This window comes from Mesocricetus auratus, unplaced genomic scaffold (assembly GCF_017639785.1).
Source record: "Mesocricetus auratus isolate SY011 unplaced genomic scaffold, BCM_Maur_2.0 Super-Scaffold_100043, whole genome shotgun sequence".
Taxonomy (NCBI): Eukaryota; Metazoa; Chordata; class Mammalia; order Rodentia; family Cricetidae; genus Mesocricetus; species Mesocricetus auratus.
Window position 1 is genome coordinate 5,510,103 of NW_024429220.1, and position 144,179 is coordinate 5,654,281.

At 42.0% G+C, this 144,179-nt stretch overlaps 2 protein-coding genes and 1 long non-coding RNA gene across 6 annotated transcripts in view; 1 reads left to right on the plus strand and 2 right to left on the minus strand.

Moving 5' to 3' along the window:
- Nucleotides 1–866: 866 nt before the first annotated feature.
- Nucleotides 867–57,054, minus strand: Rsbn1l (round spermatid basic protein 1 like). Of its 2 annotated transcripts, XM_040735139.1 has the most exons (8): nucleotides 56,463–57,052; nucleotides 37,370–37,486; nucleotides 27,898–28,538; nucleotides 12,197–12,334; nucleotides 11,225–11,367; nucleotides 6,203–6,370; nucleotides 4,747–4,855; nucleotides 867–4,668 (listed from the first exon to the last, which is right to left on the minus strand). In XM_040735139.1, the coding sequence occupies exons 1-8, from the start codon at nucleotides 57,025–57,027 to the stop codon at nucleotides 4,027–4,029; spliced, it is 2,523 nt and encodes an 840-aa protein (XP_040591073.1). In that variant the 5' UTR covers nucleotides 57,028–57,052; the 3' UTR covers nucleotides 867–4,026. The 2 variants fall into 2 exon arrangements, with proteins under 2 accessions (XP_040591073.1, XP_040591074.1); XM_040735140.1 differs by lacking the exon at nucleotides 6,203–6,370 and having other exon boundaries at nucleotides 56,463–57,054.
- A 347-nt stretch (nucleotides 57,055–57,401) lies between these two features.
- LOC121135830 lies at nucleotides 57,402–58,577 on the plus strand. Its single transcript, XR_005872951.1, has 2 exons — nucleotides 57,402–57,712; nucleotides 58,493–58,577. It is a non-coding gene; the product is annotated as an uncharacterized LOC121135830 (long non-coding RNA).
- A 27,495-nt stretch (nucleotides 58,578–86,072) lies between these two features.
- The window catches only part of Ptpn12 (protein tyrosine phosphatase non-receptor type 12), a 67,137-nt gene continuing 9,030 nt past the window's right edge, over nucleotides 86,073–144,179 (minus strand). Inside the window, exons 2-18 of one of the 3 annotated variants that reach the window (XM_040735135.1) lie at nucleotides 130,301–130,409; nucleotides 122,974–123,050; nucleotides 121,131–121,226; nucleotides 118,851–118,889; nucleotides 115,857–115,928; nucleotides 112,511–112,570; nucleotides 110,771–110,913; nucleotides 106,760–106,826; nucleotides 104,489–104,566; nucleotides 104,297–104,392; nucleotides 103,495–103,580; nucleotides 98,503–99,458; nucleotides 95,909–95,986; nucleotides 95,427–95,494; nucleotides 93,850–93,880; nucleotides 91,446–91,547; nucleotides 86,073–86,923 (exon numbers count right to left, since the gene is read on the minus strand). In XM_040735135.1, coding sequence (XP_040591069.1) covers nucleotides 86,862–86,923; nucleotides 91,446–91,547; nucleotides 93,850–93,880; nucleotides 95,427–95,494; nucleotides 95,909–95,986; nucleotides 98,503–99,458; nucleotides 103,495–103,580; nucleotides 104,297–104,392; nucleotides 104,489–104,566; nucleotides 106,760–106,826; nucleotides 110,771–110,913; nucleotides 112,511–112,570; nucleotides 115,857–115,928; nucleotides 118,851–118,889; nucleotides 121,131–121,226; nucleotides 122,974–123,050; nucleotides 130,301–130,409 — 2,220 coding nt within the window. In that variant the 3' untranslated portion in view covers nucleotides 86,073–86,861. The remainder of the gene's footprint in view (nucleotides 86,924–91,445; nucleotides 91,548–93,849; nucleotides 93,881–95,426; nucleotides 95,495–95,908; nucleotides 95,987–98,502; nucleotides 99,459–103,494; nucleotides 103,581–104,296; nucleotides 104,393–104,488; nucleotides 104,567–106,759; nucleotides 106,827–110,770; nucleotides 110,914–112,510; nucleotides 112,571–115,856; nucleotides 115,929–118,850; nucleotides 118,890–121,130; nucleotides 121,227–122,973; nucleotides 123,051–130,300; nucleotides 130,410–144,179) is intronic. The other 2 variants (XM_040735134.1, XM_040735136.1) reach the window with 2 other exon arrangements.

Consider the following 144,179-nt stretch of genomic DNA (forward strand, 5'->3'; position numbering starts at 1 on the left):
CCGCAGTCTCTTACTGCTCATAACAGGAAAAGTATCTCTTTCGGGCTCTGCGTTTTATATTCTGTATCTCCATCTGCAGCATACAACAATCCACAGAACTGAACATGTGTCTAGGAAAAGTTGGGTGTGGTGGCCCAGACCTGGAATCCAGTTCCTTAGCAGACTAAGGCCTGAGGGCCACAAGATCAAGGCCTGCCTGGGCTGCAAACCCAGCCTAGACTACTAGGCTGAAAGAGTATCTGAGAGCTGGGACTGTGGCTCTGGGGTACAGTAATCCACCAGTTCAACTTGCAGTTCTCCAAGACACTTAACAGAGTGCAGGCCAGCCAGCAAAACCAAAAAGGGCATCAAAGTTCTCCCCACTGTCATCCTAGTCACTATCTGAAGTCAGCCCTCAGAGCCAGGTCAAGCATCGTTTTTTTCATTAAATAAACAATGCATTTTAAAAGCCAGTTAAATTGTTTACATATCAAAGTACTAATAACTGGGTTGTAGAAAGAATAGGAGCCTTTCTACCACTCTGACAAGTATAAAAATTCAGCATGTCACGTCTTCATAGCCTAGAACTTTTCTGAAAAGAGTGGCAATTCCATCCCCTCCCTGAAATGGAGATGTGTGGTCAGGGAGAGACTTAACTGTGCACTCCAGAACCCACACCTATGAAGATCTGAAATGACCTCGATGTTTCTTCTACTGGGACAATTTAATGTTTATTATTGGCCTTTAGGTAGATTAAGGAGACTTTCAGGTTAGAATCACCTTCAAGATTTTACAATCTGAAGACAGAAATAGGAACTTTCAAAGAGTCTGAGACTAAAATATAATGTCAGCTTTAAGAAAATAATTACAAAACAAAGGTAAGAATATTGGTGATTATCCATCTCAGTATTTATTGAAAGGTGGAAGACAAGGAAAACAGCCTCTCAAATGCCAAAACAAATCTGTACCTTGGCTAAGTGTAAATAATTGCTTTATATATCAATAAACGTCCCTCTCTACCCCCAAAACTCAAAGCTTATCAAACAATGCTAATTTATTATTTACAAAAAAACACAACAAAAACCTTATCTGCCATAAAACTGAATTTAGAAAAAAATCTTATTTTGAGTATATTAATAAATTTATTAAACATTTAACCTAAGAAAATCTTTCCTCAATTTCCTACCCCACGCACTTTGGAAACAAACATATTCCAAACAAGTTGACACAGAAATGCACACATACATAAAATACACAGTGTTGTCCTAAACCAACCTGATCATTAAAGTCATAAGGAAGATAGATAATCAATATATGGCTTTATGTAAATTTGCAACTAAATATCAAAAATGTTCAATTCTTTTGATAACTAACCTGAGTATGGGATGTAACTACTTAACTAAGAAGATATAAATAGAATGAGAAAAAAAGGGGAGAATACACACACACACACACACACACTCACACACACACTCACACTCTCACACACACAGAGAGCGCAAATACCACTGAGGTACCTACGTTTTCATGTGAAGGTCTTCACATCACTTAACATACAACAATGACTCTGTATAATATATGACCTTATTAAAACTGTATCTTAAGTGCTTTATTGTTCTGGTCCAAGATATTGGAAATAAGAATCTTTATTCCCGTGGAGAATGGGAGTGTACTAACTAAAACATTAACATGCAGTATTAAAATAGCTATCTGTGTGGAACAAAGGTAGTCAAGGAATAAGAATCTTTATTCCCGTGGAGAATGGGAGTGTACTAACTAAAACATTAACATGCAGTATTAAAATAGCTATCTGTGTGGAACAAAGGTAGTCAACAGGGTTTCAGATGGCATCTGAGGATGATTTGTAAAAATAACCCGGAAGACCAGGGCCATAAACATAGTTCAAGTCTGTAAGGCTTTGTCTTGAGGTCTTGAGCCTGTTGGTTTCACACACCTCACCTTCATAGAGATGTATGCATTTGACAAATCAATTACATCTTTGAATTAGGGATGACTGACTGCAGGTTACATAAGAAACTACACCTAAAAGCAACAACTATACTGGTTCAGACATGCCTTCCTTTAAGCTAAGCCAGTAAGGAACAGCATTTTCTTACAGTATGACCTCAGTGTGTCTACATATATGTGACTGGAAATAAAACATACTGTGTTAAATATATCACCCTCAATTTAAAACCTGAATTTTAACCACATTCCTTCCTATTTCTTAATACTCATTAAGAACTTTTGTTCCCAGAAAGATGGTGAAGAACCCTAAATCTAGCTTAAAGTGGCTTAAATGAGTTCAGTGAAAGACAAGACAGCTAGTAACGTATAAAACAAAACCCCTATTTACACTGTTGTGATTTTTAACTTCTCTATTCCATGAAACATCTCCACTACATGATGAGTTCCTACAAGCCACCAAGATTTCCTATTTTATTTCTCTATCTACTTATTAAGTCAGGAGACGTCTCACTGTTGCTGATTTTCATCAGGTCTGGTGAAAAACATTTTTCTAAGTGGATTCTCACCACTTAGAAGCATGAGGGCTTAACAAAAATGAGGTGAAAATGGAACCCACTGGATGGAAATAACTGTCTACCAAAAGGCAATGGCTGCAGCACAGGGAAAGCAAACTGAGAGCCACCAATCAAGACAGGGGCCCAGAATAATACAGTGAATACTAAGTGTGCAGTGATTGGAGCTCCTTCCATCCACACACATCCAGTACTTAACTTTAATTCCAGGAGTGGCAGACTGAAACTGCAGATGTCTTTCACCTTGTGTCACTGGTCATCCTATTTCCTACACAGTGAACTTCCTAGAGCATCTTTAGGAATGCTACACCTGACATTTGCCTTGCAGGCTGGGGTTAGGGTCCTGAGAAAGATGGGCTGACAGTGTTTTGTTAGTTACATCTGTATATGGCAGCTGAGTTACTGCCATTGCCCCATTTTAAAACTCTGGTTTTGTAATATGGAAACATATAAAAGAAGACTTTTAATTGCTCATAATTAAACTCTCTGCATGTCAATTTTTTACTCAGCTATTATTAAACATACAGGTGCTTATTAGTAAGAAAATTTTCTAAGCTTATTACTTACACAACAAATAAAATTACACTAGGGCTAAAAATCTGGCCACATCGCTTCATTTATTAGAAGGATAGAAATCATCAACATATTTAGTTTCTTCCCAGCTTCTAAAACTATTATTTTCTTAATGTTGAACATAAATATTTTAGGATGTATTCCAGGAAGTAGCACTAAGAGTGTTCATATCTCCATCAATTTAAAAAATTGTGCAAAACAATATATGTGTGTATATGTGTATATGTATATATACCCATTCCCAAATACACGCATACATGATACGCACAAACACACAAAATATATATGCATATGCTTTTGTAACCGAATTCTGGTTTTTTGAAGGCTTGTACAGTATGGAAATTTTAAATATTTACTAGATTTGAACACACACATTTTCACTCCGTTACCTCCCCACATGTATATATTAACAGAAACATAATATATCAATTAAACTGAATTGTCTGTTTTTGCAGACTCAACAGAAAGCATTTATTATTATGAACCTTTATTAAGTGGCTCACATTTCAATATAAATCACACTAAAAAGATTTTTAAAAGCTATTTACACTACAGTGCTGACACATTTAAAATGAAAAACAAAAAAGTCAGTATAAATAAGCTCTATGGAAAAACCTTAAATTGTCAAAAAAGAATTCTGGCTCATATTACAAAATATACTTATATGATTCTGTCAGCTCCATTTGAAGCCTGCAGCTCCAAGTCCAATGACTTTCTGAGAAGACGCCCTTGTGTCTAATCTGCATTGTTTACAGTGCATCTGGTCCTAAGCGCTTGAACCTCACAGTTATGGACAGGCACTGAGGAATGTTACAAAGCTACATAAACTATATTCTGTAACAGACTTGAGAGAATTCCTAGGCTTGCTTTCAAATTTCATGAATCATTATTACAAATTATTTTTCAATAGGAATTTTAAATGCAATGTACAAATTTAGCACAAGCTGTCATCATCGTTTTTATCTTGATTTGAATGTATGGAACCATGCTGCCTTGTATCAACTATATTAGTGAGACTTCCAGGACACAATTCTTCCTTTAAGTCTTTGTTACTGTTTTTAAATTTAGACTCCATATCAATCTGAAAATCTGAAAACTGCACATGATCCAACTTTGCCTTAATGTTCTTGCCTTCTGTATTATTCGGTGTTCTAGTCTTTTCAGGTAAATTTACTTTCACAGGTTCTTCCTTGATTCTTACAGATGCAATATGTTCATGTTTAATCTGTTGTGATTCATGTTTAGAAGGAAGTTTGTCTGAACACACAGAGTCTGATGAGGCTTGGTTCACAGCACAAACTCTGTTGTCAGTGTGAGATCCAAGAGCAGATGATGTGGGTCCTGATGAGGTGCACGTCTCATGAGAAACCGTGCTGCGACAAGTGTCCTCCTCTGCGTGGTATAATTTAAGTCGCACATGCCATGCCAAGCTGCATACAGCAGAAACTGTCTTGAACTGATGAACAACATTCCTCGGAATAAAATAAATGTCATTATCACACAGCTGAATCCTGGCATAGCGGATGCCTTCTCTCCTCAGCTGATTAAGTTTTGCATCATCAACCCACTGGACACACTAAAAAAGAGATAGGAATATAGCTAAGTCTTTTGCACAACAAAATCTAAATGAAAACTGATAATCACTAAGTTTTACCTGAGACAGTGGAGGTTCATGTAAATCTAATTGCATTCGTTGAACTACTTCTAAGAAATCTTCTGCATGAAAACAAATTACATCTTTGGTTATTCGAGGTTGATCAGGCCTATAAAGAAGGAGGGTGATAATAAAGGAATCTTCCATTAATGTTTCATTCTGTTAAGCCCTAATATTCAAACAAAACTAGTTTATTTGTAAGAAGATTTTGTTTTTGATCATAAAGAAAAAGACTTCATATATTTAAATCAAGAGTTTACATTATGAGTTTCAATCTAGACAGACTAACAACTTTATTTACTTTAGTATCACTGTAGTAATTATCAGTAATTACAAACCATAAGAACTAAATATCTCATTTTAAATTGAAGTTCAATTTTTCTTTATATTGAGTTAAAATAGCAGATGCTACATAAAAAAGGTTGAAGCAAGCATAGAAAGACACACAGCACATGTTCTCATTTCTACAAGTAAGCTAAAAGGCTCTTGGCAAAGCACAGGGTGTCAGAGGCTGGGAGGCAGAAGACTATGGAATGAAGAGGGTAAGTCATGGAAGAGTAACTGGAAATGTTCTGTGTCCCATAAAAAAAGAACATTTAGCCGGGTGGTGGTAGCACTTAGGAGGCAGAGGCAGGCAGATCTCTGTGAGTTCGAGGCCAGCCTGGTCTACAGAGTGAGTTTCGGGACAGCCTTCCTTCCTTATTCCATAGAAGATAACTGTCTACCTGAACACACCCAATCTCAAAGGATTCCACATGTAAATAGGGTTAAGCCTAGTAGGTATTAGATGGGAAAGATTCTATATAACAGTGCTGATGCATACAACTCCTACGTGGCTCTTGCTGTGTTTTATTTGAATAAATTAAGAGATGTTCATTACAATACTCATATTCTTCACTGGAGACATTACATTTCTTACATAAATTGTGAAAATTTTCAATTCTTCAATTAGAAATATATAAATACATCTTTACAAAAGATACTCAAAATAAATTTTGAAGTGAGATTCCAATCAACATAATATGTAAGAAAAGTCTAACTCGGTCTAGCCTAACAGAGACAACTAAAGGAGGCCACGACCAAGCAGTGTGCACTTGCGGAACCATGTTGTCTCAATTAATACATTTACACAAGGTCTGCGACATAGTAATACCCTGTCTCAAAAAAAGAAAAAATAACAGTAGTTATTATGTTCAAGATGCTAAGTTCAAGCCCTAGCATAACCATCACCCACAGAGCAATCGTGGGGGCTGGGGCAATGGTTCAGTAGTTAAGAGTGGTGGCTGCTCTTCCAGAGGACTCAGGTCCATTTCCAGCGCCCATGTGGGAACTCGTCACACAGCTCCAGGGCCTGGGATGCCCTCTGCAGGCCTCAGCAGACACTGCACATGTGCTCTCAGGGAAAGTATGCAGGCACATAAACTAAGAATAGAATAAACACAGAAGTTCTATGCACCTATGTCCACAGTGCACAGCCTTCAGCACTCCAACGGCAGCTGTCGTCTGTCGCTCAAAGCCTTGTCCTATGTGATCCGCATGAGCTCTCGTCCTGTCTTCAAACAGCATCTCCCGGGGCTCACTGGTTCGAGGTAGATACTGAAGGTTTTTTATTTCATTGGTAGTTCTGTTTTTTAAAAGAGATTTGCATTTAAATACTGAGGCTTGTTCCCTTACCAGACCTTTCATAGCCACATAATTTCAGACAAAAGGAGAGGTCTCATTTCAAATGAATAAAGGCAAACAAAAAACATACACGCCAAGTCCCTTTCACACAAGTGGCAGCCCTGGAGTTTGGGGCTTTGTATGAGACTGCGCACTTACTTAACAAGACACATACTTCTAGAATTAACAGTTTTTCTTTTTCTTTTTGGTTTTTTGAGATAGGGTTTCTCAGGGTAACAGCTCTGGCTGTCCTGGAATTCACTCTGTAGAACAGGTTGCCACCTGCCTCTGCCTCCTGAATGCAGGGATTAAGTATGCCACCACCACCTCGCTAACAGATATATTTTTAAATATATTGATTCACTATTCATATGATACAAGCTTTAGGCCAGGTACTATCTAGGTATTGAGACTAGTAAAGGAAACTATATGAGATGAGGCTACTACTCTCAGGAGAATTGCAAAGAAAGATAAAAACATAAATTAGCAGAAAAGACCCACACACACACAGTTAACAGAAGACCTAGGCATTGGCTCCACAAAACATTTTACTGGAGGCAGAAAGAAAGCCTTTGGGTCTCTTTTTGCAAGATAGCTGTCTTCCACTGGCTGTCTTGTTCACTCATCTTCTAGAATTCACAAGCACACAGAACCTGCTACTCACGTATCCTCACACAATGCAGAGGTATGTCTAGTTAGTCTACAGAATGGGGAATGGGGTGAAACCAACACTAGCCAAAGCCATGGCTCTCCTCCTCTGCAATGTGTTTTTGCTAGTCTAGATCCCATAGTCTGTCCCTCCTCTCCTCACACATCCTCCCCACTCTACTACTGCCTGCTTTGTGCATCCCTGCGCTCATCCTGCCAGACTGCTTTGCACTTTGTGATTAATATTCTATCTGTGTCAGAAAGTTAGATCATGCTGTTGCTTTCTGTAGGAAAGCTGCATTTCAAGCTGACATCACATTCAGATCCCTCAACACAGCAGCACGGTGTGCTGTTACCACAGGGACTGCAGCAGCCATGAAAGCACCACATGTATCAAGGGCTCCAAACCTTGACGTACACAGAACCTCCTTGAGGGATTGGTGAGCCCTTCTAAATTATATGTAGAAGTTTCTGTCTATATTATTCTGGCAACAGAATTTCTGATCAAAGTTGTTTAAGATCCTGAAATAAGCCAGATGTAGTGAGGCACACCTTTAGTCCCAGCACTCAAGAAGTTGAGGCAGGCGAATCTCTGAGTTCAAGGCCACTCTGGTCTAAATAGTGTGTCCCAGGACCCTGTCTCAAAATAATAACAACAACAACCATCACCCTGAAGCAAGCATTGAGAGAAGGCTAGAGAGATGGTGTAACAGTTCAAAGCCAGGACAGCTCCTGCTGAGGACCAGAGTTCAGTTTACACACACACACACACACACACACACACACACACACACACACACGCACGCACGCACGCACGCACGCACGTACGCACGTGCACACACACACACACAAGCCCAAACCAAAACACATAATTAAAAACAATTTTAAGTAAGCCAAGTGGCGGCGGCGCACTCCATTGATCCCAGCACTCAAGAGGAGGCAGAGGCAGAGGCAGAGAGGCAGAGAGGCAGAGAGGCAGAGGCAGGCGGATCTTTGTGAGTTGAAGACCAGCCTGGTTTAAAAGAGCTAGTTCCAGGACAGGTTCCAAGGCCACAGAGAAACCCTGTCTGGGGGGCAAAAAATGTTTTAAGTAATCTTTGAAAAAAGAGAAAATAATAAGTTCCAAGAAACACAATTTTACAATTGTTACCAACTTAGAAATTAACTCCTTGATTCCATTATTTCTTAAGCAGTAGATACCATAAAACAAGCCCAACAGTCCCTGCAGTCCCTCCCATTTACTCAATGACATTTTGTCCCGTTGTTTTGGTTCTGTTTTAGATTTATTCATTTCATATACGTGAATGTTTTGCCTGCATATATGCAGTACATCATGAGTGAGCCTTCATGCCTTCAGAGGTCAGACGAAGGCCTTGGATGGTTGTGAGCCACCATGTGGGTGCTGGAAATGGAACCTGGGTTTACAAGAGTAATAAGTGCTCTTAACTACTGAACCATCTCTCCAGACCCTGTTTTGTTGCTTATAATAATCCATATAACCATTAAAATCACTCTCCCACAGCACCTCCAATTCAATGATCACAAAGTTAACTTAGTGCACATTTATGCTACTTTTTCTCCATGCACACAGCTTTAAAATATATTTTAATAATTCTTTCAGATCACAGGTGCATAAAATATGTTTTTGATCATATGCATCTCCTAATCTTCCCTATAACTCCTTCCAGATCTACCCCCAACCTCTCCACCTTATTTAGTACACTCTGACCAGCTGTGGTTTCTGTGTTAACCATGTCTACCTAAGATCATACACAGTGCTTTTTGAGCCAGAGTTCCTTTTGTAACTTTGAATTCACTATATTGCCCAAACTGACCCCTTTGTACAGTAATCTACCTGCCTAAACTTCCTGAGTACTAGGATCACATGCATGAGCCAACACACTGTCAACACGAATACATATGCACAGGCAGTTTTTTCCATAAAAGCAAAAAGACAGGCAATGGCAATGCATGTCTGTAATCCCAGACTTAGGAGATTCAGACAGGAGAATCTCAAATTCAAGGCCAGTTCGGGATATATAAATAAAAGACCCTGTCTCAAATAATCATATTAGATATATTCCTGGTTACAGTGTGGAATGAGTCTTCTGGAAAGCCAGAGATAGGAACAGGAAGAGCACTTTGAAGGACTAAAACCACAAAGAGAACTGATTGAAACACACTACAGCAAGCCTAGCAAAGGAGCCACAGAGCTGAAATGCAGTAGGCCTTCTTTTACAGCAGCTAGAGGGGGAATCATTTGGTCTTATCTTGTGGGCCCTCTGTTCCTTGTTTGGTCCGGTACGTGAGCACCTTTATAACTTTGTTTCATAAATGTGCCAGCATTATTTCTCATGATATAGGCTATCTGTGCAGGTCCCACTGGCCAGATGACTGTAGACGAAACCATGGGTCACTGGGGTCAATCTCTAAGTAGCACCCACCTGATAAAGTATGGGAATTTTGCTCTCATTTTTGACCTTTTTCCTCTACACTGATCTCCTACATTTTGCTCTCTTCAAGTGCCATGGATATTGTAATGTTTAATCTTGTCACATTGGCTGGATGAGTAATCACATAGGTTTGTCCTTGAGGGAACTTCCAGAGAGACTTAACTGAGGAAGGAAGACCTCCCCTGAATGCAAGTTGTGCCATTCCACCAAAGGGAATGCCCAAAGAGCACTGGCATTCCAGTGTTCCTGATGTGCCTGGAAGATGAGCAAATGCCTCATGTTCGGCTGCTGTGGTGGGTGGGCACTCCTCTCAAAACATTTAGTTCACAGCACATAACACACACAGCCTCGTCCTTCAAATTGCTGTCAAGAGATTGTCATGGCAACCTAAAAAGTAACCAATACAAATACCCTTCCAGATCTAGAGTATTTTACCATTATTTTTTACAAAAAAATATGAAATATACTCAATCATTCCCTAATGGTGGACATTCAGACACAATTAAATTTCTTACTGCAAACAGTGCCACAATTAACATCCCTACATACTAGCTTTCTGTGTTATTTCTCAAGAAGAGATCTTACAAAGGGTAAGAAATCACAGTTAGATGTTACTTTCACAAAACTGTCACTGCTTACTCTTTTATAAACAATATATAAAAGGCTTACTTCATAAGCCTGTAAGTCTGTAATCTTTTTTTTTTATTGTTGACAAAATAATGAACAGAAACCAACCCCAGCTATTAAATAAAACTTACCTGCCAAGTGACTGTTTTCTACTGGACTTGTACACGATCTCATCAGTTTGGGAGATCTCCTTGCCACATTTCAATCCAGCCAATAACTGTTTTAGACTTTGCTATTGAAACCTATTCTCCCCCAGACAGCTCTACCCCTGGGTGGCTGGGTCGGTTTGTTCCGGCCTTGCTAGGAAAATGTCTTTCAGGTCCTAAGTTTCATGTGGCACTGTACTGCTTGTCAGTTAATCTGCTACATGGTTTTTAGGAGCTCTGCCTCTGGTTTGTTTAAAGTAGACTACCAACAATTAATTACAACATTATTTTCTCCACTAAGTGTAAATATATTCAGATCTATTTATAAGTTTTATCTTCTTCCAACAACCTATTTAAGGTTTTGTTTGTTTTGGTTTTTGGCTTTGGTTTTTTGGAGAGAGTTTCTCTATGTAGCCCTGAGTGTCCTGGAACTCAGCAAGAGATCCTCCTGCCTCTGCCTCCTGAGTACTAGGATTAAAGGCATGTACCACAATCCAGCTCTATTTGAGTCTCATGGTAATTTTCAGTAACTCTCAGTACTCTTTAACTCCCTTTCTCAGTTTCTTCTTTTTAAAATATAAATGCATTCTCTCCAGTGTTAGGAGTAAGAGTCCAAGTGAAATGAAAACACCAGTGGAAGGTCTACCATCCTTCTCCAATCCGGGAGACCGTGGACTTCCCGTTTCTCCTTGTGCTACTTCCTGTCCACCCATAAGGTGGGTTGCATTTCTCTCCACTCCTAGTTGTAATTTACTCTGGTTTGCTATTTCTCATGCCTCATTTATTGTGGATGTTTTATAACCAAGTATATTAATGTATGGCATATTTTGGGAATTTTCTTCCACTTATGCTATAAATGTCTCCTTCCTCTGCAACAGACACACACACACACACACACACACACACACACACACCCCACTAATAAAGCTGTGTACAACAAACCTTTTCCTTTTGAAGGGTGACTTTGGCATATCAGCCACAGGGATCATCTGCTCTCCTGGACGCACCCACATGATGGGACCATCATCACTGTCTTTCCGACTCTCTAATTTTAGACTAGATAGTGTTCCCCACGGCAACGTACACTAGACACAAATAATTACACAAATTAATTATCTTCAAAATTATCTTCCAATACTACTACAAGGAGGGACATGTGGGTGGGGTGGGAAAGAAAAGGGGCAAATAATGTAATTATATTATAATCTCAAAAGAAAAAATAAGAAGTGACCTGAAAGTCAACAAATGGAACAGACTGATAATTTTAAAAAAATAACAACAACTCTAATTCTCCTTATAAAAAAAAAATTAACTACCTAAGAAACCCATAGTGAGAATGCAGCAACTGTTTCAAAACTAAAAGGGAGAGCCTGAAAGACAGCTCAGCAGTAAGAGCTTGGCACACAAAAAACGAGTGACCTGAGTTCAATCCCCACAACTCATGCAAATGTGAAAAAAAGAAATAAAATAAAAAAGATAGGAGGGGGGCACAAAGCTGACATGCACCTCATGGCACATATGTGCCCCAATCCACCCCACATAACAATAATGAATAAATTTTTTAAAAAATATATAAAATGGAATTTGATTAGAATAATCTTACAATGGAGCATAAGCCACCACACCTTCCTTCTTAAAACATTTAATGGGCATCCTTTCTGCACATCCTAAACCCTCTTGTACTTAGTCTACAAAAACAACCAGGTGGCAGTAATAAGCAATGTTATTTGCTGGTTTACCCTTTAACTCTACCATACAATTAAGACTGAGAAACTACATGCATGCATACATAGCACAAGATTACAACTTCCTTCCTTCTCCTTCAGATTTAAATAAAATAAAGCTAATCCTAAACAGCTATTCATCCGTATCAACTACAACATGCACAATTAGAATGCTGAGACGTCCTCTTACTTTTAAGAATGGTGACTCCTCCAACATGTCCAGGAACTCCGGGAAGAAATCCCCCACTTCTTCATCAACGGCTCCCACCAAGCTTACCTGTCGCATGGGGCCAGCTCTGTAAGTACCATGAGAGTATGTTCTTTTTACCTGAGGGACATAAAGTTAATTAAAAGTTAGACATATAGACACGAACTGTTTGCTATTGCTGCATAACATTGATTATATCATTTCAGACTCCAAGAACATAGCAAAATAATAAACAAAACAGAAGGCAAAAAAAAAAACAAAGGAAGTCTATAACAATGAGACATTTTATTTAAAAAATATTAATTAAACCAACTAATTTCCACTTCTTTCTCTGCAAACTACTCATTAGAAGAGGTCAAATGAACAACACTGTATAGATAACTGACTGCACCATCTCCTAATAGCATAAGGGTTCGTTGTATGATGCATAATGCTACTAAAAATATTCAAAATGACACACCTTCATTTTTCTAAATCAATAGCTCCTATTTTTTTATTACAACTGTCAAATACCTCCATTACCAGTGGTTTAAATGTAAAAGCCACTAAAAATTGTCTTTCATTCTGGATCAAGATTTTAACTAGCAGCCAATTCAGGTTTCTATCATGAACTCTGAAGAAATGGTTGAAATTCAGAGTTGGAAATCCTTAGCCACAAATTCACTTCTGCTATCAACCAGCTAACTTCAGATATCACAGAAATTCCTTCTGCTCTCATGGCGACCCCAGATTATAGAAGAAAATACAATGCTCATTATATAAAGCATCTGGTAAAATGCTAGTGACTTCGTGACATCCAAATGTTCAAAACAGGGCAGCCTATACCTTCAGTGTTACCGACACTTGGATTTTCACAGGCAGACTTACTCCACACAGCACTATGGTTTGGTAATATACAGAGAATAGAAAAGGGTAGGTATGCCTTTAAACTTCTTTTCCTAAACTAACTTTAATGAAAATCCCAATGATCTTTTTTTCAAAAATAAGAATTTGTGGCCACTATATGATTGATCAGTTTGTCCAGGACTGATCTAGTTTAAAAGGAAGTCCAGAAACCTGGTCTCAGACAAACAGAACAAAAACCTGAAGTCCTAAATTACCAGCAAGTCTCAAAGACCAAGCTTTTGTCACATTATAAAATCTATACCACTGCAGTGGCATAGTGTCAGTGCATGCAATGTTCCTTCTTCATTGCAAACCAAGTACTTTAGGAAACACGACAGTAAATATCCTGATATACTAGGACAACATCAGGATTTTATTTTTATCATAATCAACAAGCATTGATTCTTTGAGTTTAACTTTTCCATTATCCATTAAAAATTCATGGCTCAGATTCACAAACCAAGTCCTAAATCACAAAATGTACAGATTATATCCTGTCCTGTAGTAAAGGTCTTAACACCTCTCTGTCTCCTAAAAGGTGCTATCAGCCATTCTCAACCTTTGGGTTGTGCCAGGTATTTACATTTTGATTTTTTTTTTCCAAGACAGGGTTTCTCTGTGGCTTTGGAGCCTGTCCTAGAACTAGCTCTGTAGACCAGGCTGGTCTGGAATTCACAGACATCTCTTCCCTATGCCTATGCCTCCTGAGTGCTGGGATTAAAAGTGTGCACCACCAACGCCCGGCTACATTATGATTCTTAAGAGCAGCAGAGTTAGTTATGAAGTAGCAGCAGTATGCTGGGTGTCACCACAGCATGAGGACCATACTAAAGGGATGCAGCATAGGAAGGATGAGGCCCACTGCCCTAGAAGAACAAAACTACAAGTCTAAACTTGACCCTCAGCCCTCTCAGGCTCTAGTAGCTTCAATGCATTAAGAGCATCACAGTAGGAAACTTGTTCCTGAGCATGGTTCAGTAAGGTAATCTTTAACAAATCTGAACGGTAGTGAACATACCATAATACCACATAAAATGCTGTTAAATTATTCTGCATTCATATCCTTGGTTTGAGATCTGCATGTGACCGTATGAGTTATGAGAGACCATAAGACTATTAAGTAGAGAAATTAGGGCTGAGGGTACAGTCTGTGGATTCCTTGCCTAGCATTTATAAAGTCCCGTGTTTGACCCCCAACACAGGTGGAGAGAAAGGAGGCGAAGACGGGGGGGGGGGGAGTATAATCAACTTATGTTGTAAGACACAAATTTTGCAAGGATTTTTGAAATGTAACAAAGGACAATTCAGGGAGGTAATATTTCTATGTCACACAAGCAATAAGCTTCCTGAACATACATTTATTTAAATCAGACACTTAAATATCACCTATTTCAATAACCAGTCTAAACACCAATAAATTCTTGGTACACATGTACAAACAAAAAGATAAAAATACTAAAACATGGGCTGGGCAGTGGAGGTATACACCTTTAATCCCAGCACTTGAGAGGCAGAGGCAGGAGGATATCTGAGTTTGAGGCAGCCTGGTCTACAAAGCCAAGTTCCAGAACAGCCAGGGCTACACAGAGAAACCCTGTCTAAAAAAAAAAAAAGGGGGGGGGGTGGAGAGACAACTCAGAGGTTCAGAGCATGGCTGCTCTTCCAGGGGATCCAGCATCCACATGGCAGCTCACATCTATAACTCCAGTTCCAGGGATTTGACACTCTCACACAAACAAACATGGCAAGCAAAGCACCAATAAAGTGACTAATTTTTAAAAAATCAAAACATTATTAAATTATGAAAAATGAGATGAACACATGTTCACTTTACTACAACAAATAATTAACAATGAACCATTAAATAATGTACATGGCTTCTGAGAGAAAGTGACCTCTGATAAAGAATTTTCAATGAGTGACTTCTAAAGTAGTAAGCACAACTTTACATGAGCTCTCCCAAAGACATCAGTATGTTTCAAAGCAAGAAAAAAAAACTTTTTTCTATGTGCAAGAATTAAATACATGCATACAAAAAAAAAAAACACACAAGGAGCCAGGCGTTAGTGGTGCATGACTTTAATCCCAGCACTTGGGAGGCAGAGGCAGGTGGATCTCTGTGAGTTCAAAGTCAACCTGGTCTACAGAGTGAGTACCAGGATAGGCTCCAAAGCTACACCCTGTCTCGAAAAACAAACAAGGAAAGAACACTGTCTAAAGTGAATTTAAGGGCAATTTAGGGAAATGTAAGTCTGAAATTATTAAGTCAATTTAGCTGATATATAAGTGAAGACATACTATGTTTGAAATAACTTATAGCTGGATTCTAACCCGCTATCATGTAACTTTTTAAAAAAATTCAGATAACTATTTCCACTGCACAAAAGGGAGGCAGAAGGCTGTTGTGTGGCGTACATCTTTAATGCCAGCACTCAGGAGATAGAAGCTGGCAACTCTCTATTGGTTGAGTCCATGCTGGCCGATACAAAGAGGACAGCCAAAGCTACACAGTGAGACTTTTCAAACACAGAGGGGCAGCCCAGTAGTTGAGTCGGGAACAACAGCACACACCTACTGGGGAGGTGGACATACTATACCATTACTAAGCTTTAAAAACAATAGCTAGTACTCAGAAAACCAGGGTATTAACAAATTTAACATCAAGCCCTTGTAAAGTAAAACCTGTATGTTTAATATAAACTAATGTATCATTAAAAAAATGGGTGAAACTTGTTACAGGTAATAGTGCTAAACATAGGCTATATCATTACTCAACTGTATGAAGTGATTTGACTGGATCTAGCCGCGTCAGATGGCAATGATCATTTCACTGAATAAAATTCAACATTTTACCAACTATGACAAACCCATTTGAAATCACAATTCACTTGAAGTTTTAACCATGATAAAGTATTAATAACAATGTATAATAATAATAATGTATTCAAGTTGGAAAAGCATATACCTATTGATAAAATGTACTGACGGAAAATAAACAAAATACATAAGCTTTTGATAAAAAACAAATGGTTAATTTGATATCCCCCATTTTATTACAACAGTGTGATACTCAAATTTTACTTATTATATTGGATAGTTAATAATACCACATGAAAATAAAACCTCAATTCTCTAGAAACCACCTATGACAATTTCTAGTAGGAATGACCCAAAAGGCAGTTGGGAGGGAAAAGGGAGGAGGTAAGGATTAGGAGACTCTAAGGAGCTAAAGCAAATGGCACAAGACTGTGGTTCGAAAGGCTCCCATTGTAGATGTATATTCCTATTTTAGGCACAGGTAAAATAATCTTTCAGATCAGATAAAAGGGATAAAAAAACCCACAAATCTGGGATGAAGGAGGAACAGTGACAGGCACAGCTGCAGGAGTTCATTATAATGTATTACATCTGTACAGAAATGAGTTAAGCTAAGGTACACATGTTCCTTAAAGATTAGTAAAGATATACTTCTACCTTTATTAAAATCCTGACAATACTAAGGAAAAAAAACACTTATCTGGAAAACCTCAAATCCTGATAAACAGATGTAACACATATACTTATTAACACCTATTTACTTCAAAAAAAACCATTAACCCATCACTTTTGATACATTTTTTAAATTAACCTAAAATAAAAAAACAAAAGATGTAACTATTTGCTTCTAAAAAGCAAATATAATGAATTATAAAGACTATCAACATAGGTCCTATACATTTTAGCAGGGGATGGTTAGACAGATCTCTAAAAAAGCATAATAAAAAGAATGATACATGTAATCATAGTTTTTGCAAAATCCTACATATGCACAGTGCTATTTAGAAGACATGTATCATGAGCACATAAAAAAAAAGTTCACCATCACTACGCATTCAAAAATACAAATAAAATACAGGATGCAGTTCAGCTGGTAGTGCCTAAAAGGCAAATATGCAAAACCCCACCCACACTACATGACATCAAGTGTACTGCTTAATCTAAGTCTTCCCTGTAGTCTCTACATGAAATCAAGTGTACACTTAATCTAAGTCTTCCCTGTAGTCTCTACATGAAGTCAAGTGTACACTTAATCTAAGTCTTCCCTGTAGTCTCTACATGAAGTCAAGTGTACACTTAATCTAACTCTTCCCTGTAGTCTCTACATGAAGTCAAGTGTACGCTTAATCTAAGTCTTCCCTGTAGTCTCTACATGAAGTCAAGTGTACGCTTAATCTAAGTCTTCCCTGTAGTCTCTACATGAAATCAAGTGTACACTTAATCTGAGTCTTCCCTGTAGTCTCTACATGAAGTCAAGTGTACACTTAATCTAAGTCTTCCCTGTAGTCTCTACATGAAGTCAAGTGTACACTTAATCTGAGTCTTCCCTGTATTCTCTACATGAAGTCAAGTGTACTGCTTAATCTGAGTCTTCCCTGTAGTCTCTACATGAAATCAAGTGTACACTTAATCTAAGTCTTCCCTGTAGTCTCTACATGAAGTCAAGTGTACACTTAATCTAAGTCTTCCCTGTAGTCTCTACATGAAGTCAAGTGTACACTTAATCTAACTCTTCCCTGTAGTCTCTACATGAAATCAAGTGTACACTTAATCTAAGTCTTCCCTGTAGTCTCTACATGAAGTCAAGTGTACACTTAATCTAAGTCTTCCCTGTAGTCTCTACATGAAGTCAAGTGTACACTTAATCTGAGTCTTCCCTGTATTCTCTACATGAAGTCAAGTGTACTGCTTAATCTGAGTCTTCCCTGTAGTCTCTACATGAAATCAAGTGTACACTTAATCTAAGTCTTCCCTGTAGTCTCTACATGAAGTCAAGTGTACGCTTAATCTGAGTCTTCCCTGTAGTCTCTCCTCTCCAAAAAGAAACTATTATCGTGGTTGTACTTGGGAGGCAAAGGCAGGTGGGTCTCTGTGAGTTCGAGGACAACCCAGACTACAAGACAGCACAGAGAAGCCCTGACTCAGAGAAACTCCAGCTCTCTGCTGCATGATCAAGAAAGCCCCATTCCTGTATCTCTCCCCCCAAACCACGCCCACTCAGAGAGTCTCCAAACAAAGGAAAGGAGCCAAGAAGTTCAGTTCCACTTTCTTGGCAGCCACTGAAGCTTCCTCCACCCTGCAGTTGCCTCTGCCCAAGTCCACACCTAAAGCACTCAGTTTCTGACCATACTTGGGCACAAACCCAGCTAGTGGAGGACACATCATCACCCCTCACCTGCAACCTACAAAGTCTCCCTGCTTTCATTTGTGGGCTCGGCTTCTCCAGCCTCTTTCTCTGGGACTAGAGAACCCACCTGGAAGTTGTTGCTTTGCTCAAATAAACCTATTACACTTTTCCAATTTGGCTAGATCAGACTTACTGCATCGATGGAGAAATCAGGTGGGGGAGGGGAAGGGGGGGACCTATTACCTATAACACCTTCATGATACAAAAAAATAACAAAAGAACACTGCAGCCATTCTACAGATAAATCATGAGTAGAAATAAACCCCTAAGACTTAATGCTATTTCTGTTACATAAAGACTGCTCTCCATTTGGGGAGCAGAATGATAATGAGGAGTTTTAGAACATGAAAAATAACTTACATGAAACAAGTTGTTAGCCGGGCAGTGGTGGTGCACGCCTTTAATCCCAGCACTCGGGAGGCAGAGGCAGGAGGATCTCTTTGAGTTCGAGGCCAGGCTGGACCGATAGCCTCCAAAACAATACAGAGAAACCCTGTCTCGCAAAAAAAAACAAAACAAAACAAAAAAAGAAACAAGTTGTTATTTCCCAAAGTATGTTCTTTGAAACTAGGTTTCTGTAGTCAAGTAAGTTTGGAAATCCTTTTGCATTAGATGCTCAAATGTACACTAAATTTCTGAGAAGGCTCTTAGAAAATAAGCCCAATTTGATTTAGGAATGCATTAAGTATTTTTATTTCAAAACTTCTTTTAGTAAACCTATCAAAAGATCTTCTGAATAGCAATCCCTAGAATTCTTGTCACACACACTTAAACTTGTACCAATGTCATTTGGAGTAACTAGAACAGGTTAAATGCTGGCACTTAGAGATAAAAGAGCAAAGCAACAGGCGCTTCAGTCTCGTTGCTCAGTTTCACAAGAACAGTGGCCCCTTATCCTAATAAGGGAGCTGTTCCTCACGATATTGTATGATGTTTACTTCTAGGTTTACTGTCGCTTATTTAGTGGGCGCATGTGCGGAAAAGAAGGGAAGTTGGGGTAGGGTTAGAATGTGTGTGGATACGCCAAGGCACACGCAAGTGTGCAGTGTGAGGCCACAGGACAACCCATGGGAGTCGTCTCCTCCCAACACGTAGGACCCGGGATCAAACTCAGGCTGGGCTTGGCGGCAAGTGTCCTAGCCCTTGCTCCGCACATCCTAACTGATCCAATCAACCCCTTACTAATAAAGCGCCACACGGGGGAGCCACTTCTATGCCGTATGTGAGGGATGATATTTAAAGGGGGAGGGGCGTCAGACATAGTCGTCCACCTCCATCATTCTCCACCTTATCTCTGAGGCATGCTCTCTCACAGAACGTGGGATCTGACGATCTGGCCAGACTGCCTTGCTAGCAGACCTCAGGTCCCTCCTCGCTCTGCCTCCCCAGCGCTGGAATTACAGCAGTGCTCTGCTGCCATGGCTTTTCTGAAGATGCTAGAGACAGTTCAGGTCTTCATCTTACACGGGAAACAGTGTATGGGCAGAGATATCTCCTCGGCCCCTTTATTCATTTTATTTAAAGATACCCACAACTTCAATAAAAATGTAGTTACTGTTCATTTTTAAATTAGGTGAGGCAGAAAAACAGACTTTCCCAATTAGATGCCTGGTACACACCTCCTCATAGATTAGATAACCGAAGGCATCATTGTACTCTAGAAGGTAGGCACTTCTCAGTCCTAGCCAACTTATAGCTTTCTCACTGACGAACCCTTACTCAGCCTTCCTTCTCCAGTATTCTTGGCCTCTGGTCACCAGCATGCATTGTGGGCTCGGCTCCTGACAGATGCACTACTTCAGGTTCCAAACATGAGGCCTTGTGGGATTGATCTGCCTGGCTTACTTCACTTAATGTAATACTTCAGTAAATGGCTGACTTTATTTTTTAATTACAGAAAGGAGTCCATATGTGTGTGCGCGTGCGTGTGTACACATATAATTTTTCTTTATCCCATTTCTTAGCTATTATAAATTACCTATCTCCTTGACCTACTAATTTCATTTCCTTCAGATATAACCATCAGTGGGACTGCTGGACTACACCGTAGTTTTATCTTGACATACTTATGGAATTTCCATACCACATTCTGTAATGGCTCCACTAATAACATTTTCAAATACCACAAAAGGATTTTCTTTACACTGCCTTCTCTAGTCCTTGTTGGGTTTTGTCTTTTCTATAATACCTGTAATAAATAGTATATTACATAAGTATATAAATAATATAGCATATAAAAGTCATTCTAATTTTAAAGCTTAAATCTTTTAAATTACATTTATTTATTTGAAGGTGGGGGAAGAATGTGTCCCATATCACACATGTGGAGGTCAGAGACCAACTTAGAATTGCTTCCCAACATCCCTGTGAGTGGCAATCAGGGATCAAACTCACGGTGTCAGGCTTCTCAGCAAGGGTGAGGTGGCTCCATTGTGGTTTGATATGGTTTCCCTGGTGACCAATAGTACAAAGAGCAACAGAAGAGCAGAGCCTAGAAGGGACCCACATGCATGACCCCTGACTTAGCAGCAAGGGGCAGCTGCAGTGCACTGGGAATCGGGCTTCTTCTCTCCTCATGCTAGGTCCTCTGGATGCCTGCCATATTGAAGACTCACAACCCCGTGTGAGCTTTGAGCTCACTAGCTAGCCCCTGCTAACCCCGATAACTATGGTCTTCCTGCCTCAGCCTCCTGAGGGTTCAGACCACAGGCATGCCCTGCCACAGACTGGTCATCCCTGATCTTGTCTCCTGCTGAAATGAACTGTAGATTTAAACATGAAAGAAAAAACAATAAAAGTTTCCACAAGAAATGCCAAAGAATGTCATTATCTTTGGAGTAGACTGAGATTTTTAAAATAGGATGCAAAACACATTAATCATAATTGAGAAAAATTATCCATTAAATAAAACTTAACTCCAGTCATCAAGACCACTGAGAATGGTAAATCAAGTCACGAAGTGAGAAGTGTCATTTGGTTGACCAAATGGTCTGGTCTACAATACATTTTTATAGTTACTAGTTAGGAAAAAGTAAGAAAAAAACATGGGCAAAAGAGTGAACAGAAACTTTAACAAAGACAGTACTTGAGCATATAATAATCATATTTAAAAGGTACCTGACACTTCATCATCAGTTAAGCTAAAATTACACTACAGGCAGATACTACTACCCACTAAGTGTGACCAGAAGTATGGTTCACTGTTGGTATAAATTTGGAAAAAAAGGCAATTTATCTACCAAAACCAAGTATCTGTGGAACTTTATACCCTGATATTCAAATGACAGGTAACTTTAACACAAACACATCTGCACATCAAGAACATGAACAAAAATATTCAGAGCCCTACTGAACAACACCAGAATAAAAACAACTGAAACGACCATGCAGTAATAGGACAATCATGTTACAATAGAATACTACCCAACAATAAAAAAGATGAACACTTCTGTCCACAAAATGGATGTCACAAACATGATTCTGAAAGGAAAGACTTAACAAAACATGTACCATTAAACATGGGCTCAAAATATGTAAAACTTTTTGCTGGAAGTTAGTGTAATGGATACCTGGGTGTTTACGAGTTAGGGGCTGGAGAAATGGCATGGTGGTTAAGAGTATTCACTGCTCTTCCAGAGGACTAGGGTTCAATTCCCAGCACCCACATGGAAGCTCACAGCTGTGTGCACTGCAGTTCTAGGGATCCGCCCTCTTCTGACTTCCTCAGGCCCTTCCACACACATGGTACACATACACACATGGAGGCACACACGCACATATGCTTAAGATAATAGTTTTTTAAACTATATGTATTTACATGTTGGAGTTGAGGGAGACTGGCAGAGTAGTGATAAAGAATGGTTTGATCCAAATGGATCAAAGACTTCAACATAAATCCAGCCACACTGAACCTCTGAGAAGAGAAAGTGGGAGATACTCTTGAATGAATTGGTACAGGAGACCACTTCCTGAACATAATACCAGTAGCACAGACACTGAGATTGACTTTTAATACATGGGACCTCCTGAAACTGAGAAGCTTCTGTAAGGCAAAGGACACAGTCAACAAAACAAAAAGGCAGCCCACAGATTGGGAAAAGATATTCACTAACCCCACATCTGATCTCCAAACTTTACAAAGAACTCAAGAAGCAAGCCTCCAAAACACCAAAGGATCCTATAAAAAAGTGGGGTACAGAACTATATAGAGAATTTTCAGTAGAGGAATCTAAAATGGCTGAGAGACACTTAAGAAAGTACTCAACAGCCAGGCATTGGTGGCACACACCTTTAATCCCAGCACTCAGGAGGCAGAGGCAGGGGGATCTCTGGGAGTTCGAGGCCAGCCTGGTCTACAGAGTGAGATCCAGGACAGTCTCCAAAACAATACAAAGAAGCCCTGTCTCAAAAAACAAAAAAAAAACAAAAAAAAAAAAAAAAAAAAAAAAAAAAAGAAAAAGGAAGAAAGTGCTCAACATCCTTAACCATCCAGGAAATGCAAATCAAAACAACTCTGAGATACCATCTCACTCCTGTCAGAATGGCTAAAATCAAAAACTCCAACGACAGTTTATGCTGGAGAGGATGTAGAGAAAGGGGAATACTCCTACACTGCTGGTGGGAGTGCCAACTCGTACAGCCAATTTGGAAATCAGTATGGAGATTCCTCAGGAAAATGGACATCAGTCTACCACAAGACCCAGCAATTCCACTCTCAGGCATATATCCAAAAGATGTCCATTCATACAACAAGGATGTCTGTTCTACTATGTTCACAGCAGCATTATTTGTAATAGCCAGAACCTGGAAGCAACCTAGATGCCCCTCAACTGAAGAGCAGCTAGAGAAAATGTGGTACATTTACACAATGGAGTACTATTCAGCAGAAAAAAACAATGGAATCTTGAAATTTGCAGGCAAAATGGATGGCACTAGAAGAAACCATCCTGAGTGAGGTAATCCAGTCACAAAAAGACAAACATGGTATATACTCACTCATATATAGATTTTAGACATGAATCAGGGGAGTGTCAGCATACAATCCCACTGCCAGAGAGTCTGGGAAACAGAACCTTCATCCAGTGACTGATGGAAGCAGAGGCAGACACCCACAGCTAAACACTGAACTCCTGGAATCCAGTGACAGAAAGAGAGGACTGATGAAAGAGAGGGCTGATGAGCAAAGTGGTCAAGACTGGGCTGGGTTTTGTTTGTTTGTTTGTTTTGTTTTGTTTTTTTGTTTTTTTTTTGGTTTTTTGAGACAGGGTTTCTCTGTGTTGTTTCGGAGGCTATCGGTCCAGCCTGGCCTCGAACTCACAGAGATTCGCCTGCCTCTGCCTCCCGAGTGCTGGAATTAAAGGTGTGCGCCACCACCGCCCGGCCAAGACTGGGCTGGTTTAACCCACAGAAACAGCTGACCTGAACAAGGGGGGAGCTCTTGAATCCCAGACTGATGGCTGGGAGGACAACATGGGACTGACCCAGTCCCCCTGAATGTGGGTGTCAGTGAGGAGGCCTCGGCAATCTATGGGGCCTTGAATAGTATTTATCCCTGGCATACAAATGGACTTTGGGTGCCCATCCCACAATTTGGGAGGCTCTCTCAGCCTGAACTCTTGGGGGAGGGCCTAGGCCCTGCCCTGGATGAAATGACAGACTCTGGAGATCCTCCATGGAGGGCCTCAACCTCCCTGGGAATCAGAGTGGGGATTGGGTGGGAGGCTGGGGAGGCTGGTGGGGGGGTGGGGGAGGAGGGGAGGGAGAGGGAGCTGGGATTGACATGTGAAGCAAGCTCATTTATAATTTAAATTTTTAAAAAAGTTAAAAAAAATAAAGAGTGACAGCATAAAAAAAGAAAAAAAAAAAGAATGCTTTGAGAAAGACCACTAGTTTCTTTCAGCTCTGAACTCAAGGGGTTCATTCATCTTTCTGAGTATTCATCTCTAATGATACATTTTTCTGTGTACACAGTATCATTCTGTAAGATTTATGGGAAGAAGGACCAAGTGCTGGAAGGAAGCAGGTTAAGAGACACAGCCTTTAAAACTCAATGTGCTATACACCTGAGGCTCCAGCAATTAGGAGGTAGGGGCAGGAGGATCAGGACCTCCACTCCAGCCCCAGCTATGTCAGCGACTAGGCCACCCTGGGCTTCAGGAGCTCCTACTTCAAAAACAACCAGAGAGCAGCTTTCCCTGGAAGAGCAAGAGATCAGAAAGAACTGATCTAAGTGTGATCTTGCTCTCCTGTGTGAGTGAGCCTTCAGAGTCCAGTTTCATTAACCCTTGCTTAAGGACAAGCCCAAAGCTAATACTACCCTGAAGACATAGGCTCAGTCATCTAGGCTTTTTTTTTTTTTTGTCTATTTGATCTCTTTGTTTTGATTTTTACTAATCTCTCAATAAAAGAAAATTTAATAAAATAAATGAAAGAATCCAGCTGGGTGTGGTGACACAGGTCTTTAATCGCAGCATTTGGGAGGCAAAGGCAGGCAAGATCCCTGTGAGTTCAGGCTCGCCTGGTTCCAGGACAGTCAGGGCTATGCAGAGAAACTGTCTCCAAAAAAAATTTTAATTAAAAAATTAATTAATTTTTAAATTAATTAATTGAAAAAAGAAAAGGTTCCAATGTGAGAAAAACATAAATGAGAGTTCATTATAAGTTCTTGCTCCACGCTAAACAAAAGAGGACCTTATAAAGGAATGTGGACTTTGCAGTTTCCTAAGAATCAAAAGGAGTCCTTGTAGATGACAAGCTGATGACAAAGGCCTGGGGGCCAGAGCCACAGCCAGCCACCGAGAAGCAGCCTTTTCCTGGGGTTCCCTCTAGAGTGTGCCTCAAGAAGACTGAAAAGACAGCAGCAAGCAAGCTCAGCCGCTCCTTCAGGACCTGGGGTCCATACCCGGGACCCTCTAACACGCTTGGCACCTCACTTTACTTAAGAGCTAAGCTTCGTCTTGTAACTATTACTGTTCTTTGCTACTCTTTCCGTATGTACTGGGGGAGGCACAGGGAGTCAGCGAAAACCTGGACAAGTGGGCTCTGACCTTCCGCCAGGTGTGTCCAAGGGAGCAACCTCAGGCAGCCAGGCTCACTGGCCATCCTCCAGCCATAAAGTAAGAAGTCCATCATTTGCTATAAGCCCTAAACTCATTTTTAAAGTTCACTTAAAAAACATCACCATTAATACCCAATTGTGTTTATCACATTAAATTTTGCTGAAACACTCTTTTTTTTTTTTTAAGAGACAGGGTTTCTCTGTATTGTTTTGGAGGCTATCGGTCCAGCCCGGCCTCGAACTCACAGAGATCCGCCTGCCTCGGCCTCCCGAGTGCTGGGATTAAAGGCATGCGCCACCACCGCCCAGCTAAAAATATTTTATTTATTTATTGTGTAGATATAGTCTTCTGTCTGCATGCCAGTAGAGGGCACCAGATCTCATTCAAGGTGGTTGTGAGCCACCATGTGGTCACTGGAAATTGAACTCGGGGCCTCTGGAAGAACAGTCAGTGCTCTTAACCTCTGAGCCATCTCTCCAGCCCACTAAAACACTCTTGCATGGTATGACAAGAGTATTTGTGATATTGTACAAACTACTTGGTTTGAAGTCTAAGAAACATAGTATAAAACGTGTCATTTAGCACACTAAGCAACAATAAGTCACTTACATACAGTAAGTGACCAAAAAAAAAGAGTGATCTAGCACTACAGGACTTTCTTTTCTTGTTCTACCATTTCATTTCTCAATACTTAACCCACTGTTGAAAGTCCCTCAGGGTTGGAGTATTTATTCGTAATTTACTGCATGTTTCTTCACTGTTAAAAATACATTAAAGTAGTCCAATAGTTAACTACTTTAAAGCGTAAATAAAAGCTAGCTTTAGTACAACTTATTGCATATAAAATGCTTACATAGGACATGGAACAGTTACTACTCAATAAATGGTACACTAACTAGATGTCAGTCCTGACTCAGCCACTAAACCCAGTAACTCAGACAAGTCAACCATCTGGAATTCTATAAAATGAGTTGACTAGTAATGAATGCTCTATTGTTTCCTTTCCATTCTAAAAATATTTAAATTCCAGTTCTCAAACATACTGCATTAGGGAATAACCCTCATACATACATTTTAAAATGTAAATACTGTCCTATTTTCCAGTATACTGTATGCAGCAGAATGCACACCAAACATGCTATTGGGAACATCAACTGAAAGAAAATACTAGAGCAAAGGGCAAGCCCAGGATGAGGGTGAGACTTTGTTCTGCTCCTAGTAGTGCTGACAACCTCAAAAGCCCTTCAGTAGAGAAAGAGCTCCCAGAGACTACTATGTCCATCCCATACACCAGAATGTTACATCAGTCACTGCTACCCCCAGAAGAAAAAAAACTAGAGTCAGGGGCAGCAGTTAAGAGTACAGGCTGCTCTTTCAACGGACCTGAGTTCAATTCCCAGCACCCACATGGCAGCTCACAGCTGTAATTCCTGTTCCAGAACATCCGATACTCTCACACAGACACACATGCAGGCAAGACACCAATGCACATAAAATAAAAATAAACACATTTAAAAAACAGCTATAGTCAACTGGCTATAGTCTAAACTTTCACTCACCTTTGGTTCAGTGACAAAGGCACTGGCCTTTAGATAGATACACATTAACTTTTAAAAAACCGCAAACTCAATTTTGTCTCTAGTTTCTAAAATAATGTTCTGCAGAAAAGAGGCGGAAATGAAAGTCAGCTCAAAATACTGTGGTGGTGTGAATGAGAGTGGCCCTGTAGCTCAAAAGTGTCACAATCTCCCAGTGGGCAGACTACTCAGGAAGGGGGTGTTACTTTGGGGGAGGGGTTACTTTGAGGTTTCAAAAGCTCAAGCCAGTCCCTGTCTCTTTGTCTCTGTTTGTGGGTCAGATGCAAACTCTCAGCGACTGTTTCAGGCCATGCCTGCCTGGATGCCTGCCACCCATTCCCATCATGATGATCATGGACTAGCAACATCCAATTCAACGCTTCCTTGTATGTGTCGCCTTGGTGATGGTGTCTCTTCACAGCAACAGAAAGAAAGGCTAGAATGTACTAATGTTTTCACATAGTTACATACTAAGTAGTAACTACTCCATATTACAATATATTTTATACTAGTCAGTGTGTATTTAGCACCTACTAACTTGATGGGCCCAGTGCTAAGCACTTACAGGGCATTACAAAGAAGACAGCTGTAGATGATTTACAGAGTTAAAAGGTACTATTTTAAGGACTGGAAAATACCTAGTTAAATTAATTTTACTTGATCCAAGTGAAATCCTCGTCCAAAGAAAAAGGGGATGGAGGGACAGGGGACAGACTCATAATATTAAGTAGTTCAGTAACTGATTTTTAAGTCAAATAAAAGCAGAAATTGAAATTTAAAGTTATAAATTCATGTCAAGAAGTTACTCCCAAAAAGTTTCACTGTGCTCGTCTTACCTTTTTTACCTCAAACTTACAGTAAGATTAGGAGGAAAATCACAAGTCTATCTACAATGTACAATTAAGAGCTATTTAAAAAAAAAAACTAAAAACCTCTTACCTGAGCATGAAAATTGGACATAGTCGTCGTCTCTATATCTTTCTTTCCCAATATCTCCATTTTCACTGGTGAATTGGGAAAATTATAGGAAAAGTAGTCTAAAAAGTCAGGTAAGTAAGTAGCTGCCCCATGAACAATACCCATTACATAGAAAGCCGCAGCACTTTCGTTTTCACTGAACACTATGCCCAGGAATTCTTCTGCAAACCTCTGCATCTCCACAGGAGACAGGCAGGCGAGCTCGTCACTGTAGGCATGAATGACAGACGCACCTCCATTGGGCTGGTGCTCGGCATGAATGAGCCGCTTGAACTCCAAGGTATCCAACCTCTTAAGGTTGCTCTCAACGCGTGCTTCCTTCAATGAGACAAACGGGAAGTCCCCGTTGTCAGGGATTTTAGAACCACAGTTCTTGCCATCCAAAGGTTTTCCAATGCGATCCTTTATGTTATCATTTAAGATGCCTTTGGCTTCTTGATCTTCAGCGTCAGACAGCAACCCTGAACAGACGGTCTGAATAGATTTGCTATACATTTTTGGACGCTTCCGTTTCTCATTCTCTTTGTGTTTCTTTTTCTTTTTCTTCTTTACTTTTTTAATCTGTAAGTCTTCTATATTTGCTTTTGGTTTCTCCTTCCCACCTGTTGGGACAAATTTCTTTTGAAACTCCATATTTTAATTACTAAACAAAAAAATGCTTTTAGGAACTGTTTTGTCATAGGTAAGTTTACTTCTAACACTTCTGACAAATCTCTGAATTCACTTTTATTCAAAATTTGTCTTTCCTTCTCTCTCGTCTATTCTCTGCTTTTACATACACATGGACAGCAGGCTAAAGAGACAGAAGAGGTGCTCAGTACTCACCCGAGTAATGACTGAGCCAAAGTTCAGAGCACGCAGTCTCAAATGTAAAAAGTAGAAGCTCAGAAATAAATGTGAGCAATACCCTTCTGACGGTTTCATGGATATATTGTAAAGTTTACTTTATCTGAGGTTTCTCAAAAATGAAATCCAGCCAGGCTGTGATGGTGCATGCCTTTAATCCCAGCACTGGGGAGGCAGAGGCAGGCGGATCTCTGTGAGTTCGAGGCCAGCCTGGTCTACAGGCAGGGATACACAGAGAAACCCTGTCTGAAAAATCAAAACAACCTCAAAATCCCTGTCTCATGATAAAAAAGGGGGAGGGGGAGGCAGGGGGGAGGGAGGGAGGGAGGGCAGGCCTCCAGATGCCAGGGAGACTTACACATCACAAAGTCAGAAGCATCACACAGCGGAGCAAGTGTCAGAGCACAGCACACAGCTCACAGCTCACAGCTCACAGCTCACAGCACACAGCACACAGCACACAGCACATAAGCTACACTCACGTCTACTGGAGCCATCACAGCTCACAATTCCAACTCAAGACCCAGCAAGCAGCCTACAGGAGATGGCAAAATTAGAACCCTCTCTCATACACTAACTGTGTTCTACTGAGAGTAGAAGGACTTTATGCTTATGTACTGAAGAGTTTCCCAGCAGACCCTGGGTCAAAATCCCAGGAATAAAAAACGAATCGACTACAGAGTCAGTGCCAGGACAGGCTCCAAAGCTACACAAAGAACCCTGTCTCAGAAAAAACAACAACAAAAACAAAACTAATCTAATTCACACAGGCTATTTAATCAGAAAACCTGTGTACACAAAAACACATACACCATTTACTTTTCTATTTTTCTTATAAAGAAGTAAGCAGACTATGAAAATATGTGTTTCAAAAAATAGTTTCCTAAGATAAATATGAAAGGACAACAAGGTAACAACTCAGAAAAGAAGACATTGCTTCTGCTACCTCCTTTTGGTTTTGCTGGGAGGGTTGCTGAGTATGTCTGTGTACCACATGTATGCCCAGAGCCCTTGGGGGCCAGATGCCCTAGACCCTGAACTACAGACAAAAGTGGGGCTCCATCCAGGGTACTGCGCATTAATCCCGGGTCCTCTCAAAGAGCAGCCAGTGATGGGGTAAGTCCTTCTGTGTAGATGTAAATAAAGCACTGTTGGCCAATAGGAGTCTAGGAGGATTCTGGGAAATGTAGTGAAGAGAGTTGCTGCCATGTGACCATGGGAAGAGGACCCATGAGTCCTTATAAAAATATATATTAGTACTTACGGGTTAATAATTAAGCCAGAGCTAGCCGATTAGAAACCATAGCAAATGGCCGACAGCTTCCTAATTAATATAGTGTCTTGTGCTATTTGGGGGCTAAAGCGGCAACAGAACCCTAAAGCTGGCGGAAGAATGTGCGTTACACAGCCAGTACTCTTAACCATGATTCATCTCTCCAGCCCTCTTTTCCAGGTATTTTGGTTGTTTTGATGACAGTGACTCACGATGGCCTCCTGACTTAGTGTATCGGGACTATAGTGCTGAGGCCTGAGCCATCACACTCAACTTTGTCACTCTGTCCTTACGATAGTCCACAAATAAAATTATCCCACCTGCCTATTCTGGGGGAGTGGGTGTGCATTTCTGAGATGAATCTCAAATAAGTTCAGTACAGCCCTGAACTCCTCCTCTTCCTCCTTTCCTAAGTTCTGGGATTAGAGGCATGCCCACCACCTCCAGCATCATGCAGTGAGTGCCAGACAAAACCCAGGGCTTCGGCATAGTAGGGTGTACATCATCGCCTGAGCCACATTCCCAGCCCTCACAACGCTTCCTTTACAGGAAATGTTCCGTGTTCATGCGTCTCTCATTTTAGTTTTCATCTTTAAAATGAAATTTCTCCGGCCAATTCCCAAGGCTTGAATCTCAAAAAGAACCACCTCCACCTGGTGTGTCTCCTTTATTCAACACTCTTTTACTTTTTAGTGTGTGTGCACAAGCCTGCAATGCATGTTACAGTCAGAGGACAACCCTCAGGAGTCAGCTCTTTCTTTCCATGCAGGCTCCAACGATCAAGTTTGCCATCTAAGTCTGTGGTTCCCATCCTGTGGGTCACAGCCCATCAACATCCTGCATAGCAGATATGTATAATGAATAACTAGCAAAACTACAGTTATGAAGTAGCAATGGAATAATTTTATGGTTGGGGAATCACCACAACATGAGGAACTGTATTAAAGGGTTGCAACATTAGAAAGGGTGAGAAAACAAATTCAGGTGAGCATCTTAAAAACAAAAACTAGGGACTACGCATGTATGTTGCTCAGTGGTGCAATGCTTCTGTTGAATGCAAGACGCACCTGTACCAATTCCAGCACCACATAAAACTAGGTATGGTAGCCCCTGACCTCCGAGGTAGAGGTGGAAGGACCTGGAAATTCAAGGTCATCCTTGGCTACATATTAAGTTCTAGGCTAACCTGGGATACATGAGATACTGTCTCAAAAATTAATTATTCAAAAAAAATAAAGAGTAAAAGAGCAGAGTAACCAAATGAAAGAGCAAAGAAGTTTTAAGCAAAATCCAATAAAATAAGAAAAAAGCCTATCAAAGAGATTAAAAAATATAATTTAAAGGTTGCTGATTTGGTTGGTTGGTTGGTTGTTTTTTGCTTTGCTTTGCTTTGGTTTTTCGAGACAGAGTTTCTCTGTATATTCATGGCTGTCCTGGAACTCAGAGATCTACCTACCTCTGCCTCTGGAGTATGGGAATTAAAGGCTTGGGTGGTGCCACCACTGCCCAGTTCCGGCATAGGTATTAATAGCAGTCTCAAACCCCATAATGGAAAGTGCATGTAAACTGTACAAATTAGACCATTTTGGGATAAACAAAACCTAAATTTAATTAAACTCACCCTTAACATGTTTTTGTGTTAAAATAGGAAATACCCTGTAACCAACCACATTACTTTGAAATAGAACAGACAACATTTAGTCTACTCCCTAGTGTTCAGGATGAACCAAAAAAAATATTACAACAGTCAGCAATCTAAAAATGAAAACTAATACATGAATAGGAGACTCTTAAGTTGGGCATCAAGGAGCTAAATAATGCTGGAAAATTACTTTGTAATTAACTATTACAGTGTGCAGAGATGATATGCCTAAGACTGCTAGAGAGGCTGGCCCTTGCCTGGCGTTTGCAAACTTTCAATTCTGAAGGGTTCCTACTGTGTGCTTTACTGTTCTCATTTGTACAAATAATATTCTGTATGCTGAGTACTATTTTCCTTTTGTCTGGTCCACAGCAGGCAGATGGTGGTGAACCCTGAGTCACTCATGAGCTTCCCAGCACACATTCTATGCATGGTGTCACAACTTACTGAATTAGGCTTGTCCTATGGGGATCCACTTAGAGAGAACGCCCCCCCACCCTGATAGTATCCTATGCTCTTCAGCCTCTACACATATTTTCCTTTATATCTTTCATAATAGTAAATCATGACACAAGAACAACTATTGTGCTGGGCCCTTGAGTCTTCCCTCCTCTTCACAGAACAGGAGTGGGGGCTTGGAACCCCCGAAGAACAGAAGAAACCCCCCTTTCTTCATATGCAATTCATTAGATTCCTATGTAGAAAATCTCAAAGTACGTTAAGAAAATATCATTTTGAACATCAATACTTGTGTCTTACAGTAAAAAATAGCAGAAGTTCACATTACTCTAAGCCTGTAATTCTAAGAAAACCCAATGACTCTGATGTATATAAAAGTCTTTGAGATAAACTTAGAACAGAAACAGAACTGCTGTCTAAGGAACACAGACAACTCTCAAATTATGTAGGAGGCAAAGTAGGAGGAGGGCGCTGGAGCTCAGCACAGGCAGGACGCAGACTGGGCTGGGAAACTCCACACAGACAGACAAGGACTCCACACACGAAGACCTAGGGGTCCAAGTGGGGGTGCCAAACTGCAGGCAAAAGAAGCAGGAACAGGAGAACTCAGATGCACGCTCAACAAGATAAAGGGACACCCGCAAGGACAAGAAAGGAAGAAACAGGCGCATTGAAAGCACATAGAGCAGACCAGGCGGCGGACATGTGACCGTAGTAACTCAGGAGCCCTGAAGCAAAGGATACCGATCTTGGACCAGCAGTCTGGCAGTGGTGGCACATGCCTTTGATCCCAGCACTTAGGAGGTGGAGGCAGGCAGAGTTCTGAGTTCGAGGCCAGCCTGGGCTACAAAATGAGTTCCGGGACAATCAGGGCTACACAAAGATACTCTGGGGAGGGGGGGAGAGAATAAAATAAAATTAGTAAGTGTTCCCTGATACTAATTTCTTTTTTTTTTCCTTCTTTTTTTTTTTTTTTTTTTTTTTTTTGGTTTTTCGAGACAGAGTTTCTCTGTATTGTTTTGGAGCCTGTCCTAGAACTGGCTCGGTAGTCCAGGCTGGCCTCGAACTCACAGAGATCCATCTGCCTCTGCCTCCCGAGTGCTGGGATTAAAGGCATGCACCGCTAACGTCCAGCTTCTGATACTAATTTCTATCACTAACTTTGGTATATCTTTCATGCTAACAAAGTAAAAAAGAAAAAATTTACACAGAAAGCTGGATCTTCTTTCATATCTAGTACAGGAAATAAGACATTCCACTGTTGGGGGAAGTCCTGTGCATTTGTCAATAAAGTACTGTTGAGCCAATAGGAAACCTAGATAGGAGGGACTAGGAGTCGAGGAGGATTCTGGGAAGGAGAAACACAGAGAGTCAAGATGTAATGCCATGGGGGTAGGAAGCCTGGAATCATTCTCCGGTAAGAGAAATACTTAGATTAACAATTATGGGGTAATTACTTAAGTCAGAGCTAGCCAGTAAGAAACAAGCAAGGCCAACAGCTTCATAATTAATATAGCCTCCTGTGTGTTTATTTGGGGACTACAATGCGGCAGAGCCCAGGCGACTGGCGGGTGATAAACCAAAGCGGCTAGCAAGGAAAAAGCTTCTCTTTAACAGAATGGTTGTCAGGAGCAGGATTGAATTTCCACGCAAAGTAACAAAAGATTTAAAGGAATTTTAGAAACAGAAGAACGGAGAGAAGCACAGATTTTTGGTAGCAGCATTTTTCTCAGGTGGGCTCTGTTTTGCTAGCGACGAGCCGAGATTCACGCGGTTCGCTTACGGGAGTCTTCCTGACTCGGCATAAAAAAGAAAAAAAAAAAACCAGCCAGCAAGGTTGTTTTAAGAGACTCTGCTAACGATCGAAAGGTGTGTACGTACAGCTGGAAGTGGCAGCATTTGCTGGATGTCAGCATGGACTGAGGCGGTAAGCTGTAGTCACGCTTACGCCCGCCATCTTGAAAAAAAAAAAAGGCAGTTTAAAACAGCCGCGGTTTTAACAGATAAGACACGTGGCCAGAAAAACGTAAATATTTACAGTAAAGTCAGACTTGGATGAACAAACCTCTAAAGGTTTACAGTGTGTTTAAAAATATACGTGAGATTGAGAGAGAAAATGAAATGGCAAAGTGGTAAATAAATACAAAAGCCAGCGTTGTGACGCACACCGGTAGGATTTACTCCAGAGGCAGATTGGCAGTTATGGGGTAATTACTTAAGTCAGAGCTAGCCAGTAAGAAACAAGCAAGGCCAACAGCTTCATAATTAATACAGCGTCTTGTGTGTTATTTGGGGACTACATTGCGGCAGAGCCCAGGCGACTGGTGGGTGATAAACCAAAGCAGCTAGCAAGGAAAAAGCTTCTCTTTAACATTCCACTCTATTACCACACAGAGAAAACAAGCAGTAATAGTTTGCTGATTTTCAGTCTATGGTCTTCAGGAAGCAATCAGGTTTTAGATACTGCATGGATTTGTGGGGTGGCACAAGCGTGGGTGGAGGGGGACAACCCTGAGTGTGGCACACTGAAAACTGAGTATACCGCCTCTAGCAGGTTGACCGTTCTGTTGCTCCACATCAACAACAGATGAGTCTACTCTGACCATCTCCACACAACGCCACAGATTGGTTTTGCTGGAAGTAAAAGTCAACACATGAATTCCCATTCCAAATGAATCATGCTTTTACTAGTGTGATTACCTATATACTACATATTGAGGACAGAGAGTGTTGGTTTTGTTGCTTTTTAATCCCAAAAATTACTCTTCTGAAGATGTTTCCAAGATTCCTATCTACTTTTGAGTGAATCTGACATTCCACACTTTTACTTACATAATTAATCTTCACAGCAGTATAAATTATTACTTACCTCCTCTATATAGTAATCATTTCCTTAAAATTTCCTAGTCATCCTAAAGGCTACAAACTAATTTCCAAACCTACTTCATCCTTTTTATTTCTTTTCATCACTAGTTTCTCCTTTACTCACTTCAAAATCTAAATTCCCCATCTATTCAAGATAAATACTGCATAGTCCTAGAAAATTCTCAGTTCAACAGGATATTTCCATGTATATGGTCTCTAGGGACCTAAGCACAAATGAAGACTATATGAGTTTAAATGTTCTGAGGTCACAGATTATGTATCACTGCACATTCAAATAAGGAACGAAACAACTATTTGGCTAAACCAATAGGGTGCAGTTAAGTAAACATTTGCTGCATTACTCACTAGCTGCTTGGCAGCATAACTGTGTATTCAAGTCCCGCCCCAAAGGCTTACAGTCTAACTCCACAGCAGTGAAAACACGAGAGCAGGGATGGGCCATTCCCTGGGACCACACCCACGGGGTGTGGGGCACACCTGCCACCCTTGCACTTGAGACGCAGAGGCAAGCAAGTCACAAGTGCAGGGTCATCTCTGCACTTCCTGTCTGAGGTCAACCCTGGACACTGGAGAGACGGCTCAGGGGTTAAGAGCTCTGGCTGCTCTTGCAGAGGACTGGAGTTCAGTTCCCAGCACCACATGGGTGTTCACAGCCTCCTTCCTGTGACTCCAGTGTCAGGGGATCTGACCTTTGTGCTGGTATCCACCAGCACCAGGCACAGACATAGAACACATACATGTGTGCAGGCAAAACAGTCATTTTTTTTGAAAAAAATAATAGATAAAACTATAGCCAGGCATGAAAGTACACGCCTTCAAACCCCAGGACTCCAAATGCAGAAGGAGGAGGATCCATGTGACTTTGAGGCCAGTCTGTCTACACAGCATGCTCCAGGCCAGCCTAGGCTACATAATGAGGCCCTGTCTCAAAACAAAACTAAAATCTCCTAACCAGGGCTATATTTCTTTTAAAGTGCAAAGAAAACCTGGGGCTGGAGAGCTGGCTCAGCGATGAAGAACACTTGCCATCTTCTGGAAGACCCAGGCTCAGTTCTTAGCACCACACTGAGTAGCTCACAACCACCTCTAACTCCAGTTCTCAGGACCTGGAGGATTCCTGATCACTACATACATAAAATAAACAAACCCCCGAATATAAAATTCTGACTTGTAGAAAGGTTCATTATATAAAGAAACAAAGAATATTTGTAAATATGACAATGATATGAAAATTCAGAGTCCATATTTATCATAATTAATTACTATGTTTCATATCCAATATTGCAGTGTTTTCTACCCTCGTGGATAAAAATGTTTATCGACACCTACATTCAATCTGAAATTAGTGGAAGTCAAGGGGTTCTAACCAACAACTGTCAATCTAACAGAATAGCAAATGCCTTCCCAGCTGCCTAACAAAAGAATGTCACTGATTCATTCTTTACTACTAAGTGAATTTAGACTGTTCTTATCTCTATATTGTAGCACAGTTCTGATTTTTGATTAGGATTTATTTTGTTACTGCCCTACCGTTCCCCGTGTATAAACAATAAGTGAACATAGTTTTAACAGAGAAACAAGAAATAAAGGGGACATTTGGGGTTTTTTTGTTTTGTTTTGTTTTTTAAAGACCAAAAAGGAACTCTTGGGCACAAGAGTGGTAGAGCAGGCCTTTAATCCCTGCATTCAGGAGACAGCAGTAGATGGATCTCTGTGAGTTCGAGGCCAGCCTGGTCCACAGAGTGAGTGCCAGAACAGTCAGGACTACATAAAGAAACCCTGTCTTGAAAAGAAAAGAAAAAACAAAACAACAAAAATCAAGATACTCTTAAGCAAGCAAGCATAATAAAGTAACACCCCTTCTGATTTAGTTCAGAGTGACATGTTCCTCTCAGCCCTGTTCTATGAGGAGTGATTGTGCTCTAATTTCTGTTAAAAAAAAGCATTTCTGTCACCATTTCAAACTATATAAATATGATTACAAACTACAATACATACACCAAATTATACAACTTATTTTTAAAATCGTTATCTGTTTAGTGAAGCTTAGCCATAAAGGCTTTAATAATTCATTAAATACGTATACCAAAGCAGGTCACCATGTAGACTTCGAGTCCCTAACACTAGATATAGTAACTCACTGAATACATATACCAAAGCAGGTCACTACCCAGACTTCAAGTGTAAGTAGATTTTACTCTTCATTTTTTACAGCGGTCCTATTCTTAGCAAAATTCAGTAGCAAATAACACTTCTTATTTTAATAGGTTGGCTACTTAGACTGAACATTATAAAATGCAGAAAACACTCACTGAATAGAAACTCACTTTTCAGCAAAATCTTTACATCTCCATTTTCTTTCTTGATCTCACTCATTACTTTATGCTTCTTTTTTTCTCTCTCTTTTTCTTTGTCTTTCTCTTTAATTTTGTCTTTGATTTTATCTGAAAAGACAAAAAAATTTAAAACTGTTAAAATCTTTTTTCTCCATGAACTTTAAGTTTAATTTCTAGAAGAATAATACACGAGACAGCACAGTGTAGTTATACACGCCTTTGATTCCAGCATAGAGGGAGACAGAGGCAGGACAGAGTAGCCAAGGGCAGACAGTAACATCTGATCCCCCAAAATAGACAAAAAACAAAACACCATACACACAAAAATCCTGATAACTAGAAAAAAATTGTCATTTTTTCCCTCAGTTTTAGGACACATTTCTACATTTTCTTCACTGAGCATACAATACAGATCAAAATTTATCACTGCACATTTAATTTCAATGATTATTTTTCACTGATTTTATGTCAACCACAATACAGGACTGATTCAAACTACATAAAATTTATTGGAGCGGATAAATAGACTGGAAAGTTATTGTTAACAAACTTCCAAATCTGAGGGATGGTGGTGGACACCATCTTCACGGGATTATCATATGAATTAAATGAACACGGAAAATAACTACACAGAGCTCTTTCCACTCTCTCTTTCCTGCTGTTCCCCTGGACACACAGACTTTTCCTGTCTGCCTCTTCTCTTCTGTCCTCTCTGTCTCTTTATCTTTTCCCCATCCCTTCCCTTTCTAATAAAACTTCTCACTTAAAAAAAAAAGGAGCCGGGCGGTGGTGGCGCATGCCTTTAATCCCAGCACTCGGGAGGCAGAGGCAGGCGGATCTCTTTGAGTTCGAGGCCGGGCTGGACCAACAGCCTCCAAAATAATACAGAGAAACCCTGTCTCGTAAAACCAAAAAAGAAAAAAAAAAAAAGGAAAATGACTTCACAGAGCTACAGTAAGACTAGATACTAGTTTCCTTAACCTTCTACATTTTAAGAAGAACATGGATAGTTAGCAATACTTTAATGTTAAATTATAGGGCATAAGAACTTATTGATCTATATCCTAAAAATTTAAACAACTTTATGAAATGCATACTGTCTTATTAATTTTTGTTTGTTCAGCCAACTTCCTATGAATCTAGTCAAGGATAAACATATGCAGAATGAAAACAAAGCAATATGTTCCTTGCCTTCAAAAGCTTATTATTATTATAAGCTATATTGGAAGCACACAATCTTGTAAACAGCAATTTTACAATATATACGAGTAATCCCTTAAAAACTTCTTACTTTCTTTTCGTAAGTATTACCCTAATTCGGGCAATAATCGTGTGATAACTAGAATGGCATTCTCAATCACATCTTCCTAGCAGAAAGAAATATAATACCATTTGCAAATTTGCATTTTCAAGCAGCCACATTAAAGCCTAATAAGCAACAGGTGAAATTATTTTTGGTAACACATTTTACTTAAGCCAATACACCCAAAACATCATTTCAACATGGAAATGACGTCTCTAAATTACTGAAATACTTTACGTTCACGTCCTCCCCTCTTCCTCCCTGGTGCGTCTATGAGGTCGGTGGGGTGGGAAGCAGGCATTCATACACCACAGCGTGCCTGTGGAGGTCTGAAGACAGCTTTGCCGAGTCACTTCTCTCCTTACCTACCTTTCACATGCGCTCTGGTGACTGAACTCGGCCATCGAGTCTGTGAGTATCTCACTACTACTGAGAAACTGAAAATTCAACCTTGACTGCCTCCTTCAAATTTCAGTTCTCCACCACGGCACAGCTTTGATAAAGTGAGACTACATGCTCAAAACACAGAAGTTCAAAGTTAATTGCTGCAAGCTTGGTGACCATCAAGCTTTCAGACCCCTCCTGGTCTTGATTAGAGGCATGAGGCAAGCAGACCTAAGTGAGTTCAAGGCCAGCCTGGTCCGCACAGTAAGTCTGTCTTCAAAAAAAAAAAAAAAGTACAGTTTTATTTTCCACAGTCTAATCTAAACTTTAGAGTAAATTTTCTAACTTGTCTTCTCATCATATGCCTTAGAATGACAGCACCAAATATTCTACTGTAAGAACAACATGGTTTGAAAACCCAAACAGCATAAGTACAATTTTATTTAGAAAGTGTTAAAAGGTATCAAGACAGTTACTGGCAGAAGAAAAGATCAGAAAAACAAACCTGGCACTCAGCAGCACACCCACCTTACAGCAGCTGGTGTCTGGCACGGAGTTAAAGTCATGGGGAAGGAGTACTCTCAGCAGATAGCGGCTAGTCATGCTCAAACCAGAGCAGAAGCTGCTGAAACTCCAGGACACACTGAAGAGCTACACGAAGTGAGCCAGCGATACCCCAGAGGCAACGCGCTAAAGGGAAAACTGGTTAGCTACATTCATTAGTCTTCAAGACACGAGACTCCGAAACACAAACCACAAGGGAGAAACAACCATCAGTTACTATCAGTCAACACGGACTCCTCTAAAGACGGGCAACAAGGCCAGACTGGGTAAGGACGGGTCAAAGACTCACAATAGAAATATACAGAAGGCTGAGTAGGGGTGGCACACGACTTTAATCCCAGCACTGGGGAAGGAGGAGGAGGATCTCTGAACTCAAGGTCAGTATAGTCTATAGAGAGTTCCAGGACAGCCAAGGCTACATAGAGAAACCCTCTCTCGAGAAACCGTGTCTCAAAACACAATAAAATAAAATATATGCATGCAAAGATATGCTTCACACCATGTGTCTCTAGAACTTCGAACTACAAGATGTCACTATGTAACTATTAAATTGGCCAAAATCCAGAAGAACATTGACAGTCCTGTTAAACACTAGTAAGTAAGCAAGTGGAACAATGGGAATTCTCATTGGTTGCTAGTGAGAATGCAGGAAGACATGTGGGTGTTTTCTTATAATACCACACATGATTTTATGAGTCAATAAATTTCACTGCCTAGTTTTTATCCAAAAAACTAAAAACTTAGGTCTACACAAAAACACATACATAAAGGTTACACCAGGTTCATTCATAATTACCCAAAACAGAAGGAAGCAATCAAGATATCCTTCAGTGGATGAATGCAAACTCTGATACATCCAAGGGGCGTGGTGGAGAAGGCTCACTGTAGAAAAGAGGGAGAGGCCGAGACGCCTGGAAAAGTACCTAGAGACATAGAGCCAGCACAGCAGGCTGACTGGGCCATGGGAGATGGAAGAGGGGAGAGAGAAGCAGGAGAGCCAGGAGGCTAAGAGGCCAAAAGGTAAACGGGCTAGCATAGCCAAAACGGCTGGCTTACATAGAGTAGTCTGGGTGGGTGGCAGGGCATGCTAGTCAGGAGGTAACAGGTTGGACTGAGGGATGCTGAGAGAATCTGAACAGTGTCTGCTCTGGTGTGTTAGAGGGCACCTCACTTGGCCTTTGGTCAGGGTTTGAGACCTAACAGTGTATGTTACTCACTCTCCAGTTAAATTGCAAAGAGTTTACTTTGCACTCCCCCTGCTCACAGCAGACAATACATCTGCACTTGTTTAATTCCTGTAAGATATAAGCAGAAGGACAAAATCAGGGAGTCATAATATAACTTTTTTAAGATTTAGAATTAGCCAGGCATGTGGTGGAGCACACCTTTAATCCATCTCTGTGAGTTTGAAGCCAACCTGGTAATGTAGTGAATTCCAGGAGTATCAGGGCTACATAGTAAGACCTTGTTTTAAAACTAAGAAAAAAGAGGTATGGGGGCAGGGAGGAATGTAAAAGGAAATCTTTACCATAAAGAAACATGTGATTTGACAGGCATGAGGCAGATAGTATGTGTTTGTTCATTCAAGTAGACATGATTTGCTGAAAGGGTAAATGTCTTTAATCAGTAAAACGGATGTATATTAAGAACCTGAGGCTGTGGTGGCATTCACCTTTAATTGCAGGACTTGAGAAGCTGTGGAAGTCAGGTCTCCAGGTTTGAGGTCAGCCTGCTCTACAGAGTGAGTGAGTTCCAAGACAGCCAGAACCACACACAGAAACCCTGCCTCGGAAAACAGACAGAAGCAGAGAAGACTGAGACTGAGACATCTAACTCCATTCAGATAAGTTCATAAGGATGTGTAAACTGCTGAACTGGGAGAATCTTGGAGCTTGCTACTTGTACTCCTAAAACCCAGACTATGCAGAGCCTTTCATTTTGATTATTCCAAGATTCTTTTCCTTGATAAATGAGAAAAACATAGCTCAATTCCTCCTACAATAACAACAACCTATATCTTGTACAGCACTACAAAGTCTGTATCACATAATATTCAAGAACAGGAGAGCTGGCGTCAGAGTGATAACTGGGAGTTAAGATCACTTGCTGTGCTTGCACGGGACCAAGCTGCAATTCCCAGGACCCACATGACAACCCGTGGACCAGATCATTCTTAACTGCAGCTCCAGGGGACCCAATACCTCCTCTGTCCTCTACATGTGTACGCACACACGCACACACCTGCAAACAAACATTCATGATCTACTTGGTTTTTCTTAGCCTGGGGAAGAGGGTATCTTAATTGAGAAAATGACTCCATAGGACTGGCCTGTAGGCAAATCTATGGGACACTCCCTTAAATAAGTGCTTAATGCGGGAGGGCCCAGCCATTGTGGGTAATGCGACCCTGGGCTAGTGGTCCCTGACTGAGGAAACCAGTAAGCCAGGAAGCAGCACTCCTCCATGGTGGCTGCCCTGAGTTCCTGCCCCGACTCCCTCCCCTGATGGTCTGTAAGGTGAACTATAGGCTGAAATAAAACATTTCCTCCAAGTGACTTTCAGTCATGCTGTTTTACCACAACAGAAATATTATTGTCTTAGAAACACAAATCCTAAGACACACACTAAAATGATAAATATCAGTAAAACAGGGAAAAGGACAACAGGAAAACAGTGGCAGGAAAAAAAAGCACAGCAACAGGGGAAAAGCAAACCTTTAAAAACAGAGCAGACTCCAGTGCTACAACTATGAAATTGAAATGTGCTGTGATATGGTGGGAGCAGCTCAGGCTCACGTTCAAACCTGACAATAGCTGGTCAACGACACAAGCAAGCGACTCAACTGCTGTGCCTCGTTATTCCCATCTGTAGGAGATGATGGCATTTGTCTGCAGACTAAAGCCTGCATATGCTCTATTTCCAACACTGTATTTGATAACTAATGAAGCTGACAGTACAATTTTATTAGGAATAACAGTCATAGCAACAGAGAACTGTAACAGCAAACTTTGTTTGTTTGTTTATGTTTTAGGTTTTTCGAGGCCAGAAGAGGGAGTCAGATTCCCCAGAACTGGAGTTACCAACTGTTGTGAGCTGCCCTGTGGGTACTGGGAACTGAACCCGCTGTAAGAGCAGCCAGTGCTTTTAACTGTTGAGCCATCTCTCCAGCCCAAAAGATTGTCTCTAAAAGTGAGATAGAAATCCTTTTCTGTTTTCAATATTCTACAAAACTAAGGCATGAAGCAGTAAGACACTGTATGTGATGTACCAGTTACAGAACTATCCTGATAATTGAATCAAACGCACTAAAAAGCTGTTATAGTAAATGTGATCTCCAAGTAAGTACTGTATTTAAGTTATATTTCACAAGACAAACAATAAAGAACACAGTTCTTTCTGATAAATGATGACATAAACGAAAGAACCAAACTCTTATTCTACAGTTTTTTTAAGACAAAAAGTTATGGATCAGGGAAGATGTCTCAGCATCTTGTCCCAAGCCTGATTACCTGAGCTCAATCTCTGAGTGGCAGAGAGCCGACTCCTCTGTCCTACACACACAACAAAAATAAATAAACTATTATAATTTTTTTGAAAAGTCTAAACCAGACAGACAGTGGTGGTGCACGCCATTAATCCCAGCATTTGGAAGGCAGAAGCAGGCAGATTTCTGTGAGTTAGAACCAGAGTGCTCTACAAAGCAAGTTCCAGGACAGCTAGAGTTGTTCCACAGAGAAACCACTGTCTGAGGGGGAGGAGGGGCAAAACCAAAACAAACAAAGTATCCCCCAAAAAACAATGCTAGCATGGGAGTGCATGCTTTTAACCCAGCACCCAGTAGACAGAGGCAGACAGACCGATCTCTGTGAGTTCAAGGCCAGCCTGGCCTACATAGCAAGTTCAAGGATAGCCATGGGGCTACATAGAGAGAATATCTCAAAGAAAAAAAAGTTTACTTAAAAGCAACAAAAGCGAAGCCTTAAAAACTAGTAAGACTTGTTTTATTGTCCTATACAGTATTTCACCCATACAGACGCAGAAGGCTACGTTCTACTCAAGACAGCCCCACAGATGGATTGGGGTCAGGTGTAGGAAGGGAGCACCGTCAAGGACTTCCTGAGACTCGGGTGCCAGCTCACTTCCTTAGCAGGCAGCCATCCCGGCACTTTGGAGAAGGAGCACCACATGAGGGGGGCCTGAAGCCTAGGGCTTCGGCTGTCGGCCCCTGTAAGAACCTCTGGCCACTCATCTCGTGTCTGAGGACAGAGTGTGGGACTTTGCTGGGTTTTCTCTAACAACCGCAAAGGTTGATGGGAACACACACAGACACAGACACACACACAGACACAGACAGACACACACACAGACACACACACACACACACACACAGACACAGACACACACACACACACAGACAGACACAGCCCCCACCCCAGAGAGGACCCAAAAGGTAAACTGCCTTTTCTTAGGCTGGTAAAATGCTTCCCACAATTGGCTAGCACCCTGACTCATCCCCCTGAACCCACAGTGGAAGGAGAGAACTAACTCCTGAAAGCTATCTTCAACGACGTCCAATGTTTGCCATAACATTTGCTCTCGTGCATACTCTCTGTCTCTGTCTCATACAGTTTTTTTTTTGTTTTAATTGTACACCTGCCTTCCCTTTCTTCCTTTCCTTTTGACAGGATCTCACGTGGCCCATCTTGCTTCCGTTCCCCAAGTAATTAAAGTGTGTGCTGCAGCAACTAACTCAGAACTGCTTTTAGGTTGCACAAGTCAGTAATGGCCCTCTGCATCGTCCAAAGAGCCCAGACCCATTTGGCAAGGAGTCAAGAGGCCCCAGGGCCCCAGGGACATCCGAGCCTCCTGAGCCTCTTCTCTGCTCCTAGGAGGCAGCCTCCAGGGACTCAGTCTGAAGTAAGTTGTACGTTTCCTATAGCAGGAACTGTTAGTGGGAATGGGAATCTGAGAGGGAAGCTTCTCCTCCCTCAAGCATCTGAAAGTGTACTTCCAGAAAGGGTAGTTGCCATCAGGCCTTAGAAAATTAATCTCAGTAGTTTCCTGGAATAGAAAGACCTACATCTTGTATCCATCGAGATCCTGGATTTCATGTAAGGATCGCCTGCCCATATGATGATCCCAAAGCTAAGACCATCTAATGAGATTGATTTTACGAGTCTCAGATAGACATAGTGACTCATACCTTTAAGCCTGGCACTCAGGAGACAGTGGCAGGGGGATCTCTGTGAGTTCCAGACCAGCCAAAACTGTCTCAAACAATAATAAAAACAAAAAGACAAGGTCTCCATATATAGCCTTGGCTGGCCTGAAACTCATAGAGATCCCCCTGCCTCTGCCTCTGCAATGCTATGATTAAAGGCATGTGCCACCATGCCCACCTGATGCTGAGATTTTGAAGAGACCCTGTGCTTAAAGAAAACTTGGCCATAATCACCACTTCATCAGTGTCTAAAAGTAGCATCTTCATATGTAATATGCTCCATCAGGATTGACAGAAACCAGGCGGCTGCTGACCTCACGGCAGTAATTGTAGTAGATCACTCTGCAGACTATACACTCTGGTCTGTTAAGTGTCCGTGAGCGGCACCTCTGACAAAGGCTGAAAAGTTTGAGCTTGCTGCAATTAACATCAATTCCACTCTTCTCCTTGAAGAGCACCTGGTTTCAGTTTCCGGCACGCACATCAAGATTCACAGCAGCTACAACTCCAGTCCCAGTAGTTACCACGTGCCCCTCTCGTCTCTACGGGCGCCAGGCACATCCGTGGTGCAAACATAAAAGCAAAAGCACTCATATACACAAATCTAAACACAATTTCTACAAAAGACGCTCTGCCCCGATGTGGCAACAGAGTGACCTGCAGCCATTAGCAATGCCCTTGATTACCAGAGCCTGCAAACTGCGAGTCAGTCCTCTTAGAGTTCCCTTTCAGGACAAGTTCAAAGAAGTTTTAGCCACAGCTCAGGTTTCTCCAGGATCAACATGATCTGGGTCTCTTGAACCAGTCCAGGAACCCAATGGCAGCAGAGACACCCAAGCTTGCCTTCTTTTCTTTAGCAGGGCTACTTCCACAGGCACTGACTGCCCCCGGGCAGCTCTTCCCGGTAGGAAGTCCAGTCCTCCTCCACATGTTTCATTGTCATTAGCAAACCGCCCACAAGAGAGCCTGAGTACACAAGAGCCGGGAGTCAGGGACGCCCAACAGCGGGCCAGCCTGGCACTGGGTGACTTCACTGACTTTCCTCCTTGCTTTTCCCAGCTAGAGGCGGGCAGGTCAAAAGGGCGGTCCGCTGTCAACAAAACCATGCAGGTTCTTGAGCATAAGGACAGAGCTGAGGTGAGCAGCACTGAGGACAAGGTTGTGCCAGCAGCTGTAGTGGCTGTGGTTAGGTGGCTATCAGGCCAGAGAGCCAGGCTGTGCTTAAAGCAGGCGGTGAGCTCCCCGCGGAGCCAAGGGTAGCACCGCAGCACCAAGCTCTAGTGCTGTGGCTGTGGCTGTGGTGGTGACAGCTTCCGCTGCTGCTGCTCATCTCTCACTATCAACTCTGCCACCTCCACCCCTGCAACCTATGACTTTATACCCTTGTAGACATTTCTTCATGGTAACAAGTACAGGCCTGAACTGCAAAAGGTTAGTATGTTAGTATGGCATCAGATAACTTTCCTGTGGGAATTCTATTTAGTTCAATTTACAATGAATCTAAATAAAAATTTAAGCAATTATACATACACGTGCACAAAAGAAAAAGCAATGACTGGAAAAAAATCACAAACTTATTAAGGCCTCCTGATTTTTGTGCTTTTCTTCTACTGCATATTGCACAACATGAATATTTTCACTCATGAATATAGTAAATCTAAGAGACTAGAGATGGCCCAGTGGTTAAGAGCACAGACCTGCTCTTCCAGAGGACCTGGGTTTGATTCCCAACATTTGTGTAGCTGATAGTAATTGATAGCCTCTTCTGACCTCCAAAAGCAACGCACAAGTGGAACACATACACATATGCAGACAATACCCACACACATGCAAATAAGTCTCAAATACTCTGTTTTACAATATAATGAACAGCTATTCTGAGGGTAACCAATTTTGACAACTCATTATTAACCACGCATAATTTCATCACCCACACACTTCATTTCCTTTTGAACTTTCAAGCTATTGATAACTATCTCTTATGCTTACTTTAGTCTGTCCATTGTCTGTAAATTCCTAGTCAACTTCTAATCTTATTATCACCCTTTTGTGTTCACAGTTTGAAAGACCTGCCAAAACTTTTCAGAATGACAAGGATCTCTTCTGGGCTGAAATATATGCAATTCATTAATTTCTCCCAACACTTATCAAATACCCAGAAGATGAAAGCTTGGCTAAAAATTAAATAACGGCAAATACAAATTTCACAGAGTTGAGCCAGGCAGTGGTGGTGCACACCTTTAATCCCAGCACTTGGAAGGCAAAGGCAGGCAGATCTCTGAGTTTGAAGCCAGCCTGGTCTACAGAGCAAGTTCCAGGACAGGCTCCAAAGCTACAGAGAGAGACCGTGCTCACGAAACAACAACAACAAGAAACAACAACAACAAAAAACAACAAAAAAACACACGTGAACTCAGTACTAATTTTAAGTTACATCTAATAAGAGATCTCTAAAATAAGGTATATGGCTCAAATTCAGTTCTACAGGCCTACACACAATTTTTAAATCATATGCTTATTTTCTCCATCTGAAGTCACAAATTTACGTACGAATAAATCCAGTTTTCTTCGTTTAATGATTTATTTTTATTTTATGTGTATTGGTGTTTTGCCTTCAGGTATGTCTGTGTGAGGATGTCAGGTCCCCTGGAACTGGAGTTACAGACAGTTGTGAGCTGGGAATTGAACCCAGATCCTTTGGGAAAGCAGCCAATGCTCTTAACAAGACTGAGCCTGAATAAATCCAATTTTCTTGCTACAGATTTAACAACCAATATGCCTTACTACATATTCCTTCTAAAAGTAGTTAACTTTCTGTGTTCAGAATATCAGCTATTTCATCAATTACAAGAAAAAATTTAGCCGGGTGGTGGTGGAGTACAACTTTAATTCCAGCACTCAGGAGGCAGAGGCAGGTGGATCAATGTGAGTTCAAGACCAGCCTGGTCTACAAGAGCTAGATCCAGGACAGCCGCCAAAGCCACAAAGAAAGAAAGAAAGAAAGAAAGAAAGAAAGAAAGAAAGAAAGAAAGAAAGAAAGAAAGAAAGAAAGAAAGAAAGAAAGAAAGAAAGAAAGAAAGAAAGAAAGAAAGAAAGAAAGAAAGAAAGAAAGAAAGAAAGAAAGAAAGAAAGAAAGAAAGAAAGAAAGAAAGAAAGAAAGAAAGAAAGAAAGAAAGAAAGAAAGAAAGAAAGAAAGAAAGAAAGAAAGAAAGAAAGAAAGAAAGAAAGAAAGAAAGAAAGAAAGAAAGAAAGAAAGAAAGAAAGAAAGAAAGAAAGAAAGAAAAGAAAGAAAGAAAGAAAGAAAGAAAGAAAGAAAGAAAGAAAGAAAGAAAGAAAGAAAGAAAGAAAGAAAGAAAGAAAGAAAGAAAGAAAGAAAGAAAGAAAGAAAGAAAGAAAGAAAGAAAGAAAGAAAGAAAGAAAGAAAGATCACTTTTACTAATATAGTAGGGAAAAGCCCTTCTGTGTATATGTTGTCCTATTGGTTGATAAATAAAGCACTGTTGGGCAATAGGGAAGCAAGATAGGTGGGACTAGGAGTCAAGGAGGATTCTGGGAAATGTAGTCAAGAGTAGGGAGTCACCATGTGATCACAGGAAGCGAGGATGCTTGAGGCTGCATCCTTGGTAAAACCTTATAAAAATATCTATCAGTAATAATGGGTTAATAATTAAGTCAGAGCTAGCCGATAAGAAACCATAGCAAATGGCCAACAGCTTCACAATTAATATAGTGTCTCGTGTGTTATTTGGGGGCAGAGACAGTGGTGGGACCCAGGCAGCTGGTGGGAAAGAATACATGTTACATAGTATGTCTTCAATACTATTAATTATCTCTCACCTATACTTTCAGCCAATCCATTATACTAATACCAAGTATTTTTCCGACATTATCACCCTGCAAAAAACAAACAAAAACCTACACTACTAATGCCCACAAAATGAAGTGTAAACTCCTGTACTGACAAAAATAAGAGAATGTGAGACTTTCAACTACTATGCCATCTATCTCCCAATTGAGCACAAAAGCCTCAAATCTCAGGGCTGGTGAGATGGTTCCACACATACAGGTTGAGTGAGAACAGCCCATTACCCCAGTTGGACCCATCTGAGCACTTGGTCCCCAGTAGCCGGCAGTTTGGAGAGGGTCCACCATTGCTGGCGGGGCCGTGTCACTGGGGGATCGAGCTCCATCTCTGGCTGGCTCTCTCTGTGTTGTATCTCTCAGCTCCTACTCCTGCGGCCTGCTACCATGCTTCCCTACCCTGGCAGGGTCTTATCCTCTAGAGCCATAAGCCAAAATAAACTCTTCCTTCTGTGAAGTTACTCCTGTCACGGTGTTTTACCACAGCAGCAGCAAAGCAATTAACACAAGGATTAAGGCACTTGATACCAAGTTTAGCAACCTAACTTCAGTCCCCAGGAGAGAACTGACTACAGAAAGTTGTTCCCCATGTCTACAAGCCCACCGTGGCACATGCCCCCACCACCACACCAATACATGCAAAATAAGTGATAGAACTTTTAGTCATCAATCTCATTCAAACCGCTCTACTCACAGACCACTGAATATTCCATGCACAGTAATCTTCCACTAATCGTTTTAAAAGTGTTTTTTGCATGAGTGCATGGGGGGCACAGGGTGCCAGAAAGAGGCACTGGATCTCTTGGAACTGGAATTACAGGCAGTTGTGAGCCACAACTGTGTTGGGAACTGAACTTCAATCCTCTTCAAGAGTATCAAGTGCTTTTAACCAGTTATTTTTATTCTAGCAAAAAAAAAAAAAAAGTAACTTTTAGCCAGGTGGTAGTGGCGCATGCCTTTAATCCCAGCACTCCTGAAACAGAGGCAAGCAGATCGCTGTGAGTTCAAGATCAGCCTGGTCTACAGGAGCTAGTTTCAGGACAGTCTCCAAAGCTACACAGAGAAACCCTGTCTCAAAAAACTAAAATCATAATCATAACTTTTGTATTTCTCCATATCCTATTTTAAACAGTTCACCTATAATTTTGAAAGGTTTAATTCACTGAGGAAGGTAGAAAGTAACTTAAAGCCTTTGAAATGCTCATTTCTTTCACAAAGCAAGTATAGGCTGTTGAGGTGTTTCACTAGGTAAAGCACTTCCCAGCAAGCCCAACAACAACAATGCTCAATCCTGGGACCTACATGGTGGAGGGAACAATGGGCTCCTTCCTGAAAGATGTCCTCTGAACTCTACACACGTTACAGCAATGCACACACCTCCATATATACACAAAAATGAACAGTCTCACCCTTACAACACAGCAACACGTTATACAAATAGTACACACATGGTATTTCCAAACACCAGATTTCAGCTATCAGCTATTCAGAGAAGCTAAAGGGTTTCAATATGCTAGACAGAAAAGGAAGGCTGGGAATTCTCATCCCTCAGGAATAGTCACAATGAAAACAAGCAAGCAAAAGAGAATGGAGCTAGAGATGGCTCAGTGGTTAAGAGCACTGGCTGCTTTTCAGAGAACTCATGTTCAGTTTCCACATGGTGGCTCCTGGCTGTCTGTAATTCTAGTTCCAGAGATCCATACCCTCTTCTGGCCCCAGGCACCAGGCTCACATGTGGTGCACAGACATACATGCAGACAAAGCACCCACACATATTAAATAAACAAATAAATAAATCCTAAGGGTACATTAAGCCCCTAGATTTTTATAAACAATGCCTACAAAATGGCAGGCTCCTATCATTCCAGCAGCCACCCTGTGAAAAGGTAACATCATCAGCAATGGAGAAGACTTACATCATTGGTAGGAAAATGAAAACAACTGGAGACACAGTAAGTGAATGAAGCCAGTCTTTAAAAAGACAAACAGCGTATACACATGGCTCCTGGGTTTTACACATAAAGCTACGAGTGTGGACAGGTGACATGAAAGCAGAAATGAAACTGTCTAAGGGGAGGGACTCACGGAAGGGACAGAGAGGTTCAAGAAAAGGGAGGATAGAGCATAAGAGTATGTGTTCAACACTCAATACACTTGGACAAAGCTTCACAAGATTGTTCAAATGTATATATGTGTGTGTGTGTGTGTGTGTGTCTGTGTGTGTGTGTGAAGAGTCAAAGAATTAAATACACAGAGGAACACGTCAAAACAAGGCTGAAATTCAGTATCTCCTCTAAAAACACACTTAAGCAATGGGAAGAAAGAGAAACATAAAGACCACCTTAGGTGTAATTAGAAGATATTATAACTATAACTGGAATATAAAGCGTAGAAAAACAACAACTGGGTAAAATGGTAAATGCTTTGATATAACAAGTCAGAGAAATGAGGACAAGCTCGTCTTCAGTACTCTACCACTAAGGTATACCCCAACTTGAAAGCAATGTTGGAAATGGGAGGCAGCTGGCAAAGAGGGCAGAACGCCCAGACTCCTCAGGAAAGGAGGTGGGAATCAGAATTTCTGTCAGAATGGCTCCAGGCCCAGGAGCTCCCCCTGAGGAAGGGAGGGTTGAGATGAAAGCAGGGAACAGAGGGAGTTTATGAACTAGCTAGCAAGACCTTGGCTTCCTTCTCACCAATCACCAGCACCCTGCTACCTAAATGTATCTCTGCGAGGCTGACGTGACCGCACCGAGAGACTGGGTTTCTCTGTGAGGGAAAAGTAAGACATCACAAACGGGAGAGGCAGAAATAGTAAGACTTGCCTTCTAGGAAGAGAGTAAGCCAGCTATCTCCCTCCTGCCCCACAAAAGCCAAGCACCTGAGAAAGGCCCGAGAATACACAGAGGAGAAGGCAGACATCTGCAGACAGGGAGAGTGGCCCTCCAGAACTGAACCACCGCGGCAGGATACTCATCTCAGGCTCCCAGCTTCCACCCGTGAAGACCCTAGGCTGGGTGAGGAAGCCATTCTGTCCAGCATCTGACCCGAAAGAGACAAAAACGAAGTTTAGTCTGAAGAAGCAGTGAGTGCTTAACCCAGAAAAAAAAACCATGAGCTCAGTAAGCCCTACCTATACATGTTCAGGAGCTCTCGATGAATGTTGGTAACTTTCTCTTAAATATGAAAGAACTGCTAAAAATAACACCGATTTGAGGGCAGCCTCCAAATAAATGAGACCAAAACAAACAGGAAAAAAAGATTAGCAGAACCAAAAGCAAGGCAGGAAACAGAACATTTCAAAGAAACTATAATTAGCATCCTTGAATAACAGAGATGCTGAGCCCACAAAAAAAAAAAAGATATTGTAATATAGGAACAAAAGCACAAGGACTTATGCTTTTCTTTTTTTTTTTCAAAGCTCAATTTTTAAAAACTAGTGTAAGGTCAGCCCCAGTTGCCTAATGGATAAGGCATTGGCCTCCTAAAAACCAGTGAAAGGGCTAACATAGAATAGACCACTTCTTAGAGATCAGTTTCTCTGAATATCAACTTTAGAAGGCAGAAAATTACAGAACACTATCTTCAAACTTTCCAGAGCAAGTAGCTTGAGAAAAAAAACCCTCAGCAGATAAACAGCCAAGTGTGGGGGTAAAATGAAAACCCAAAAAAGTAGTTTCTACGTGTTCCTTACAGTACGCAGCTGAGAGAGTCAACTAGAAAGCAGGGACGCAGAAAAAGGACACAACAGAAATGACAGGCACTGCAGGCTGTCAGCCGGACAGCTTTACAACGACGCAGGCCTTGAGGAAGCCACCCGGACTCAGTCAGGAAGAAGGTACAGATTTAGACACATGGAAAAGTGTACTAAGAAGCATGTTGGAAAGCTGCTGGCGGGTACAGAAAGACTTCACTAGGCGCATGCGGGAGGGGGGGAGGGAGGGGGGGTGCACAAAAACAATAGGCTACCCAACACAATCTTAGTGAACTATTAGCTCTCAGCAGTGCCAGTAGGATGAAAACTCTTAACTACGGCGCTAAGAAGATGGTTCAGTGGATAAGACAGCACGCTGCTTACACGTGAGAACTTGGGTTCAAATTCCCAGCACCCATGTAAGAAACCAGGCGTGGCTGAATGTGACTGCCACCCCAGCACTAGGGGACAAAGACAGGTGAATCCATAGAGCACTCAGACCTGTCAACTTAGCCACAGGCATGCTTTTCAGTTCAGGGAGAGATGGTATCTCAAGGTAGTAAGGTAGAAAGCAATAGAAAACACCCAAATTCCTGTTCCGGCCTCTGCATGGGCATGCACCCCACATACAACACACACTACACAGATACAGACAGAAAGCATTCCATTATTGGAATGTGTGAAAGTGCATGATACCTTCAGTACACCATTTTACTTTCCACTTTTTCTTGTTAAAGACAGAGTCTCACTAGGTAGCTCAGGCTGGCCCAACACCCTAAATCCTCTGGCTCCCTCTCAAATGCTCAGATTACAGGCATGAATCATCATGTCTAGTTCTGGATTTTACAATTCAAACCTCATTTGGTGTTACAAAAAATTGAGTAGCTCATCTGGTTATTTTGTAATTTTAAAAATCCACTGGGCGGTGGTGGCGCACGCCTTTAATCTCAGCACTCGGGAGGCAGAGGTAGGCGGATCTCTGTGAGTTCGAGGCCTGGCTGGACCGACAGCCTCCAAAACAATACAGAGAAACCCTGTCTCGTAAAACCAAAAAAAAAAAAAAAAAAAAAAAAATCCATTCAGACATGGGGTGGTGGTGGCACACACCTTTAGTCCCAGCACTCAGGAGGCAGAGGCAGGAGGATCTCTGAGTTCAAGGTCAGCCTGGTCTACAGAGCAAGTTCCAGGACAGGCTCCAAAACAATACAGAGAAACCCTGTCTCCAAAAACTAAAAAAAAAAAAAAAAAAAAAAAATTAGAAAAGTAGATCTCAGTTCTGCACCTGTATTAAATAAATATGGCTCTTGTATTTACATAGGGGTTTTTAGAAACCTGAACTACTTTTTTGTTGTTTGTTTTTGTTGTTTTGAGACAGGGTGTCCCTTTGTAGCTCAGTCTAACCAACTACCACGTAGAGCAAACAGGCTGGCCTCAGCCTCTTTAGTGCTGGGGTTCCAGGTGTGAGCCACTACATCTGGTTAGAGCCCTCCACACCTGAGCAGATGCTAGCTACATTTACCTAACAGAAAGCCTTCGGATAAAATAAACATTTAACAACTCTTGAGTCGGAAGCATGGCTAATAATTTTCTTACCTCTACAATAAATTAAAGGTGGGTCAGTCCTAATCTGCCTTTAAAGCTAGGAGGGATAGATGAGCAGATTAAGAAAGTTCTAATCTAGGCACCTTGAATACAGAGCTGATGTGGTATGTACCTCCTGCCTCTGCCTCCCGAGTGCTGGGACTAAAGGTGTGCACCACCAACGCCAGGCTACTTTTCTATTCTTTTTTGGTTTGGTTGACAGGGTTTCTCTGTGTATCCCTGGCTGTCAGAGATCCATCTGCCTCTGCCTCCTGGGTGCTGGAATAAAGGCGTGCACCACCACGGCCCAGCAAGATCAATTTTTCTTAAATGTCTTTATACTTAATTTCTGGTACTAAGTCTGGTAAATCAATGAGCTATGGGTAATAAAGGGGCGAGTGAGCTAGAATCGCCAGCTTTTTAGAGATTAATTAAAAGTGCACACTTCAATCACTTAGTCATTACTAAGACTTGTATAAAAGGCACGGAAAAATAAACACTGCAGGATAAACAAGTGCTTGTATACTTGCAACAGTACCTATGAAACAGTATATCTAGAATCTTGTTATTTTGCTAGCATTTTTTTGTTAAAGTAGAACCCAGATTGAGTTCAAACTCTAGAATCCACCAAAACACTGAAAAGTTCTCTTTTGCTTTGACTTCAATTTTTTTTCTCAATAAAGTGTTTATTTGACATCTAGCTACTTGTGGTGGCCCATATCTTTAATCCCAGAAGGAGGATCTCTGTGAGTTTGAGGCTAGCCTGGTCTACAGAGTGAGTTCCAGAGCAGCCAGAACTACACAGAGCAACCCTGTCTTGGAAAAAACAAAAAATTAAAAAAGGAGGGAAAAAAAAAAACAGTAAACATCTAATCATTATCCCACATAGGTTATGGGAAACTCTCTTCCCCACATCTTAATGTGAAAACTATTGCTGCTTATACTTAAAACTAATACATAGCCCACAAAATAGAGTTTAGGTTTGGGGGTTACATTTATTTGGAGGGCACATTGTGTCACAGAGGATCTGGAGATCAGAGGACACCTTGTGAGAAGCTGGTTCTCTCCATCCTGTGGGTCCCTGGGACTGAACCCAGAGGGTGGGGTCATGCTACACAGCCAAACGCCTGAGCCATCTCAGCACTCTCCCAAAGGAGGGTTTTAAACGCCCTTTAAAACGGAAAATCTTGCTCACACATATAATACATATGTATATATTACACACGCACACATATATACACACACCCAACACATTTTAAGTCAATAATGTTTCTTAAAATACTTATTTCTTTTCATCAGTCAAGCACTCCATCAACAGAGTCCACTTCTGCACAAAACACGGGAAACGCCGATGGGAAGCTTACACAAGTAAGTATGATTCCAACTGCGTATGGATCGACCCCGAAGCATTTTATAACTTAAATTTTCTATGTAACCAATGCAACATAGAGAATAAAAATGCTAACCACCTAAAACTCAAGAGCAGAAGGAAAATAAATTTCATACTAAAAACATTCGTGAGGCAACAACACTAAAAACACAGGGGCTACGCTGACTGGGATAAGAGTACAGGCCCACTAGCTTGGCTTAGATGTAGACATTTACATAGTCCCGTGTAGCAGTCTTTTAAATTGTGAATAATTCTATTCATATAATTTCTCTAGATCTAAGCTAGCATTAGATCACCAAGGCTAAAACTGCTCGGCATTTCACTTGCATTCCAAAACAAAACAGAAAACTTCACAACACTGTGTGACAATGACAACGTATATTTACATAACCTCGTGATCACATAGAGATCTACTTTCCAAGCCGTCCACTTGGTATTACGATCGCTTCTCTACACAGCTACAGATAACTAAGGACCCTTATTTTAAAGAAATTCTGAAAGCTATGCTAGCTTACACTACAAAAGAATACTGGAAAAGGGCATTTAAGGAGAAAAATTTCCCATTTTTTTTAATGCAGAAACACCCTGGAGTTACTTGTTTTGGGCAAAGAACGTCAAAGCATCTGATGTTATCATTTGCTGGGGGTGGGCGGAGACGGCTGAAAGCTTCAGAGGGGTAGCGTTTAAAACGGGACTGCTCAAAACACTCAGAACACGGAGCAGCTCGCAAGGTGAAAGACGGGCTCCTCAGAAACGGCGCGCTCGAAGGCCCGCGCTCGAAGCCCCGCACACTGCCTCTTTTCCCCAACGGGGATGAGACGTCCGGGTCCCCGAAGCTTACGCCATACACCCACCACCCACGAGGGGGACAGGATTTTCCGGGGCTGGAGGCTCCCTGCGACCACGTCCGCTCCCCCGGGTAACCCGTAAGAGCCGGTCCTCCTCTCCGTCCCTATGCCAGCACACCCCGGCGACTGCTCCCCGAGACCCGTCCCCCGCGTCCCTGCAGCGCCTGACCCGGGAAGGGAGACCCGGGCGTCCCGGCCGCGCTGCGCCCGCGCGCTCCCCTTCCCCGCCGGCACCCACCTCGCGGCGGCGGCGGCGGCTTGGCCTCTCCGTTCTCATGGCGGCCGGCGGCGCCCAGGCCGTGCCTGCGCTTCTCGCGGTCGCGCCGGTCCTTGGGTCTGCGCGGCTTGGCGGCGGCGGCGGCGGCGGCGGGCGGCGGGGCGGCGGGCGGGAGCAGGGCGAGCAGCGGCGACGGGGCGGCCGGCAGTCTGCGCGCCGGCGGCTGAGGAGACGAGGAAGCGGGGGCCGAGGAGGCGGCCGGGCTCGCCGGGAAGGAGAAGCAGCTCCGCGGAGAGGCCGGCGAGGCGGCGGCGGCGGCGGGGGCGGCGGCGGGCAGAGCCGCGAAGCTCCAAGCCGCGGGGCTGCCGAAGCTCCGAGGCGACGGTGCGGCGGGCGGCTGCCTGCCGTGCCCGCCGCTGCCCCCCTCGCCGTTCACCCTCCGCGGCGCCTTCTTCTCCTCCGTCCGAACCTTCTTGGCGGGCATGGGGGTGACCGGCTGCCGCGAGGCCGGCTGCAGCTTGCCACACGCCTCCTTCCCCGCCAGCACGGCCACCGCGCAGTACGCGGGGCCCGGCGGCTCCGCCATTTTGCGCTCCTCTCGTATTTACTCTCGTCCGCTCCCCGGCGCGGGGGCACGGGGCGGGGTCCCCGGGCCTCGGCCGAGCTTCCATTGGGCTACTGAACTGAGGGATCCTTGAACTCACCAATCAGAGGCGCGGACTTAAGCCGCCGGGGCGGGGTTAGCGAGCGGGCTTTCCTGGGAGGTCAGAGGCCCGCTCGGCGCAGCCGGCGGCGGACCTGCGGGGACGGAGGCGGGAGCTCGGGGAGCGCGGCCCCGCGGGAGGAAGAGTGTCGCGAATCCGATGGACTCGTGCGAGACGCCTCGTCGTAACGAGAGTTTCCTGCAGAGCTGCAACTGGGGTCGCTTCGGAGCATGGAGATGAAAGTCACCCTGGGGGGGGAGGGTTGAACTGAGCCTGGGTGCCGGCCGCACCCTTAACTCGCCGAGGGAACTCCGTTAGCGCTGTTTGTGTTTGAAAAAGAAGGGGTTCTGCGTTTCAGGGTTAGCGCGGTGAGAGTTCGCCGAGCGTGTGCGTCGACTTTTCAGTCTCGAAAGATAAGGATCTGGAATTGGGGGGTGTGGGTTACAGCCCAGGAGAAAACCTGAGACAAGAGCATCGCGCCTTTAACTCTTAGACCCTCGCAAGGCTGCACGGAAAGGTAGCAAGTCATCAGATCGCCGGGGAAAAGAGACGTTCTGCAGTTTACAGGTGCCTTTCGAGAATATTCTACCGACCTCGGGAAATTGGAATGCTTTCTTATTTTGCTACCTTTTATTCTCATCCCCACTTCCTTAGGACATGGAATCTTTAATGTTGTTTATAAATACATTTTTTAGTCTGTTTGGGGTTTTGTTTTGTTTTATTGAGTCATAGTCTCTCTATGTAGTCCTAGCTGTCCTGAAACTGTACACTAGCCTGGCCTCAAACTCACAGACATCTGCCTGCCTCTGCACCGCCCCCAAACCATCTCCACCCCACCCGCAGTGCTGGGATTAAAGGTGCCTGACTTCATGTTTTAGTTTTTACATAAGCAAGATTGTTAATATTAAGAGTAGTTCCTGTAGCTAGACCTAGAAAGATAAATTTCGAATATTTTCTCTAATGCATGAAATCTGGGTTTGAATCTACACACACACACACACACACACACACACACACACACACACACACACACACGCTTGACATAAAGGTACAGGGGGAGTTGGAAATACGAAAGGCAATGAGGGGAAGAAAGAGTTACCTCGTGTTCTCTTCCGGGGATGAATATGTATATGTATATGGCTTGGAAGCAGAGGACTTTGCAGGACAGTGGTATGAATATGTGCAAACAAGGATATATACGTATATGAAAACCTCATAATGAAACAATGCTAAATAAGAAAATTAAATGAAGACTGTTTACTTCTGTAGGCCATCCGATTTGGACATGAACAGTATCAGTCGGTCTAACGATCTTTTAAAAATGCATTTTTCCATTCTCTCTTTTAGAAATCATTTGCTTGTACAGTGGGGCTGAGTGTCCAAGAAGGGAGTGACCGTTTCATGATCTACTAAATAAATATACAACTATTGATTTATGCTCTCAAATATTAAGTGTCAAAATAAGCATTTCCTAGCAGTGAGAGCAGGCGCCGGCACATGCTGGCAGCGTGTCTTCGTTAACGGTAGCATATAGGAGAGAAGCTAAGGACTGTCACTCTCCTGTTCACAGCTGCTGGCCAGAGCCACTTTACCTGGCAAGACCTCTGCCGTCTGAGGCGGAAAATGAGTGGGCTTGACTATTATATCCATATCTAGCATTTTCAAGATGTGCAACATCACGCTGAAACCATTACAATTAATTTCTCATCACACGTGGTGATACAGTCCTGTGATCCTAGCATTTCAGAGGTAGGAGCAAGAGGACAAGAAGTTCAAGGTCTTTCAAAGCCAACCTGGCCTACGGGAATACCTGTCTAAAAAAGTAAAGCCAAATACATTTTTTTTTGGTTTTTCGAGACAGGGTTTCTCTGTATTGTTTTGGAGGCTGTCCTGGAACTCACTCTGTAGACCAGGCTGGCCTCGAACTCACAGAGATCCACCTGCCTCTGCCTCCCCAGTGCTGGGATTAAAGGCGTGCGCCACCACCACCTGGCTAAGGCAAATACATTTTTAAATATTTTCTTTATTTTTACTGTATGTGTACCAGTGTTTGCCGGTGCCTGTGGCTGCCAAAAGAGAGCTTGGTACTCAAGATGTATTTATTATGTATATAGTGTTCTGCCTGCAGGCCAGAAGCGAGCACCAGATCTCATTATAGAAGGTTGTGAGCCACCATGTGGTTGCTATGAATTGAACTCAGGACCTCTGGAAGAACAGCCAGAACTCTTAACCTCTGAGCAATCTCTCCAGCTCCAAGTATCCCCTGGAATTTCAGTTACAGACAGTTGTGAGCTGCCTTAATAGGAAACAAATTCATGTCCTCTGCAAGATCAACAAGTGCCCTTACCCATCAGCCATCTCTCCAGCCCCTAAAATAACTTTTGTAGCTACTGAGTAAAGAAGAGTGCCTTTTTTTTATCAGTTGGTGTCATGCCAGGAAATTTGTACCACTCGTCTCCTACACTGTAATTCAGAAAATCTGCCCTTAAGTTCAAAGTGCACTGTGTATGAAGTTATTATTTCTTGATCCTGTAATATACTGCTACCATGCCTGCTCCTAAACTTGAATCTGAGCAAGCAAGAATATGGTTGTGGACACTCATGCATCTTTATAAATAAAAATAACAAACTGGTAGTTTGAACGAGAATGTCCCCAACAGGGTTGCTTGAGTGTATGGTCCCAGGTAGTGGAACTGTTTGGGAAGGATTAGGAGGTGTGGCCATGGAGTGAGTGTCGCTTGTTAGAATAGATGTGTCATTGAGGTGGGGTTTGGAGTTTCAAAGGCTCCTGCCAGGCTCACTTGCTCTCTACCTGCTGCCTGTGGGTCAGGATGTAAAGCTCAACCAGTGCTCCAGCAACATGGCTGTCTGCTTCCTGTCCTGATAATAGTGGACTAATGCCCTGGAACTATGAGCAAACCCCCAGTTAAATGCTTTTTAAGAAGTTGCCTGGTCGGCCAGGTGGTGGTGGGGCACACCTTTAATCCCAGCACTCGGGAGGCAGAGGCAGGCAGATCTCTGTGAGTTCGAGGCCTGGCTGGACCGACAGCCTCCAAAACAATACAGAGAAACCCTGTCTCGTAAAACCAAAAAAAAAAATAGAAGTTGCCTGGTCATGATACCCTTTCACAGCCCTAGAACAGTAACTGAAACAAGTCTGATCTGCTGCTTTAGACAAACTTCCACAATGATATGGAAAGCCAATTTTAAACTTAGAATTTTCAGAGCCCCGCCTTTACCCCACTGATTCCATGCTTACATTCTCCTGCCCCAACTCTCCACCCACTATACAAAAAAAAAGTGCATATGCACAGTATGTTTACATTAAGTCGTACACTGTGTTCCTGGAAACAGTGACATGACATGTCAGTGTGCCCTGGGATCCAGGAAAGTATTGCAGACTCCCAGCAGGTTTGACAACATGGTCCTCTTGCCCTTGCAGTGGGAACACAGCTGTGTAGAAAGGGACATTTTACCTAGCCCTGAGGACAGTACTGTGCTGTAAAACATGCTTAATTATAGCTAAGTTCCAGGGTAGTAGCCAGTAAAATTGTGTCTCTGTATGTATGACCAGCATTTCCTTTCAACTGTGTCAGACCTAGTAGTGCTTAACTGGGAAAGAATTCCTACCTCTGTCATCAGCACCTTCTGGCATAATCTTTGTTTGTGTCTACATGTGCATAGTATGCAAGCCAGAGAACAGCCTCAGGTGTTGAACCTTGGATGCCATCCAGCTTCTCTCTTTTTTTTTAAGACAAGCTCTCTCACTGGAACTTTTTGGTTTTACGAGACAGGGTTTCTCTGTATTGTTTTGGAGGCTGTCGGTCCAGCCAGGCCTCGAACTCACAGGGATCTGCCTGCCTCTGCCTCCCGAGTGCTGGGATTAAAGGCGTGCGCCACCACCGCCCAGCTCTCACTGGAACTTACATGGGCTTTTTAAAATAGCAAACAGTGGGCTCATCTCCAAGTTCCTTTACTCACTGAGCCACATCTCCAGGCCTGTGAATTTTGTTTTAAAGATTTGTTGTTGTTGTTTTTGGTTTTTCAAGACTGGGTTTTTCTGTGTAGCCCTGGCTGTCCTGGAACTCACTCTGAAGGTCAGGCTCACAGGGATCCACCTATCTCTGACTCCCAAGTTTGGGGAATAAAGGTGTGTACCACCACTGCCTGGCAAAATATTTGTTTTTCTCTGTGTATGTACATGTGGGTGCCCATCGATGCCAGAAACAGACAGCAGATCCCCTGAAACTGGGTTTACCTGGGGTTGTGAGCTACCCAGTGTGGAGGCTGGCATCTGAACTCAGGTCCTCTGCAAGAACAGCAAGTTTCTCCCCAGCCCTGTGTGACTCTTTAAAACATTTACTAAGAGTCAAATGTAGAAAGTAGCCACATAGTGTAGCATGGTAAATAAAAGACCAGAGACTGATGCTGGGGCTCAAACTTCAGGTTGAAGATCCCAGAAGCAAAACAGCTAAACCACTTACTCATACCTCTACCTCAGACTGAAAAGGCTGATCCTGTCTTCACAAGCTCTCAGCAATCCTCAGACTGCTGCCTCTCCTCAGCGTAACTGCAGAATGTATCTCTACATGAGACCCTTTGCTCTTCATACCTCCCTAGTGCTGGGATTAAAAAGCCTGTGATCCCAAGTACTGAGATCACCTGTGTGTGAGCTGTTTCTACTTAGGACTGGATCAATTTCATGTAATGAGTGTGGCTTAGAGCTAACAGAGACCCGTCTACCTGTTAACCCTGAGTCCTGGGACTAAAGGCGTGTTCCACCACTGCCTAGCTTCTATAGCTAACTCGTATAATATGACTGCTTTGCTACTTGGATCTCCAGTGGCTTTAATAAATAGCAATGTATTGCCACAATTTACCCCTTTTTGTCTTAATACAAAAAAAAGAAGGCTACAACTAACAAGAACTGTATATAATAAATACAATAAGTATATGCAATATATACAGGCAGTAAATTCATCAACAATGTCTAGTTCATTTGCATTTGACAAATTCAGAGAAACTACTTCATTATCTATCCTATCTTGGAAAGTCCAAAACCTTGTACCTAATTTACTTACTTTCTATTCCAATTTGCTTTACCAACTCGAAATTATCTTTTTATGTCTTTCAATCTCATATACTTTACATTTGTTTAGTGAGTTTCTTTTCTGAATATGGTAAACAAGGAAAACTATAACTATACTATCTAGTCTTCAAGTCCCTCAGAGACCCAAGAAGGAAATATTAACTAAGTAACAGGAAGGGCAAGCAAGTGACTTCCAAAAAATGCGAGAAACAACAGAAACAGCTGGCTGCCTGGACAGTCACCCAAGTGTCTTCTGCAACATTGGGACATCTATCTTTGATCTATAGGCCTAGCCTCTCTGACAGACTTTCCTGTGAAGCAGGATTTTCTGAAGGGCTGTCCCACCTTATAAGGTTTGCAGTCACTCTCTTTTGTGTCCTGTTTGTCCTATTTGGACAGCACACTGTCAGCAGTTGAGGCAAGGGCACTTTCTTGCCCAGTGGCTACTTTTGCCACAAAGAAGGTAAACTCCATGTGGAGTTTCTTCGATGCCCATCATCTTCTCTGTAGTAGATTGGTGCTGCCAGGAGCAGACATGTTTCATTGTCATAAAAAAAGAACCTATATCATTAAAACACCTTAAATGCCATATTCTGTAGATCTCTGAATTGTTTGAAAACGACCTGTCTTTCTAAAATGTATCTCTGTTTGACTTTGAAAACATACCCAATGTGATTACAAGTTTGATTGTAATAGTTGACTAATTACTAACCTACATTTCCTTATTATCTTATACAGTTGGTATTAATAGCTTTCAAGGACTAGAAATTTGCATTACATTGATATAAATGAGCTGTACAGGTACAATACAGTATTAGAAACATATGTACAGTATGTTTTAACCAATTGATTTTAAATTTGTATCATTATACAGTATTTGTATACAACATACAAAAGTCTAATCCTACATAAAATATTTAAAACTACTAGTTGCTTTTTAGAAGTAGATTCAATAATCTACCTTCTTACCTCATATCTATGTCCTCCTTTTTTCAGCATAGATTCAATAATCTATCCTTTTTATCCTGTAATAGCTGTATTCCTTTTTTTTTCTTTTTCATAACAAAAACCTTGAATCTAATCCTCTTTCTTCAACTCTTCCTGACCATAACCAACATCTTGTAACCAATCCTCCTAAATAATGGCAAATATCCATAACCTATTGAATGACAAAAAAAACACCCACCCCATGTGGACATCATGTTCTTAAAGTTACTTCCTTCTGTCTAGGGATGATAACATCTTTAGGGGATCCTTAAAAGAAAATTTTGGGTTAACTATAAAGCTGTATCAGTTTTTGTCCAGTCTCTGCATAATGAGTTAGTGCAGGGTTTGTCTTACCCTGGTTAGAGTAGTCTGTGAGGCTGGATCATCTCAGCTGGCCACCTTGAAATTGTTCTAAACAGTTTGTAGTCCAAAGATCTTTAGCTGGTGTTGCTTATCTTAACGAAGTTGTCATAGTCCTGGTGAAATTGTCATTGTGGGGTCCTGTCTTCTTTTTGTTGTTGTTGTTGCTTGTTTGTTTGTTTTTCAAGACAATTTTTCTCTGTGTTAACAGTCCGGCCTGTCCTGAAACTCACCTTGTAGATCACGCTCATCTCAAACTCACTGAGATCTGCCTGCCTCTACCTCTCAAATGGTGGGATTAAAGGCATGCACCACCACTGCCTTACTTGGATTCAATCTTCTTTTGGGAGACTTCAGAGATTGCATTAGCTAAAATTATTCCTTTTCCTAGTAATTTTTTTCCAGGTAGTTCTCTCTTCTTCTGTGGATGCTTATTTGTCCAAAGTTCTTCAAGATATTTGTTTTTATTTTCCTGAAAAGACAAAAGCAAAACCCTTCCACAACCCTAGGGATGTTCCTAATCTAATTTTTATCAATTTAGATGTATGGCTTCTCCTGAATTTTTTCATTTTCTCTTCTAAAGCTCTTCTATCATACAAAGCAGTATGTTTTCTTACAATAGGCATTAGGGTTTTTTAAAATTGCTCTGGGAAGGTGGTTCCTCAATGGTGGCAGGAAATGACTGAACCGAATTTGACATGGGGGCTTTCAAGAGTTCCCTCAAAGTATCTACTGATGGCAAAGGATTACCTTGATAATCCCTTATTGACCTATATTCCTTTGTCCAATGACTGCCTTTGCCACACTTTATGCACAATCCTGGAGGGAGAAGTGTTCTACTTGGATTATGTTTCTAAAAAGCATTCCTTCTATCAACTCCCTGTTTACAATTCCTTCTAAAGTGACCTTGTTCCACAATTAAAACATTTGACATTTCGATTTTTCTTTAAACCTTTGAAATCACTTCTCCTATCCATGTGTCATCATCATGGTCATGAGTTTCAATATCAATTCTATCTCAGATTCAATCCTCCAAAGGTGCTGATCTTGTTCTTAAAGGTCAAATTATCCTTTGTATCGGGCATTAGCATTTTCAGAAGCCGTGTTTTTGATTGTTATCTTTCTAGCTTCTGAATCTGATGACAGCCTTTGTAAGAAGTCTGTGACTGCTTCTGTTGGGCCATGTATGACTTTTGTAAATGGTTCGATTTTCTTTCCTGCTTTCTCAATTCTATCCCCAGCATTCAAAGCTGCTGCATGGTATAAGCCCAAGAGGTGACCATCACATAGACATCGCCTTTCTAAAGTAGCATGACCTCCTTCTCCAAGAGTTTGACCTTGGGAGACAGCCACACCTCTTGCTTTAGCCTTTTGTTCAGGGTTCTTAGCCTCTTCTCCGAACCAGGAAATCCATTGTAATTGTGGTCCAGGCTCTAGGGCAGCTTTAATCAAATCTATCCAGTCTACAGGGATAGCCCTATTACAGACTGACCACGTGTTTATCGTTTGCTTCATAAATGGTGAATGGATGCCATGTGAGTACACCTTCCTTGAATTTCCCTGAATCTAACATTGTCATAGGTTTTCAAGTAGCTCTTATAGAATCTCCTTCATTTGGCACTTCCTGTAAGGTTACTGGATATACTAAAGGTAGTTAGTTCTCTTAAGACTTTAGAGTGTTCCTTTTTTTAACCTTAAAATGCAGTGATGAGTTTGTTTCTCCATGCAATTCCTCAGCCTTGGTTTGAATATCTCTATAATCTGTTTTAATAATTCTCTAAGGTCTGCAACTTAGCAAACATATCAACCAACTCTTTTTAGAGAACCAAGAATTATCAAACCAACAACAAAGATTATCAAAATGATAATTAACAGTATGTCAACCATGGTTAAGTTCATTATCCCTTCATGTTCATTTTTAAACCATCCATATGTAATCATATGCAGGCCTAATTTTTTTTATTTTAATATTCCTTTCTCCACCCAGCCATATCACTCCTGTCTCTACCTCCCTAGTGCTGGGATCAAAGGTGTGCAATCTTTTACTCTTCACTCTTGTGTAGACCAGAGTGGCCTTGAACTCACAGAGACCCATCTGCGTGTCTCCTGAGTCCTGAGATTAAAGATGTGTGCTACCACCACCAGGCTCTATGGCTTTCTAATATGCCTGACCTCTATGTCTGTGGCTAGCTTTGTATTCTGAACTCTCAGGCAAATTTTAATAAATCATAAATAATATATCACCACAATAGTCTTTTTTTATTTGTTTGGCCTGGAATTCAAGATCTCCCCACCCCCTTCCTGAGTGCTGTGTTAGAGGAATTCGACACTACACCCTGTGAGTTCGAGGCCAGCCTGGTCTACAGAGTGAGTTCCAGGACAGCCTCCAAAGCAATACAGAGAAACCCTGTCTCGAGAAACCAAAAAAAAAAAAGGGGGGGTAGCCAAGATCAGAAAGCAACCTGGTCACTTAGTGATTTGCTTCCCTCCCCTTCCTCTCATTTGTCAATAATCTTTAGAAATGTGAATTAGATCCTATTACTTGTTCCCTCATTATATCTGTCGTTGGCTTCCTACTTCACTTTGACTCTGTCCCATTTTTAACAGGGTCTAGAGAGAGAAGCGCTATTCCAAATCATCTGTTCCTCATACACAAATATCTCTGGGCATGAATTTTTCACAAAAAGAGACTCCCAGGTGGTGGTGGTGCACTCCTTTAATCCCAGCACTTGGAAGGCAGAGGCAGCCAGATGTCTGTGAGTTTGAGGCCAGTGTGATCTACAGAGAGAGTTCCAGCACAGGGCAGTTACACAGAGAAACCATGTCTCAGACAACAACAACAACAACAACAAGAAAGAAAGGGAGGAAGGAAGGAAGGAAGGAAGGAAGGAGAAAAAGAAGAAAGAGACATTCTTTCTCATGAAGCTTGTTCCTAGACCTTTCCAGATCTTCCCTATCTTAGAGCCTGTGTACACACTGCTTGAAATGTGTAGGGTTTTTTCTTTTAGATTTTTAAATTTTTTATGTGTGGGGGTATTATGTCTGCATGTATGTCTATACACCATATGCATGTAGTGCTCACAAGAGGGCATCAGATCCCCTGAAACTGAAGTTACAGGCAGCGGTAAATAGGCACCAGGAACCAAACCCAGGTTTGAGTGTGAGCTACCATGCCTGCCTCCTTTCTCATTTTGTTGGTGTGCGTGCGTGCGTGCGTGGACATGCAAGTGTGTTGGTGTATGTGTGAAGGGCAGAGAATAACTCTTGGGAGCTGGCACTCTCTTTCCAGTGGGGATTAAGCTCAGGCTGTCAGGCTCATACACCATCTGCCTTTCCAGCCTGTACCTCTCACCATTTTCTTTCCTGTTCTTTTCTTTTAGTTATTTGCTTGTTCATTTGTACCTTTAGAAAACGTAACCTGAAATCTGTTACATGCATAATTATCAAATGTAAACTCATAGAGACAATGAATGTAAAGAAAATCTAGGTGGCCTAGGGTTTTTCATGGACCTGGGATCCAACTCAATAAACATAGTCCAGGAAAGAAAAATTTTAAACTGAACTTTATTAAAATTGAGGTTTTCTGTTTTGCAAAGGAAATTGTCAAGAGACTAAAGAGAAGAGCTCAGCGTGGTGCAGGCCTGCAATGCCAGCACTGGGGAAATAGTGGCAACGGGCCCAGAGGTAGAGCTCATCCTTGACTGCAGAGTCGGGTCCAGGCCCAGAGAGAGGTAGAGCTCATCCTTGACTGCAGAGTCAGGTCCAGGCCCAGAGGTAAAGCTCATCCTTGACTGCATAGTCGGGTCCAGGCCCAGAGAGAGGTAGAGCTCATCCTTGCCTGCATAGTCGGGTCCAGGCCGCGCCCTTCCCGCCACTTGAGAAAGTATGAGGGGGCTTTGGGTCTGAGATGGTTTAGCCTCTGGACTGCACTCTTCAGGTATTTTGTCTTGTTGTTTGAGATAAGAATTTGAGCTGTATCTGAGGTAGATCTTGCCCACACTTTCCAAATGCTAGGCAGGACTGTAAGTATACACCACCACACCCACCCAGTTTCTATTCCCTCTTTTTTAATTTTGAGACAGGGTTTCATGAGGTCCAGGCTGGCTTCAAATTCACCATGTAGCAAGATACCCTTGACCTTAACCTGTTATCTTGGTCCTGCCGCTCCACCTGCCAGGGGCTGAGTTTTTAGGTGTGCACTGCCGTAACAGTTTTAGTGGTGCTGGGAATGGACCAAGAGCTTCATACATACTATGAGCACTCTGTTAATGCATAACTAAGCCCTTATATGCTGAATCATGCTAATGGCATTCTGTTAAAGTCAGTCTTGAACCAAGACATAAACACATCAACAAGTTTGAAAATTAGAGGAAGAAGGCATTTTTGATTTAAAAAAATCTTCAATTATCCCACATGAACACAACTCTATTTGTACTTTGATGCATTCATTTGATTTATTAGATATGTATTAAATGTATCAATACAAAGCCACAGCTCTCCTTTTAAAAGGAATAAAAGATAGTTTATTATAGAACCATTTTGAGTGACTGGAAACACAAATTTAGGTTACCTCAATTCCATAGTTCAATGTGAAAGCAGTTTTGTGAAATTTTATAGTTCTTTTTTTAATTTAAATTAGAAACAAGCTTGCGTCACATGTCAATCCCAGCTCCCACTCCCTTCCCTTCTTCCCCCCCATCCCCACTCCACTCCCCAGGGAGGGTGAGGTCCTCCAGGAGGGATCTCCAGAGTCTGTCATTTCATCCAGGGCAGGGCCTAGGCCCTCCCCCAAGAGTCCAGGCCGAGAGAGCTTCCCTCACTGTGGGATGAGCAGCCAAAGTCCATTTGTATGCCAGGGATAAATACTAATCTACTACCCAAGGCCCCATAGAGTACCTAGGCCTCCTCACTGACATACACATTCAGGGGGTCTGGATCAGCCCCATGCTGGCCTCCCAGCCATCAGTCTGGGGTCCAAGAGCTCCCCCTTGTTCAGGTCAGCTGTTTCTGGGTGTTAAACCAGCCCAGTCTTGACCCCTTTGCTCATCAGTCCTCCGTCTCTTGTCACTGGATTCCAGGAGTTCAGCTCAGTGTTTAGCTGTGGGTGTCTGCCTCTGCTTCTATCAGGCGCTGGATGAAGGTTCTGTATAATGTGTTGACTTCCTGCTTGCCACCTGGGTCCTGTTACTGCTTTCAGCCCCCAAGTAACACACAAGACACTATATTAATTATGAAGTTGTTGCCCGTTTGCTTTGTTTCTTATCGGCCAGCTCTGACTTAATCATTGACCCCAAATCACCAATATATATTTTTATAAGGACTTATCTTTCTGAGAACACCAGACTTGCGTTCTCTCCTCCAGGGATCATATCTCAATGACTCTCCTCACTATATTTCCCAGAATCCTCCTAGACTCCTAGTCCCACCTATCTTGCCTCCCTATTGGCCAACAGTGCTTTATTTACACCAAACATATACACAGAAGGACTTTCTCCATCAGTTCTGTTTCCCAGACTCTCTGGCAGTGGGATTGTATGTGCAAATCAAAACAACTCTGAGATACTACCTTACATCCTGTCAGAATGGCTAAAATCAGTAACAGTTTATTCTGGAGAAGATGTGGAGAAAGGGGAACACTCCTCCATTGCTGGTGGGAGTGCCAACTCATACAGCCAATTTGGAAATCAGTATGGAGATTCCTCAGGAAAACAGGAATCAATCTACCACAAGACCCAGCAATTCCACTCTTAGGCATATATCCAAAAGATGCCCATTCATACAACAAGGACGTCTGTTCTACTATATTCATAGCAGCATTATTTATAATAGACAGAACCTGGAAGCAACCTAGATGTCCCTCAACTGAAGAGTGGATAGAGAAAATGTGGTACATTTACACAATGGAGTACTATTCAGAAAAAAAAAATGGAATTTTGAAATTCGCAGGCAAATGGATGGCACTAGAAGAAACCATTCTGAGTGAGGTAACCCAGTCAAAAAAAGACAAGCATGGTATGTACTCATATATGGACTTTAGAAGTTTTATATATTTATAGAACAAAGAAAGTCATAAATCAAGCAGAATGTAAAGTACATTGGTGGGTACTGTTCCGTGGGAACTTCCGGCTCACACCTGCATGGACCGCCCCGCCCCATCCTCCCCTCGCACCCTACTCACAGCTTATAGAGTCTCCAAAGGAAAGGGACCAAAGCCCAGCTCCACATTGTGGAGGCTACTGAGGTTTCCTCCCCTGATGCTGCCAGCCACCCCAATCACTGTCTAAGCTTTCAGCTTTCCACCATGCTTGGACACAAACCCAGCTAGTGGTGGACACATCATCACCCCTCGCCTACCCTCTGTAAGACCTCCCTGCTTTAGCTGGGCCATGCAACTTCTCTGGCCTCAACCTCGGAGACCATTGAACCTGTCCAGGAGTTGTTTTGCCCTCAGTAAACCTGTTGTTACACATTTTCAATTCAGTTTTATCTGGTTTACTACATCAGCAGAGAAACTTACTATTTAGGGCAGAAAACATCTTAGGTATACCAGAGAGGCAAGTACAACCAGATGGAGGAAGCTTTTCTATAGGGTCAAGATGCTATTTAATGACATTTTTAGCTTTTGGGTTGGTGAAAGTCAGAAGTCTGTTAAATACATATGTATGTATGTATATGTGTATGTATGTATGTATACATATGTATGTGTCAGAAGGTGTTAGTTCTGACACAGGGGTGGGGAAGGAATGACTGTTTCAGTGGGCTTGGACTAGCCCGAGATAAGGCAGCCTCTAGACCTGCAACATTGCAATCTCCACAGCACTGAAATTCTCAGTCTCTGTAGACACAGCTTCTTTTCAGGAAATGTCTGTGATGGTCTTAGCACCATGCTGTTTACAACATGGAGTCTAATAGGAAAGTTACATCCATGGAAAACTCATTCTCACTGAGTTCTGTTGTGTCAGAGTTTATATACACGTCATGCATGTATGCAGAATGGGGTGCAGAGAGGCAGTCCAGCTGGCTCATCCGGTACTCATGCCCAGGAGGAGCAAGGTTTTGTCTTTGAACCTGGGTCTGGAATGGTCCCATTCTACAGTTCTTGTTGCTGGCTCCTCCCCTTCCTTATTCACAGACTCTGCCTTGCTACATTGTTCTTCATCTTGTACTAGGTCACCAGGGGCCAGAGATGTCCGTGTCCCTCAGTCATCAGTCAATGCTGGCAGCTTATTCTCAGTACACTGGGGCACCATGGGCTCCAGTCTGGAACAGACTCAGTGGCCCAGCTACATAGCAGATGGCAGGGGTCAGGCTACTGGAGTTATGTTCAGGAAGCTGTCTCCTGTGCCAGTTCATTCAAGGGTACACCCACTTTCCCTCCTAAGAGGTTCAGGGTGGCTGGATTCATGTTGAGGTCTTTGATCTGTTTGTGCATGGTGATAGATATGGATCTATCTGCAGTCTATATGTTAGTGGATATTAGACACAGAGCGAAGGGTAACCAGCCTACAATCCACAACCCTGGAGAAGCCAGGAAACAAGGAGGCCCCTAAGAGAAACATATATGCCCCCACCCCCGCCAGAAAGGGAAATAGACAAGATCTTCTGAGTAAATCGGGAGAATGGGCGAGGGAGGAGGGAAGGAGGATAGAGAGGAGGGGAGAGGGGATGGTGGAAGGAGAACATGAGGGATCAGAAAGAGTTCGGGGAAGGACAGAGAGGAGAGGGAGGAAGGAGACATCTTGACAGAGGGAGCCATGATAGGCTTAAAGAGAAAGCTAACACTAGAGGTATCCAGGGATCCACAAGGGTGACCCCAGCCAAGAATCTAAGCAATAGTGGAGAGGCTGCCTTAAATGCCCTTCCCCTATAATGAGATTGATGTCTACCTGAAAGGCCATCCTAGAGCCTTCATCCAGTAGCAAAAGCAGAGATCCACAACTAAATACTGAGCCGAACTCCTTGAATCCAGTTGCAGAGAGGGAAGAGTGATGAGCAAAGGGGTCAAGACCATCTTGATGAAACCCACAGAAACAGCTGACCTGAGCAACTGGGAGCTCATGGACCCCGGTCTGACAGCTGGGGAAGTTGCATAAGACTGAACCAGGCCCTCTGAACGTGGGTGTCATTGGGAGGCCTGGGCAGTCTATGGGGCTGCTGGAAGTGGAACCAGTGTTTGTCTCTAGAGCATGAACTTGCTTTTTGGAGCCCATTCCGTATCGAGGGATGCCTTACTCAGTGTAGATACAGGGGAGGGCCTTGGTCCTGCCCCAAATGATGTGACAGACTTTGATGATTCCCCATGGGAGGCCTCACTCTCTCTGAGGAGTGGATGGGGGAGGGGTGGAATGAGAAGATGGTGGGGGAGTAGGAAGACAGGAGGGAGAGGGAACTGGGATTGGTATGTAAAATAAGATCGTTTTAAAAATAAAAAAATAAGCTGGGCGTTGGCGGTGCATGCCTTTAATCCCAGCACTCAGGAGGTAGAGGCAGGTGGATCTCTGTGAGTTCGAAGCCAGCCTAGTCTACAGAGCGAGTTCCAGGACAGGCTCCAAAGCAATACAAAGAAACCCTGTCTAGAAAAATAATAATAATAAATTAATTAATTCATATTAAAAATGTTTTAAAATCTCCTAGAGCTATAACTACTTCAAGAAGGCAGAAGACTGAGGTTTTAGCCATTACTTTAACTGAGTCAAGAGCGTCCAGGTGAATGCCAAAGAATAACATGGAGCGACTGTGTTTATTTTCATGCTGCCAAGAAGCAAGCCCGGGGCTTTGCACAGACTAGGTGTGTGGTGAGGCCCCATTCTGCATAGTGAGATCAGTGCGAGACAGATGCAGGCGTGGACTCGGGAGCCTTGAAGGTAGTGGAGGAGAGCGCTCAGCTGCTCCCGGGGCTCAGCTGCTCCCGGGGCTCAGCTGCTCCCAGGCACTCAGCTGCTCCCAGGCGCTCAGCTGCTCCCGGCACTCAGCTGCTCCCGGGCGCTCAGCTACTCCCGGGCGCTCAGCTGCACCCGGGACTCAGCTGCTCCCAGCGCTCAGCTGCTCCCGGGTGCTGTCACAGCGTGAAGCGGATGAGCTGCTCTAGCGGGAATCATTTTGAGGACAGTTGTCACGCTCACATGCCCGGTCAACATGAAACAGACTCCATGTTTTCTTCTGTGTGCGTTGTGTTGGTTTTGTAGTTTTTACTTTACTAGTCTTCGTTTTGACCTTTTTTCTTTCTTTCTCTTTTTTGAGAGAAAGACAGAGACAGAGAAAGATGAATTTGGGTGGGCGGAGGGTATCTGGTAGAGGGAAAGAATATAAAGTATAGTGTGTAGAAAAATATTTTTAATAAAAATGAAAATGACACATAAAAAAAGAAAAGCAATTGTCTTTACATTAGAGCCACACTTGCAATGGCCCTGAAAGCCAGTGTCCAGTGGGGACCGGGGAGGGATGAATATGATTTAAACACGTTGTATGAAATTCTCAACCATCTAATAAAAAAAACATTTTTAAATAGGAAGCTGAAGACTGCATTGACTCCTTCCTCTATCGGCCTTGCCGTAAATAACATATATTGTTAAAAAAGGGGGGGGTGCAGAGAGATGGCTCAGTGGTTGAGAACGCTGGCTGCCCTTCCCAAGGACACCCAGGTTCAACTCCCAGCACCCACATGGCAGCTCACAGCTGTTTGTAACTCAGTTTCAGGGGACCTGACACCCTCCCATCAATAAAATTAAATATATATATATATATATATGTGTGTGTATATATCAAACCCAAAACGTAGCACATCAGGAAGCATAGCACCAGGAGAGGACAAGCATTTGACTGGACGCTTCGACAAAAACTCATCTGTAACTTGATTTAAATTCACATTGGTCTGAGGATTTATCAGAAGATTCTTATTGTCCAAATTATTTCTTTGTGCTTAAATATAAAAGTGCATGTAATTGTTTCAATAATACTCTAGGAAGAATTTCACACTGTAACTCTGCAGGTTTCCAAAGTGCTTTTTAGTTTAAGGTTCCCATCCTTAGTCTGTACTTCCCATTGCTAAATTTTATGGGTTTTATTTTACTCTTTAATCCCATAATTTAACTTTGTATTTACCTTAAGCCCTGGACTTGGAAGGGTTTTTTCTCACATACAGTTAGTCATCTATTGTGCCTGAGCCTCCTGTGTCTGTGCATGCCTGGTGCATGCCCAATTCTGTTAGCGGTTCCCCAGCGCTCTAGTTTCCTGAGCCTTTAGTCAGTAGCGGCTCTCCTCTGAGCACTCTCCAAGCCTCCTTTTCTTCTTCTACAGTGTGGCATGTAAATTGAAAAGCGCAGCTTGTTCCAGCTGACGCCTGCCCAATGCCAAACAAAGCAAAACCAGTTACTCCCTTCACACACACACACACACACACACACACACACACACACACACACACGCACGCATGCGTGCGCGCACACACGCACACGCACGCACGCACACGAACACACACACACACACACACACGCACGCGCGTGGGCGCGCAGTGCAGAAGCCTTTCCCTAATGTCAGTGCGGGGAGTCACACCCAGCTAACGCCAGGCAGGAAGGCTGCATCGCACCTGGCTTTGTAGTTTTACATACTCGGTCAGGCAATCCTGCAGCTTGCTAGTCATTAAATGTTAGGTTACAGAAAGAACTTCGTGTACACACCCTTTCTTTTCTTTCTTTATTTGTGGGTTTTGTTTTTTTGTTTTGTTTCATTTTCAAGACAGGGTTTTTCCGTATATCCCTGGCTGTCCTGTAACCTACCCTGTGACCAGACTGGCTTAAAACTCACAGAGATCCCACTGCTTCTGCCTTGTGACTGCTGGGATTAAAGGCAAGCGCCACCACCGCCCAGCTCATCACATCTTTTCTTCAAAGACTGCTCCATGAACAACTTACTGAGCGACATGAAATGGGAGTTTCGTGCCAGGGTCTTGAAAACAGGTTCAGTGACTTGCAGTGCTATTGAGATTGCAGCTCATTCATTCAGATGCGAAGATCGTCAAAGGCTGCAGACAGCCAGGCTGTCTTTGAAGAGTTAGCTGAAAAGATCATTCCTGAAGGATTGGGAGAGAAGCTGAGAGTGACCCCAACAGGTACATGGTCTTTGTCAGACCATGACTCTGATTCCTGCTCTTTGGAGAGTTCTACTGTTGGCCAGTGTCTAGGCATTGGCATCATTCTCCAACCTACTGGAAATGCGTCCTCTGATAGTTTTCCAGAAACTTCTCCTCCACTGCTTAGAACAAGGACTGTAGCAGAAGGGAGCAAAGGCTGGCCCTCCCAGCCTCCCCTGAGCACTCTAGCTTGTTACCTTTCTTCAGTGGCACGCTCAGAAGCTCAGCTCAAAAGCAGAAATTAAACACTGGCTAATGACCGAAAGCTAATGCAATAGTCATGACTCGGTCAGTTACACTTATGGTGCTCACATACAATGTCTTTGATCCTCAGAAATGAATGTAGAAAAATGCTGATTGAAATGGAAACATAAGTTCAGGGCTAGATATTGGTTCAGTAGTTAAGAATGCTTGCAGCTCTTCCAAAGGACTGGAGTTTGGTTTCCTGAACCCATATTGGATGGTTTACAACCACCTATAATTCCAACTCCAGGGGCTCTGACACCCTCTTCTGGCCTCCACAGATCCCTGCCGACACATGACACGCATCCACCCCACCTGTCAAAAAAAATCTAAAATATCTTAAAGAAGTTCAGACATAACAGTAATGTGAAAAAACTTTAGTCATAGCCCCAACGGCAGCATTACAATTTTGTTTTTTTGAGACAGCTCTTACTATGTAGATGAGGCTGGCTTTGAACTCTGCCTGCCTCTGTTCCCCGAGTGCTATTATTAAAAGCTAAAATCATGTGCCAAAACAGCCACTATTATTATAGTTCTTGGACTTCTTCCTTACTTTTTAAAGCTGAATTTTCACCAGGCAGGTAGTACAGGTCGTGATCCCAGATGCTTGTAGCGAAGACAGGAGGACGTTAAATCCAGGGTCTGCCTGGGCTGCGCAGTGAGTGCATGCCAGCATGGGTGACACAGTGTGACCTGTCCCAAGATGTATAACACAGCGAGATGGCTCAGTGGGTTAAGGCTCTCGGCATCATGCCTTAGCTCCAGCCCAGGGCTCAACACGGTGGAAAGAGCCAATTCCAATTCCACCAACCTGACCTCTGACCTCCTCCACACGTGTGTGTATACATGCGCACAATAAATAAGGATATGTCAGTATGACTGAGAACAGACAGCCAGTGATAAGGCATTTGCCCAAGGCCCTAGGTATAATCCCCAATAACACACAAAACAAAGCAAAAGAAAACAAAAGCTGATTTTATGACACGGAGAGAGTTATTTTCTCACATACTCCTGTTTCATAACATTTCCCCAACACTCTTGTTTTCTTTCTTCTGAAGCTGGGGTTGTGTATCATGGGCATGCGCTCTACTACTGAGCTTCATTGAGAAATACAAATAATCTACTTAAAGAATAAAATCAAAGCTGTTTTACAGTTAAAATCTCTCTCTTGTGGGCAGTGCTGTGTGGTGGCTGGCTGTTGCCAGCTGGACAGAAACCCACACATGTCTGGGAAGAGGGAATCTTAACTGAGAAAATGTCTTCATAAGATCAGCCGGGCGTTGGTGGCGCACGCCTTAAATCCCAGCACTCGGGAGGCAGAGGCAGGCGGATCTCTGTGAGTTCGAGACCAGCCTGGACTACCAAGCGAGTTCCAGGACAGCCTCCAAAGCAACGCAGAGAAACCCTGTCTCGGAAAAAAAAAAAAAATTAAAGATCGGCCCATGGTCAATCTGTGGGGTATTGTCTTGTTAATGACGGAGGGGCAGGGCCAGTGCATGGTGAGTGGCACCACCTGTGCCTGGGCATGTGGTCCTGGGTGGTGGAAAGGGGAGCTGAGCAAGCCAGAAGGTTGCAAGGCGGGCCCCAGCCCTGCCTCGGCCTCTGCATCAGTCCTGCCGGCATCTGCATCAGTCCTGCCTCTGCATCAGTCCTGCCTCTGCATCAGTCCTGCCTCTGCATCAGTCCTGCCTCTGCATCAGTCCTGCCGGCATCTGCATCAGTCCTGCCGGCGTCTGCCCTGCCCCAGCCCTGCCCCGGCCTCTGCATCAGTCCTGCCACCCGGAGTCTGCCCTGCCCCTCAGTGATGAGCTGTGCTGTGTAAGCTGAACTAAATGACTTTCTCCCTTCGATGTTGATGGTCATGGTGTTTATCATAGCAATAAAAAACAACCAAGCCGGGCGTTGGTGGCACACACCTTTAATCCCAGCACTTGGGAGGCAGAGGCAAGCAGATCTCTGAGTTCGAGGCCAGCCTGATCTACAAAGCTACACAGAGAAACCCTGTCTTGAAACCTCCCCCCACCAAAAAAAAAAGGGATGGAAGAAAGGAAAGAAGGAGGGAAGGAAGGGAGGAGGAAGGAAGGAAAGAAGGAAGGAAGGAAGGAAGGGAGGGAGGAGGAAGGAAGGAAGGAAGGAAAGAAGGAGAAGCTCTGAGACATGGCACAAGTGTTTAACCTCAGTGCTCCAGGTAGGGATGGGGCAGAGGCAGGCAGATGAGGGCAGCCTGGTCTACACAAAGCTCCAAGCCAGCTAGGGCTACATAGTGAGATCCTATCTCAACAACAACAAAGATTTTCTCTGCTCTGTCTCTGGATCTCCGCCTGGACAGGCTGTCATGATAACATGTAATAGGGGAACATATAAATCTGAAATTACAGTATGAAAACTGATTTCCCATTCTTTTTTGGAAATTAAAACAATTGCATAAAAACCTCTGCTAATGAGGGATGGCTGAGCGGTTAATAGCTCTTGACTGCTCTCGCAGAGGACTATGTCTGCAACTCCAGTCCCAGGAGACCTGACACTCCCTTCTGACCCCTTGGTACTAGGTACACATGTACTGTGATACATATATGTAGGCAAAGCTAAAACATAAAATAAACATAAGCAAGTCTTTTTTTTTTAAGCTGAGCTTTGGGGCACATATTTGTGGGTTTTTTTCCTCCAAAGATTTATATATTAGTGCATCTTTTTGTACACGAGTGTTCTGTCTTCATGTACTCTAGAAGAGGGCATCCGATCCCATCACAGATGGTTCTGAGCCACCATGCGGTTGCTGGGAATTGAACTTGGGACCTCTGGAAGAGCAGCCAGTGCTCTTAACCTCTGAGTCATCTCTAGCCCAGAAATAAGTAAATCTTAAAAACAAACAAGTGAAAAAGCTCTCCTAGTACTCATCCGCGGCATGCTTAGCTTGGAGACTTACGCCTAGTGTGGAAATGCCAAGCAAAAGTGACTGAAAACCGCAGCGTACTCTTTGCTCCTGCTCTCATGGTTAAGACTCCCCTGCCCCTTTAATACTGCGGTCTGAACCCAGGGCATCGTGCATGTAAAAAACAAACACTCTGCCGCCAAGCCACAGCCCCAGCCAAATTATTTTACTAAAAAGAGAGGGCAGGAGGTTAGGACAGAGACAGAAAAGAGGACTTCCTACTAGAGTTCTGAAGGTTTCTTGCACTTGGAAAAGAGAATTAAAGACTTATGTTACATTATCATTTTGAATTTAATGCTACCTATCGTATGCAGCTATTTTCAGCCCTACCTCGGACGTTCAAAGCAGTACTCACTGAACTTTGGCAGTGACACTGCATGTGTGGTGTGGTTTATTTTAATCTGCTCACCATTTTGCTGAGGATGTCCTGAGCTGCTGTTCTGGACGGGGCTCTGTGTGGATGCTGTGGACAGTGATAAACTGGTCCCCGTGTTCACAGAAAGCAGCAGGCAACTTAACAGACATGGGTGCTGGACACTGCCCAGAGTGGAACATTTGCATATGGGTGTGCTAGGCCCATTTCTGGCAACTCAAATTGCCCCCAAGCCCTGTCTCATACAACACGAAACATTGAAACACTTAATGTATGTTCAGAGCTCATTTCCGTAAATATAACACCCTGAGTTAATTGAGCTTTCTGATCCGAATAGTTAGAATCAGTGATGTCAAGAGTCATTTGATGCCAGCAATCTCCTCTATAATTAACTGTGAAAAAGAGAAGAGGAAGTGAGTGTGTCTGTGGAAAACAGTCCTCACTCCCAAGAGAGGGGAAGAGTTTACCCTGAAGCAAACTGAATGGCCATGGCCCAGGAAGACTAACTTAGGTTACGTGTGTGTGTGTGTGTGTGTGTGTGTGTGTGTGTGTGTCTGTGAGTCTGAGCGGATGCGGGCACACCACGTGCAGATGGAGAGGCATCAGGGCCCAGGACCTCGGGGTAATGGCTGAGTCACCATATGGGCACTGGGAACTGAGCTGGGGTCCTCTGCAAGGGCAGACCATGCCTACCCAGGGTCTCCTCTCCAGACCCCCAAATGCTATGTTTTGACGAAGTAACGATTTTATAGCAACAGCAAAAGAGGTTACATATCCCATGTTTTCAAGCACATGGATGGGAAAATCAGGAGGGGGAGCCACGGGCAGATGACACTCATAGCTTCTGGCTTGGGGGAAGTTAGCAGGAAGTGAGGTCATTCGCAGGTGGGCAGTAAGAGGCTGTTTAGAGCTGAAGGTGGCCTGAGAGACTGACTCTGGGTTTGGACATTCCAACCTCTCCACAAACATTGTAGTCAGCTCGTGGGTCTTGGAGAATGTTCAGTGTAGATGCACCTCTTTCTGGGACCTCAGCACCGGTGTGTGTGTGTGTGTGTGTGTGTGTGTGTGTGTGTGTGTTGTGTGTGTGTGTTGTGTGTGTGTAGATGTCATGGTGGGTCCCTGACACACTGTCACTCTCACTGACGTCATGTACTCCAGACAGCCCCACCCCCGCAGCGTCCACACCATCAGGGACTTCCTAACACATTTCACGCATTTGGATGCCCCCCAGTGGCCACACACTTCCCGAAACCAAATTCTCATAATGCTGTTTGCAAATTCTTTTGAGCCGCCTCCCTCATGCCAACCTGGACGAAAGGATAAAGAGGGGAGTGCATAAGTGGTTAGTCACTTGACAAGGCAAAGGCAACAGTTGCCAATTGTAGAACTCAGGGGACTGACACATGGGTTGCTGGATGACTCAGCACTAGTATTTTTGAACATCTATATATTAAACAAAAAGAGTGCTCACTTGGGAGTGGTGGCACACCTGTACTCGGGAGGCAGAGGCAGGCGGATCTCTGAGTTCGAGGCCAGCCTGGTCTACAGAGTCAGTTCCAGGACAGGCTCCAAAGCCACAGAGAAACTGTCTCAAAAAAAAAAAAAAACAAAAAACAAAAAACAAAAAACAAAACAAAACGGGGGAAAAAAAGACAACATTTAAAATATCACATGATGAAATTATCTTAATAAGCATGGAATCAGCGGGATCATGGTGGTGCACACCTTTAATCCCAGCACTCATGAGGCAGAGGTAGGTGGATCTTTGTGAGGCCAGCCTGGTCTACAGGTGAGTTTCAGGACAGCCAGGACTGTTATAAAAAGAAAACTTGTCTTGGAAAACCAAACAACAACAACAGCAACAAAAAATGCAATTATTTTTATATGTTTGAGAAGAAAAGCACTCCTATGAGAACCGACTGCAGTCAGGCTGTGCCCTGAAATAGGCCATGTTGTGTAACACTGGTTTTCTCTGAATGCGACCTTGAATCAGTGATGTCTAAGAAGCCTTTAAACCACACTGCAAGGACGGGGTACGACCTGCACCTGGGTGGGTGAGCAGAGACATCTGTCTGGTACACCCAGGTGGCACAGCCACATTCCTAGGGGTAGGAAGGGTCTCCATATACATTATTAGGGAACTGAGACTGTAGGTTACATGGCAGCACGAAGTTCTTCAGATAAACCAGACCCAAGAACTTACCAGGCACGGTGGACCTGTGTCCCATAAAGAGGACAGATAGCAATGGGCCGGGGAGATAGATGCTCAGAGGCTGAGCTGTCCTGCGGGATGAACTGAACCTGGTCACTAGGGCTAACTTTGTGGAACAAGAAGATCGATTCTTTTATGTTGTCTTTTGATCTGTTATGTGCGCCTTGCTGCAGGCCTGTGAGCCCACAAGTGTACACGCATGAACTCGTGGGAGTGTGCATGCATATGCGCGCGTGCACACAACACTAAACGTGTATCCGGGACTGATGAGTTGAGAACTCCAAGGACTGATGAGCTGAGAACTCCCAGCTGTCTCTGGAGCTGAAAGTTGGTTTCATCCCTTCCTTGGTGTGGCTGCCCAGCTGCCGTCTGCTTGTCTGGGCCTGCCATCTGCCGTCTGTCGTCTGGAGTCTGGAGTCTGCCGTCTGGCATTTGCCATCTGCTGTCTGCTGTCTGCCGTCTGGAGTCTGCTGTCTGCCGTCTGGAGTCTGGAGTCTGCCATCTGGAGTCTGCCGTCTGGCATTTGCCGTCTGCTGTCTGCCGTCTGGAGTCTGGAGTCTGCCGTCTGCGCAGTCCTTTCCGCAGCCTCGCTGTCCCTTTGCCCCTGCACTCTGCCCCTCCGCTCTCGAAGCTGTGCTGAAACTGCTGACTCACAGTGACTTCCTCCCTGGAGCTTGGTTCTACTCTGCTTTCTCACCTATCAACAAGAGGGTCTTGCATCTCTGGGCTTCTCAGCTTTGGCTTCCCTCTTCGGAATTCTATGAGCCTTTGCAGGCACTTTATAACATACATACATGGAATGGATGTACGGATAGGTATAGTTACTGATCTGCAATGTGTGACCAGGGGGTTAATATTGTAAGAACCTGTGGCCGGGCCAGCGAAACGGCTCAGCAGTCGAAAGACGCTTGCCTGACTCCTGTAAGTTGTTCTTTGACCTCTATGGGCACATGACTCCACCCCCAAAATAAATGCACAAAATTAAGAGAGGAGAGAGAGAGAGAGAGAGAGAGAGAGAGAGAGAGAGAGAGAGAGAGAGAGAGAGAGAGAGAGAGAGAGAGAGAGAGAGAGAGAGAGAGAGAAGAACCACGTTACTTCAGTCAGGGTTTCCAAGGAAGTTGGAGGAGCTGGCACATTGCTGCCATCGAAACCACTGTTCCTCACGAACTCACTGTCACTGTTCTGACACCGTGGAAAACTGCACTGTGTTTGTCTAGCTTCCAACAAGGGTACCCAGGACAAGAATGTAAGTCTGATTTCTCCGGGTAAAGTGGATTGCCTTTATGAAATTTGGTGGTTGTCACTAGGAAAAAATATTTTTATACTTACTATATTTTAAGATTGATATATTCTTATTTTGTTTGCACGAGTGTTTTGCCTGCATGCATATACGTGCGTGAAGTCAGAGAGGGCATCAGATCCCGTGGAACTGGAACTTCAGATGTTTATGAGCCACCGTGTGGTGCTGGGACAGATCCTGGGTCCTCCGCAAGAGCAGCCAGTGCTCTTAACCACTCAGCCATCTCTCCAGCCCGTTTTTTACGTGTGTGTGTGTGCGTGTGTGTGTGTGCGCGTGTGTAGCCCCTGATGAGGCCAGAAGTATCGGGTCTCCCTGGAGCTGTACTCACAAGGGCGTGTGAGCTGAGCACTGGGAACCAAACTTGACTCCTTTGCAAGCTCTCAGCCACCTCTCTGTCCCTTTCACTTTGTTTGTTTGAGTAGGGTCTTGCTATATAGGCCAGGCTGGCCTTGAACTCACCACTTCTTGTCTCTACTTTCCAAGAACTGAGATTATAGATGTGCACCCCAGTAAGGACCTGGCCTTTTATGATACTTTAGGAACTCAGGAAAATGTTAATTGAATTTATTTGCTTATTCATCTATCACTATTAGGCAATTGTTAGAAAAGTATCAACAATACTTCTTAGAAGAGATACACAGGTCAGAGTTTGTTCACAACAAGGCTAGCACTTCATCAGTTTAAACCAGAGGTTTAATGAGATTTACAGGTTAAGGAAGCAATTGATAATCTGAGCTCCAGGAAGGACTCAGATGCACACTATAGTTCTGGGCTGTGAAATACCTGCTTTCTAGTCTCTGATCAGGGAACCACTTGCTGAGTTGGGAAGCTCCTGGCATGCGCCCCCTCTCCAGGCGTTGGTGGTGCACGCCTTTAATCCCAGCACTTGGGAGGCAGAGGCAGGTGGATCTCTGTGAGTTCGAGGCCAGCCTGGTCTATAGAGCGAGTCCCAGGACAGCCTCCAAAACAATACAGAGAAACCCTGTCTCAACTCCCCCCAAAAAAGCCCCCGCATAAAAAACAAGCAAACAAATAATCAACCAACCTGGAAGCAAGAAATCTAAAACATCTCATGCTCGTGGAGTGGTAGCATCAATGCTGTGAAGATTAAAGCCTTCATCTATAACCCAGGAATCCCTGTCCAGGGGTGACACCACGCCCAGCAAGCTAGGCCCCCACATCAACCACCAATAAAGACTTGCCTACAGGCCAACCTGATGGGAGCCTTTTCTCAATTGAGGTTCTCTCTCTCAGATGACTATAGCTTGTGTCAAATTGACAGAAACCAACTGTAATAGTGCCAAACATACATTGGAGAAGAAGGCAGTCGGTTAAAACGCTAAAAACAATCCTACATATTCACATGCAGAAGAAAGAGATGATATCCCTGTCTCTCATCCTATAAAAACTCATCTCAAAATGTGTAAGACAGCCAGTTGGTGGTGACACACGACTTTGAGCCCAGCACTCAAGAGGCAGGGACAGGTGGATCTTTGAGTTTGAGGCCAGCCTAGTCTGCAGAATGAGTTCCAGCACAGCCAGGGCTACACAGAGAAATCCAGTCTTGAAAAAACAAAACAAAACCAAGAAAAGTGTCAAAGACCTTCAATTTAAGATCTGAAACTCTATAGAATATAAAAAACTAAAAAAATGCTGGGTGTTGGTGGTGCACGCCTTTAAACCCAGCACTCGGGAAGCAGAGGCAGTTGGATCTCTGTGAGTTTGAGGCCAGCCTGGTCTACAGAGAGAGTTCCAGGACAGCCTCCAAAACAATACAGCGAAATCCTGACTCCAAAACCAAACAAGAAAAAAGAAAAAAAAATTAAACAACTAAAGAATAAACAAGAACCAACTTGTGGAATCAACCTACGTCCTCAACAATAAACACACAAAATGTGGATAAAGCATGAAACTACACCATTTGCAGCAAAATGACTGGACCTAGAGATATTTGGCAAAATGATCACATTTTCTCTACATGTGGCATCTAGATTAAAAAAAAAAAAAAGACAGGAAAGTAGAAGGGTATAATTTGAGAAGGCACCAGTGAGAAAAAGGACAGGGGGTGCCCACTGACTCATTTGCCTACCTGTGTGAAACCTCCTCCTGCTTGGCTGCCTGGTCTAGGACAGCTTATGCCTGGTCTAGTCTTGATGTGAGGCTTATGCCTGGTCTAGTCTTGATGTGAGGCTTATGCCTGGTCTAGTCTTGATGTGAGGCTTATGCCTGGTCTAGTCTTGATGTGAGGCTTATGCCTGTCTAGTCTTGATGTGAGGCTTATGCCTGTCTAGTCTTGATGTGAGGCTTATGCCTGGTCTAGTCTTGACGTGAGGCTTATGCCTGTCTAGTCTTGATGTGACAGCTTGTGCCTGGTCTAGTCTTGATGTGACAGCTTGTGCCTGGTCTTATTGCAGCATATGCCACGTTTGGTTGATGTCCCTGGGAGACCTGCTCTTTTCTGAGGGGAGACATGGAGGGGGGTGGATCTGAGGAGAGGAGGTTGGGAAGAGGAGGCTAAGGGGGGGGAGGGGAAACTGTGGTTGGGATGTAATATATAAGAGAATAAACAACAAAACTAAAACTGAGTTCTTCTTTGCATATTTAGCTACCCAGTGAGTCTCCACCACCCCCTCCATTAAAGAAGGTATGCTAGGATTGGACACCTGATGCTATCAGGTCTGGCCATCAGGCTTGCAGGGTGAGCACTTTGTCCACTGAGCCCTCTTACCAACCCTTCCCAGTGTTTTTAAGGGCTGAATGTGTTTGTGTCTGAGTGTTTGGTCTTGTTCCCATGATAAGAAGTGGCTGTCAGATCCCCAGAGACTGGAGTTACAGATAGCCTGAGCTACCGTGCGGGTATAGGATGTGAGCTGAATACCTGGTTTACTTGAGCCCAGGCTAGCCTCAAACTCCCAGAGATCTGCCTGCCTCTGTCTCCTGAGTGTTGGGACTAAAGGTGTGCGCCACTATAGCCTGGCATGGGCTACCATTTTCTAATGACTAAAATACATTAAAACTTTCCTTATGCTAACAAATCAACAAGAAAATCACTTTTTAAAACATAAAGCCATGTAGCAAGAGATTTAAGTACGCATCTGTGGCGCTGGCCACTTCCGTTTTGGCGTGGTCACAGGTGCATACAGGAGGGGGATTTAGGCTGGCTCTGGGTGGCGTGCTCTCTGGTGGATGGCCGGATCCCAGAAAACAGCCTGGAAGGATCCTTGGAACCTGGGGCAGCCACCCGCCTCTCGTGTGTTTTCTCTCCAAATAACCCTTTTACCCTGTCCTGGGTCCAGCGAACCTTGATTCCCACGCGTGACGAAGCCAGGAGAGGCATCTCCACAGCGCCAGCATTGGGAGGTTGAGGCGGGAGGGTCAGCAGCAAAGCAAGGCCCAGTGTGGCTACACGAGGCTGAACCCAGTCTGGCACACCGAGACACTGGCTCCAAAGTTAGCAAAAACACACATAACCGAAGCAGCAACAAAGCGAGAACACAAGGTCACTTCATCTCTTTTCGGGATCACGGGTCCGCTATCCTTTTTTAAGCACAGGAAAAAATGTCCTATTTCAGTTCTTGAGACTGAAATTTAGTCTTTGTGCCTATGGACAGAACTTCAACAGAAGAGTTGACTCGGATGCTTGGTGTCATCACGGATGAGTGCTGACAATGGATGTAAGCCAGGATTTCTCAGAAGCCACGTTAGAGTCTCATTTTTACCCCTTTTGAGACCAAATCTCATGCTGTCCAAACTAGTCTGAAAACTTGTGGGCTCAGTCGTGTGTTGGTGGTGCATACCTTTAATCCCAGCACTCGGGAGGCAGAGGCAGGCCTGGTCTACAGAGAGAGGTCCAGAACAGCCTCCCAAACAATACACAGAAACCCTGTCTGGAAAAACCAAACAAGAAAAAAGGAAAAAGAAAAAAAAAACTTGTGGGCTCATGATCCTCCTTCCCTGATTTCCCATGTCTACAGGTATGCAGCATTATTTCTTGGCCTTCCCATTCCACAACTGACTAAACCCCACTCACAACTCATGACTTACAGGTAAGAATGAGTGGCTGGAGTGATGGTTCAGCGGCTAAGACTGCATATTGCTCTTCCAGGACCCAAATTCAGTTTCCAGCAACCATGCTGAGCGTCTCACAATCTCCTGCATCCCTACTCCAGGGGCTGAAGCCAGATGCCCCTGGACTCTGTGGGCACGTGCACTCACATGCACATGACTCCACAAATGTACATATGTATACATGATTAAAAATAATAAGTCCCTTTCTTTAGAATAAAAAAAGCAGTACAAGATGTAGCACTGTAAAACTTTTTTTTAATAACAGGTCAAATACTGTGAAACATACATATATTCTGATAGTCTTCTAATCCCAGTTGAGTTCAAATTTTAAAGTAACACATACAAGCTAAGAGAATTCAATATTGTTCCAAGGCACTTACTGAATCTCTGTGACTAGATGAAAACAAGAACCATCAAGACGAACAATTAGACAGTAATAATATAAAAATAACTTCTCGCTTACAATTTACAAAATGCATTATTGTTACAATCTTTGATCTCTGATAACCTGCAGTGCTGGGTGCCTGAGCCCAGCAGTTTTAAAATTCAGAAACTGGTTTCTAAAACTTCAGGGCAAATAATTTACAAATAAGGTACACAAAGACTTAGACCATGCAGAAATTCTTACATCTTGTTAATAATATTTTATAACTTCAACTTTATCAAATTATATACCTACTTGCCCTGTACATATACAAAATAATGCATACATGATAAAATGGCAAAAGAGTAGTCCTTTAACTCAATTTATCATAAAAGTATTACTATATTAACAGGTCTACAAGCAGCTTGTAACAGGGTTAAGAGACATTAAGGCAATAATACTTGAAGTTACAAAATAAACAATATGTAATACTTTTTCCTAAGTGTAGTATAAGGCAGGTAGATGGTCCCAGCAAAATTATTAAGGTAACAATCTACACTGCTGTTAGTCCCACATTTTAAAGACGGAGTCCTATAAATCTGGCTTTCAGTGGCACTTGAATTGTCCAGTATAATTTAAAGTGTCTTTTAACTCCCTGAATCATGTCCATTCTGAAGGTGGATCTCTTGGTCCTTTAGGTTTTCCACAGCGATTGCCAAAACCTATAGCCAAAAACCACAAACACAGGTTAACACCAAAAATATTTTAAAAACATTAAGAATGCATCTATACCTCTGCTTCTCCAAACCCAACTGTCAGGGCTGCCTTGAGCACTGCAAGACAAGACCAGCTGTAGCCTTTCCCCCATCCAGGGTTTCCTGTGGATCCCACAGACAAGCCCCACACCACCGTGTCTCAGACCCCATCTCAGGCAGACATCCCAGGCTCAATCACAGGCCATGCCTTCCAGAACAGGTAGGCTGTCCATGGACCTTCTCCACTCTCTCCGAATAGTGCTGCAAGAGAGCACCAGCCACAGCCCCTCCCTCTGTCCATGCCTCCTGTGGATCCCACAGACGGTTCCCCAGGCCTCCCCTTTCCCTGGCCTCCAACACCAGCAAGCATTTCCCATGAAGACACCACCCGAGCAGGCAACATACTCCCTGAAAATCTGCAGAGGAAACAGAAACCGAGGAAGAAATGCCCACCCAAAGACCTAAACCTATCTGTAATCAAGATGCTCATATGCCAGTGTAAGAACACAATCACTAACAGCCAGAACAATATGTCTCCACTAGAGCCCAGCGATCCTGCACCAGCAGCCCCTGAATATTCCAGCATAGCTGAAGAACAAGAAAAAGACCTTATAACCAAGTATATGAAGATGATAGAGGTCTTTGAAGAAGAAACGAATAAATGCCTTAGAGGAATTCAGGACACAAACAATTGGAGAAAATGAATAAAACTGTTCCAAGACCTGAAAATGGAAATAGAAGCGATAAAGAAAACACAAACAGAGGGAAGTCTAGAAATGACACATTTAGGAATGTGAACAGATACTAGAGGAAAGAAAGCTTCACCAACAGAATAAGAGAGACAGAAATATCTCAGGCATTGAAGATATGCTAAAATGGGTACACTGGTTAAAGGAACTGTTAAATCGAAAACTATTCCTAACACAAAGCATCCAGGAAATCTGGGATACTATGGAAAAAACCAAACCTAAGAATAGAGGAAGGAGGCCAGGCGTTGGTGGCGCACGCCTTTAATCCCAGCACTTGGGAGGCAGAGGCAGGCGGATCTCTGTGAGTTCGAGGCCAGCCTGGTCTACCAAGCGAGTTCCAGGACAGTCTCCAAAACAATACAGAGAAACCCTGTCTCAAAAAACCAAAAAGAATAGAGGAAGGAGAATTAACCCATCTCAAAGGCCAAGAAAATATTTTCAACAAAATCATTAAAGAACATTTTCCTAACCTAAGGAGGACATGCCTGTGAAGGTACAAGAAGCACGGGTCTGGGGAGATGGCTCAGTGGTTAGGAGCACGGGCTGCTCTTCCAGAGGACCAGGGCTCAATTCCCAGCATCCACATGGCAGCTCACAACTGTCTGTAACTCCATTTCTGAAGGATCTGACACTCTCACACAGACATGCATGTAGGCAAAACCACTACTGTACATACAATGAAAATTAATATATCATTAACACAAACAAAAAGACGCATACAGAATACGAAAAAGACTACACCAAATGGATTGGGTCAGAAAAAAAGTCTTTTTGCCACAAAATAATAAAACACTGTGCCAGATGGTGGTGGCACACACCTTTAATCTCAGCACTCTGGAGGCAGAAGCAGGTGGCTCTCTGTGAGTTCAAGGCCAGCCTGTCTACAGAACTAGTTCCAAAACAGCTACCTAGAGAAACCTGTCTCAAAACAAACAAGCAAATAAACAAAAACACAAAACAAAAACAAAACAATAAACATACAGAATAGAGAAAGGATTTAATAAGCTTTTAATAAGCTTCAAGGGAAAAAGGCCAAGTAACATATAAAGGCAGATCTATCAAAATCACACCCAACTTTTCAACAGAGACCCTAGAAGCCAGAAGGGCTACATTTATACAATGGAGTATCACTCAGCTGTTAAAAAAAATGACATCATGAAATTTGCAGGTAAATAGATGAAACTAGAAAAAGAAATCATCCTAAGTGAGGTAACCCAGACCCAGAAAGACATACACAGTATGTACTCACTTATATTAGCCATTATGTAAATGATAACCAAGCTACAATTTGTAGACCCAGAGATGTTGAGGGGTCTAGAGGGAACACATGAATCTCCCTGGGAAGGGGAAATAGAAGTTGTGGGTGAACTCCAGGCAGGAGGGGTCAGGTTAGGGAGGAGAGGGGAATGGAGGGAGAGTGTGAGGAGTGATGGCTGGAATTGGGGGTATTTGGGGAGTGGTGTGGAAACTACCTGGGATCTAGGATAATGGTGACCCTGGCGGGGACTCCTAGTAATGGAGGATATGGAGTCCTAACTGGATATCTTTTGTAGCCCGGCAAGGTTTCCAGCAGCGGGGCTGGGTTACATTCGGCTGAGTGGTTAGCTGAGGGGGTCCGTGGAGATCCCCAAACAACCCAGGTGAGAACGGGCAGAGGGGCTCCACTGCTGAGGATGTCAGGGACGTGAAGAAGTCAAGCTAATGTCTGCATGGTGCCTTCATGCTACGGTCTAGTCTCTTGGTTCCGGAAGGTATTCTGTAGACTACAGAAAGAGAAACCTGGATACCAGCCTAGCCACAAAAGCCTCAATCTATAATTTCTCTTGACTGAAAGAAGTGTTGGGGCGGTGATGGTTCAGATGGTTCAGAACTTGTGGGAGTGGCCAACGGATGTCTGGTTTAACTTCAGGCCCAAGCCACAAGAGGGGGCCCATGTCCTACACTGTATGGATAACCAGCAAGGACAGAACCAAACACTAATGTGGGAAATCAATGAAACGATTCCTAATGATATTCTGCTATACTCATAGATTGGTGCTCTGTCCAGTCATCATCAGAGAGGTTTTCTCTGGCAGCAAATGGGAGTAGGTGCAGAGACCCACAGCCAGATGTTCTGCTGAGAAGTCTAAATTGGAGATTTCCAGGTTTCTCCCTTCCAAGCTTGGGAATCCCACAGAAGAGGGTTCAGAATGGTTGTAGGAGTCAGAGGGGATGGAGGACAGCAGGAGAGCATGGCCCACAGAATCAGCTAGGCAGGGCTCACACGGGCTCACGGAGACTGACGCAGCAAGCCTGTGCTTGCATGGGTCCTGTGTATGTATGTTAGTTATGGAGTTAGCTTGGTGTTCTTGTGGGACTCTTCTGAACTGTGGAATGAATGTGTCTCTGACTCTTCTGCCTGAGCTTGAGAGTTTCTCCTGTTGGGTTGCCTTGTACGGCCTTGGTGTGAGAGCTCTTGACTTGTCTTATTGTACTTGGTTTTGTCTTGGTTGGTTGCTGACTCTTGGACTCTTTTCTGAAGGGAAACAGAAGAGTAAATATGGGGAGAGGGGAGATAGAGGGTGAGCTTGGAAGAGTGGAAGGAGGGGAAATTGTGGTCGGGATGCATGTATGAGAGAAGGATCTATTTTCAATTAAAAAAAAAAAGAATACATTCATCGACACCCTCATTTTCTAGAACAAATGAAAATGAAATAAAACAAATGTATTTTGGGTAACTGAAAAAAGTAATTGGTTCTTTAAAGTATTATGGCTGGGCTCAGTGGTAAAACATCTGCTGCTAAGGCACCAGGTCAGGAACCTCCCTGGAGCCCAGGAACTCAGGGCTGGCCTGGACAATTTCACAATATACAAGATCTGTTTACACTTTTCTTTAGAGACGTAGTTGCATTGTTTAGGCTGGCTTCTCTCTCATCACAGACAAAGATAACCTTGAACTTCTTCTCATCTTTCTTTCTGTCTGCTCCTCCCAAGAGCTGGGGCTCAAACTCAGGGCTTCCTATGTGCTGGGCAAGCAATCTGTCAACTGAGTGAGACTCCCAGTTCCTTACAATACTGTTTTTAAAAAACTTTGATTTTTAATCTCTACCTGGAACAGGATAAGCGAATTATTTCACAATCAATTTCAACCACACATACTCTTGGTATCATTTCAGAGTCTGAGTATGCTAAGCTGTAAAGTTTGATAAAGGGCTAGAAACTAGATGGTACAGTCAGTAAAGGTGCTTGCTGCCAAGCCTAACAGCAGTAGATCAATACCCTGAACCCATGATCTCCACATGTACACCATGTCACACACCAATGCACTTACACACACAGTTACAAGTAAATGAAAACATTTTAATGTAGTAAAACTGCTTTATGGAAATCCTGGAAAAGCAGTCGTATATATTTTCTTCCTCTCTATGTTGCTCTGGCTGTCCTGGAACTCACTCTGTAGACCAGGCTGGCCTCAAACTAACAGCTGTCTCCCCAGTGCTGGGATTAGAGGAGTGTCCCAGGATTAAAGGAATGTGCCACCATGCCTGGTTGTTTGTGCTCTAAATGACTGATGCACTTTTTCAGTTTCTGTTAGGATGATCTTTTGAGAAAGGGTCTCATTATATCGTCCTGGCTTGCCTGAAACTCATATGTACACCAGACTGGCCTTGAACTCACAGAGATCCATCCGCCTGTCTCAATGCCAGATGCAAGCATTAGAAGAGTGCCACTATGGCTGCCTATTAAAATTATTAAGTTACCAATATCCGTGGCTTCTGTTAGACTTTCTGTCACTTGACTTTTCTTGTCACTGAATGTAGGTGGACAGTCTGTGCAGGCCTCTGTGTGGACACCCCCTGCATCTACAATAAAAACAAGTCTGCATTAACCACCACCCTGTCAGGTAGAACACAGTCACAATACTCTGCAGGAAGAAGGTACAGGATGCCACGTCATCTCTAGAGGCTCTGATGGCAAGTACCAGGAGACTGGGCACAAGGGGCATGCTAGGTACTTGTCACGTGACCTGAGTCACATCACACAGTGCACACTGCTGTGAGGCTTCAGTTCTCATGTCTAACCTCCCGGTTGCTAGAGCATGACTGACAGCTCGGCAGTCTGCACGCCGGTCTGGTGCACTTACCTCACTGTCATCTGGGTCACGGCACGCTATTCTTTCCTCAAGTACTTACAGTCAAACACGTTTCTTCTCTCTGTTCCCTCTCCAACCCCTCCTCCCCTGCCTCATCCCCTTTCTGCTGCCCAGAGAGGAAGAGGCCTTTCTTGTGAGATCTTCACATCTGTCACATCATTTGGAGCAGGTCTTAGACTCTCCCCCATGTGTCTAGGCTGAGAGAGTATCCCTCTATGTGGAGTAGACTCCCCGTCCATTCTTATACCAAGGATAAATACTGACCCACAACCAGAGACCCCATAGATTGCCCAGGCCTCTTAACTGACACCTACGTTCAGGTGGTCTGGATCGGTCCTATACTGGTTTCCCAGCCACCAGTCCTTAGATGCTTAGAGCCTAGAGTAGAGTTGACAGATCCAACGTGTGTCACAGTCTTCTTTGCCCACCCCTCCAACTCCATTTTGCTAACAAGAGTCTTGCTACGTGCCCAGGCTGGAGTCTAACTTCTGCACCTCCTGCCTACTTCCTAAGTGCTACAATTTCAGGCATCATCATCCTCTATTTGGTTTTCTTTTAAACCATTTACACTTATTATTTATGAGAATGAAAAAGCCACATCGTATGTGTGGAGGCCAGAGGACAATTTTCAGGATTTGGTCTCTCCTTCTACCATGTGGGTCCTAGGGCTTAAACACAGGCTATTAGGCTTGGCAGCAAGTGCCTTTATCCTCTGAGCCATCTTACCAGCCCTAAAACAATAAAACAGTTCAGCTCAAGGGTGCACACAGTCCTGCCAAGAGTAGGACTTGATCTGGGGCTTCCAGCATGGTAGGAGACATCACCATCATCTTAGTAGTGCGGTTAACGTCTAACAAGATCACACACAGACACAATGGAGACTGGTGTTGACAAGGTCCTCAGGGCCCTCTTCTAAGGAGAGATAAAGGCAATGCAGATTTAAGACCTTGATTTCTCAGTCGTGTGAAGGTGGCTGAGGAGCAGGACTCAGCTTTACAAGCTAAGGTATACAAAGCCCAGGGGGAAGGACAGGGTGCTAACTAGAGCGTATGAAAAGAGCAGATAACAGCAAAAGCCCAACTGTAGCTATTTCAAAAGGGAATGAACAAATTTTAGGACATTAGGACACCGAAGTCCAAGGTATAGTAGCAGTTGTACTATAGCAACAGCAATATCATTTGTTATATGTTGTTTAATTTAATTAAGCCTTCAAGCCATCTTCTAAGACAGGTGACTATTACCGTCAAAAAAAGTTTAGTAACAGCTTCATCTATCTTATCATGCCTGACTTGTGAGGGCTGGGGAACTAGGGCTTCATGCACACTAGACACCCACTGAGAAACCTCAATTGGACAGACAGTTTCCCAACTTGACAGTATAACTAATGATTCCTTTCCAAATAAACATGAACACTCAATTGGTTTTCCATGCCGCAGGTCAATCTGGAGCATTTACTCTAACAAAAGTGAACTTCTAGGTAACTTGTTAATTTTGGTGCTAGAGAGTAAACCTAGACCTTAGATCTGTTAACTATATGCTCCACCACAGTTATAACCCCAGTTTCTGGATATTTTAATAAACAACAAAAAAGCAACCTATTTCCCATAAACCTGTAACTTCTGGTACTAATTGTCTCCATGAAGTTCCAAGTCAGATCAATAATCTGTGGGTGCAGCCAGCTTAGAATTGTATCACAGAACTGTATTTCCTCAAGAAGTTATCCTAGAGACCTCCATATATATACAAATACCCCAGCATGAAACACGATACGTGCTATTTTATAGAAATCAATTTATAACGTTTATTTATTTATTTATTTTGGTTTTTCAAGACAGGGTTTCTCTGTATTGTTTTTGAGGCTGTCCTGGAACTCGCTCTGTAGACCAGGCTGGCCTCGAACTCACAGAGATCTGCCTGCCTCTGCCTCCCAAGTTCTGGGATTAAAGACGCGTGCCACCAACGCCCAGCATAAAGTTTATTGTTAAAAAGGAAAAATTAATCTAGTAACTTACCATATTTTTCACTTCCAGAGGTTATCAAGCCCTGCAAAGACATTTAATAGCATTGCAGTAAGTTCACCTTATAAACAAATAGAAAATTTAATCAATTATAGATATTTACCCCAAGAAATTTAGGTGTATCAAAAAAAATGCCCCCTTGTTATTTTATTCATTTATTTTTGAAAGTGAATCTCACATAGCCCAGGCTAGTTTCAAACTCACTATCGAGGCAAGGGTGGCCTTAAATTCTGACCTTTCCTTCATTTCATTTCCCAAAGTGCTAGGGTAACAGGCATGTCCTATCATGCTTGGTTTGTATCTTGATTTTCAATGAAGAAAAAGAAAGCAATGTTGTTTCACCATGCTCGAATGTTGTCATGCTTTATTTAAAGCGCTCCCTTTTGTGTGCTGATGTGCACATGTGGGTGCACCTGTGACTGTGACGACGGATGAGATGACACTGGGTGTCCTGCTCTACTGCCCTCTGCCCTGTTCCTTTGTGGCAGTCTCTCACTGCGTCTGGGTACCAGTGCTTATCTTGTCTCTTTGCCCCAAAGTACTGGGTGCTGGGGTTATAGGAGTCTCAGGGCACACCTAGATTTTGACAAGGCTTCTGGGATTGGAACTTAGGTCTTCATGTTTGAACAGCAACTGCTCTGACCCTCAGCCACTTCAGCAGCTCTTACTATACTGATGTATACTGGACAGGGAAGAGTCTGCATAAAAACAGAACAAACACCCCCAGCCCTCCCCTCCCTGTTAAGAACTAACACACAGAGGAATACACAGCTGTAGTCTACCAACCATCCACTGTGTTTTATCAAACTGATATCCCTGAGTACAAGTTACCACTACCAAGTGTTTCCTGAATATAAAACAAACCTAGGGTGGTTGTGTAAGATAGGGAGACAAAGCCTAGTATACTAGTAGAATCCCCCCAAATACCAAGTCCTGTTTATACCTCCAAAACAATTTGAGACATGTTCTAATTTATAAATTCCCCAAAAGCCTTTGACCAAATAATAGTCTGAAGAGAGGGCCTTGTGAAAGCCAGGGGAACCTTGGCATTCAGCAAGATGTGATGGTGCACGTGTGTAATGTGTGTGACCCTCAGAGTGAGGGGCAGAGGCAGGAGAGCCAGCGGTTCAAAGGCATCCCTGCACACAGGACAAGTCTGAGGAGAGCATCCCTGCACACAGGACAAGTCTGAGGACAGTCTAGCTATGCAAGGCCCTGTCTCAAAAAGTAACAAACAAAACAAAGCAACAAGAAATGCTCATCAAAAATGATCAATTATGGATATCAACAAAGCATGGCATTACGTTGTAGTAAGTGTTAAGGCTGGGCAACACAACCCAAGGAGTTCACGGGAGGCCTGCCCTTTCCTGAATGGAAATGGAGGAGGGGAGGGAGAAGAAACTGCAGTCAGGATGTAAAATAATATAATAATGAACACTAGACAGGAAACAAGGCCAACGTAGCAATGGGGGAGCCGAGTTAGTAGGCTAGGGTAACAAGCCTAGGACTGTCGGCTACATCAAAGGCAGAAGCTGCTAACCCAGAGCCAGTCCAGTCCCCCAGTGACTCACTTCAGACTCTCCTTGTCCAGACCACTCCTGACATGGAAATTCACTCCATTCAGGTCTCACAGGCGTACCTGAGGAAATGAAATCTCAATACATTAAATCTCTATCTTCAACCCTTGAGAGTCAATACAAAACACATCCTACACATTTTAGAAACGATTTTCATGAACATGCCCAACAGCAACCCAACTTGAATGTTAATTTATATACTGAAAAGTGAAATAGTACATGTTGACATTAATGAATGAAAAGACACCAAATGCAAATACACTTATAATTGCATTTAATTTAATTTCAGTAGTTTCCAGTGACTACTACAAATGCAACCATTTAGCAATCTCAGGACGGGAAAACAACACGACTTTAAGAGTTTTTCAAGTGAGTGATAAAAAACTGTCAGCACCAACTAAAACTTACATGTTGATTCTAATTGCTCAGTATAAGAGCTACTAAGTTAAAATTAGCATTGTAGAAGAAATACTCACTGTGCTCACTTGCTAATACGAAAGATTCAGGAGTTCGTTCAGGTAGGGGAGGAGGTGACTCTTCACTAACATCAACATCTGAAGTAAACACAAAATCAGACATTTAAAAATAGTAAAAAGAAAAAATAGTAAAACACCATTGAAATAACAGAGAACTTTCTTGATAGCTCAAAAATAAAAATAAAAATCCCTGCCAACTATCAAAGAATTAGTTCCAAACATCATTACCAATCCATTCATTTTACTGAGCAGTCAGGTAATGGTGGCACACGCCTTTAATCACTGCACTCAGGAGGCAGAGGCAGTCAGATCTCTGAGTTTGAGGCCAGCCTGATCTACAGAATGAGTTCTAGGACAGCCAGGACTGTTTCACAGAGAAACCCTTTCTCCAAAAGCCAGACTTTTTTGTTGTTGTTTTCTTTTGTTTTTTTGAGACATGGTTTCTCTGTGGCTTTGGAGGCTGTCCTGGAACTCGCTCTTGTAGACCAGGATGGCCTCGAACTCACAAAGATCTGCCTGCCTCTGCCTCCCAAGTGCTGGGATTAAAGGCGTGCGCCACCAACGCCAGCCCAAAGACTTTTAATAAGCAAAGAAGGAACAGACTCCATTGCTACTGTACAAAGCAAATGACTCCCCTAACTTGCTGAAACTGAAGACATTACTTTGGACCATGAGGGTGAAAGTCTTCATTCAGTAAAGAAATCAGTGGCTTGCTGGGTTTCCTGCTGAAGTTTTGTGTGCAAAGAAAGCTGATCACTTGATAAAAGCCAGTGTTTCCTAAATGATCCAGTTGCTTAACTCGCATGAATTCTAAAAAATCATGCAGTCTGTCCAATTCACCTCATAATCTTCACTCATTTAAAAATTATGTACTTGAGTCCGATTTCAAGCAACTAAACTAAAAGATATAGTGTAGCTACTAATAGTTTAGTAACCATTTATGTACTACCCCAAGTACCCCAAGGATATAAACTAAAGCCATTTTAAGCCTTACAGTGCAGGATAAACCAGTGTATTAGGTCTTGGAATTCTTGTTCTAGGTAAAGAAAGGAAACAAGAGCAGACTAACAAATTCTAGTATAAAATTCCTTAATTTTTGTGTCAATTGTTTTACAAAGCAAGCAACAAATGAAGTATTAATCCACTATAAAGTAAATAATTCACGATATAAGGTAAGTGATTAGGAACAATCTCAGCACTTGGGAGGCAGAGGCAGGCAGATCTCTGTGAATTTGAGGCCAGTCTTGTCTATAGGAATAGTTTCACGACAGCCAGGGCTGTTAAACAGAGAAACCCTGTTTCGAAAAACCAATAAAACAAAACGAACCTCTACTTGTTTTTATTTATGTTCCCTGGTGTTTTGCCTATACGTGTGTCTGTGTGAGGGTGTCGGCTCCCCTGGAACTGGAGTTACAGACAGTTATGAGCTGCCGTGTGGGTGCTGCGAATGGAAGTTGGGGCCTCTGGAAGAACAGCCAGTGCTCTTGACCACTGAGCCATCTCTCTAGCCCTGAAAAATGACTACTTGTGGCAGTCACGGTAATGTATTCCCAGACGTCTCAGAGCACAGGGGATTGAAGAAGAAAGACGAAGTTCCAGGCCCTTATCTTAAAAACAAAGCAAGAGGGAAGGGGCCATGAAGATTTCAAGAAGCGGTACTACACAGCAGCCATGGTGATACACACTAGAATCCCTGTCAAGGGAGGTGGAGGCAGGAGGATGCAGTTCCAAAAAGGCCGCCCTCCACAAGGAGGCCTGTCTTCTGGACACGGCTGCTTCAGCAGGGAGGTCCTGAAGCACAGACCTGGTAGCAGTGCATGTGCACCCTTCTCAGGGCTGAAGGGGTTAAAAGCTTCTAGTCAGCTGAGTCCCAGGCTGTTGTGGGCTGACTTCACACTGAAAGCAACTTTTTAGCAAGCATTTGTGAAAAGAGCTCTTTAAAGTGACTTTGCAGTCAAAGATAGGAAAGAGAACTATCGCACATTTATAAGAAGATAGGAAAGAGAACTACCACGTATTTATAAGAGCACGGGTGAGACTGATGGCTAAGCAGGGTTCTACATAATTTGTGTCATCAATACCTCAAATTATTTTAATCTACTTTATTTCTGTTTAGTCAGATAAATCTGACTTACACAAAGCACTAAGCTGTACAAAACAAGACCAAAGCAATCTTCTAGCAATGATAGGACTATGGAAAACACAGTGCCCACTGACACAACGATGAAATCATGGTAGCAATAAATACAAGCTTATTAAAAAATGTTATCTAAGGGGCCAGGGAGACGGCTCAGTGGTTAAGAGCACAGCTGCTCTTCCAGGAGCCAGGTTCAATCCCCAGCACCCACATGGCAGCTCACAGCTGTCTGTGATTCCAATTCCAAGGGATCCGACAACCTCATACAGACATACACGCAGGCAAAAATACCAATGCACATGAAATGAAAATAAATGCAATTTAAAAAATGCTACCTAAAAAACAGCTCAGTTTTGTTGTAGGTTCCAGCATGGTGTGAAATCATAATGCATGGACAGAGCTAAACCGTGTAGAACAGAGATGGGCAGGTAACAGAGCCACAGTGAGACCACATTACCTTTTTCAGCACCTGTCAAATCCTGCCGAGCAATGGACATCGTCAACACCTTCCTAGTGGAAGCGCTTTCGGCACTCCTGGCAGCAGAAACGGTGGCACTTGCCGTTGAAATGCTAGTTTTGCTCTTGGTCACAGCACCATCCAAGTCCCTTTCATCTGAGTCTGAGTCATCAGAGTGAAGAGGGTTGGTAAAGCTGAGCGGTGCTCCCAACATAGGGGAGCTGTCTTGGGGATCCACAAGCTCTCGGGCCCCGACTTCTGGAGTAGAGCTTGCTGTTGAACTCGCAGTTTTTACAGGCTGAGAATGGTTATCTGGTGATTTCCCTTCAGATGAGTCAGACACAGGGCTGGCATTTTCAGGTCCATGAAATGACCATGTTACATGTCCTTTCTTATCAAGAGGCAAGCGGTCTGGCCGTGGCAGTGTGAGTGAGTCTGGAGATTGTTCTGAAGAATCGGGGGCTCTGTCTAAAGGTACCGCACTGCAGTCCACACAAGAATTCTGAGGAACATCGTCAACTTTTACATCACCCGAATTTAACTCCTGTGGCCTGGAGGTCTTGTCGGTCACAGACATCGGAGCAGATTTAATCTTAATTGCATGTGCTCTATTCAAGAGTGCGTTCCCATCAAAACTTTTGGGTCCCTCTTGGAGAGGGACTTTCTTAATCTCAAAACTTAAATTTCGCTCTAGTTTCTTGTCTATGTGTTCAACAGTGGACTCATTTCTCCCTGCAGCGTCTGATGACTTGTTATAATTTCTGTTGAGGTCTGTCGAGTGTTGCTCTGATGAGACCACGTGTAGCACTGGCTTTGGGTGGTACCTGTCATTGTCCTGCCACACAGTGGTAACGGTTGGAAAGGCTGAAGGGGGAGAAGGGGTCAGGACGGGCGGCACCGGGTGAGGCTCCGGAGGCTGCAGTATCTCTTCCTTGGCGTCCCCTTCCACAAGGCAGCTGCAGACAACAAACCGGGTTTAAAGACGTTAACACTTTAAAAGGAGCTGACTAATGATAACTGCTAAATCCACTACAATATGGCTAAAGTTCTCACTAGTAAGACTAAAACAAATCAGTATTTATAAAGGTAACACAAATGTATTTTTTTACACTTATAGGACTTTAATGAAACACAGTAGTTCCCTTCCATTCTGTATTAACCAGCGGCACCATCTAAGACTTTTTCCTGTGGCTGGGAGGTGGTGGCACACACCTTTAGTCTCAGCACTGGGAAGCAGAGGCAGATGGATCTCTGTGAGTTTGGGGACACTCAGGACTACATATAGGGAAAAAGAAAACTTTTATAGCTACTTTTAAGACATTGACACTGCTATTATTTCTTGATCTTTTTGTTTTAAGCACTAAACTTCCTACTTTGGAAATACCTCCTAGCCTAGCTTCTCATTATTCTTACAGTTTTGTTCAGCAAAATCTACGACCATTGGTATTATTCACACTTACGACACCATGTTTTCTTTCATTCTAGAACCTCGTTTTCCTGTTAGTCTTGGAGTTGTAATGGCTCAGTTCTGTGAGTGTCCTGTCAGGTCATGCACACCAGGGAGGCGGGCATCACACCACAGTCATTCCTCTGTAGACGGTGTGGCCGCCCCACCCAGGCTACCAAGGATCTGCGCTTCAGACTTGCATGTTCCCAGTCCATCATACTCTCTACTCTCACTCTCATTTTGCTGTGCTAAGGCAAACTTTTGTTTTAAAATTATGTTGCCTTTCAACCAGAGTCTCAGGGCATAACCTAGTCTGGCTTTAAACGCACCTGCTGCCTCTGTGCCCCAAATGCTGGAATTATAGGTGTGCACCACCTTACTCAAGAGATGTAACCTTCTAGAGGACTAATATACTTGTACCTTCAAAGGTACTGACTTCTAATAAAAGCAACTGTTCTCTGTAGCCTTATGGTTCTGATTAAGTATAGTGCAGTTGTAGTGAGGGTCCAGCATGCAAGACAATCTGGGTTCAATCCTCACCAACAAACAAACACATCAGCCCCTCCCCCTTTGCTAGAAAGCTAATATATTAGTGGAAGAAAATAATAAAAACTGGGAGCATGGCACAGGTCAATTTCCCACACCCACATGGCAGCCCATAAATGTTTGTAACTCTAGTCCAAAAGGACTGATGCTCTTTTCTAGCCTCTATGGGCACCAGGCACACACAGGGCAGACAGGTGTAAATGAAGTTTAAACACCCATACACATTGAGTGTAAGTCCACGGAGGCCAGAGGACACTGGTGCCCCTGGAGCGGGGTTAAGGTGGTAGCGAGAAAAACCAACGTTGGTCCTGGGAACTGAACTTGGGTCCTTCACTGCTGAGCCGTCTCTCCAGCCCCACAGTTGCTTACGTTCTCAGCTGAAAACGTGGTGTCTTCTATAGCACTTACATCCCAGAGTTGAGAAAGCTGCCTTTACCCATGCTGAGCCTTTCTGACCTCTAACAACAACCTTAAAATTGTATGAGACGCAAAGATGTTTTCCACAGTGAAGGAATCCAGCGGGAGAAGACGCGGGGCACAAAGTTAGAGAGCTACTTTAGGAACAAGCGTATGACCTAAGCATGCCAATCTGCAACCAACAGCAAAACTTTCCATTGTCAAGTGATGAACTTAGCTCAGTAATATTCTGCTCTAAACATTTAAGTGAAGAAATTAATTAATCTCATCTGTGATCCCATGCATTAAGGCTGGGCAAGGGAATGCAGAATGAGGAGTAGGGTCCCAAAAGTCAGCAAGAGTCAGCGACAGTCCCTGACCTCATTGTTAGGAGCCCCATAAGATGATCACGCTACACTACTGTAACATGTATACAGAGTGCCTGGGCAGACCAGACCCAGACAGGCTCCCTGGCTGTCAGCTCAGTCTCTGTGAGCCCCTATGAGCCTAGGTTAGTTGATTCTGGGGTCCTCCTTGTGGTCTCTTTCATTACTCCCCCCTGTCACCTCACCCCATTTGTTTTCAATGGTCTCATTTTTTATATTTAGTTCATTTAACCAACCAAAGCTTTAATAGGTGTTTGGTCTGATAAAAATCATCGAAGCCTATGTTCTTGTTTTCAAGATGGTAAATGGGTTTTGCAGTACAGGAAAATAGACAATAAGTACTGTTTGGCACATACATTCTTAGGAAAAATACTTTATGTGTGTGTTTGAGCCTTAAGAGTTCAGAAGCATTATTGCATGCCCTGGAACTGAACCCAGGACCTCTGTAAGAACACCAAGCGTTTTACCTCTGTAAACCAGGCTGGCCTGTATCTGAGATTCAGCTGCCTTGTGCTTCCCATCCCAAGTGCTGGAACTAAAGGTGTGTTCCACCATCCTCACAAATACATTCTTACCTGCAGCGCTCATTAGTCATCTATTCAAAGCCATGAATTGGTAACACGTATGTGTGGGTGCACTTGTCTATGCGTGCTCACGTGATGGCCAGTGGTCAGATCAACTTATCTGTCATGCCCCACCTTGTTTTGAGACAGGTTTTCTCACTGAACCTGGAGCCTCTCTTTTTGGCGAGACTGGATGCTGAGCTTCTGGGATCTGCCTGTCTCTATCTCTCCTTCCTTTTATTGGTGGGGTTAGTGCACATGCCACCATGCCAAACTTTGACATGGGTACCGTGGAATCAAACTCACATTCTCATGCCTGCATAGCAACACTTTAACCACTAAGCATTTCCCATCTAGCCATGGGACTTTTGTGAAACCCTGTGTTGGAAAAAAGAAAAAGAAAAACAAACAAAAACAAAAAAACTGCAAAAAAGAAAAAAGCTAAATGACATAATTTTTCCAACCAATAAACTTTAATTTTTTTGGTCAGTCAAAATAATAAACCTCTACTTCAAATCCTACTTTCTGTGTTTGCTATCCTATAAATAAATGTCTTTAAGACAACTTACTTGAATTTAGTGCAGTTGTCTTTTAAAAAGTTAAAGACTCAAGGCTGGTGAGCTGGCCCGTTGATTAAGAAACTGTTGCTTTTCCAGAGGACCAAGGTTTGATTCCCAGAACTCACATGGCAGCTTACAGCCACTTTTTACTTCAGTTCTAGGGATTCCAATGCATCCTTCTTACATACATACATATTTAGAGATTTAACTGCATACACATACATACATGCAGGTAAAAGACTTATACACATAAAACCAAATGAATAGTTATTAAAATAAATACATAACTAACTAACTAAATTAACTAACCAGCCCACCCACTCCCTATTACTCTTTAGCCCAGGCTATTGTTTGCAGCAACCCTCTTAAATGCTGGTCTTACACCAAGCATCATCCAATTGTATACTTGCTAAGTGCATGTGTTCCAACACACTCTGCTGTTTGTGGGCTTCCCAAACTAGACAGTTCTAAAGGCATTGGCACGAACCAACCACGACTTCTTGTTTGAATTCCACAAATGCTTAAGTTTTACACATAGGTGTGAAAGTCTAGTTCGTTTTCCCAGGCAGCACTCTGCTGGGAGCAGACATTCATGCTACTTTTTTGCCATATAAAATGTTCTCTTGGGGCTGGGTGTGTGCTTAGTGCTAGATGCTAGCCTCCCACACAGGAAACCCTGGCTTCCTTCCTCCTCCACGGCTCTACACCACTGTTTTCCAGCTGTACTTTTTCCTTTATGCTATACCCAGAATCTGGAGATCTCACACTCAAACCTTGGCCAAGACAGGCATTTGGGGCACCATCTTGAAATAAGAACTTCTGACTAGTTCTCCTAACTTATGGAAAACCACTTCAAGGAAAGGAAAGGAAAGACTTCCTATTTTAACACCAAAATATGTACTCTGGTACAATGTGCTACTAACACTTTATATCAACTCAAACACAAACTTTAACATACCAGTAGCAAACAACTGTGAATGTGCTACATCCTAATGAATTAACCTGCTAAAAGAATTGTTCAGAATCTGTGATTTTAGTTGTGTCAGTAGAGTAAAGGAATCCGCTTAGAGAGAAAATGTCCTATGGCACAGTACCTCCGAGTCCTTGGTGGCTTTGGAGGAGGAGAATCTTGTTTTTCACTATCGACGGAGCTGACCATATTTCCAGTGGTAATTTCATTCTGTCAAGGGGAAAACAAGGTTTCCTTGATTGATACATGAAAGAACTGAACCCATAAAGTTTGTCTAGGACCTCTATGCACAAGCTGTGCTATATATCCCTACATCATGATGTGCACAAGCAAACACACACATACTCCATAATAATACATTTTTAAAAATTGATGACCCAGTAAGATCATTTAAGCTAAAATGGTAATGAATTACAACATGACAAAAAGGGACTAACTGGTGGCCCTGTAACTCTGCCTTTTAGAGTGTGTAACACATTGGCATGGTGATGTTATGTCTATAATCCCAACACTCAAGGAGGCCGAGACAAGAGAGCCTCAAACAGCCGGGGTTACATAGCAAGATTGTTTCACAACATAAAAATGTACATAATGTACAGAAGTACAAAATGTTATACTACCACGTCAAACCAAATTCAAGCAGACCCAACACAATTATTTAGTCGTGGGTAAAAGTAAGGGGAGAATAATGTAGTTAGGTTTTTAAAAATGTAGCTTATACTTGAATCAAAAATGAATACTGACTTTGACATAAGATCTTTCCTATAATTTTCTTATTGAGTTCAAGTCACTAATTCTCTACCGTAACAGAGTAAAAGTTAAGTAAGGTAAGTTTAAGTCAGATAAAAATAACTTTAGTCATGGACATTCTCACAACGCTGTAGCATAAGCTAAATCTTGGTTAGATAGAAGTGAAGAATACTCACACTATCAGCGATTTTCTGTGCTCCATGAATTTCATACAGTTGTAGCTGTTTTTCAAACAGTTGTGCAATAGCTCTATGGACAAGCTCATATTGCTCCTATTAGAAAGAGAAATGATAAACAGGAGACAATGAGAAACACCAGAGGAAACATCTATGGAAATATGATTTATAACAGAAAAAAATTAAGTATACCTTTGTTTGTACTGCAGAGTGCCTTTGTGTTCGCATTTCTTGTATTAAATTAAATACGTTAAATTCCTCTGGAATTTTCTAAAACAAAGAATTTAACATATGTAACTGTAGACAATGTTCCACACAGGCCTTAGGCACAGGGTGATCAACAGCAGATATTCCCTGAGAACTACCCTTCAGACACAGAACGCACTATGGCCACAGCTCATCCAATCCTCAGTAGTCACTACAGAGCATGACTACAGCATGCAGGGAATAAAGGCCATAACAAACTGATGGAGTAGAAATTAAATAGCTACGAAGGGCCGAGAGGATAGCCCAAGTCAGTAAACACTCACATAACCCACACAGACACAGGGTGCTGGCAGAGTTTGAAACCCTAGTTTCCTGAGAGACATTATCTCAAAATGATGGTGGTGAATGAGCCAGGAAGACAGCTGAAGTCAACCTCTGACCACCATATGCAAGGGCACACACTTGTGCACACATAAACCATACATAAACACATGCATGTGAACACACACAAATTTGAGTAAAAGGTTATGTATCCAACCATGGGAGACTGATTATTTGGAGAATGATGAAGTTGAACACTGATAGAGCCTAAGATAAGGTTACTTGAAATCAGACTGTAAATATAATAAAGAATTTGACTTCACTGTAGGCCACTGTGTCCTTAGACATTCTGTAAGTTTCATCCCCAGGTGATGACTGTAAAACCACCTGGACAACTCCTGTCCATTTCAAACTGAGATTACAATCCTGAGACACATTTGTGCTCTGCCAACCACTACCCCAGGAATGATGACAGTCTCGACAGGGAAAAAGTGATTAGGATTTGGGGCCTAATAAAGAGACTCTGCTGAGTGAGGGAGACTGATGAGTAGGGAATGATTTCAAGGGTTATAGCTTCAGTCTTTATAGACATTAAAGGATTTTTACACATACTTCCAGTTGAGGCCTAAGTTACATTTATGTTAAGAAAAAATGAATCAAGTGGGGACTATAATTGAAAAATACAACTTAAGTGATGTTTCAAACAAATATTTAAATATTTTTCCCAAATTTTGTTTGCTGGTATTTAAATACCCTTTATTCCAATTTTAATTTTTGACTTTAAAAATATCTATTTATATTCTGCAGGTGTGTGTTTGAGTACATGTTCATACGTGTATCCAGTGCTTGTCTGAGGTTGGAAGGCCTTGGTTACGTTGGAACTGAAGTTATGTGCTACCATGTGAGTTCTGAAACTGAACCCTGATCCTCTGTAAGAGCAGCAAATGCTCTTTACTGCTAGGCCTTCAATCTAGTCCCGTCATTTTTTACTTTTATGATAAAAGTGAGAGCCAGGCACAGTGGCACATGGCTTTAATCTCAGAACTTAGGAGCCAGAGGCAGGTGGATCTCTGTGAGTTCGAGGATAGTCAGAGCCACATAGTGAGACCTTGAGTTTCAAAACAAACAAAAAAGTAAGAATCCTAGTGAAGGCTTTCATTAAAAAATTTCACATTAGGAAAAGATTAGTTTTTATAGAATAAAAACATGAATTTTAATCCTAGAGAAATTCTTAAATAATTATTAAGACTTGTTATCCCCTCTACCCAGGGTGGGGGACAGTCAATGGCAGGGAAAAAGAAAACTGTTACACCTCCTATTTTTTACAAAATGCTGACTGACATACTCATAGCAAATTTCAAGCTATGGAAGACTAAATTTGCTTATCACAGAGAAAATGAACACAGTATGAGCACATGTACATTCAGAGAAAAGGCTGTCCTGACCTTTGTGGCTCCTACATCAAACAATTTATGTAAATAATAAAGGTAGAAACAACAATGCTGACAACAACCCTAATAACTAAAATCCCACAGTCAATTACAGACGCAGAATTTTGTTCTAGACACCTGGCCCCATACTCAGTAGTCTTATAAACACTACAGGGGAAATATATTAAATAGGAAATATATGACCAGAGAAACAAGAGAGGAGAGATGAGAGGCCAACACTGTACTGACTTTATCTGAAGCCCATGCAGAGCCATTCCCTGATGAGAGTGGTATTCATTTAGTAGAGAACAAACCCCTGCCCTGGTGTCTGTTCACAATCTCAGGCAGTATGCAATGTTTACACTTACTCACTATAATTATTTACACGGTAAAGCTAATTCTGGGAACATAGCATATCTAAGAAAACATGATGTAACTTTAACAGTTAAATTAATGTGAAGCTCACAATAAGCAGAATACAATACTATATAAAAATCATTCTTACCCCAGCTTTGAGCAAGTTCCATGTATAATCTATGGCACAGATAGCACCTGTTCTTCCACAGCCTGCACTAAAGATAAAAAGTTTGAGAAAAAACTTTGATTTTCTAAAATAAAAGGCATAGTAACATTCAGAAGCAAAAAATTTAAATTTTTATGAAATTCTACTTAGTGAACAAAATACAAATTAAAGCACAGAAACAGCACTTTCCTTTAACATTAAAATCTGAGTATTTAAACTTTTAATTAACAGTAAGTGATTCACAGGAAAACTGTAAGCCATAACTCTGCAAGTCTTGCCAGTAGTACACTGTAGAAAGAAAGTTATTCTCAATAGTTGTCAGCATAATAGAGTGCTCAAGGTGGCTTTATGCTTTGGCTCACAGGGACCAATAAACTGTAACAGGTGGCGGAGAAGGTCACAAGACCTAGGGATGAGCTGTAGAACCAGCAGTGCATTCAGCAGCCAGCATCCCATAAGGGAGGACAACCGGCCTCCACGTCACCTCCTCAAGGACACCAGGGGCTAGGCATTTAAAATGATGTGGGGAGCTTCTTGTGAACGTACCCCAGAGCAGCCTGTGCCGACGGAGCACATAGGAGGCAGAGGCAGGGAGTTTTTGAGTCCCCAGTCCATTTGGGACAGGATTTAAGATCCTGTCTACAAACACACACACTACATCTCGAATGGACACATTTTCTTTTCTTTTGTAGACATGCTTTTTAAGTTACTGCAGTTACACAGTTTTGTTGCTAAAAAGCATTAAAAATCAATTTTCAAAACCAGAAAAATCCAACTGAAATGAGACTTAAGAATTATGGTTATTGACTGAATAATATGACAGAACAGTAAATAATTTCAAATTGTAAAACAGCTAAGTCAAAACAATTTCTTTATCTTTCAATTCCAGAACAAACAGCGTTCTTTTTTAATCAGTCCACTACTTGATTCATCACTGAACTAAGTATGGAAAACTGTTTTAATTCAGCAAACCACTTCTGGAATAAGAGGCAGAAATCAGTCCTCTTCACTAATCATAAGATACCAGTTAGATAAGAAAATTTCAAAATTAAATCATTTCAAAAAAGTAATTCACTAATAAGTCTCTATGTCTGAACATTTTCATTACTTAAAAAGCTATTTAATATGCACGAGCTTTTGTCTTTCTGTCTGTGAACCACACGCACACACGGGTTGTGCCCAGAGAAGCCAGAAGAGGGTGTGATGTCCCCTAGAACTGGAGCTGTGAGCTGCCCTGTGGGTGCTGGGAATCAAACCTGGGTCCTCTGGAAAAGCAGTCAGTGCTGAGACAGTTTCCTTTCTTTCTTTTGTTTTTGTGGGGGGGGAGGAGAGCACAGGGTTTATGTGTCCCAAGTTGGTCTCCTATTCACAACCCTCCTGCTTTTGTCTCCAGAATGCTGGATTACAGGCACCCATCACCATACTGTGTTTGCTTTATTAACTTCTTATAATAAATTACAGATACAAACAACTTAGCAAGATAAATTTAGGGTAATTTTGAGAAATACTGACTCTAAGGTCTTTTGAAAAATAGAAAAATTGCCTCAGGAAAAAAAATTGCCTCAGGAGTCAAGTAGCTTTTATACTATTTGGAAATACATGGATTTATCTAATGAAATGCTACATTAGGTTTTGTAACATCCTACATGTTACTAACAATACAGTCATGACTATACTGCAAAGGTACCTCCAACACACGTTTTCATGACTGATCCAACATTTATTCTTTTAAAAATTGTATCCTCAGTAACATTCTTACACGCATTATACATGGAGACCTACAAATGAAGCTAAGGGGTGTGGTTTGGATGAGAAGCACCCTCCACAGACTCAAACTGAACATCTGGTCTCCATTGGTGGCACTCTGTGTGGGAGTGTGTTGTGGACCTTTAAGAACTAGAGCCTGGCCTGGCTGGAGTAGCTACAGTATTGGAGGTGGGCCCATGTCTTTCCTAACTATTTCTTCCCTCTGAAACTATAAAGTTAAAAAAAACAAAAACATTTCTTCCTTAAATTGTTTTGGGTCATACTATTTTACGGACAGCAACAATAAAAACGGTGACTACTTTTCCTCTGTTTAACGCACTGCTTAGTGTTTCCCTTAGCTGTGTCCCTGGAGTCTTTTTGTTTAGGGTTTTGCTGCTGCTGCTCTCCTTCCTCCCACTCCTTATACAGTCTCTCAAGCAGTGAGATTATAGGCATGAGTCACTCTATCAAGTCCTTCAACACTTAATTTAAACCAAGCTGGGTATGGTGGCTCATCCTTGCACCTGGGAGGAAGAAGTAAAAGTTCAAGGCTCACCTGGGCTATAAGACAAGCCAAAAAAAGAGAAAGCAATGGTCATCTAAGTGAGCCACCCATTTAAAGATCTTTATAAAAAGGGTTGCAGCGAAAAGTCTATCACAAAATCTGCAGCAGAGTCTCACAAATGCAAGCTGCAGCAGTCCCACAAATGCAAGTTGCAGCAGAGCCTATCACAAATGCAATCTGCAGCAGAGTCTATCACAAATGCAATCTGTGACAGAGTCTATCACACTGGCTGCCAGTGAGACAGAGAATAAAGGGTTCACAATATTTAAGGATACAGAAAGCATATAAATGCTTACTTAGGCAGATAGGGAAAAATCAAGACTATCTTCTGCCAAACTGGAATGTTTCTTTGCTGTTCATTTTAAAGACTTCAAGGCTTAGGAGTAGAAAAATAATCAGACAATAAAAGTAGGTCAGTCTGTTTAATTAAAAATAGATGGTTATCTTATTTAACACAATTAACCTCTAACACACACTTGGAGCACAAAATTAGTTACCCCCCAGTTGCCCCAGAATTCAAAGGCTAGGTTTACATGTCAAATAACTAACTTCGCAAAAAAGTAATTGGAATTTAAACATACCTGAAAAAGTAAAAACATTTCTATAAAGTAGCTGAATATAGCTATATCTAAAGTTAAGACTGCTGCGGGACAAGTCATTATTTAATTTTAGGTAATGCTACACAGCACAATTTTAAAAAGTTGTTTGGTAAACTCACGATACCAGCTTGACCTACATAAAACACAGTTTTAAGCCTTTAATCCTCAAAAAACCTTGGGAGATTGGCATATTTAATAATAAAAGCCACCCACCACAAATTTTTAAAAGGAAAAAAAAAGAATGTTAGTTTCAAGGTATGCTTAAGATTTCAACAATTTTAAGCTATAATTTCATAGCATGACAGGCAGACATGGATTCTTGTTCCTCAGGAAGAAAAACAGCACTGAACATTTTGTCACTTGGAAAGCACCTTATAACCTACACTGAAAGAGTTCTGAAGTTGGTATATGTCTTACAAACGGCACCTTTGCTGTGTGGCTGGCACTGGACTGGCCTTTTAAATTCCTATGTTTAATAAGTGTGACATGATGATGTTTCCTTCTTCTTTCCTTCTGTTTTTCAGACAGTCTTACTACGTAGCCCTGAATGGCCTTGGCCTCTCAGATCCTCTTGTGTCAGCTCCCTTGGTTTTGGGATTATAGGCATGTTCACCGCACCCAGGACTTGTCTGAAGACCAATGGTGTCTTAGACCAGAAGACCTATGCAAATCTATACACAAAGTCTGAGACATTGGTCATATCAGGGAATACGATGATTTAAAAAAAAAAAGATTTATTTATTTATCACATATATAGTGTTCTGCCTACATGCCAGAGGAGGGCACCAGACTGAATTGTAGAAGGTTGTGAGCCACCATGTGGTTGCTGGGAATTGAACTCAGGACCCCTGGAAGAGCAGTCAGTGCTCTTAACCTCTGAGCCATTTCTCCAGCTCTATGATGATGTTTTACTGTAACACTTAGATAGTCTATTAACTAGATTAGATTATATCAATTCACAGGGCCTCAAACATACTATAACAGGGCTAGGAAAGTTCAAGATACAAAGCAACAAAAAATAAAACTTTATTTCCTAACAAACTGATCACTGTACTTGTCTACATTTTAAAAATTCTTTTGTACCTGCAATGAATACAAATAGGCACATCTTCATGTTCTTGGTATTTCCTCATTAAGCTTATCATGTCCAGAATAGAATCAAACGATGAAGGAACATCATGGTCTGGCCAGTTCACATAATGAAACTGATAGAGCCGACGAGATTCCTTCATGAAAATAGAAATTCGGTAATTAGAAAAATATATTTACAAACTTTGAAGTTATGCATTTCATTTAACTATCATTTCTAAGATACCTTTTAAAAATGAAATAAACAATAGCCTTCATTTATTGACTACTTACCATATACCCGGTATTGATGATGTCTCATATGTAATAATTTATTTAGCATCCACAAGGAAGGTGGTGCTCACCTTTTACAGGTGAGGAAATTTAGACATATTAATTTGCCTGGTGTTTTATAGGAAAATAGCAAATGCAAGATGTAACCCAAGTGATAGTAACACATACAAGATGCTCTTAACCCACTCTAAACTCTTAACCAACACTATAACCCACTTAACCCATGTCTCATAACCCACTCTATACTATAAAATTGATGATACATCATTTTTAGACTTCATTACAGCTAGAGGACCAAGAGAATATCCTAAAAAGAAAAAGAATGTCCAACTCCAAATCCATTTTTCTCACTGTAGGTGATTGGTTCTCCACTTGTGGTATAGGGAACTGTCTATCTCCTCTCAATCCTTTGGGGCAACTGGGACAGGAATGGGGAGGTTTGTGTTCAGAATAATGCTAAGATTTTACTTTCCTTTTCCTTTAACCTGTCAATGTAATATAGACTTATGTATTCCATGTCTTTAAACTTTGTCCAAATTTTTAATTTTATAGCAAATACTGAAAACAAAAGCCCACATAAATTAAAGATCCAAAGAAACTTCACTAACTCTAAAAAATATTTATTTTCATTTATGAAGCTGAGTGAACAAACACATGTTCCATCTTCTGAAAGTGGAGTTATAATAGTATGAGTTGTGAACCACAGTCGGGCTGGAAATAACCTGGGTCCTCTGCAATGGAAGGGTTCTTAACCTCTGCGAAGTCTCCCTAGCTCTCAGTAACTTTTAAGATTGCTTATTCTAGATGTCAACTTAAAGAACAGATCTTGGAATTCAGTTCCAACATTCAAGTTATGTATCTGTCATCTATGAAGTAGGCAAGTTATTTAACTTCTCAAATACCCTTTACCTATGTGAATTACACACTTTTTATAGTTAGGATCACTGATTTATCTGATACATGTGTAGAAACTAAGGTACTAACTAGGGATAAAGCCTGCAACTTACATATAATAAACGATTCAACTAAAGGGTATGATTAGTAAAATCAGGGAGAACAGTCTTACAAGGTAACAGTTTGTCAAAAGAAAGCAGGTAGGCTTAGAAACGGATTGGGAAGAATGATGCACCTTATGACCAAGTCAGACTAACAAAAACAGATGAGAAAGAAGCTGAGAAGCATTTTTCCAATGTCCTTTGAGTGTCTGGTTTCTTCCCTGAGAAATTATCATTTTTTTGGGGGGGGTCTGAATCATTAACCTAAGTAAATTAAGATTTGCATTATTTTAACTCTCAGTAAACTTTTTAAAATTCACATTGTTTTACTATAAATTTGGTAAGTGAAAGGCGCAGACACTAAATAAAGTGCATAAAAGCAAATCCAAGACTCAGCAAGAATGGGGTGGTGGGAACAAGTGTGAATGGGAACAGGCACTCTTTATCTATAATGGGAATTGCTTACATTTTGAAACTCAAGTAAAAGTGTTCGAATGAAGTAGTCTGTTCTTGCTTGCTCGTTTTCCTAAAATGAGAAAAACTTGTGAATCAGTAAAAACATTAAAATGAAAAGGCATACATATCAAAATACTTAAAAGTACTCAACCTAAACATTCTAACATTTAGAATTTTGGACATATCTAATAATTACTTAGACATCTCAAAGTCATGCATTAGAGTTTTTCACGGTGCTGGGGATCTGAGCACAAGGCCGGCTAGGAAAACACACACTGAGCTATATGGTTACTTCCTATGTCCATCTACTGATCATTTAATCACGACTCTGCCATCTACAGAACAGAGCATAGCAGCAATCATCCCCAGAACCATTCAACAAGACAATCCAAAAAGAACGTCACGACGTCATGTCTGCCACTGCACCCCATTTTCAACCACACTGTCTCAACTCTCAATTTAAACGAATAGCAACTCAAGAAACAAGGGAAGAAAACCCCATCATTAGTCTCATTATGGTTGCAGGGAACATTAACACCTCTGAGTCTACACCATCTTTTAGAGTATTAGAAGGAAGTCTGACATTTGCCTGCTGCCGAGTTCTTCTTTTTTGTCTGTTAGCTCTAACCACAGACAGCTTAGGTCAGGCATTAACAAGAATAAAATACGCTACTCACTAATAAAATAGATATCCACTATTACTCTAGGCTGGGAATTTATATATTTATTTATTGTTTTAATTAATTTATTATTATTTGTTTTTTCCTTTCCTTTCCTTTCTTCTGTTTTTTGAGACAGGATTTCTCTGTGTAGCTCTGGCTGTCCTGGAACTCACTTTATAGACCAGGCTGGCCTCAACTTCAGACATCAGCCTGCTGTCATGTCTGTGTCACGTCCCTCACCCAAAGCATGTGCTACCATGTCCAACCTTTTTTATTTTTCCATCTACTGCTAAGAGGAAAATGTACTTTACTTCTCAAAAGGAGTCAAGAAGCTAGCATGCTCACCATGCCTATCACCCCAGCACCCGGAAGACTAGAGTGGGAAGTCTTTCAAGTTTGAGGCAGACTTGGCTACAAATGCAACCAAATGATTTGCACAAAGCCTGGTGGGCTAGAGCTGACACCCAGGCTCAGCAGCCTCCTGCACAACACAGGAATGAACTCCTGCTAGCTGGTCTCCTCCTCTGACCACCACAGCACTCTTCTTTACTCTATACCAACAGTCCCCACAAGGCTCATTTTATATGCTATGGCTGTTCTCACTAGCATACTTTCAGTTTGCAATTAAAATCAATGAAAATAAGAGTTGTCTTGACACAAAAACCCATAGAACAAGGGTGTGGGGGTGGAGAGGTGCCTTGGTCCTGCCTCGACGAGATGATGGGAGGGACTTAATAGACTTCCTAAGGGAGGTCTTACCGTCTCCAAGGAGCAGATGGGAGGTGGGGGAGTGGGAGGAGAGGAGGGAAGGGGAACTGAGATTGGAATGGAAAAAAAAATAAATAAATTCATGGGGAAAAAAAAGCACAGAAATTCCTTTTTAAAGTCTTCAGCATGAATTAATTTTGATACTGACAAATCAGATCAGTTTTTATTCACTAAACCAAACCTCATATTAAGAAGACTTTTAAAAATTTAGTTCAGATGAAAACCACCCAGAAGTCTATTCATTTTTCTCCCTGCTTATGGAACTGCTGTGTTGTTGAATACTGAACAACAAATTTTTACATGAATTGTGACATTCACTACAGTTGTCCTATTGCATTTAAAAATTCGTAAGTGTTAAACATAACCACATCACACAGAACTAAGTTCCCTGAACTATCCTGGGACCTAATGTAGAATCATTTCACACTAACAGGGTATGATTTTACTGAGGTATGTTGTCGTGTGTATTAGTTATTACTCATCTTAGATAACCCATAATGTAGCCGATTAAAACAGAACACCTTTTGCCCAGTGTGGTGATATATACTTTTAACCCAAATTCTCAGGAGGCAATGGCAGGCTGATCTCTGAGGTCAAGGCCAGTCATGGCTACAGAGTGAGACTCGGTCTCACAGAGAAAAACAAGTCACAAAAACCTTTGACACTGTCCCATAAACCATCCATTTTAACTACAATTTCAGAGTATTTACTGCAGATTGAATTTGAGTTCAATAGATTTCTTTTGGATTTACCAACCTCCATAATTTCACGAGCCCTTAAAATAAAGCTCTCTACACGCCCCACTCCCACTCCATTTAGCCCCACTGTTCTGTTCTCTGAAGCAAGTTCAGGGTCATTTTCAGTTGGGCAAACACAACACTTATTCTAGGTGACTAAGAAATAAGACACTGAATGCAATAAGTAACTATCTCAGCTCATTTCCATTTACTTCATTTCCTCTCACGCCCCCCTTCTTCTCTCTCTTCATCATTTTAGCTTCCTTTTCTAAACTTCTACTGTGGCAGTGTTTGAACTTGAGTTTAACTCCAGAGATCATTAAACAGTGGGAATACACTCTAGGTCTCCACCTTCACACCTGCGCCAGGGACAGGATCTTCTAGTTTGGTCTAAAGCATTGGCTCTCGACCTTCCTAATGCTAAGACCCTTTAATACAGTCCCTCAGCTGTGGTGACTCTCAACCATAAAATCATTTTCCGTGCTACTTCATAACTGTAATTTGCTACTGTTATGAGCTGTAATGTAAATATTTTTGGAGACAGAAGTTTGCCAAGGGGGTCACAAGCCACAGGTTGAAAACTACTCGTCTATAACTTGCTACGAGGACCAAGCCCACTGGAACAACGCTCCTGAGAGGTGCTGGGACAGACGTGTGCCACCAGGCCCAGACTATAGCTTAGGGTTCACATCAAATTATCTGCTATAAGGGATAACCCTCGCTTTCAGGATAGCAATTCTCAAGCTTAACTTTGTACAGAATTTTAAAGTGTGGGTAAGGATAATAGGAGAGGTTAATATGACATACTATACCCCACCTAACAACGTTCTTTTCCATTTATTTGATTAGAAGTGAGTATACCAATTTTCATAGATAATTTGAGAACAGTTACATAAAAAGACAGAATCAACACTAAGATAAGGAAAATCTAACAGTTGTAAAAGTCATGCCCAAAGCTCCTAAATCTAAAAACAGAATAAAACATTAGCATTGCTTACTACAGTAAAAGAAGGTTTACACAGAATTAGACTCAGTGGATTAAAAACAGGTCATGAAGACAGTCGGTGGGTCTGAGAAGCTAGAAAATGAGGCAGAGATGGAGCTGATCAAAATATATTGCATTCATACACGAAATTATGAAAGAACAATTTTTAAAAATATTTTAAAACAAATAAAAACAGGTACTTACACAAGAAATTCTAAATGGTGCAAATGTTATAGGATCTTCTCCATACAAAGGCCAGTAGCGCTCACACTTTTTCTGTTGTCCAAAAAAGATAAACAGAAAAGAGTTCAGTAACTGTCTGATTTTTTTGGGACTTTTTGTTTACAATATTTTATGTACATGAGTGCTCTGTCTTCATGCACAACAGAAGAGGGCATCAGATTCCATTACAGATGGTTGTGAGCCACCGTACTGTCCCTGGGAATTGTGACCCCCCTTCCCCCCAGGAAGAGCAGCTAGTGCTCTTAACTACTGAGCTTCTCTCCAGCCTGGCACTATACTTCTTAAGCTTTTACAAATACTTTGTGTTCTAGGACTAAGAAGAAAGAGCATTTCTTTGGTATAAGAAGCATTTTGTCACTGCTAATTTTACTATTCTATTGGCCTGTGCTAATTAAGAGTGATTTTCACCACTTATACGATGAGATCATTAATGAAATAAGAAAAATCCTAAATTTTTTCTTTCTCCATTCATGTTGACTTTATTCTTGCAATGCCCACAGATCCTTTTTTTCTTCTCAATTTCCCTGACCACCACCCAGTGTGGGCCCTCAACCCATGCCCTGGTGCCTGGTTTCCTTTGTCTCCCTTGTTTCTTGCCCCCAATTCTTAACTACAGATGCTTAACCATCACATATGCTGCCACCCTTAACCATTCCTTCTTCTTGAGCAGGCGGTGTTTAAGAACCCAGAAATGAGAAAACAAAGGTTCTGGGCCCGGAAGGCCCTCATGGACAGATGATGATCAGATCTGGGATGACCAATGTGGCTGCCATCTCAGCCCAGATCCAGCATTTCCAGTCAGTTCACCACAACATTTACTCCATTCTACAAGCTGCTGGCGAGCATGGCGGAAACAGTGTACACAGGACAGGGCAGGGCAGTGATGGAGTCAGTCCTTAGATACAGTGCACACAGGACAGGGGTGATGAAGTCCTTAGCCTCTGGGTTGGCTAGGGAAACCCTACACTTTATAGCACTTAAGAAAAACACTCGATGAGCCGGGTGGTGTCAGAACACGCCTTTAACCCCAGCACTCAGGAGGCAGAGGCAGGTGAGTTACAGGACAGCCAGGGCTACACAGAGAAATCCTGTCTCAAACCTGTCCCCACAGCCCTCCAAAACCCAAACAAACAACAACAACAAAAAGAAAAACCACTAAATGAACAAAATTTAAATTTTCAGCTAAGCCGGGCTGTGGTGGCGCACGCCTTTAATCCCAGCACTCGGGAGGCAGAGGCAGGTGGATCTCTGTGAGTTCGAGACCAGCCTGGACTACCAAGCGAGTTCCAGGACAGCCTCCAAAACAATACAGAGAAATCCTGCCTCGAAAAACCAAACAACAACAACAACAACAACAACAACAACAAAAAAAAATCCAGCTAAATTGAGTAACAGTAAAGAACATTAACATAGAAAATTTAATTAGTTTTCAATTTTTAGATTTTATTATCTTTATTTGCTGTTCAACATTACTTAATACTGGCAAATAAAGTTATTTCCAAGGAATAAAAGAAACTAGTTAAAATATGGCTTCTCCATTATTTATGACACATACACAACAAAGATTTACCTTGCTTCTGTAGCAATCTCATAATGAAAATTTTAATAGCCAGTTTTTAGAACCTATAAAGTACCTTTACTAATGAATCACATTAATATAAAGAACTTCAAATAAAGATACTACACAACTTATTCTTTAAGTTTGAGTTGGGTGTCACATCTAGAGTTCAAACAAGTTTTACCTAAGTACCATTTTTTAAAAATATATTACCATCTTTTATAGTGACAATTTCAGGACTAACGCTGTAGAACATCACAATGGTATGTAATAAAGCATCAGTTATACACTACATCAGCTAAAAATGAAAGCAATGGGAATCTTAGTGACCAGAGTTTGCTAGTATGTGTAAGGTTCTGGGTTCAATCTGAGCATTACAAAAAACAAACCAAGCGATGATTTTCTTTTCTGAACTTTGAAAATAGTATAAACAAAAGCTGGGAGTGGTGACACACACCTTTAATCCCAGAATCTGGGAGCAGAGGCAGGAGATCTCTGAGTTTGAGGTGACTCCTGGTCTACAGAGCAAGTTCTAGGACAACAGCCCGGTCTTGTGCGTGCGAGCGTGCGTGCGTGTGCACGCACACACAAGTGGTGGTGGACTAGGTATAGTTCTTGCTATACAAATATGAGAACCTGAGTCTGGCCCCCAGCATCTGTGTAAAAGTAAGGTAGAGTGGTACCCATCTGTAACGGCTGTGGGAGGAGACAGAATTCTGGATGCTTAATGGCCAGCCAGTCTAGATGATATGAGCCCCACGTTTAGTGAGAGACCCTATCTCAAACAAGGAGAGACAGACAAAGACTAGACTCTGGTTTTTCACAATCATACATATTTGACCGTACCTGCACACACATACATGTAACTATGTACACATGCATATAGACATACATACATACGGAGAAAGACTGTTGTTGTTTTTTTAAATATGAGATAAGGTCTTATGTAGACTTGACTGGCCTGGAACTCATGGAAACCGATCTGGCCTCAAATCTGTGGCATGTGCCCCACCTCTGCCTCTCAAAAGTGTTGGCATTACAGATGTATGACACCATATGCAGCTTAAACTGTTATCATTAGAATTACTTTAATATGCCTATTTGTTCCATTTATTAATATTTCAAAAATTACTTTCTAGACAATAAACTGTATTTGACTAAAAATACCATGAAACATTTGAAAACTTTAAGTAATGCTAACAATTATTTTTAGTATATCACAGAATGTACTTCTGAAATATGCAAAGATGTTTGTGCTTTGCTCCATATAGCATATAAAATAGCAGAGTACACAACGAAGTGTGCACCCTTAACTACTTGGGATCAGGCTACTGTAAAGTAATAAATGATCAGGAATCTCTAGCCCCCAGATACAGTGTGTTAAGTGGTATACATACCCTTCCCATCTCAAATTCTCGACAGGCCATTACGATGATCTAAAAAGGAGTTGGAGATAAAGACTATATCAGTTAAAAACAGTTTTACTTTTAAAACTAAATGCAAAATCTCAAAAATTATCTTTTACTCTGAGCAAAAGTACACTTGTTGAATATTAACAAGTCGCTTTAATGTTAAAAGTACAGTATAGGGGCTGAGAGAGATGACCCAGTTTCAATTCCCAGAGCCCATATGGTGGCTAGCAACTATCTCTAACTCCAGTTCCAGGTGATCTGATGCCCTCTTCTGGCTCTGCAGGCACTGCACACACGTAACACAGACACACATGCAGGCAAACACACATAAAAACAAATAAAATTTCAAGAATGAGTATAGGATAACAAGACTATCAAAACCGTATCTTCTAAATAAGAACTACCTACACAGCAATAAGTGATGTCATTCAAAATGACTTTTTGTCTGGATTAGGCTGTGAATCTGACTTATTTATTTCTTACTTCTGAATTATATGAAAGGACTGTTGTGGCATTTACCTAACTCTATTACTCTTAACCAAATATTAAAGAACATTTTAAGTGTAACTCTTTAAAGCTTGAATATATTAAGATTAGCAGCCTCTATATGTAAGTTAGGCTATATGTGTCCTCATTTTATAATAGCATTAAAACCTATAAAGATCTTATAGCAAAATTGTACATTCTAACATTAAACCTTTACTGTAACTATCATTGCACTCTTTTATTCCTCTATCATCTTCTTTGCAAATGTACTTCAATGCCTCAGTATGTAGTACGCATCAGTACACTCTCCCCTAGATACCTCAGCAATAATGTTTATTACAATATTTCCCTTGAAAGTACTTAATGAAATACACAAATTTTAAGTGACCATTCTTTAAGTTCTAAAACATGTATATGTCTGTGAAATTCAAACTCCTATCCAGACATAACATGTTTCCACTACTTTGGAAATTTATTCCTGCTTTATATGTCATTTGAAAGTGAAATGGACAGCAAACAAAAATACTGTTGTTATTCCATCCTCCTTTTATTGATCTCTCAGAGGACAATTAAGGACGCCAATCAGTTAGGTCATTGTAATGCATTCGTGGGAAAGGAGAGAAGTCCTTGTGACTGGCTTCCACGTCCACACGTTATCAAGGACGACAACGCAGAGTCTAACAGATGGGCTCTTTACAGTGCCCAACAACCCACATGAAATGTCCTTGCCTTCAGACCAACGGGCACACCGTTTCCCTTTATCCAAAAATCCAAACAAACAAAAAGGCCTACAGTTCAGATATACTTCCAATTAAATGAGTTGGGGTGGGGTGGGGAATAGGGTCCTTAAATTCTTCACTTAACAATTTGCAGTTAACATACTTACATCTATTTTCCTAGGAAGAGGGACCCAAAAGAGTCTACTTCTAGCAAAAGGTTAAAAGACAGGGCTGTCATGGATGGAGGAGAGGCACATAGAGTCCCCACTCCTAGCTGAGGAGATGCTGACAATTAACGGCTGGTAGGGAGGCAGAAACAGTATTTTCTTTTTTCAGTCATTATTTTTTAATTTTAAGTATATGGACAGGTCCTTTGCCTACATGTAGGTCTGTGCACTACACGAATGCCTGGTGTCCACGGATGTTACAAGGAGGCATTAGATCCCTTGGCACTGGAGTGGCAGGTGATTGTGGCCCACCATGGAGGTCCTTTAGGAACTGAGTCACCCCTCCAGCTCAAGTGAGTTGTCTTTGGGTGCGACCTTTGCAGGCTCACCAGGCTTCAGTGGATGACTCCATATTGGTGTTTATGAGCAGCACTAATCGGACAAGACACGGAAAGGGTGATGCACAGGGGATATCCCACAAAAGCTGCATAGGGGAGCAGAGGGCAAATGTGATGGAGATACACTGAATGCATGTATGACTTTCTTAGACTAAATTAAAAATACTCTATGAGTCTTTAAAAGAACATGCCTATATTATCAGTCATATAGGTTTATGCAAGCATTCATCTTTTTAAAAATGATTTTAGTTATTTAATAGCTATATTATTGGTTATTGGCTTAGGACAAGATTTAAATTATAGGCACACTTTTCTGAAAATATTTGAACTAGTTTGTGAGAATTTAATGAGCATCTTCAAAACTAGCCTTTGTCTTTTCCAGAAATGTGTTACCCTTAAACCATTATACCTAAAAAGCTGTCTTACTTCTTACTCGTAAGACACCTAATGTTATTACGTATTACAGATCTCGAAAGTGACAAGTAAGTCACTTACCACGACATTGTACTCCCATATCATCCTCCAAAAGTCTATGACAGTGTTCGCTAAAGGGCCTTGGGTCGCCACATACGCTTTTGGCCCATAGACGCCCTGAAAGGATGAAATGCAGACTTTACGTTTACTGTGATCAAAGAATATTTCGTAACTCAATTCATTAAGGTTTAAAGTTTTATTAGTAATGTTTTCATCATCTAAAGCCATTTTTTTCATAGTGCATAAAACATGGCAAAATGTGCCAAATCCATTTCAGCTTTGGCTAATCAATAATACTCTGTATTTGCTGGCTGTACTGTACAGAATCAGTACGAAATCACTTTGTATTAAGAAATAAAAACAAAATCTTGGACATGGTGGTGCATGCCTTTAATCCCAGCACTCAGGGGCATGAAGACCTCTGTGATCTGTGAGTTAGAGGCCAGCCTGATCTAAATACTGAGTTCCAGAACAGCCAGGGCTACACACAGAGAGACTCTGTCTCAGAAAACAACAACAACAAAAAACCCTTAATAGGTAGTCCAAAAACTAGCCATAGTAGAAATACAAAAGCACAGTTTGATTCTAAGAACAACACTGAAGTCAGCAGTTCTTTCCATGGTAGCCTTAAGAGTCCATTCAGAGCCTACTACAGGGCTTTGGAAAAAGGTAAGAATAGACCAAACATGACAGCTGACTAAAGTAAATGAACTGGCATACACCTGAATCAGTGCCCTCAGCAGAGTTAAAAACTAGAACTCTTAACACACATATATAAAAGAGTCTACATGTTGACAACATCTGAAATACAATACCTATTTTTTGTTTAATTCATAAACTTTGTGTTCATTTTGTTAAAAGACTCTTTACCTGACACCATATTTAACAATACACAGACAATATTAATTTTTACTACTCTTATTATCTAACACTTATTATCAACAAAATATCTATTAAAATATTTATGGCTGCCAATATAAAAATCGCTGAAAAACTGTAATAGTTGTATAACTAGAGTCAAAAGCACAAAATAACCTGTGAAACAAATTTAAGCCTTTACTTCAACATAGTCACACAGGAATCTGTGTCCTCTTTCCTAGTAAGAGCATAAACACAACAGGCAGAGCTAGTAGAGCAAGTCTACAGTTTCTAAGGCAAGAAATCTCAAGTTCCAAGCCAGTCTGGGCCCCATAAAGTGTCTCAAATCAAGCAACCACCTACCCACCTACCACTTCAATACTTTTGATTCAAGGCTGACTACAGCTATCTAACAGGATGACTATCACTTCATTATTCGATTTTTACTTAATTATTTATCTTGAGACAGTTACGCTCTTTAGCTCAGGCTGACTGAATTTACTGCAATCCTCTGGCCTCAGCCTCCAGAATATTGGGATTCCTGCCACATTATATATCACCATCCATGGCTCTGAGTTGTCACCACAAATAGTTGCAATACCAAACATTTTTAAAATTTCAGTTATATCTTATAGATTTAAATAAGTATTACCTAGTAATCTTGGCACTATTAATCTTAAGAAACCGTTGAAAAAAACAGTGTTTGTTGTAATTTCATTACCAAGAGAGACTGTAAGTACTCCAACAACATAGAGGTGCGCTTAAGCTCAAGGGATAGTCTGCTGATAGTGTTGATGGCCTAACGTAAAAGCATCTCTGCTATAGCACACACTGGCTGTGGTATCTGGCTCAGGCAGTGGAAAGGCAAGCACATAAGATATACCAGGCAAGGGTTTCATTCTTATTTTCTTATTAGCACATGTTGGCAGTTAGTACCTTCAATAAAATCGGTATATAGGAAGGCATTAAATATAGCAAGGAAAAGTCCCTTCATTTTAATACATACCTTAATAAAATTTGCATTGATATAGTCTGAATCTTGAGATGGAGTCTTCAAAGTCAACTTAACTCGGCTGTGGTCAACTACAAGAGAAAAGATTTTCATGTTATGTCCAGGTGTCATGGAAGCACTTCCTTTTTCTGGCTTTTTGTGGCAGAGCCCCACAATGTAGCTCACAAAGGCACTGAACTGCTTTCACCACCAAGTGCTGGGATTACAAATGTATCACCACATTTACTTTAGAAATACAAAGTCAAACTTAGGTATCAGGAGGGTAGTTTTTAACATTATTTTAACAAAAGGCAAACCTCTGAGAAAAGCAAGAAAAAATGTAAAGAAATATACTAAAGCTAAATATATAAAACATCAGGCACTGACCCAAATTGTCTAGAGTGGTATCTAGGGGTTAAACCTTAGCACTTTCATTTTTAATTTAAATTTTGTCTTTAACCCTGGCACTTCATGAGGAAAGGCAGGTGGATTTCTGAATCCCAGGCACCCTGGTCTACAAGCTCCATCACAGAGTGACATAGAGACTCTGTCTTACAAGACAGAACCAAGTAAAACGTTCTGAGTATGGGTGTTTTGCCTGCACGGATGTCTCTGTGGGCAGTGCGCGCAGACCATGTGGAACTGGAGTTAGAGAAGGCTGTGCTGGGAACTGGACACAGTCTTCTGGAAGAGCAATGCTTTCACCACTGAGGCTCTCCCCAGCCCAAACCTCAGAACTTATTAATAACTGCTACTCAAGAGTTCCTTTGCCAAGGTTCTTATTAAGAAGTCTACCTTTTCATATTGCACAAGAAATTATGAAAACTAAATAATTATGACTAATTAATTAAAATACTAAAGTATGACAGAATTAAACAAAAAAATAGGTATATAAGGTAAAAACACAATCTTTTACCTTCCAATATCAGGACTCATTTTATCTTCACTTGCACTGAGTTATGTAAATCCTTATGCATTTTACACACACACACACACACACACACACACACACACACACACACACACACACACTTATGTGTGTAGTTTTTCGAGACAGGGTTTCTCTGTGTTCCCTGACTGTCCTAGAACTCGCTTCATAGACCAGGCTGTCCTTGAACTTACAGAGATCGTATGTCTCTGTCTCCTGAGTGCTGGGATTAAAGGTATGTGCCACCATACCCAGCCAGTATTATTAATTTACTTTTATAGGAGGGAGACAGGAGACGCTGATGGATGGGACGCGTGGGTCACATGGAGGTTATCAGAGGACAAACTGTAGCAGTTGTCTCTCTCCTTCCACTAAGTGAATTCTGGAAACTTAGGTCATTAAGACTCGGTAGCAAGTACCCTAATTCATGGAGCCAACTTGTCAGCCTTAATGCTGATTTAAAAAAAAATTAGGTTGGGCATAATGGCTCATGCCTTTAATCCTAGAATTTGGGGAGGCAGAGGCAGGAGGATCTCTATGAGTTTGAGGTCAGACTCGTCTACATTACAAGTTCCAGACCAGCCAGGGCTACATAGGGACCCTGTTTAAACCCCACAACCTCATTAACCTAAAAAATGACAATAAACATTTAGAACAGATTTAAACAAAGGCAGCAAACATAGTTTGGAACAACTACTTGCTACTGAGTTTCCTGCTTTGGAGGATGGCTCTATTTGAATCAGGATCTTGCTATACAATCCAGAATGACTTTGAACCCATGACTAATTGTACTCAGCCTCCTAAATACTGGGATTTCAGGAATATCCCCATGCCTTGATTAATTACTAATATCTTCTATAACCATAGCCAGAAAATTCAGTTATAAAACCATTAAATAACAATTTCAACTATTTTTCTGATGTTTTCCATTTTTCAAGATTACGTATAGACTTATTTCTCCTCTTCTGTCTCTTTCAATTATAAGATTCTCTGATTTTTGCTGACTGGGAGGGAATTATCTATTTTTGGGAATAACACCCAGGATCTCAGCATGATTCCCAAGGCCCCATTAGATGGCTCCCAACCACCTGTAACTCTAGCTCCAGGGGACCTGAGGAACACTGGCCTTTCTTTGGGACCTGCACGCATGTGACACACACAAACTCACACAGGTACATATGTGTGCACATGCTCACACACATAAATAAAGAAAACAAACACTACCACAGAATCATGTTTGTTCTTAATGTATAAAATTATGGTTGGGTAATTCGTGAAGTACTTACATCTTACTATTTGTAATTTAAAGGAACCTTACTCACCCAGGTATTAGAACTGCCTAATACTTACTACCTTTTCATTAGAAAGGATCATAACACATAAACTGTAACTATCACATATGGCTTTCTAATCCACAGACAAAAAATATGAAAACCAATTAACATTAAAGAAGATAAAACTGGAAATGGCACCAGCTATGAATAAACTTACTGAAATACTACAAAGGCAGCTGTAATGAATAGTTTTCCTTAGTTCACACTTTATATAAAGTACTTAAGGCCTTTTTACTTGAGTTTTTGGGATGGGGTCTTTATTTTGGAAATCTGTATATATGAAAGCTATATTAATCTCTGAAAGCTATTTACCTCTAACATTTTCCAGGGACTGCATGGAATGTCCACATGTTGTTACTGTTGTCATTTATTTCATTCACATGACTTGGCCTCCTCGTTTTTAATGTGATTTTGGAAAGAAAATAGATGTACCAAAAATGCTGCTTCTCTTACACGAGTCTAAAATAACCATATAAAGTGTCCTCTTAACATGTTCACCAGTACTAACTAAGACATCCCAGTTAATAACTGTCATCCATCCATAGGATGGATGTGCGTCAAAGATAAGACTACAACAACTGGTTCAAAAAGACAGTTAAAGTCAATAGTCGACAAGCAGTCTGCCTATGTGCAGGCTGGGGTTACTTCTCACTCTCAAAAGTTCTCTAGGATGTAAAAAGCTTAAGCATACACATGGTGGAATATCCCCAATTCACCAAACCCAAAGGCTCTCTCTGTTTTAGCCCTTACAAACACAGACCATAGAAAAACAGTCTGCTGTCCAGGGTATACTAAGATCGCCTGCTGGACACTGTGGCCCACCTGAAATCCCAGGACTCAGGAGAAAACAGTCTGGTGTCCAGGGTATACTATACTGGACACTGTGGCCCATACCTGGAATCCCAGGACTCAGGAGAAAACAGTCTGGTGTCCAGGGTATACTATACTGGACACTGTGGCCCACTCAGGAAGAGGACCAAGAGCTTGGCCAACCTGGACCACATGTGTAGGACCTCCATCTTAAAACCACGCAACAACAACAAAAAGAATTCTTTCAACACAGTAAGAGTAAAAAAAAGTTTTGTTTAAATAATTTGAAGACTTTCCAGCAAAGAAAATATCCAAAAATTGGCTAACAGCAAGTGAAAAGCTACAAATCAGAAATAGATGAAGAACCACTAGAAAAATTACAGTAAGTCTGGGCCCAGAAAAAAGTCTTAGCGGACAGAGCACTGAAGCGGTGGCTCCCCTTAGCCCCAGCCTCAGAAGGCAGCGACACGGCTCTCGAGCAAGCCAGTGAGGCTAATCTGACTAAGACTGTGCCTCAATGAGGAGCAGCTGGGGAACACCACCAACCTCAGGCACATGTGAGTAGGTCCACAGGCACATGTGAGTAGGTCTACAGGCACATGTGAGTAGGTCCACAGGCACATGTGAGTAGGTCCACAGGCACATGTGAGTAGGTCCACAGGCACATGTGAGTAGGTCCACAGGCACATGTGAGTAGGTCTACAGGCACATGTGAGTAGGTCCACAGGCACATGTGAGTAGGTCTACAGGCACATGTGAGTAGGTCCACAGGCACATGTGAGTAGGTGCACACACTCATGCAGGAGACCCAAACACACGGGGAAACCAACCGTGCAGGCAAGCGCAGTGATGCACACCTGTGAGTGACCCCAGCTGCTCAGGAGGCTGAGGCAGGGGAGTCCTTGAAGGCAGACGCCTAATGCCAAACTGACACAGTCTCAAACAAGCAAACCCAACTGCTGTAAGTGCTGGTAGGAATGTGGAAAACTGGTCCTCACGTACTACTGCTGGGAATATAAAACAGTGGCTCTGGAATACAGTTTATCTCAGTTCAGTTTCTTAAAAAGCTAAACATAAGCTAGGTGCTACGTGGTACATGCATCACAAGGCTGAGGCAGGAGGATGAAGAATTTGGAAACACAGCAACTTGCTGCCTCATAAAACAAAGAAGGTTAAATACAAACTTCTGTAGGTCTACAATTATATTCCTACATAGGCACCCAAGAACAATAAAATTGTATTTATAAACGAGCCTTATTCAGAAATATTTTAGTAACATTACTTACAATATACATCAAATGCAGAGTGGATAAGCAAAATGTAACACAGTCACAGGATTAAAAATTCTTCAATATTAAAAAGAAATTAATAGCCGGGCGGTGGTGGCGCATGCCTTTAATCCCAGCACTTGGGAGGCAGAGGCCGGCGGATCTCTGTGAGTTCGAGGCCAGCCTGGCTTACAGAGCAAGTTCCAGGACAGGCTCAAAAACAATACAGAGAAACCTTGTCTCTAAAAACCAAGGGTGGGGGTGGGGAAGAAATGTAATACTGTAATAACACAAATATAACTAAATGTGTGCTAAGTTAATAAAGTCAGGCACAACAGAGCACATATTATATGATGTTTACGTCAAACTTCTAGAAAAACAAAATCTAGAATCAGAAAGCAAAACTGACAATTGCCTGGGATTAAAGAATACAGAACTTTTGGAAGCAATGAAATGTCCTAAAACTGGATTGGGCTGCTTTCTGTATGACAATATTACTTTAAAAGTTTATTATATACTTTGTATTTCTGCAGACAATGGACATGTTACATATTTAAATGAAATAGAAAAATTATTTTTTGATAACTATGTAAGTACAACTGCTTTCAATGTAACATGTCAAATCTAAACAGGCAGAAACTGACTAAAATTCTTCTCTCCTGACTCCACTACTGAGGTCGAGAACTGGCACTCAAAGGCACAACTCCGGCCTAGACAGTTTCTGCGCGGGGTGAGCTGCGTGCTGTGCAGGGCAGGCTGTGCAGCAGTACCTGGAATCTGTCTTCTAGAGGCTGCTAGTAGCAGGACAACCAATGCCTCCTGCCAAATGTGCCCAAGCACCACAGCCATCCTCTCTGAACATCAAGGCTTTGGATACAAATTACTTTTCATGATGTGAGCACTGTGATAAGTTACCAAACTCCTCCAGACTCAATTTCCCATCTGTAAATGTGACAATGAGGGAAAAACCTATCTATCACATAAATCAGCAATCGATTTACTAGCATACAACTAACCCTCCCCTTATAGTCCCAATTTTCTCAATGCCCTTACCCTGTCTCCAGTATCCCTATTACACTAGTCACCACAAGACAGGCTTATGTGAACTTGTACTCATGCTGAACCCTAGGCTAGAACATGAAACACAAAAGGAGGGATTCTGCATCGTCAGCACAGATTATGCTCACAACTTGTTGTAAATGAGTATGGAAACAGAAACCTGGAGCCAGTGAAGACTGGCTTCTCTAGAATACAGAGAAATCAGTGAGCAGCACCCAGAAATCCATGTCAACTCCTGTTCTGAGGTGGATTAATGCTACAGTCTGACTGTTTGTATTCCCCTCACATTCACACGCTGAAACTGACGTCCCATGCAATGACGCTAACAAGAGGAGCCTTCAGGAAGTGAGGAGGGCATGTTCTGATGAGTGCCAAAGAGGCCCAAGGAAACTGGGTTGCTTCTCGTTCTACAAGAGGACGCAGCGAGAAGGGACCAACTAAGAACCAGGGAGTGTGAGCCTTCATCGCATCCAAAGCTTCCGGTGCCCTGACTTTGGACGTCCCTCAATGCACTCCTGCTGATTACAAGCTACCAAGTTCAATGAGTAAAGCAACTGCTAAGGAAGTGGAGTGTATTTAAGCAAGAGCCTTACGTGGTCATTGTGCTAGGTTAGCAGAAGATGTGCGACCTATCTCACACTCAAAACTGTCCTTAGAAGTATTATCACTCTAACTCCAATTTACAGATGAGAAAGCTAGACAGTGAACACCAGACCTGGCCTTAAAACTGGTCATGTCCAGACGTGAGTGTCCAGGGTAGCTCATCACTTGTTCTTCTGTGCTGTTGCTTGTTAATTGTGCTAGTATTATCTAACCACACAACTCGCAGATGAGAACGATGTAGAACAGCTAACAGAAGGTAGGTTTAAATATAGGCAAAGAAACCAGTGAGGAGGGTTGGAGAGACGGTTCAGGCAGTTAAGTACTTGCTGTGCAAGCCTGAGACCTGAGTTCAATCCCCACCCTACACATAAAAAGCCAGACATGAGTGGTACTTGCAACACCAGCACTAGAAAGGTGGACAAAGGTAGATGCCTGAGGCTTGCTGGCCAGGTAATCTAGCCCAACCGGAAAGCCTGAGCCACAGTGAGATACCAAATCTCAGAGAAAGACAAACAAAACCAGAAATGGCTCCTGAACTACTAAATCGAGGCCAACTTCTGACCAGCTCACAACACAAATCACAGATATACATGCACACAAGAAATCAGTGAGGAACAGAGGGAAGATAAGCAAAGGAGGAAATGATCAGAGAGCGTTAACCATGGGAGACCAGAGTTTCAGAAAATGGGACTGGCCAATGGCATAAAACACTTCATAGGAAAGAAAAAACAGTGAAAGAGGTGATTGGGAACACGAGGCTACTGGAGAGAAGCTTGAATAATGACACTTAAGGTAATGGAGCCATAGAATGTACACAGTTCAAAATATTTGAAGGGGAACACTATAGCAGATTTCAAAGACCAGCAGGTCTAAGGCAAAATTTCCCTTCATAAAATGTGGACTCTCAGGTAAGCATGTGTTTAAAGTAACTTATGCAGAAAACAATGTTATCTTAGCATAAAATCATGATGAGACTATAATGTTTCCAACTTTGAACATGCTTAGACACACTGACTGACTGTTGAGGAGAGCAGCCACAGGTTTCTGAGGCATCTTATGGCCACTTTTCATCCAGTTAATCAACTACGGTTCTTCTGTGATCAGGTAACAGACAGATCAGTGTCTTAGCATTTTAAGAAACTATCCCAATTGTCTACATTGGTTTTTTTTGTTTGTTTTTTAAAAAAAGGGCTTCTAAGAAGTAGTTTCCAACTATTGTGTAGTGTACCTCGGAAGGGCTGACACTACCTCCTTGGCTATTCAAACAGGAACAAAACTAGAGGGGTTACAAGAGCTACATAGCATTTCTATTTAGTCTATCAAGGGCATTTCAAACTTACATGGCAGTATGTCCTTATATCTGTTCTTTTTAACATTCTCTTCTTTTTCTCCAGTGGCTGTGGGGTAAATCTTTTCTGTTCTATATTTGGTTGACAATCTTCTTAATCGCTTAAAATACAAGAAAATAAAATTCAAGTTTAGAGAAACATTGATATTTTCAAAGTGTTAATGATTTACAAAGAGCTCTTCAACAAATTGTTACCCAATTCCTCACAACTAATTCTCCTATTCCTCTATGCTGTTAATTTCCCTATCCCTTAAAAATTAACCCTAAGAATAAATTTTTAGAATAAGTGCAATTGTAAGATTAATGTTTATTCCAAATGAACAGCAAAGGTAACAGCTAGAAGTAATTTTATTTAAAGCTATCAATAAGCTGAGAATTTCTGTGTTTAATAAAGGGTCTTGTTAAGCAAATTTTAAAATCACAACTTAAGCAGGTTTCTTTTCTCAATAACCCAGGAGCACCCATGATGCTCGCTGCAGGCTCTTTCCACAGCATCCCCTGATAATTACTTGTAAAACACTACAAAACAAAGTTCTTTCACACTGGATTGGAAACGTTCAACAAAGACTAATTCTGCTTATTCACTGCCTTACAGAAGTGGTTTGTGGGTCAGTGACAAATTCTTACCACATATGGCAGTAGGGATGTTCTTTGGGCTGGAATATTTCTGTTTGTCAGTAATACACTTCCTGCTTTCAGAAGAACTGAAAGTTGGCATTGTGAATTGTTTAGATTCTACTCAACTACACTTCTAAAAGTTAATTTCAAAGGAGATTACTTTTTTGATAGATTAAGCACTTTGACTTTAGGACTCAAAATTATTAAATACAAATGAAATGAAAAAAGTCTGGTAGCAATTTAATTTGTTCACCAGTTTATTTTTGTAGCTGATACAAGTAACTTAAGAATTTTCATGACTGTATTAAAAAAAACCCACAGATTTTTAACACAAGAATCTTGTCATATTGTTATGATACTAGTTTAAATAGTTTTACACAGGCACTTACATGGGAAACGGTTATTTTTGTTTTACTCAGGGAATTAAAAAAAAAGGCTAAATTTTAGAGACTGAACACAGGAATATACATTTTTCTTTCTTTTAAGAAAAATCATGCCATATACTGGCACAATGCCTAAGTAAAATTTTCCCAGGCTTATGGTGACTTTTGCCGTAGTGATAAAAATCTCAAAATATACAGAGGTGTAAACCATCCAGGTTTCCTTATGCCTGCAACCCCAGCACTCATGGGACCAGGACACTGGGGCCACACTTCAGTATGATGTGGGTCCAAAAGGAATATTACCAAACTGGGAGGGAGAGCTGGCAGTTGCAAATCCACCTAAATTTCTAGACATGTGCTTCAACATAAAACTGGCACACATATAAAATAATGTATGCTAAAGCTCTTTATTGCAATATGTCCATAATAGCAAAAGTTCACCAACAATAAAAAACGGCCTATTAATGGGACTGGATATATTTGCTCCATACAATCAAATATGAGGAGTAAAAATCAAGTTAGGAAGCTCTGTCTGGAACATGGTAAAATTCTCATTTAATGGAAAAGCAAACACTAGAGTATTCTCCTATTGCTATTAGTATTGAAATATCTTTCCAGGAAATCGAGTGGCAAAGGCTGCAGCTGTGGGAAGGGCAATGAGACGCGGGCAGGAAAGAGCACTGTATCCTTTCACACTTGCATGTCATGTGGGCACACTGAGTGTAAAGTCAAGCAAGGGAAAAGGCAAAAGGACTGCTCTGCTCAGAGACTTCATCATTCCTTGTCAATACCACATCTTGCATAGCTGACTGTTTTCTCTAGTCAAAGATTTGGTATCTGAAAAGATATATTTTAAGATATTTACAGCACCTTAATATATAGTATTATGTGAAAATTGAACTTAAAGGATGCCAATTTAAGCAGCCAGAGATGCACGGGCAGGAAAGAATGTAATCTGAAGCAGGAGTGGCCTACAAAGGAAGGAACAGGGCCAAGCTGAACTACGAGGGGCTACCGCACATCTACAACACCTGCTGCTCACACAAAGCCTTCCGTGTGTGACAGTTCCTGAGAAACACATTTACAAAGTTATGCAAAAGCTGATAATTATTAGAATGTCTTTGTATAATAAATATCTAAGTTTGAATTTTTATTTACCTAATGTTCTTAAAGCCTGAAATATCATGAAATGCTTTAAATATTCAACTTTAAATGAAGAATATTTTATGAAAATAAAACCAAAAAACCTCACGTCTACATAAATGGCCTGATCTGGTCACTGCATATTTTATATGTGTGTACATACATGGACACACACAGATATATATATATATGGATAAAAATGTCACACTATACCAGATACATATGTATGATTATTATGTGTAAATTAAGTCACATAAAATTATAAATCTTAAAATTACCATATACAAAATATACAACATAAAACACAATAAACTTTGAAAAAGGCTAATATGCAGAAAAATCTATAGCTTCATTAAATTTTTAAGTAGACTTCATTCTTACCAAAAATAGTCAGTCTTACAATTAGCTGCATTCATTAAAATATTGGTTTTGATAATGTATGATAATCAACACATTTAATTCACCATTACAAACTTTATAAAAAAGGAGATAAGATCTCCAGACTCAGCAAATAGTCTGGCACATAAAATGGCTCAATAGTCATTAATTACTATTAGGCAATTAAGAAGTTCTTTAAATATTACTTGCACTTCAGATTTGTTTCTTTGAAACCTTTCCTAGACAGAGTCTCAGAAAGAAATACACTGCGGGCCAACCTGCTTGGAGTGTTGTACAGTGTAAAGCCGTCTGCCTAGCTAAGCTGAGCTGGCTTTAGAGTCGCTTAGGAGGTCAGACTCCTTTCTATTCCAGGGCAGTTAACCACAGCACTCTCATTCCTAAATCAGCTAGCAGCTGCTGCCGCTCTATGTCTGCCCACGCTTTTGAAGGAATATCGACTAATTAGTTTGGTAAAACAGAAGTTTTTCAATGATTAAATTCTTTGTATTTTACATATAGGTTTGCAGTATCAAAGAATTCCAAGACAGATGCCTAGGGACTTCTCATAGGAAATGGGGGAAGGAATTGGTAGGAAGGAAAAAATGTAGTTACAGATCTAAGGAGGGTGGAAAAAAAGACTACAGCCAGTAACATATGAACGCAGCAGCACAGACTGGAACCAAAGGGCATCTATGCAGGACTAAAATGCTGAGTGACAGAGGACACCCGCTTACAACTGACAGCTCGTGTGGTTGAATGTGGAGAAGCGGGCAGCAGCACAGGGCTCCTGAGGGACTCCAAAGTCACACACAATGAACCCCAGGCTCGCCTGTGCTGTGTGGGTGACTTATACAGCCTTTTAGAACATGCACTGTGCACGCACCCTTTGTGCACTGCCCGAAACACCCCAACTCACATTTGAGGGGACCACATGAAATGCACTGTTTTGTTTTACTGTACACAGTGTTTAGCTCCTATAAAAACATAATGGCTTAATTACAGAAAACAGACCTTAAAAATATTGTAATTAATTAGAATGTAGCTATCAAATGAGCCTACTCTGGCCTGGACTGGTATAGCATGTGTGATTAGAACCTAACTAGCATGATTTGGTTGGTAAAGTACTGGTGCATTAGCATGGGACCTCAGTTCCATGCCCAAACCCATGCTATAAAGCTGGGCTCAGCAGGCCATGCATGCCTGTGACCTCAGCACTGGGGAGGCAGACAGGAGGATCCCTGTCTAGGTGAATGGGGAGCTCCATGTTCAATGAAAGCCTGTCTCAAAAAAAAAAAAAACAAAAAACAAAAAACAAAAAACAAAAAAACAAACTGAGGGGTGATAGAGGAAGACACCCAACGCCAACTTCTGACCTCAACATGCACACACATACCTGTGACTGTACATGTATCCCCCTCTCCCAACTGCTGTTTGCATTTCTGACTTAAGTTTCATTAAAAAAAATCACTTAATAAATTCTGGCTTGGGATCATGTGAGAATTTAGAACAAATTCTGAGATGGCCCTAAATATTATACAGCTACCATTTGTACTCTTTATATATGTGAAATATTTCAGCATAAACAATTATAAAAATCAATTATAAAAACTTACCAACTCTGAAAATTACTAAAGATCTATACTAGCAAATATTCAGGCAAGATTAATTTCTTTACATAAAAATACATAATCATAGGCAAATGAGATAGCTCAGAGGCTAAGGGTATTTGCTCCCAAGCCTGATGATGACCACAGTTTGATCTCCAGATCCTACATGGCAGAAGAGAACCAATTCCCACAGAAATTCTCCTGACTCCATATGCATGCTGTAAACCAGCACAGGCAGACACCACACACAGACACAGACAGACAGACACACACACATACACTTTGCCTTTTGTTGCTATGATAAACACCACTACCAAAAGCAACTTAGAGAGGAAAGTGTATATTTCAGCTTACAGGTTATAGTCCATTATCCAAGGAAGCCAGGGAAGAAGTGCAAGCAAAAAACTGAAGGAGAAAACAGATTTCTCTGGCGCATGCTCAGTTAATGTTCCTATACAGCCTAAACCCAACTGTCTAGAAATGGCCCCTTAGCGTGCTAGACTTGGTGACAGAGAGGCCAATCTGTCTGAGCAATTCCTCATTTGAGGTACCCGCTTTTCAGATGACGCTAGTTTGTGTCAAGAAGACAACACCAGCCCATATACACTTTAAAGTTACTTTCACGAGATCCAGCAATTCCACTCTTAGGCATATACCAAAAGATGCACATTCATACAACGAGGACATCTGTTCAACCATGCTCATAGCAGCATTATTTGTAATAGCCAGAACCTGGAAGCAACCTAGATGTCCCTCAACCAAAGAATGAACGGAGGAAAATGTGGTAAATTTACACAATGGAGTACTACTCAGTGGAAAAAAACCAATGGAATCTTGAAATTTGCAGGCAAATGAATGGATCTAGAAGAAACCATCCTGAGTAAGGTAACCCAGTCAAAAAAAGTAAAAAATGTACTCACTCATATAAGGATTTTAGACATAGAGCAATGGAGTACCAGTCTACAGTCCAAAGAAGCTAGGAAACAAGGAGGACCCTAAGAGAGAGAGACATACATGGTTCCCCAGAGAAGGGGAGAGGGACAAGATCTCCTGAGCTAATTGGGAGCATGGGGGGAGGGAAGAGGGAGTTAGAAGAAAGAGAAGGGGAGAAAAGTAGGGTAGAGGAGGACAGGAGAGAGCAGGAAGATTGAGTCAGGGGAAGAATAGAGGAGAACAGGAAAAGAGATACCATAATAGAGGGAGCCATTATAGGCTTAAAGAGAAATCTGGCACTAGGGAAATGTCCCGAGACCTACAAGGTTGACCCTAACTAATAATCTAAGCTATACTGGAGAGGCTACCTTAAATGCCTTTCCCCGATAATGAAACTAATGACTACCTTATATACCATCCTAGAGCCTTCATCCAGTAGCTGATAGCAGAAGCAGACACCCACAGCTAAACACTGAGCTGAACTCTGGAATTCAGTTGCAGAGAGGGAGGAGTGATGAGCAAAGCGGTCAAGACCAGGCTGGAGAAACCAACAGAAACAGCTGCCCTGAACGAGGGGGGATCTCATGGATCCCCAGACTGATAGCTGGGAAACCAGCATAGGACTGTTTGAGACCCCCTGAATGAGGGTGTCAGTTTGGAGGTCTGGTTAAACTATGGGGCCTCTGGCAGTGGATCCCTAGCATAGGAATGGACTTTGGGAGCCCAATCCACATAGAGGTTTACTATCTCAGCCTAGACACATGAGGGAGAGTCTAGGTCCTACTCTAAATGATAGGATAGACTTTGAAGATTCCCCCCCCCATGGAAGGCCTCACCCTCCCTGGGCAGCAAAAAGGGGATGGGATGGGGGGGTTAGTGGGGAGCAGTGGAGGGAGAGGGAACTGGGATTGACATGTAAAAAAGCTTGTTTCTAATTTAAATAAATAAAATTACTTCAAAAAGCATGTCTACCTTATTAGCATACACAACTCTCTCATCTTAAACCCTTAATTAGTGTGGATCTCAACGCCAGGCACTCTACTGGAAGCTATACTCTTAGCCCTGCTCTCACCTTTAATAACTAGCACAATCATGTACATTCCAAAGAATTGTTTTTAAGAATTATGAATTATTATCAGTAATGTCTGACTGGTATCTATTGTATATTTGTATTTATGTATGTATGTATGTACCTCAGGTTCCAAGTGAAAAAAAGTTTAAGACTTTGTTGTAAAGTACCACAACTATCTAACCCTGTATAAACATGGCAAAACTTTACATCATCAGGTGAAACTGGCAAAAACCATGTTTTTTTTTTTTTTTCATTTGAAGCTGAAAGTTAGGTCAGGACTGATTAACAAAGGACATAAGAGGTAAATAAAAGAGAATCTCAGGGTCTCTTTGGAAAAAAAGGCAAACAAAAACCAAGCACCCCCCCACCCCAAATCCAGTGTGTGCTAACCCCAGCTGCCTTCTCTGCTTCATTTGGCCCACTCGTCTCCGAGGGTACCAGAGTAGATAGCATCTTCAAACATGTTCCTGAGACTAGTACTGCAACACAGCCCACCATTCACTTCCCCTAAACTGCTTCCTCATCTCTACCTCAGCTCTTACACATCATACCTGACAGAACTAGAACTCCCTGAAGAGACAGGCCACAGCTTCACATTTTATTAACAGCCGCTCCTATGACCAAAACCCACGGCAGAGTGCTTGGACCTCAGGCATGCGTTACCACACCTAGCTAGAAATACAAACTTTTAAGTTTATCCTTTACCTACCATGAAGGTATTTTATGCAAATAAGATTTTAATGAAATCAGAAGGCAATAAAATTATTCCACACTGGACCAGTGAGATGCCTCAGCAGATAAAGGTGCTTCCCACCAAGTCTGATGAACCGAGTTCAAAACCCAGGACCCAAATGGCGGAAAAACTCACTCCTAAAAGTTGTCTGCTGAGCTCCATAAAAGCACTGTGTTGTGCGTGTACAAGAGAACCCCTCATAATAAATAAATGCCATAAAATTAAATACAATAAAATTTTGTAATATGCAGCTGGGTGGCCTTTAATCCCAGAACTCGGCAATCTGTTCGAGGCCAGCCAGGGATACATAGAGAAACCCTGTATTGGCAAAAATAAATAAATAAACAAAAATATAAATAAAAATATTGCCATATGCATTAGTTTTATTGAACAAAGTTAACTAAAAACAGAAAAAATATTTTACACAGTAAGTAGGACAGAAGTGTGTGTGTGTGTTGTGTGATCCAAAATTCAAGGCAATATTGAAAGTTGTAGCACATGTCTTCAATCCCAGTACTTAGAGGAGGCAGAAACAGGCAGATCTCTGAGTTCCAGAAGGCCAGGACTACATACTGGGGCCCTGTTTCAAAATAATAATGATAACAATGATGATGATGATGAAAGAATTCAAGGAAAGCTTTGGCTACATGAGTCTGAAGTCAGCCCGGGCTGCGACCTTGTCTCCAAGAACACACACAAACATGGCTCCTAGTAATACTTTCCCAAGAAAACAGCCACCAGTTTTCACAGGAGGCTGAAGCAAATCATCATTAGTAAAATTAACATCAAGGCCAGCTGTTGTATATCAACTGACAAAAAAGTCAATTTTCTTTACCTCCAAACTAAAAAACAAACTAAAGACAAGCCCTAAATTTATAGCACAGATATTTCTTACTGACAAAACACAGCCCAGGCCAATTATCACATCTGCAGTTTAAACAGCTTAATATATACTCACCACTATATGGAAAATAACTATTTTTGCAAGACCAGAGTGCCACAAAGCTGTGGTCAATAGACCAAAGTTTTAAAGAGAAAAACCTACATTTCCTGGTAAACTACTGGCCTTCTGAATTTTTTTTTCTTCTGTTACAACTCTACTGAAATTACTTGTAGGAGGTTGTCAGTAATCAAGAGGCACAAAAGCTCAACATTGTTTTAAAAAAAAAGGTTAGGATTCAGATGCGATCCTCACCATCATGATGACTGACTTCAAACACTGTAAAAAGGTTAGGATTCAGATGTGACCCTCACCATCATGATGACTGATTTCATGTTATGTTTTGTTTTTTCCTGTTTTAGGATTTGTTAGTTTACCAACCCTGGCTTTCAATCCCATCACTATTGCTAATGACTATAAATCACTGTCTGTCAGATGTACTCTTTTATATCTTTTTATTTCCTCCACAGTGCTATAGCGTCTTCTATACATTCAGTAAAGCAGAGCATATCTTTCAGACATTATAGGCATTGATAACCACATTCAAAACACCACAGTTAAAGAACTGGTGTTCTAATTATATCTGTAACACACTCAAGTAAGTTAGGTAATATAGCTGGTACAACTGGAGAGAATAAAATGTTACTTAAAATTTGAACTTTGTTGTTTAATCATATTGATTTGAAACTGATTTAAAAAAAAATGAAGTAGAGTAGTAAGCCCCAGCCGCTCTTTGCCTTCTGAGTGCCGAAATTAAAGGTGTGAGCTATCATGCTGGGCTCTGAACAAATTTTTTTAATCACTTCTTTTTACTCCCAATCTCAACAGGCAAAGCTTCTATTTCAACTTCAGCTTCTTTAAAAACAACAACCTTACTTTTGCCTGGGGGCAGGAGAGGGGTGGGACACACACCATACCTGGGATGAAGCTCACACTTTCCAGCTGCAGATTACGGCTCAGTGGTAGAGCACGTATCTCATGAAGCCCCAGGTTCAATCCCAGCATAAACCTCATCCTGTTTCCTCTAGCCTACTTCCGATTCATCTCCTAATTTTTCCACCTCCTGCGCCAGCCCCTGCTAGCCTTCTCAAACGCTCGTCTGTTCCTCCTGAGGAATCTTCTTCCCCCATCTGTCAACGACTCCAGCTGCACATCAAAACCTGCTCTTCCCAGGACTGTAGTGCTGGAGTCATGCGGCAATCAAAGGGGGCCAGACAGTACTCACATACAGAAACCTTGCCTAAGACTCCAGGGTGATTCAGACACCACACTCAGAGATGTGGCCAAAAGATACAAAATGAAAGCAGCAAAAAGCTGTGTGAAGCAAAGCCCAGGAGAACAAACCTGGGAGGCACGGTCTCCCACTTCTCTCCGAAGACCTCAAAAGGACCCATGAGTCCTGCAGCAATTAGTGTTGACAACCTGGGTAAAGTTGACAACCAGAGGAACTCAGTAGAGAGGCGGTGCCCAGGGCTCACCACCTAGCTACAGAGGCACTACTGGAGTACGGTAGCACATCTCGGCCATCTAAGCTCCTATACGGTTGAACAACACATTTCTAAACAATACATGTAGGTTAGAGTTGTGGCCCCGTGTTACCACCCAGTACAAGTTCTTACCTAGAAGACACAAGGTCCTGGAACTCCCTGTCTTTACACTAAGCAAATAAAATAGTAGATGGGTTAAATAAGAAACCTCAAGAGAAAACTTAACTTGAACTGGCCAGGTGTGACAACATATGCCTGTAATCCTAGCACAAGGGAGACCTAGATTGATTTTCAGTTATAAGCTGAACTAGCCACCTTTCCATAGAACATTATTTTTATATCCTAGATTGGTAACTGTTAGACATTCTCCTTCCCTCTTTCTTCTCTGGTGCTAAAAACCAAATCCAGAGCTTTATATATGGAAGCAATCATTCCAACAAAGAGCTAAACCTGTACCCCAGACATGTCCTTCAAAACGAACAAGTAAAAAGTCTATCACTTCAAAGGAAACAAATGACATATATGGAGCCTTCAAGCAAAAATTCGGGATGTCACAATCTCAATGTCTCTCTATGTCTCTGTCTCTCCTTCCCCCTGAATTCACCACAAGCTTAACAGCTTCCAATGTTTAACACTTTCCAGTGAGGTGATAATATTAGCACATATAATTATTTGATATTTTAAATAAAATGAATTAACATTTGGAAGTTGGCAGTGAACTCAATGAACCAGTATTTTCCCAGTAACAAATGTGTAACATGTGAAAATAAGGCACAGATGAAATATAAGACCAATGTTTAAAAAGAACAATTCAAAGAGTTTATAAAATACCCCTCTTTTCTAAGACACTATCCCTGTAGGTTTTCTTCATTTCTATCACTACAAGATAAAGCACGGTTAAGAACTGGTTATCGTCCATGAGTTAAGACAGGGCTGGTTTAACCCACAGAAACAGCTGACCTGAACATGGGGGAGCTCATGGACCCCAGATTGATGGCTGTGTGGAAAGCATGGGACTGACCCCTGAATGTGGGTGTCAGTGAGGAGGCCTAGGTAATCTATGGGGCCTTGGGTAGTATTTATCCCTGGCACACAAATAGACTTTGAGTGCCCATCCCCCAATGAGGGATGGTCTCTCAGCCTGGGCCCTTGTGGGAGGGCCTGGGCCCTGCTGTGGATGAAATGATAGACTCTGGAGATCCACCATGGAGGGCCTCACCCTTCCTAGGGATCAGAGTGGAGATTGGGTGGGGGACTGGGGAGCCTGGTGGGGAGGGGGAAGGGAGAGGGAGCTGGGATTGACATGTGAAACAAGCTTGTTTCTAACTTAAATTAAAAAAAAAAAAGAACTAGTTACCTTCTATGAAGTCAAACATTAGTGAGACCAGAAAAAATGATGTTACTTTTCTCATCATTATTTTTACATAGAAAAGCTATCTCTTACAGAAAATTTATATATAGTCAGTTCTGGTTTATTTTGAAATGAAGGTTTCTCAGTTTCATTTTATTACCTGCCTTAAGTCCACATCACACAAAAGGGAATGACTTATCAGTTTATGAAGCAGCAATCATGGGCAATGTTATAGAATGTTTTTATGAGTTGGTAGATAATTCTCAAGATTCCTTTTAGTTCCTAGCCTCTTAATTCAAAATATCAAAGTTTCATAGTAACCTCTAGTGTACAATTCCTGATTAACAGGGGAAAAAAAGGAGAGAAAGAAAAATAAGAGTAAAGGTGATCCCCAAGTTATCCCTCTGTAATGGGCAGCAGGTAAGTTATGTATTGACGTTTTTTCTTTGTTTTGAGACAGGGTCCGTCATGTAGCCTTGGCTGGCCTCAAACTCAAGAGATCTGCCTGCCTCTGCCTCCCAAGCGCTGATATGCCACCACACCCACCTCTCTTTAGCATGCTACTGAAGACTTAATACCTTGCACTGCATTAGATTCCTAGGAAGTGGGAGGGATTTTAAGAGGTGAAGACTAGTCACTGAGTTATTGGAGGAATGCCCTCAGATGGGATTGTGGGGTAACTCCATTCCTTCCATGTTCTGTTCATGAGATAGTTGTCTGTCTTGACGTACTCTACCATGATGTACTGCTTTACTGTATACCTAAGAGCAATGAGACTAACCATCAGGAACTGGAGCCTCTCAAAGTGTAGGCCAAATGCAACCTTTTGCCAAGCCGACAGCACAGGCCCACAATCCCAGCTCACACCCAAATTCAAGGGCAGTGCAAGAAGTTTAGCAGTAGTCCACATAAAAAAGTCTGTAGCTGGAGAGACAGCTCAGCAGTTAGAACACGCTGCTCCTGCAGAAGGCATGGTTCATCTCCCAGAGGTCACAACCCTCTAACTCCAGTTTCAGCCTCTGAAGGCATGCATATACATGGTACAGACACATAACTGCAAACAATACTCATGTACATAAAATAAAGCTTTAAAGGGCTGAGAAGGTATTAATAGTCAGCGACAGACCATCACCTTAACATGTACTGCAAAAACAGTAATGCAAAAACCAAACATCATTTTTCTCTTTTAAGACGTGACAATCTCAAGCATTTGTTCCAGTAACAGAAAGGTGGCTGAAAGACAGATGAAACCTTAAAATAGTTTTTTCAGGTTTGGTTTTGAAAAACATCTTGTCTTATACACTTCTTGGGCTGCTTTCCTCCCTGGGTTTTCTTCAGAAGTTTTTCCCAACTGCCTTGGCCAACTTCACACAGCAGAACACTCAGCTCACTGGCAAGTTGCCTGTCCGTAACCTGAAAGTGGCATATAACAATTCTAGTCATTCTGAGCTTTTCCCTAAAGCTCAGGACAGATGAGTACTGTAACATGTAAGGGATACATGGGCAAAACAGCCCCAATATGTCAGACAGACATCGGAGAATTGCAGAAGGACAGACAAGCAAAAAGTCACTAAGCTTACAAGATTTTTCTTCCTTATAATCTATTAACATCAAAGGCTATATAGGCTAGTAACATCAAACAAAGGCTTTTGGAAATTTTTCAAGACACTTATTCTCCACTTGGGGAGGCTTTATTAGTGTTTTATAACTAATAAAAGTAAATGTTAGCCTACACAGCACAATATCATTGTGTCTTTGGTTAACCCAGTCTGTCACCTTTCAAGATCCAATGACAAGTACCTTAATTTCCAGTTTCAGTATTCTTTAACATTAGAGTCGGACTCCAGAAGTCAAGTCACCCAACAGAAAGGTAGGCAAAAAACAATATAGAAAATCTCTTTAATTTGTTGCACAGGATTATGGCTCCTTTCCTGTCTTGCTTTTGTTCTCAGCACAAAGGCAGTCTTAAACCTAAGGACGGTTTTTAATGTAATTTCTTTTTTAGCATGTGAATGTTTATGTGTATACGGTGGGCATGGATGCACCAGTTCAATGTTCAGTGTATTCCTTTGCCAGCCTCTATCAATATTTTGAGGGGGCTGCTCACAAATCTACAGCTCACTGATTTGGCTAGGATGGCTGGTGGTGAATTCCTGTATCTTCTTTCTTCTACCACTGAGCCGTCTCTTTGGTTCCTCAAATGTAATTTTAAAATGGGGTATTTTTTTAACAGATATGACAGAACCAATGAAAAACACTGAGCTAGTAGCTAGGATATTGTGTGTGTTGGCTAGTTTTCATGTAAACTTGACACTGGTTAGAATCGTTTTGGAAGAGCTAATGTAAACTAAGAAAGTAACCTATGGGTGAGTTACGAGGAAGGCAGTGAGCAGCACTGCCCTTTAGCCTCTGATCATGTCCTGCCTTCAGGCTCCTGCCCCGCCTGAGTCCCTGCTTCTCTGGATGACAGACTACAAGCTACCAATGAAATAAATCCTTTCCTCTGTATCATGTCCTGCCTTCAGGCTCCTGCCCCGCCTGAGTCCCTACTTCTCTGGATGACAGACTACAAGCTACCAATGAAATAACCCTTTCCTCTCCAAGTTACTTCTGGTCATGGTGCTTCATCACGGCACTAGAAACTTAATAAAATAGGTGTACAGCCCAACAGTAGATCATGCATTTATCATGTAAGGTCTTGGGATCATTGCCCAGTACCAAAAAGAAAAAAAGCCAAAACCAAGTTTATGTTTGCTTTATTTTCTTATAGCACTAGAAGGGATGTAATCCAGGATCTTGTACATGCTACTCAAGAACTGAGCTAATTTCCCAACACCACAAATAAGGAAGCACTATTCTATAAACTGTGAAGAGAGAGAAAATAGGGCATCATACATATGAACTAAAGTGGTGGCACATGTATGTAATCCTAGCACTCACAACACCAACGTAAGCTACAGCAAATTCCAGGTCAACCTGTGCTACATTCTGAAACCCTGTCACAAAAAATATTAAAAGCCAACACTGACCATATGGCCAGAATTTGATTTTAAAAGGTCTCACTCTAAGATTAAATAATAATAGGACATAAAAATATTCCTTACCCAAACATTCAAAAACAGAGATCAAGTTTCACTTAAAGTTGTCTCCCTTTGGAAATGTCACCGGTTACTGAGATATCTGTTTACTATACAAACCCCATCTCTCCACATCTTGGAAAGTGTTG

What these genes read in the sequence shown, in the direction of transcription:
- Rsbn1l (XM_040735139.1), bottom strand. Translation starts at nt 57,027, where the DNA reads ATGGCGGAGCCGCCGGGCCCCGCGTACTGCGCGGTGGCCGTGCTGGCG. An exon ending in GCCGCCGCCGCCGCCGCGAG is followed by an intron (nt 37,487 to 56,462) that starts GTGGGTGCCGGC and finishes TTGTCTTTTCAG; the next exon opens with ATAAAATCAAAGACAAAATT. An exon ending in ATGAACCTCCACTGTCTCAG is followed by an intron (nt 4,669 to 4,746) that starts GTAAAACTTAGT and finishes TCTCTTTTTTAG; the next exon opens with TGTGTCCAGTGGGTTGATGA.